Source organism: Mytilus edulis, chromosome 9 (assembly GCF_963676685.1).
Source record: "Mytilus edulis chromosome 9, xbMytEdul2.2, whole genome shotgun sequence".
Classification (NCBI taxonomy): Eukaryota; Metazoa; Mollusca; class Bivalvia; order Mytilida; family Mytilidae; genus Mytilus; species Mytilus edulis.
In genome coordinates, this window is record NC_092352.1 from 16,492,344 (window position 1) to 16,631,212 (window position 138,869).

General features: G+C 32.5%; 5 protein-coding genes across 6 annotated transcripts; 1 reads left to right on the plus strand and 4 right to left on the minus strand.

Moving 5' to 3' along the window:
- Positions 1-1,597: 1,597 nt before the first annotated feature.
- Positions 1,598-7,234, minus strand: LOC139489585 (rRNA methyltransferase 2, mitochondrial-like). The gene is made up of 2 exons (XM_071276162.1): positions 6,922-7,234; positions 1,598-2,389 (listed from the first exon to the last, which is right to left on the minus strand). Exons 1-2 carry the CDS (start codon positions 7,184-7,186, stop codon positions 1,962-1,964), a joined length of 693 nt encoding a protein of 230 aa, XP_071132263.1. The 5' UTR covers positions 7,187-7,234; the 3' UTR covers positions 1,598-1,961.
- Positions 7,235-14,182: 6,948 nt separating this feature from the next.
- LOC139489587 (uncharacterized) lies at positions 14,183-53,306 on the plus strand. 2 transcript variants are annotated; one of them, XM_071276164.1, is made up of 11 exons: positions 14,183-14,271; positions 15,977-16,085; positions 16,544-16,636; positions 22,267-22,396; positions 37,121-37,184; positions 37,687-37,770; positions 45,071-45,219; positions 45,579-45,728; positions 48,560-48,599; positions 49,061-49,245; positions 52,033-53,306. In XM_071276164.1, exons 2-11 carry the CDS (start codon positions 15,992-15,994, stop codon positions 52,067-52,069), a joined length of 1,026 nt encoding a protein of 341 aa, XP_071132265.1. In that variant the 5' UTR covers positions 14,183-14,271; positions 15,977-15,991; the 3' UTR covers positions 52,070-53,306. The 2 variants fall into 2 exon arrangements, with proteins under 2 accessions (XP_071132265.1, XP_071132264.1); XM_071276163.1 differs by having other exon boundaries at positions 14,192-14,231.
- Positions 53,307-53,985: 679 nt separating this feature from the next.
- LOC139489588 (ependymin-related protein 1-like) lies at positions 53,986-59,151 on the minus strand. The gene is made up of 5 exons (XM_071276165.1): positions 58,369-59,151; positions 57,807-57,888; positions 56,452-56,562; positions 55,434-55,603; positions 53,986-54,533 (listed from the first exon to the last, which is right to left on the minus strand). Exons 1-5 carry the CDS (start codon positions 58,666-58,668, stop codon positions 54,471-54,473), a joined length of 726 nt encoding a protein of 241 aa, XP_071132266.1. The 5' UTR covers positions 58,669-59,151; the 3' UTR covers positions 53,986-54,470.
- Positions 59,152-63,171: 4,020 nt separating this feature from the next.
- Positions 63,172-68,393, minus strand: LOC139489589 (small ribosomal subunit protein uS4). The gene is made up of 5 exons (XM_071276167.1): positions 68,269-68,393; positions 65,999-66,224; positions 64,653-64,839; positions 63,670-63,773; positions 63,172-63,282 (listed from the first exon to the last, which is right to left on the minus strand). Exons 2-5 carry the CDS (start codon positions 66,213-66,215, stop codon positions 63,218-63,220), a joined length of 573 nt encoding a protein of 190 aa, XP_071132268.1. The 5' UTR covers positions 66,216-66,224; positions 68,269-68,393; the 3' UTR covers positions 63,172-63,217.
- A 38,096-nt stretch (positions 68,394-106,489) lies between these two features.
- LOC139487709 (voltage-dependent calcium channel gamma-7 subunit-like) lies at positions 106,490-123,480 on the minus strand. Its single transcript, XM_071272724.1, has 4 exons — positions 123,054-123,480; positions 111,687-111,779; positions 108,589-108,723; positions 106,490-107,809 (listed from the first exon to the last, which is right to left on the minus strand). The coding sequence occupies exons 1-4, from the start codon at positions 123,247-123,249 to the stop codon at positions 107,508-107,510; spliced, it is 726 nt and encodes a 241-aa protein (XP_071128825.1). The 5' UTR covers positions 123,250-123,480; the 3' UTR covers positions 106,490-107,507.
- Positions 123,481-138,869: the final 15,389 nt, after the last annotated feature.

A 138,869-nucleotide genomic window follows, 5' to 3' on the forward strand; every position in this document is an offset into this window, starting at 1 on the left:
GAATGATGGCATTTAGGTATAAATGATCAGTATACTTGTATTGATTCTGTATCACATAACTGAGTTCAATCCTGTGGTCAACAAAGCTAAGTAAAATTTTAACTTTCAAATCTTGAAATATTGATTTCAACTCAGAATTTCGACAGGGGAAATCGTGTGGCAATACAATATTGCTATTATGATTTTTTTTAACAAATGGGAAATTATAGGAATTAACTATTTCAAGAGCGATAAATCTAACATTTGTTTTTAAATTCTTGTTTACTCTGTTCTAAATGTAAATGTTCTTTATTTGACAATCACAAATAGTTCAAAATGGCTAGCGGCAACACACTATCTATACATACTAGTATATTGGGAATATATTGCTTTGGCCATTAGACAACAATTTTTGCAAGTGCAAAAATAAGTGTTTTTGCAATAACCAACGACTATATATGTAAAGGTAAAAGAATAATGGATCTAAAGATCAGAAAAATAAAAGAAAAACAGAGTTCCAATTGTGTTCACTCGCGTTGCTTAATAACTTTAAAACTTTATTTGTTTTGTACTTTATTTGTTTTTGTATGTAAAATCTAGAGAAATAGAGGTTTTAGAGCAAATGCAATGCAATTTCCAATATAATTTAAAAAATATTTCCAAGTGGCATATCGCTTTAAACATATTTGTTCACAATTGTCCAAAACATTTCTGATATAATCCTTTGATAGAAATTGAAAAAAATTGGTGAAAGTTGTACACTTGAAAGCTCGAACAATGCAAATTTCTATATAATTAATTTTTCTCTTAAAAAATATTTGATCAGCACTCACGGATATTTTAACTTATCCGACGGGCATTGCTAATAAGTTTTATGAAAACTAGCAAGAGTTGTAAGCTGACAATGCAATTACCATATATCTGATATTTCCATGGGGTGTAATTAATTTTAAGTGATGTAGACATCGGCGGCGGAGAAATTTATGACCCGAAGAGTCGAAACAAGCATAGCCATCCACCGTACAGTAATTTTTTTGTGTTGTCAGAAATATGAGGTCTATATACGGGGACCAACGGTATTGCTCTTCTCGTCATATTCCTATATATGCACGAGAAAAAACGAGGGTCTGTATATTCTTTAATTGGTTTTTTTATCATTTTTCTGTATTCTTTATGTTGTTTATAGATATAAAAGATGTGGTATGAGAGCCAATGAGACAACTCTCCATCCAAGTCGCAATATGTAAAAGTAAATCATTATTATAGGTCTACGTGTGGTCTTTAACACGGAGCCTGGTCTCACACCGAACAGCAAGCTATATATATAAAGGACCAAAAAGAAAAAAAAATGGAATTCCATCTCTCAACACAGCTCAGCTAGAGCAGCTTTGGAAGAAGAAGAAAAGGTACAAAGAGCCATATAGACCAACAAGGAATGATTATTGAAATTACGTCAAGAGTTGGAGCCAATAGGTTTTATCTATTAGTGTTACAGCAAAGTTTTAAATAGTTTTATTAGTAGGTAGTAAACGGATAGATGTCTATGTCTAAATCTGCATAATATTATGAATTTGTAGTTACCATGAATTCTGGTATGTAAATAACAATGACAACGGAATTACAATAAGAACGGAAACAAGCTTTTTAATGATCGTTAAATAACCTTCGTATATGATAATATAGAACTGAAAAGACCCAAGGTGACGGATGAACATACTAGACATAGAAAATAAAGCAATTTGAAAGCTCTTCCAAGCTTTATTGTGAAGTTATCAAATTCCTGTCCAACAATGTTATATCGAGATCATGCATTGCTGGGCTCAATATACGATAATGTATATCTAATTTGTTGTGTAACTTGTCCTGCATTGCTGTTGGTTATTCCATTGAGAATGTATGTTCGTTCACATGTCACATACCAGGTACATCCAAGTACTCATGATTGTTATAATGGCAAGAAAGCTATATGTTTATATCTTCCTTCAAATCATTCCTTTAAAATGTCGACCTAACAAATAAATTTCTGCAGAATCATCACGACTAGCATTAGGTTTTACATATTTCACATTTAAAAACAGTTTTCTAATTGCATCTTCCAGTATTTTTTGCTGTCCGCCCATCCATAATTTACACAACACTGCTCCATCCTTTTTTAACACCACAGTTGAAAACCTAATAACTGAAGAACAAAGTTCAATTATTTTATGATGGTCCATCGATCTGTCGCCTGTACATACGGGTGCCATGTCACTAAGAACCAAGTCAGCCTTTTTGTTGCCCAGTTTTTGAAGAATTTCAGCCTGTGTTTTAGCTGAAGTAAAGTCACACTTGCTTAATAAAATAGCACCTCTGATGGGATTCACGTATTGCAGGTCAATGCCTATAGCAGTTCCCTTTGGCAAGTTTATATCTGTAAAATATGATAACATTTACTGATTTTCCACAAAAGAACAATTACCTATACACATTTTTTATATACTAGATTATATTTATACATACTGGAATTATATTGCCATTAATTTTAATGCCGTTAAAACCTAGTCTGTGGTTGTCTTTTGTCATATCTTCATGTCTTGTATCTTATTTTGTGTTACTGAAAGATCTTTGGTTGTTTCGATTTAATTTATTTACGACTTATAGTCAGGACGATTCATAGCTTGACACAGTAGCCATGTCACTGCCCATGTGTCTGTAGTTGAAGACTCTATATTGCCCTTATATGTGTCTTTTGTTTAATTCTGACGCTGGGCAGTTTTCTGATGGCATACAATCCACGTTTCTGGGAACCTAATGTGGCCATTTCGCATTTTCGCATTTGCGAAATCGAGAAAAAGGTTTCTACTTCGCGTTTTTCCTTGATGTTGAAAATAAAATTAAACATGTCCCAACGTTTAATGCATACATGAAAACATCAATGTTGGAGCAAATATTATATAATACTGGTAATTGGATTACATGTCTGTAAACAATCATACAGTACTAGACTTTGATATACCAAGAGTTTCATTGTTTCTAAATCGAATACCATGATTACATTTCAAAAAATCAATTTGTATTTTGGTAGTTCAAAAGTGTCGCATTGTATACCAGTCAAATGTACTAATGCGATAAAAATTATTTTAATTCATATTATCAACCAGATGCTCCGCAGGGCGCAGCTTTATACGACCGCAGAGTCCGAACCGTGAACATTGGGGCAAGTATGGACACAACATTCAAGCTTGATACAGCTCTGAATTTGGATTGTGAGTAAATAGTTGACACAACACAGGTTTCTGACACATAATGAATGTGGTATAAGAACTTAAACTTAAAAACTTTAAATTTTAAATTGGACATTACCTATCATGGTCCGATAATCATATCCCAAATCTAAATACATGGCAAGATTCAGCATATCAAAGAACCCCAAGAATTCAATTTTTGATGAAATCAAATAAAGTTCAATTTTGGACCCTTTAGACCTCCATGTGGACCAATCTGATAACCGAGCCCAAACATCAAAAATCTAAATACATGGTTAGGTTAAACATATATCAAAGAACCCCATATATACAATTTTTGTTGAAATCAAACAAAGTTTAATTTTGGACCGCAATTTGGACCAATTTGAAAACTGGGCCTATAATCGAAAATCTAAATACATGTTTAGATTCAGCATGTCAAAGAACCCCAAGGATTCAATTTTTGTTGAAATCAAACGAAGTTTAATTTTGGGACCACGATTTTGACCAACTTGAAAACTGGGCCCATAATTGAAAAATCTAAGTTCATGTTTAGATTCAGCATATCAAAAAACCCCAAGAATTCAATTTTTGTTGAAATCAAACAAAGTTTAATTTTGGACCCCAATTTGGACCAACTTGAAAACTGGGCCAATTATCAAAAATCTAAGTACATGTTTAGATTCAGCATATCAAAGAACCCCCAAGTATTCAATTTTTGTTAAAATCAATCTTAGTTTAATTTTGGACCCTTTGGACCTTAATGTAGACCAATTTTCAAATTAATGTAGACTAATTTGAAAATGGGACCAAAAATTTAAAAGAATCTACATACACAGTTAGATTCGGCATATCAAAGAACCCCAATTATTCAATCTTTGATGAATTCAAACATAGTTTAATTTTGGACCCTTTGGGCCCCTTATTCCTAAACTGTTGGGACCAAAACTCCAAAAATCAATCCCAAACTTCCTTTTATGGTCATAATCCTTGTGTTTAAACATTGATTTCTATTTACTTATACTTAAGTTATGGTGCGAAAACCACGAAAATACTTATTTGGGCCCCTTTTTGGCCCCCAATTCCTAAACTGTTGGAACCAAAAACTCCCCAAATCAATCCCAACCTTCCTTTAGTGGTCATAAACCTTGTGTCAAAATTTCATAGATTTCTATTGACTTTAACTAAAGTTATAGTGCGAAAACCAAGAAAATGCTTATTTGGGCCCTTTTTGGTCCTTAATTCCCAAAATGTTGGGACCAAAACTTCCAAAATCAATCCCAACCTTCCTTTTATGGTCATAAACCTTGTGTTTAAATTTCATAGATTTCTATACACTAATACTTAAGTTATTGTACGAAAACCAAAAGTCTTCGGACGCCGACGACGACTACGGACGACGACGACGCCAACGTGATACCAATATACGACCAAAATGTTTTCAATTTTCAATTTTTGCGGTCGTATAAAAAGGTTTATATAAACTATTTATTGAGAAACAAATTTTCCCGACGCCGTAGTGACTGCATGCATGCGATTCTCGAAAAACTGCTTCCTAAAAGTCTTTTTTTTAAATGGAATTGAAAGAGAAATTGTATCGAATGAGTTCGTCAAATTACCGCACTTGATCCCCAAATATACACATTGAAAACCCACTAACTGCAAATTGAAGCACTTAATGCACAAGTAAGGATACAGACCCTAGTTTTAAAATATCCGACTGACGGTATAAGATAACCGCCACAGACCCGGTCACTTCATTTTTGTTGAGGAGGACTGCATTAGGGAGACCATAAAAGGGATTATTGTGATGATAAACAAATTCTTACAATGAAAAATTCTTCAATATTCAGCATTGGTAATGTAGTGCGTAACTATGCTATTAGTTATTGGTTTGTTGTAGAAAATAATTATTAAAAAAAAAATATATATATATATACAGGTGTCCGATAGGTACGTATCTTTCAATAGAATAACAATTCATGCACAACTCTAAATGCACGTATGCTACCATAACCCACTAGTAAACTAAATTAAAGAATTTTTGTGCACATAATGTTAATAATAATAGAGAATGAATTCCTCAGTAAGAAAATCAACATATTAATGATTTAAAAATCGGGAACCTTTTTTCAACAATTGAACAGTGTTGAAACTTGCGCATTTACGTACGGAAAGCTGTCATGTCGTAAATCAAACGATTTCAAGCCAACAAATTTGTATAATTCTGATTAACAAAAAGTATCTCGCGAAAATAGTACGGACATGTTCACAGGTAACCGTAACCGGCACTTATCTAAAATGTCGTCGGGCTCTGGCTCAAATCCTTGTCATTAAGTAGCAACTGCTTCATATGACAGCATAAATGGTAAAACCGTTTTTCTTTTCTTTTCAAGTCTTTTTGTGTAAACATAATCAGTGGCGGATCCAGAATTTTTCATCAGTGGGAGCCCACTGACTGCCTAAGAGGGGCCCGCTTCCGTTATGCTTCAGTGATTCCCTATATAACCAACCAAATTTTTCCCAGAAAAGGGGTCCCCCGGGCCCCCAGGGCCCCCCTAAATCCGACTCTGCTAATAGAGCATACGAAACTGACGATTCCCCTCTGACTTGGCCTACTCGGTTCTTGTATAATAGTAGTTGAGTTCTGTGTAGCCAGTTTTTAGTTGGCCGAATATGCTGAAATGTCTTTTAGTTGGGCGAATATGCTGAAATGTCTTATAGTTGGAAAATCATACACAATTGAGTGCAATTGAGTGCTTCGTAGTTGGTATTTTTCGTACAGGTCCCTATCTTTCTCAGATAATTCCCATCTTCTCTGCCATTTTTCTCCTGTACTTTTATAGGCTGCCTGTTTGACGTTGTGAAGTGTTATGACGTTATTTTCCAGTGGTAGTTCTTTTGCTTCATGTGCTGCTGTTTTTGCAAGGACGTCAGCTATTGGAATCATCAATGTCCTGGTGTCCATGATATAATTACATGAAGTCCTTTTAGCCTAAGATGATCTATGTTTTCTTTTATATCTCTTATTACGGAAATATAGCTATTTGGGGCCCAGTTCAGTCTTAGTAGTCCTACAGCGCTTTTACTGTCAGAGATTTTTTTTTGTATTGCCTTCAGGCTTGTACATATTTTCTGTAATGCAGCATTCAAGCACCATGAGAATCGTTATGAGTTATGCCAGGAGGATGGATCCTCATTGTGCCACAGGTCTATACAGTCTTGCAGCAGGTTTAATTTTCTCAGCATAGATACTTGCTCCTGCTCCACAGGGTCCTGGGTTCCCTAAGCATGATCCATATGTGAACGATATTGCTTGTTCTTGTGTACAATCTCCCATGAGTTCTCATATAAGGGAGCTACAATTTGACTTTTAGAGTTGGGCTAGGATGATAAATTGTGTCCTATGACCCCCTAAAAATTAAATGGTAGCTCCCTTACGAAGGTTCTTTTTCTTCCTTTGTAGTACACGGCCTCCCATTGAAGTGATTATCGTACTGTTTTATGTACATGACGATGTTCGATGTGAGAATAACATAATAATGAAATATGTGCGGGTATGTTCGAATTATCTACAGTGGTGATTGTATTCATGGTATTAGAGAATATAACATTACTACTATACTAAATAGTATAAGGTAACTTGCTATTTAATTTCCACAATCCAGTCTACTCATTAAAAATTATTATCAAGTATTCGATGATTATTTAAACTTACCACAGCTATTTGAATTTATCTTCTGAACAATAACTTGAGTCCAAGACCCCGGAGCACTCCCACAATCAATAACAAGCTGTCCTGGTTTCAGTAATTTGTGTTTTGCATCAATTTCTAATAACTTATATGCACTTCGGCATCGCCAGTCCTCTTCACGTGCCCTTTTAACGTATGGATCCCTAGATTGCCTTTCTAACCACATGTTTGAGCTATGTTTTTTGCCATAATAACGTTTAATTGTCACTAAAACTCTAAAATGATGCATTACGCGTGCATTTGTTTATATTTACATTGGAAATCCCCTTCATTCGGAATAAAATGTTACTAAGTTAAAACTGTTGGTCCCGATACAATTATAAATTACCACTAGATACAGTACAAAACGTCATCAAGTTTGTTTTATAAGATCTGATATCATTGTCATTTCACAAAATCAAATCGAGATTGAATTATCAGAGCCAAATTATAAATGAATAAATTGTAATGTCTATGAGACCATAACCGAAAGACACTTTTAACAACTGCCCTATCAAATCAACAACAAAACAGCAACACATTTTATTTGCCTGTGAATGGACATACAAATGTCAATACACATTATCTTATATAACAAAATAAATTGTAGAACGTGATTTTTTTATTCAATTTTTCAACATTTTCGAAGACTATAAAGCAATAAAACTAGCATATAATAATATGATAATAACTACAATAAGCCTATGTGTTAGTGTTAATGTCACTGAATTTTCAATTCTCTTGACCGTTATCTGAATCAGACTACTGGGTGTTTTTGTTTACTATTGATATATGATGTTTTAACATTTTATAATGTTTGCAAAGGGTACATAACACAACATATGATGAAAATTATAACAGGAAAGAAACACTTAACTTATTTGTTGATAAACATATGCCATGTTACAAAAACACAAGAACAATCATGCACCAGGGAAACAATAATAAAAAAAAATTCCTAATAAAAAAAGCTTGCAATTTCTTACTTACTTGCCATCTAACATTGTAATATCGGTGGCTGTGTATCATATGATTTTACATACAACAACCAAATAAAGTTTCACATAGACCTGCGTGGCTTATTAAACAGACTTCAATGGCGGATCTAGAAATTTTCATAAGAGGGGGCCCACTTACTGCCTAAAGGGGGGTGGGGGGGGGGGGGGGCGATTCCGTCTCGCTTCAGTGATTCCTTATATAAGCAACCAAAATTTTTCTGAAAAAGGGGGGCCCGGGCCCCCTGCCCCCCCCTAAATCCGCCTCTGGACTTGCAGTAACCTGCTCGTAGATATGGTATCATGTAGTCCTACACTGTAATATTGGTGGCAGTACATCAAATTATATTACATACACTAACTTCATAAAGTGTCACAGATACCTGGCTTCTTCAAGATGCTTGAAGTAACCTATTTTTATTGGGATCGTATAATGGTATGCATGATGTCGTCGTCTGCGTCGTCGTCGTCCGAAGACACATTGGATTCCGGACAATAACGTTAACTTTAGTTTAAATGAATAGATCTCGATGAATTTTTAAAGAAGGTTCAATACCACAAAAGGAAGGTTGGGATTGATTTTGGGGATGATGTTCCCAAACGTTTAGGAATTAGGGGCCGAAAAGGGGCCTAAAACAAGCATTTTTTTCTAGTTTCAGGATAATTACTTGTGTATTAGTATTTCGATTGCTCTGAAATTGCACCACAATGTTTAATACCACAAGTAGAAGGTTGGGATTCATTTTAGGGGTTGTGAGGCCAAAAGTTAATTAAGAAATTAAGTGCCATAAAGGGGTCAAAACAATCATTTTTGTAGTTTCCAGACAATAACTTGTGTTAAGTGTATGGATCTTTCTGAAATTGTACCACAAGGTTCCATACTTCAAAGGAAAGTCTGGGATTGAGTTTGGGGGTAGTTGCCCCAAATATGTAGGAATTAGGGGCCACAAACAAGCATTTTTCTAGTTTCCAGACAATACTGACTTGTGTTTTAGTGTATGGATCTCACTAATTTTGTACTACCAGGTTCCATACTTCAAAGGAAAGGCTGGGATTGAGTTTAGGGTGATTGCTACAAAGGGGAAGGGGGCTTCGAAAAGTTGGGGGGGTTCCAATTTTTTTTTAAGGGATTCATATTTTTTTTCAAAATTTTTTAAATTTCGAATTTTTGTAAAGTTTCAAGAAGAAATCCAAATCACAATCCAAATTCAGACAGTATCAAGATTGAATATTTTGTTCATATTTTCCCCAACTGTTCGGGTTCTACCTATGCGGTCGTATCAGGCTGCGCTTAGCGAAGCACATTATAAGATATGGTATCATATCGTCCTTAAGGTAGATAGGGTGTCTTCCCCCATCTTGGATTTTGAAATACTAGAAAACAAGGTCTAGATCTTTGATGAAATGTGCAAATTTTTATAGTAGTAGGTAATTCATGTGTAAGAATTTTCGTTATAATATAGAAAATGCCATGTTTGATCATATTTATGATTGTATTTTACAAAAATAAGAATTCTTTTGTTTGATTCATTTTTTTCCAACTTTGTCAAATAAGGGGAGGCAACTCAAATGCAAGGGCAGATAATTCAGATAGTGTTACTTTTACAATAGAATGTGTTAGGAATTTACCCATTTTTACATGTAGCAAGAAAACGAGTCCGGTGACCCCATGTTTTCTTTGTCTTATCTGAAAGCATAATATTGAAGCTATCTTCTCATATTTTATCTCAAAATTCTATGGTGTGGTTTGCGTTTTATGGCGGAAAAATGGGTTTTACATGCATAATCTATACAAAATCGTGACAATTTTGAACAACCTGTAGAGTGAAAATAAGTCCGGTGACCCATTCTTTTTATTAATGTTTTAAAAAAAGCAGGATATGAACTACATTTTGGCAAATTATTAAAAGATTATATGGATTATAATGTAATATAGGTGGTATTTTGTACAACAACTTCATGAAGTGTCACAGATACCTGGCTTCTTCAAGATGCTTGAAGTAACTGTTAATAGATATGGTATCATATCGTCCTACACTGTAATATCGGTGGCTGTACTTTATTAGTTACATAGTGTGCTAGTGACCTAATACGGTATATATGGGGTCAGTAAATTCCATATGGGGTGAGAGCGAAGCTCGAATCCCCATATGGAATTTACTGACCCCATATATACCGTATTACGTCACTAGCACACTATGTAACGAATTTATCTTACCGACTATCTTAACGTGTGAAATTAAGACTAGTGATTCTCAAAATGAGCAAGTCTTCAATATTGTTAGCGCTAAGAAAATACTTCCATTGATCCTACAAAAACAGATGCCAATAATAACGACTTGTAAGGTTTAAATGTGTTTTATGAATTTGTTTTAATCTTAATCATCAATTTCTTCGTCTGTTGGAACTTTTAAGAATTTTTCTCAGTACCGTTTTGTTTTTACAAAGGGACATAACACCATTAATAACCGTGTATGAAATAAGCCCCGCCCCCTTCTTACCTAATAAGGAATATAAAGGGACGTAACTCCACTACTAACCGTGTATGAGATAAGCCCCGCCTCCCTACTAACCTAATATCAAATATACACGGTTTGCACGCGGACGCTTTTAACCAATCATATTCCTGGAAATGTATAGGAGGTAAGATAATATATTATATTCATAAAGTGTCACAGATACCTGGCTCTTTCAAGATGCTTGTATAGTAAATGGCTCATACATATGGTATCATGCTATCTTGCAGTGTTATATCGGTGACCGTACATCATATTATAATACATACAACACAGAAACCTGTATACATGTATGTATGTATGTATGTATGTATGTATGTATGTATGTATGTATGTATGTATGTATGTATGTATGTATGTATGTATGTATGTATGTATGTATGTATGTATGTATGTATGTATGTATGTATGTATGTATGTATGTATGTATGTATGTATGTATGTATGTATGTATGTATGTATGTATGTATGTATGTATGTATGTATGTATGTATGTATGTATGTATGTATGTATGTATGTATGTATGTATGTATGTATGTATGTATGTATGTATGTATGTACTGGTAAATGCCTCCGATATCCGAAGAACCCCTCGAAAGCTGCGAGGGTACAGTGGCATCCATGTACACTCCCCAACGGGATTAATGGAGATGTGTCACTAACGTATGTTTATACGACAATTATTTTTACAAGGACAATCAATCCCCAACCAACACAAAGGGAGTGCTAGGACACCGGGCAGTCTGTTATTATGGTGGAGGAAGCCGAAGTACACCGGGCCACTCGGTGGAAACAGACAAACCAGAGAGATATCAGAAGATTGATCTCCAGGTCAAAGTAAGGAACAACTTTGACCAACCGAGGCCCCAAAGTACCCATTCTAGTTTAAACTCCGGTCTTTGATGTGTGTGAGAGGGTGAACATTACCCTTCTGATGTGCTGATATTTTTAGCACCCCGAGCGAGAATCGAACTCGGGACCTTCAGCACTGTAGCCATCGGTCTTTTTTTTGTTATATTTATTATACTGTAGCCATCGGTCTTAACCACTAGACCACGAACTCACACTAAAGTGTCACAGATACCTGGCTTTTTCAAGATGCTTGTATAGTAAACGGCTCATACATATGGTATCATGCTATCTTACATTGTTATATCGGTTACCGTACATCATATTATAATACATACAACAACCAATTAAGTTCCACAGAGACCTGTATGGCTTTGTTACCAATTATGTAAATCAATTGTATCTGATTTTATGCCCTTTATGGGCCCTGTAATTTGGGAAATAAAAATATTCTATATATTCTATTCTAGTAAAGGAGATTCTAGTAACCTGTTTTTAGATATGGTATCATGCTATCTTACATATTAATATCGGTGGCTGTACATCATATTATAATACATACAACAACCAAATAAGTTTCACAGAGACCTGCATGGCTTATTTAAGAAGCTTGCAGTAACCTCCTCATATATATGGTATCATGTCGTCCTACACTGCAATATCGGTGGTTGTACGTCATATTATAGTACATAAAACATATTCGTGTGTAGTGTCACAGAGACCTGCATGGCTTATTAAAGAAGCTTGCAGTAACCTCCTCACATATATATGGTATCATGTCGTCCTACACTGTAAAATATAGGTGGTTGTACGTCATATTATATTATATACAACAACTCCATAAAGTGTCAAAGACACAAACACATTTTATTGATGATTGGTGGTTAGTTATGATAAAAACTGTTAAAGAATCCAATTGCCGGAAAAATTTACCTACACTAACGTAACAAACTTACGGATGTACTTAGGTGATCTTAAGTGAAATCAAATAAATCAAGAATTTAAAATTGATACTAGAAGCTGGAAGAGTATGATTAGTTAAAGATCAGAATAAGCTAAAAATATTGAAGATATTTGATTTATAAAATATGAATGGAAAAGACTGACTGTGACTTTTGCCTTATATTTGCATTAATTTTGGTATGATTTGGGTCTCAAATAAAAAAGAAAGAAAACCAAGAATTTGCTTAAATTTTGTCAAATGACCTTTTATGAGCTATTTAGTCTTATGTTAAAAGATAAATAGGTGTTATGGGGCAAAAAATATTACCTTGTATCGTTTATTCGTATGAAAAAACACCAAGGAGTCCAAACATCTGACACAAATTCCCAAACTGCCTTAAAAAAATGAATTATTTTGAATTAATGGTGATATTGCAACTATCTCTATGTGAAACTTTAAGCACTTGAGTCTGATTTAAATAAAAACTAATCTTGGGGCTAATTTTAACCCTTCGCAAACTTTTAACAAGAGTTTTATTAAGTCTTTTTTTTTTTACAACCGATGATACGTAAAAAAAATCTGAAATATTCTTCTTATGCAAAGGCCTACTATATACATGTAGCATTAGACGATTGATTTCAGAAATGATTAATTTGTTTTGATATGATTTTATTGATATAAATGCAAGAATGCTCATCCAACTATCTTTATTTCGATTTCTTAAAAAAAAAATGGACTCAAAATCAGTCACTGTCAAAATCACAAACTCACTTTCTTGGCAACGCCGGCAAAATAGCCATTGTTATAGAAATATGTTTTTTTACCGGCTTTCATTAAGATATAAGTTTAATCATGCAGAGCCTGCAAAAAGGCATATTTTCAATTTTGACGGCGCCGACAAAATAGCCGCCTTTTAAATAAGCATAAAAAAGTTATGATCGGTACGGTCCTACTAAAAAGCGCCCGAAGCGCCCGAGAGCGCCCGGGAAAAGAAAAAGCGCCCGGGGAAAGGAAAAAGCGCCCGGGGAAGGAAAATTTGCGCCCGGGAGAATAAAATAATAATATTTTATAACAATATTTTTTTTCCTTAAAAAGAATAAATAATCATTGCTTGTTTTGTCCTTAATATAAATGTGGATATGATGCCTGAAGTCTAATATTTTCGCAGGCGCGGATCCAAAGGGGGGGTTCCGGGGGTTGGAACCCCCCTTTTTTTTGGACGATCAATGCATTTGAATGGGGACATGTAATTGGAACCCCCCCTTTTTCCTTGGTTAGGAACCCCCCTTTTTAAAGTGGCTGGATCCGCCCCTGTTTCGCAACTGCATGATGAACACTTTTTTATGCAGATGCTGATATACATTTATTATATCTTTTTTATGAAACTAAAACTGTTTCAATGGCTATGCTTATCAGGGTTTAAATGCTTATTTTTAAATTTAAACCAAACTCCTGCTTTTTACCCCCTTGTTTTAACTACGGTTCATGTATAGTACTGCTTTATTTGCTGATGTATTATGTGTAACTCTTTTAATTTTGATTAAATTAATATTTATCTGTGAAATTTAAGTCGTTTTTTTTACATTTTTCATTTTGATATCGTTTTTGAAAAACATGCCTTTGATGTCTTACATTTTATAAATCTTCCGTATAAACTGTGATCCATTATAATCAGTCTTTCGAAATAGTATTCATAAATTATATTATTGTTAAAATTGAAACATTCATAGGCTACTTGTTTTATTACAAATATGTGCATAACTTATTTCATCAACACAAAGTTGTCTCATGCCAATAAAATATCTATATATTTTCCCCAGGCACCTTTTCTTCCCCCCCCCCCCCCCGGCCGCTATTTTTTCTTTCCCGGGCGCTTTTTCGTCCCCCGGGCGCTCCCGGGCGCATTTTAGTAGTACCCGATCGGTATTACAAGAATTAATTTAGCCCTTCCGGAAAATAAATTGTTCCGAAAGGCTATAAAAAATTACCTGGTAAAAACAAAATTCAGTGTTTAGTCTGCAGGTTTCAAAAGTAAAAAGCATATAATTAGAAACTGACTATCTCCCCCATCATTTGTTGTATGTTATGGAAATTATCAACGAGCAACGTAACAAAGTCGGTTTTGACAATTACCACCCCCCCTTTTTCCCCCATGAACTATCAAGGTTCTGATACTATTTATTTCAATTTCCCCCATCATATAATACTGTCTTGTTCTTGCTGTTGAATAATTTTTAATAAGTCATTCTTTAACTACAATTTTGCCTGTTGTTTCACTCTTTCTTTGAATATGGACCCCCCTTTTTTATAAATGTTAATTTTTTGTAGTAAATATTTTAAAATATTTAAAGATATTTATGTGATGTGATTACTTGCTCTTATTGGTACAATATTGCTGTAACAGTAGTTTATATATGATGCCCATCTATTCTTAGCTGAATGATTGCAAATTTAATCTGCTCACTACATGTACATGAACATGAGGGTAGGAATCAATGCCCTTTAATTTACTGTAAGCTATGTTGGTTAAAATTTTACTGTGATTCATCAAAACATCCTTATCATGATTCTTTAGAGGTCTCAAATATATATTGTCAAAGTTAATTTAGGAAAATAATTAACGTGATGCTTCAAAATCAGTCATTTTTTTTTTATCTTCTTCAAGAAAGTGAATATTTTATGTCATACACCAATCATTGCTGTAAACGTCAGAATTTTTACCGTTTAATATTCGTCATGAACAATGATGAAGGTACACCCATTACCAACCTCATACATGAGGGTAGGAATGACCTGTACCATAGATAGTTTTTGGCTTGGATCCGTTAATGTCAAATTGGTTAAAATTCTACTGTGATTCGTCAGATTTCTCAAATAGTTATCTTTATTGTTGTTTTTGTATGAAATATTACTTGATTTGTTAAAATCAGTAGATTTGTTTTATCGTCTACAAGAAAGTGAATATTTTATTGTGATGCTCCTAAAATTACTGTTAACGTAATTTGGCAATTTTTTTTACTTTTATTCGTCATAAAAATACCACCAATACCACCCTTCTACATTTTATGCCACATATTTCCATTAAATCATACAAATAAGAAGATGCATCTTTTCATAAAGACTTACCTTTTTGATTCTGTTAGTGGCTTGTAAATTTATGTACAACCAATCAGCTATTAAAATAATTTCAAATTTTCACCTTTTGGTAATAGAAAAACACAGGATGCCAGATGATAGCTTTTATTTTGTCAAGTCCATTACTGTTCCTCGAAGGGCCAGGTTAGCAGGCATAACAACTTCATCCCATTAGATGTAGTTTTGACTTCCAATCATTGTATTTTAACTTGTAGTCACCATTGAAAAAATCAGCATCAACATCACAGTTAGACCAACACATTTCACCGTAACTACCAACGCACTTCAGCCTAGTTATCAACAAGTTAATGTCACAATGTCACTATTGCAATTCAGCATGTTAATGAACACACGTCAGCATGACCATCATGGTTCAGTGTACCATCACATACAGATTAGAGTCTTACATATATGAATTTTGTATTTGGAGTTAAAAAAGGTTTCCAGAGTTCTACATTAATTATTTTATTCTATAAAAAAATTGGTTCATTTACTGTGTTTACTCACTATATTTGTACCATACTATATAGACATGATACATGTAGATTATTATATATATAAACACAATAAAAAATAAATATCTTTGACATTAATATTTCAGGTTGTAGCTTGTAAAATGGATTTTATCAGAACATTTTCCTTGATCTGTATGAGGAGAAAACCTATCTTTGTGAATCAGACATCAGTTGTAAGATGTTTTTGTCAAAAAGGTAAAAATATATCACAACAGGAGTAATATTATTATAGTCGGTTAAAACCAAATGACCAGTTCAGGAACTGCTGTCCTAATAAATTACTGTGCACATACTCATGGTCCTCATAAATGATGTATGGACTTATTAAAACATCCTAATCCTCTATATACTGACAATGCCAGGGTTTAACTTGTTAAAAGAGTACTAAAACACAATTAGACAATGATATAACTTTTGGAGAAAGCTTCATATATTTGCAAAACTAGCTATTAGTACATTACTCATTGATTAAAACATGATATCTCCTACACACACTCTTAAAATATGTATTTACAGGGTAAGTTTTACATTGCATATTCACATATAGATATAGTAGATACATGTACAATATACAGATGAATAACATATTTAGTTAAAGAGATGTATGATTATATATCATAACATGTTTATAGCTTAATAGCAATTTTTTTTAGCTTCAGAGAATAACTCAAAAAAGATTGACAAACCTTACGAATCAGCTGTTGATAGGTTATACAAAAAACTGATGGGAAAAGTTCCACAATCAGGTAAACTATAGTATACTCAGTTGTATTCAAAAAATAGATTTAGGGAATATGCCAATGACACAGTTATAGACCTTTAACACAAATTTACAAAAGACATCAGGAGGTCAAAACGCAATCTTCAATCATAGGCCAGACACAACATGTACATATCCTGCCCTTATTTCTATCCAGTCTAAAAAGTGCAAAATAAATTAAATAAACAGACTATCAAATATATGCCATTGAAACCTTGGTCTCACAATAAATAAAACATTGACATGAGACAACCAATGATGATGTGTCATACTTTGGACAGACAGGTGACTATTTGCCCGAGTTAAACTAGTTTTTTTTTTTTTTTTTTTATCTCAATCCTCCCCTTGTTTCTACATCTTGATTAGTAGAATTACTGAAGGTACACAAAAGAACATAAAAAACTTTTAACTTTATATTGACTCTATTTAGAAATAATTCATGAAAGCCCTAGATTTGTTAGAAATTTACACATGGCCTGGGCCCGTGATATTCGTATTTTAGGGTGCTATAAACAGTTTCGTACTAAAAACTAGGGGTATTTCCCCAGTGAGATTTACATACTGATGGAATTCCCTGCTATTTATATACCACTAAATGAAAAAGTTGATTGTTTTTTATGTTCAATGTGAAAAAACATATATTGAAGTTCAATTAAAATGCCACTTTTGTCAAGATTTAAAAAAAAAAAAAATGTTTTTGTGACTTCCTACTATATGGGAGGCAACTCCATAAACAGCTGATTTTCACCTGTTGCAAAAAGCACTTTGATTTGTCAGGTAAGATAGCTCCTTTCGGAGCAGGCGAACGTAGGCTGAAACTACATTTTCTTAAATCAGCCGGATAAGCTCTTCGAAATGCATATTATAAGAAATCTCAAATATATGCACAGGTTACTGATCCGTGCGTCCAAAGGTGGTCTGTTTTTAAGGTTTTTTAGGGGGAAAATGCCTAATTTCCAGCTGATAACTTGTACCAATTTGCATGTTTAAACAAGAGATGTTGGATTTTTTTTTATTTATTCAGAAAGTTCATAGAATTATCTTTCCATTGATGTATAGATATCTATATAACTATGAATATCTGACTTCTGCATGATGGGTCCACTATTACATGCCCTGTTACAGAATGACGTCACGTAAAAAACTGTTGATTGCACCCTTAAGGGACAAATACAAAATATTAGTGATGTTTTAGCATAGAAATGTGTTTGCGAATGGAGTAAAATAATTCTGAAAAATATTGTACGGCATGTATACATTAATTTAAAAGCATCAGTTTGGTATATTTAATGCAAATATTACAGATTTGTACATAGCAACCAGATATAAGAAAACCAGACTCTGTGCGAATATTGAAGTTTTTTGATTTTTTGCGACGTCATGATATTTTTATTCAATCTCTCATATATTTGGAACCAAAAGTTGCATATGAAAAGTGTAGATTTTTTCTACTTTGACCTTTAATCCTGATCAGTGTTACATAAAGTTTTATTCATTATAATATATATTTGGTACTTTTTATAGTCAAAAAGGTACACATGCCATTCCTAAGAAAAACACTATTTCAATATTTTCTCAATTCAGCTATAACTTAGTTCATATAGTACTAGGAACAAAATCTATTTAAAGTAACTTTATTCATGCCTATTTTATAGTTTTTATTCTATTTATTTAAAAGAAACCCTATTTTATGATTTATTTTCTTTGTAAAACTGATGAAAATGTGATACAGGAAATGTTTGGGATTTGCCAGTTAAACTGTTTGCAACTGGCCAATATGCCACTACCCGCGCGACATAAAAAAAGAGCTGTAGTTTCACTATTTGTGGTCACAATCCTTAAAGTAAGACATCATTTTAATCGGTATAGTGTACAGATTCAGAAAGCTGAGAATTTTTTATATATCGCATACAAGGTTTTGCTTAAGGGTGCTATAAACAGTTTCGTACTAAAAACTAGGGGTATTTCCCCAGTGAGATTTACATACTGATGGAATTCCCTGCTATTTATATACCACTAAATGAAAAAGTTGATTGTTTTTTATGTTCAATGTGAAAAACATATATTGAAGTTCAATTAAAATGCCACTTTTGTCAAGATTTAAAAAAAAAAAAAATGTTTTTGTGACTTCCTACTATATGGGAGGCAACTCCATAAACAGCTGATTTTCACCTGTTGCAAAAAGCACTTTGATTTGTCAGGTAAGATAGCTCCTTTCGGAGCAGGCGAACGTAGGCTGAAACTACATTTTCTTAAATCAGCCGGATAAGCTCTTCGAAATGCATATTATAAGAAATCTCAAATATATGCACAGGTTACTGATCCGTGTGTCCAAAGGTGGTCTGTTTTTAAGGTTTTTTTAGGGGGAAAATGCCTAATTTCCAGCTGATAACTTGTACCAATTTGCATGTTTAAACAAGAGATGTTGGATTTTTTTTTATTTATTCAGAAAGTTCATAGAATTATCTTTCCATTGATGTATAGATATCTATATAACTATGAATATCTGACTTCTGCATGATGGGTCCACTATTACATGCCCTGTTACAGAATGACGTCACGTAAAAAACTGTTGATTGCACCCTTATCCTGAGCGTTAGCTGTGTTACTATATTTAGGAAATAATTCATTGGGGGATCCAGGGGGGGGGGGGTTGCAGGGGATTGGAACCCCCCCTTTTTTTTTGCCGATCAATGCATTTGAATGGGAGCATATAGTTGGAACCCCCCCTTTACTCTGGGTTGGGAACCCCCCCTTTTTCTATTGGCTGGATCCGACCCTGTAAACAAAACTAGTTGCAATAAATTCTTTTTATTATGCATCCGAATAAGGATGAAAGTTCTTTTGTCTTTTGTTTAATTATATTTTTTAATACAATAAAATTGGCAAAGCGTTAACAAAGTAGGTTCAAATACGTGGCTTTATGTGGGAGGTATATTGTAACATCCAATATTATGTATATCTCTGAGTCTGCACTAAGTATAGATATATCGAGATTTTTCACACAGTGTTGTTTACAAAGCGAAAGCAGCATGTCATATTAGAATATTAGATATTTATAGATAAATGACAGATTAACAAATATGAAACTGTCTTTTTTTGTAAAAGAAGCATACTGCTGTTTGTGTTGAAGTTTTTAGATTATGTCAATTCCTACTTTCATGGAATCAATTTTTACACGACCGCAACAAAACATTTCTGTCATATAAAGCTATCATGTCGTCATTGTTGTCGTTGTCGTCGTCCGAAGAAGCATTCAGTTTCCGACAATAACTTTAGTTTTAGTGAATGGATCTTTATAAACCAGAAGGTTCAATATTACTAAAGGAAGATTGGGATTGACTTTGGGGGTTCTGGTCCCAATAGTTTTGGAATGAGGGCCAAAAAGGGGCCCAAAAAGAGCATTTTTGTAGATTTCAAACAATTTCTTGTGTTTAAGTGTATGAATCTCTCTGAAATGATACCATGAGCTTCCAAACAATGAAGGGATAGTTAGTATTGATTTTGGGGTTTATGTTCCCAATAGTTTAGGAATTAGGGACAAAAAAGTGGGCCCAAAATAAGCATTTTTGTAGTTTTCAAACAATTACTTGAGTTTAAGTGTATGAATCTCTCTGAAATGATACCACAAGTATCCAAACAATGAAGGGATAGTAAGTATTGACTGTGGGGGGGTTATGGCTCAAAATGTTTATGAATTAGGGGCAAAAAAAGGGAAAAAACTAGTTTTTTCTGGTAAATGGACAACCCATTAACCCTTTCCTCCATAATGACGCCTTTGACGCCACCCCCTTTACTCCATAATGTATCAGTCTTAATAAAAATTTGTGACTTATTTAGAAAGAATATTCATGAGAATATACGACTGGAATTTCATTGATGAAATATTTGTTTTCCCAATGCATTAAGATTTTAAACCTGATGATTTTTTTTATATTAAAATAATCCTATGCGAATCAAGTATGTTAAAAATAAAAAATCCATGGAGAAAAGGGTTAAGACAATTTAAAAGCAGTGTAAGGGAGGTAATTCAAGAACATTTAACATACAATGTTGGGTATGTTCAGATTTACCTCCCTTACTCTACTTGTAAATTATGTATAGAGAAATGTCTGGTTTTTGACTTGGTAGTAGTTTTCATCTTATTTTTCCAAATTTCTCAATTATTAAATTTTTGAAAAGTTTGAAGGATAAATCTTTAATTGCACAATATTGTGCAATAGATTTGTAAGATCTTGACATTTGTTTTGTGTAAGAAACCCATAGTATGTCAAAAATTTGATCACAATCCAAATTCAGAGCTGTATCAAGCTTGAATGTTGTGTCCATATACTTGCCCCAACTGTTCAGGGTTTGACCTCTGCTGTTGTATAAAGCTGTGCCCTGCGGAGCACCTGGTTTTATAAAATTTGTATAAAATATTGGGAACTATATCTATTATAAGATTTTGTATCAATAAATTCTCAGAAAATGATTAATGAACAAGGTGCTGCGCAGGGCGCAGCTTTATATGACCCCAGTGGTAAAACCCTGAACAGTTGCGGCAAATTTGGTCACAATATTCAAGCTTGATTCTGTCTGAATTTGGATTGTGATCACATTTTTGACATAATATAGGTTTTTGTCACAAAACTAATGTGGTCAAAGATCTAACAAATCTATTGCACAATACTGTGCTATTGAAGATTTCTTCTTGAAACTTTTAATAATTCGATATTCGAAATTTGAAAACTTTAAAAAAAAAAAAGGAAGCCCTTAAAAAAATGGTAGACAAAAATCCCTCCCCCAACTTTTTTGAAACCCCCTCGGAGCAATAACCTTAAAACTAAATCCCATACTTTCCTTTGTAGTATTGAACCTGGTAGTACAATTTCAGAGAGATCCATACACTTAAACACAAGTTATTGTCATGATTGTTTGGAAATTAGAAACATGCTTCTTTTGGGCCCTTTTTTATCCCCTAATTCCTACTTATTTTGGGCAATTAACCCAAAACTTAATCCCAGCCTCCCCATTGTTATATGGTACATTGTGGTACAATTTCAGAGAAATCCATACAATTACACCTAAGTTATTGTCTTGAAACTAGCAAAATGCTTGTTTTGACCCCTTTTTGGCCCTTAATTCCTAAACTTTGGCCCCATAACCTCTAAAATGAATCCAAACCTCCAGCTTGTGGTTTTAAACATTGCAGTATAATTTCAGAGCAATTGAAATACTTGTACACAAGTTATTATCCTGAAACTTGAAAAATGCTTGTTTTTGGCCCCTTATTCCTTATTGGTTGGGACTATCATCCCCAAAATCAATCCCAAGTTCCCAACCTTCTTTTTGTGGTATTGAACTTTCTGAAAAAATTTCATAAAGATCTATTCACTTAAACTAAAGTTATTATCTGGAAACCAATGTGTCTTCGGTTGATGCAGATGACGCAGACAACGATGACCCAGACAAAGACAACATCATACCATTGTACGATCCCAAAATTTTTTTGGGGTAGTATAAAAATTAGCTTCAGTTGATTTTTTACGAAAAAAACTTTTAGAGGGAAAGCATATTATGTGTTTCTGTGACAGATGACTTATTACATATTCCACTTTCTATATTTCTTTACAGTTGTAGTGGTAACAACAGCAGAATATGATATCCTGAAGAACAGATGGATGAACAAAGGATTGACTTGTACCTCCTTCACAAATGTATCTTATCACCCTCCTATTGTATCATTCTGTGTCAACCATCCAAGGTAAAATTAACCTGATCACCCTCCTATTGTATCATTCTGTGTCAACCATCCAAGGTAAAATTAACCTGATCATACACCTATTGTAGCATTCTGTGTCAACCATCCAAGGTAAAGTTAACCTAATCATACACCTATTGTATCATTCTCTGTCAACCATCCAAGGTAAAATTAACCTGATCACCCTCCTATTGTATCATTCTGTGTCAACCTTCCAAGGTAAAATTAACCTAATCATACACCTATTGTATCATTCTGTGTCAACCATCCAAGGTAAAATTAACCTAATCATACACCTATTGTATCATTCTGTGTCAACCATCCAAGGTAAAATTAACCTGATCACCCTCCTATTGTATCATTCTGTGTCAACCATCCACGGTAAAATTAACCTGATCATACACCTATTGTATCATTCTGTGTCAACCATCCAAGGTAAAAGTAACCTGATCATACACCTATTGTATCATTCTGTGTCAACCATCCAAGGTAAAATTAACCTAATCATACACCTATTGTATCATTCTCTGTCAACCATCCAAGGTAAAATTAACCTAATCATACACCTATTGTATCATTCTGTGTCAACCATCAAAGGTAAAATTAACCTAATCATACACCTATTGTATCATTCTGTGTCAACCATCCAAGGTAAAATTAACCTAATCATACACCGATTGTATCATTCTCTGTCAACCATCCAATGTAAAATTAACCTAATCATACACCTATTGTATCATTCTGTGTCAACCATCCAAGGTAAAATTAACCTGATCACCCTCCTATTGTATCATTCTGTGTCAACCATCCAAGGTAAAATTAACCTAATCATACACCTATTGTATCATTCTGTGTCAACCATCCAAGGTAAAATTAACCTAATCATACACCTATTGTATCATTCTGTGTCAACCATCCAAGGTAAAATTAACCTAATCATACACCTATTGTATCATTCTGTGTCAACCATCCAAGGTAAAATTAACCTAATCATACACCTATTGTATCATTCTGTGTCAACCATCCAAGGTAAAATTAACCTGATCATACACCTATTGTATCATTCTCTGTCAACCATCAAAGGTAAAATTAACCTGATCATACACCTATTGTATCATTCTGTGTCAACCATCCAAGGTAAAATTAACCTAATCATACACCTATTGTATCATTCTCTGTCAACCATCAAAGGTAAACTTAACCTAATCATACACCTATTGTATCATTCTGTGTCAACCATCAAAGGTAAAATTAACCTGATCATACACCTATTGTATCATTCTGTGTCAACCATCCAAGGTAAAATTAATCTAATCATACACCTATTGTATCATTCTGTGTAAACCATCCAAGGTAAAATTAACCTAATCATACACATATTGTATCATTCTGTGTCAACCATCCAAGGTAAATTTAACCTGATCATACACCTATTGTATCATTCTGTGTCAACCATCCAAGGTAAAATTAACCTGATCATACACCTATTGTATCATTCTGTGTCAACCATCCAAGTTAAAATTAACCTGATCATACACCTATTGTATCATTCTGTGTCAACCATCCAAGGTAAAGTTAACCTAATCATACACCTATTGTATCATTCTGTGTCAACCATCCAAGGCAAAATTAACCTGATCATACACATATTGTATCATTCTGTGTCAACCATCCAAGGTAAAATTAACCTAATCATACACCTATTGTATCATTCTGTGTCAACCATCCAAGGTAAAATTAACCTGATCATACACCTATTGTATCATTCTGTGTCAACCATCCAAGGTAAAATTAACCTGATCATACACCTATTGTATCATTTTGTGTCAACCATCCAAGGTAAAATTAACCTGATCATACACCTATTGTATCATTCTGTGTCAACCATCCAAGGTAAAATTAACCTAATCATACACCTATTGTATCATTCTGTGTCAACCATCCAAGGTAAAATTAACCTAATCATACACCTATTGTATCATTCTGTGTCAACCATCCAAGGTAAAATTAACCTAATCATACACCTATTGTATCATTCTCTGTCAACCATCAAAGGTAAAATTAACCTAATCACCCTCCTATTGTATCATTCTGTGTTAACCATCCAAGGTAAAATTAACCTAATCATACACCTATTGTATCATTCTGTGTTAACCATCCAAGGTAAAATTAATCTAACCATACACCTATTGTATCATTCTGTGTCAACCATCCAAGGTAAAATTAACCTGATCATACACCTATTGTATCATTCTGTGTCAACCATCCAAGGTAAAAGTAACCTGATCATACACCTATTGTATCATTCTGTGCCAACCATCCAAGGTAAAATTAATCTAACCATACATCTATTGTATCATTCTGTGTCAACCATCCAAGGTAAAATTAACCTAATCATACACCTATTGTATCATTCTCTGTCAACCATCCAAGGTAAAGTTAACCTGATCATACACCTATTGTATCATTCTGTGTCAACCATCCAAGGTAAAATTAACCTAATTATACACCTATTGTATCATTCTGTGTCAACCATCCAAGGTAAAATTAACCTGATCATACACCTATTGTATCATTCTGTGTCAACCATCCAAAGTAAAATTAACCTGATCACCCTCCTATTGTATCATTCTGTGTCAACCATCCAAGGTAAAATTAACCTGATCACCCTCCTATTGTATCATTCTGTGTCAACCATCCAAAGTAAAATTAACCTAATCATACACCTATTGTATCATTCTGTGTCAACCATCCAAGGTAAAATTTACCTAATCATACACCTATTGTATCATTCTGTGTCAACCATCCAAGGTAAAATTAACCTAATCATACACCTATTGTATCATTCTCTGTCAACCATCCAAGGTGAAATTAACCTAATCATACACCTATTGTATCATTCTGTGTCAACCATCCAAGGTAAAATTAACCTAATCATACACCTATTGTATCATTCTGTGTCAACCATCCAAAGTAAAATTAACCTAATCATACACCTATTGTATCATTCTGTGTCAACCATCCAAGGTAAAATTAACCTAATTATACACCTATTGTATCATTCTGGGTAAACCATCCAAGGTAAAATTAACCTGATCATCCACCTATTGTATCATTCTGTGTCAACCATCCAAGGTAAAATTAACCTAATCATACACCTATTGTATCATTCTGTGTCAACCATCCAAGGTAAAATTAACCTAATCATACACCTATTGTATCATTCTGTGTCAACCATCCAAGGTAAAATTAACCTAATCATACACCTATTGTATCATTCTCTGTCAACCATCCAAGGTAAAATTAACCTAATCATACACCTATTGTATCATTCTGTGTCAACCATCCAAAGTAAAATTAACCTAATCATACACCTATTGTATCATTCTGTGTCAACCATCCAAGGTAAAATTAACCTAATTATACACCTATTGTATCATTCTGGGTAAACCATCCAAGGTAAAATTAACCTGATCATACACCTATTGTATCATTCTGTGTCAACCATCCAAGGTAAAATTAACCTAATCATACACCTATTGTATCATTCTGTGTCAACCATCCAAGGTAAAATTAACCTAATCATACACCTATTGTATCATTCTGTGTCAACCATCCAAGGTAAAATTAATCTAACCATACATCTATTGTATCATTCTGTGTCAACCATCCAAGGTAAAATTAACCTAATCATACACCTATTGTATCATTCTGTGTCAACCATCCAAGGTAAAATTAACCTAATCATACACCTATTGTATCATTCTGTGTCAACCTTCCAAGGTAAAATTAACCTGATCATACACCTATTGTATCATTCTGTGTCAACCATCCAAGGTAAAATTAACCTAATCATACACCTATTGTATCATTCTGTGTCAACCATCCAAGGTAAAATTAACCTGATCATACACCTATTGTATCATTCTGTGTCAACCATCCAAGGTGAAATTAACCTGATCACCCTCCTATTGTATCATTCTGTGTTAACCATCCAAGGTAAAGTTAACCTAATCATACACCTATTGTATCATTCTGTGTCAACCATCCAAGGTAAAATTAACCTGATCATACACATATTGTATCATTCTGTGTCAACCATCCAAGGTAAAATTAACCTAATCATACACCTATTGTATCATTCTGTGTCAACCATCCAAGGTAAAATTAACCTAATCATACACCTATTGTATCATTCTGTGTCAACCATCCAAGGTAAAATTAACCTAATCATACACCTATTGTATCATTCTGTGTCAACCATCCAAGGTAAAATTAACCTGATCATACACCTATTGTATCATTCTGTGTCAACCATCCAAGGTAAAAGTAACCTGATCATACACCTATTGTATCATTCTGTGTCAACCATCCAAGGTAAAATTAACCTGATCATACACCTATTGTATCATTCTGTGTCAACCATCCAAGGTAAAATTAACCTAATCATACACCTATTGTATCATTCTGTGTCAACCATCCAAGGTAAAATTAACCTAATCATACACCTATTGTATCATTCTGTGTCAACCATCCAAGGTAAAATTAATCTAACCATACATCTATTGTATCATTCTGTGTCAACCATCCAAGGTAAAATTAACCTAATCATACACCTATTGTATCATTCTGTGTCAACCGTCCAAGGTAAAATTAACCTAATCATACACCTATTGTATCATTCTGTGTCAACCTTCCAAGGTAAAATTAACCTGATCATACACCTATTGTATCATTCTGTGTCAACCATCCAAGGTAAAATTAACCTAATCATACACCTATTGTATCATTCTGTGTCAACCATCCAAGGTAAAATTAACCTGATCATACACCTATTGTATCATTCTGTGTCAACCATCCAAGGTGAAATTAACCTGATCACCCTCCTATTGTATCATTCTGTGTCAACCATCCAAGGTAAAATTAACCTGATCATACACCTATTGCATCATTCTGTGACAACCATCCAAGGTAAAATTAACCTAATTATACACCTATTGTATCATTCTGTGTCAACCATCCAAGGTAAAATTAACCTAATCATACACCTATTGTATCATTCTGTGTCAACCATCCAAGGTAAAAGTAACCTGATCATACACCTATTGTATCATTCTGTGTCAACCATCCAAGGTAAAAGTAACCTGATCATACACCTATTGTATCATTCTGTGTCAACCATCCAAGGTAAAATTAACCTAAGCATACACCTATTGTATCATTCTGTGTCAACCATCCAAGGTAAAAGTAACCTGATCATACACCTATTGTATCATTCTGTGTCAACCATCCAAGGTAAAATTAACCTAATCATACACCTATTGTATCATTCTGTGTCAACCATCCAAGTTAAAATTAACCTGATCATACACCTATTGTATCATTCTCTGTCAACCATCCAAGGTAAAATTAACCTGATCATACACCTGTTTTATCATTCTGTGTCAACCATCCAAGGTAAAATTAACCTAATCATACACCTATTGTATCATTCTGTGTCAACCATCCAAGGTAAAGTTAACCTGATCATACACCTGTTGTATCATTCTGTGTCAACCATCCAAGGTAAAATTAACCTAATCATACACCTATTGTATCATTCTCTGTCAACCATCAAAGGTAAACTTAACCTAATCATACACCTATTGTATCATTCTGTGTCAACCATCAAAGGTAAAATTAACCTGATCATACACCTATTGTATCATTCTGTGTCAACCATCCGAGGTAAAGTTAACCTGATCATACACCTATTGTATCATTCTGTGTCAACCATCCAAGGTAAAATTAACCTAATTATACACCTATTGTATCATTCTGTGTCAACCATCCAAGGTAAAATTAACCTGATCATACACCTATTGTATCATTCTGTGTCAACCATCCAAGGTAAAATTAACCTGATCACCCTCCTATTGTATCATTCTTTGTCAACCATCCAAGGTAAAATTAACCTGATCACCCTCCTATTGTTTTATTCTGTGTCAACCATCCAAGGTAAAATTAACCTAATCATACACCTATTGTATCATTCTGTGTCAACCATCCAAGGTAAATTTAACCTGATCATACACCTATTGTATCATTTTGTGTAAACCATCCAAGGTAAAATTAACCTAATCATACACCTATTGTATCATTCTGTGTCAACCGTCCAAGGTAAAATTAACCTAATCATACACCTATTGTATCATTCTGTGTCAACCTTCCAAGGTAAAATTAACCTGATCATACACCTATTGTATCATTCTGTGTCAACCATCCAAGGTAAAATTAACCTAATCATACACCTATTGTATCATTCTGTGTCAACCATCCAAGGTAAAATTAACCTGATCATACACCTATTGTATCATTCTGTGTCAACCATCCAAGGTGAAATTAACCTGATCACCCTCCTATTGTATCATTCTGTGTCAACCATCCAAGGTAAAATTAACCTGATCATACACCTATTGTATCATTCTGTGACAACCATCCAAGGTAAAATTAACCTAATTATACACCTATTGTATCATTCTGTGTCAACCATCCAAGGTAAAATTAACCTAATCATACACCTATTGTATCATTCTGTGTCAACCATCCAAGGTAAAAGTAACCTGATCATACACCTATTGTATCATTCTGTGTCAACCATCCAAGGTAAAATTAACCTAAGCATACACCTATTGTATCATTCTGTGTCAACCATCCAAGGTAAAAGTAACCTGATCATACACCTATTGTATCATTCTGTGTCAACCATCCAAGGTAAAATTAACCTAATCATACACCTATTGTATCATTCTGTGTCAACCATCCAAGTTAAAATTAACCTGATCATACACCTATTGTATCATTCTCTGTCAACCATCCAAGGTAAAATTAACCTGATCATACACCTGTTGTATCATTCTGTGTCAACCATCCAAGGTAAAATTAACCTAATCATACACCTATTGTATCATTCTGTGTCAACCATCCAAGGTAAAGTTAACCTGATCATACACCTATTGTATCATTCTGTGTCAACCTTCCAAGGTAAAATTAACCTAATCATACACCTATTGTATCATTCTGTGTCAACCATCAAAGGTAAAATTAACCTAATCATACACCTATTGTATCATTCTGTGTCAACCTTCCAAGGTAAAATTAACCTGATCACCCTCCTATTGTATCATTCTGTGTCAACCATCCAAGGTAAAATTAACCTAATCATACACCTATTGTATCATTCTGTGTCAACCATCCAAGGTAAAATTAACCTAATCATACACCTATTGTATCATTCTGTGTCAACCATCCAAGGTAAAATTAACCTGATCATACACCTATTGTATCATTCTGTGTTAACCATCCAAGGTAAAATTAACCTAATCATACACCTATTGTATCATTCTGTGTCAACCATCCAAGGTAAAATTAACCTAATCATACACCTATTGTATCATTCTGTGTCAACCATCCAAGGTAAAATTAACCTAATCATACACCTATTGTATCATTCTGTGTCAACCATCCAAGGTAAAGTTAACCTGATCATACACCTATTGTATCATTCTCTGTCAACCATCAAAGGTAAACTTAACCTAATCATACACCTATTGTATCATTCTGTGTCAACCATCAAAGGTAAAATTAACCTGATCATACACCTATTGTATCATTCTGTGTCAACCATCCGAGGTAAAGTTAACCTGATCATACACCTATTGTATCATTCTGTGTCAACCATCCAAGGTAAAATTAACCTAATTATACACCTATTGTATCATTCTGTGTCAACCATCCAAGGTAAAATTAACCTGATCATACACCTATTGTATCATTCTGTGTCAACCATCCAAGGTAAAATTAACCTGATCACCCTCCTATTGTATCATTCTTTGTCAACCCTCCAAGGTAAAATTAACCTGATCACCCTCCTATTGTTTTATTCTGTGTCAACCATCCAAGGTAAAATTAACCTAATCATACACCTATTGTATCATTCTGTGTCAACCATCCAAGGTAAATTTAACCTGATCATACACCTATTGTATCATTTTGTGTAAACCATCCAAGGTAAAATTAACCTGATCACCCTCCTATTGTATCATTCTTTGTCAACCATCCAAGGTAAAATTAACCTAATTATACACCTATTGTTTCATTCTGTGTCAACCATCCAAGGTAAAATTAACCTAATTATACACCTATTGTATCATTCTGTGTCAACCATCCAAGGTAAAATTAACCTGATCATACACCTATTGTATCATTCTGTGTCAACCATCCAAGGTAAAATTAACCTGATCACCCTCCTATTGTATCATTCTTTGTCAACCATCCAAGGTAAAATTAACCTGATCACCCTCCTATTGTTTTATTCTGTGTCAACCATCCAAGGTAAAATTAACCTAATCATACACCTATTGTATCATTCTGTGTCAACCATCCAAGGTAAATTTAACCTGATCATACACCTATTGTATCATTTTGTGTAAACCATCCAAGGTAAAATTAACCTAATCATACACCTATTGTATCATTCTGTGTCAACCGTCCAAGGTAAAATTAACCTAATTATACACCTATTGTATCATTCTGTGTCAACCATCCAAGGTAAAATTAACCTGATCATACACCTATTGTATCATTCTGTGTCAACCATCCAAGGTAAAATTAACCTGATCACCCTCCTATTGTATCATTCTTTGTCAACCATCCAAGGTAAAATTAACCTGATCACCCTCCTATTGTTTTATTCTGTGTCAACCATCCAAGGTAAAATTAACCTAATCATACACCTATTGTATCATTCTGTGTCAACCATCCAAGGTAAATTTAACCTGATCATACACCTATTGTATCATTTTGTGTAAACCATCCAAGGTAAAATTAACCTAATCATACACCTATTGTATCATTCTGTGTCAACCGTCCAAGGTAAAATTAACCTAATCATACACCTATTGTATCATTCTGTGTCAACCTTCCAAGGTAAAATTAACCTGATCATACACCTATTGTATCATTCTGTGTCAACCATCCAAGGTAAAATTAACCTAATCATACACCTATTGTATCATTCTGTGTCAACCATCCAAGGTAAAATTAACCTGATCATACACCTATTGTATCATTCTGTGTCAACCATCCAAGGTGAAATTAACCTGATCACCCTCCTATTGTATCATTCTGTGTCAACCATCCAAGGTAAAATTAACCTGATCATACACCTATTGTATCATTCTGTGACAACCATCCAAGGTAAAATTAACCTAATTATACACCTATTGTATCATTCTGTGTCAACCATCCAAGGTAAAATTAACCTAATCATACACCTATTGTATCATTCTGTGTCAACCATCCAAGGTAAAAGTAACCTGATCATACACCTATTGTATCATTCTGTGTCAACCATCCAAGGTAAAATTAACCTAAGCATACACCTATTGTATCATTCTGTGTCAACCATCCAAGGTAAAAGTAACCTGATCATACACCTATTGTATCATTCTGTGTCAACCATCCAAGGTAAAATTAACCTAATCATACACCTATTGTATCATTCTGTGTCAACCATCCAAGTTAAAATTAACCTGATCATACACCTATTGTATCATTCTCTGTCAACCATCCAAGGTAAAATTAACCTGATCATACACCTGTTGTATCATTCTGTGTCAACCATCCAAGGTAAAATTAACCTAATCATACACCTATTGTATCATTCTGTGTCAACCATCCAAGGTAAAGTTAACCTGATCATACACCTATTGTATCATTCTGTGTCAACCTTCCAAGGTAAAATTAACCTAATCATACACCTATTGTATCATTCTGTGTCAACCATCAAAGGTAAAATTAACCTAATCATACACCTATTGTATCATTCTGTGTTAACCATCCAAGGTAAAATTAACCTAATCATACACCTATTGTATCATTCTGTGTCAACCATCCAAGGTAAAATTAACCTAATCATACACCTATTGTATCATTCTGTGTCAACCATCCAAGGTAAAATTAACCTAATCATACACCTATTGTATCATTCTGTGTCAACCATCCAAGGTAAAGTTAACCTGATCATACACCTATTGTATCATTCTCTGTCAACCATCAAAGGTAAACTTAACCTAATCATACACCTATTGTATCATTCTGTGTCAACCATCAAAGGTAAAATTAACCTGATCATACACCTATTGTATCATTCTGTGTCAACCATCCGAGGTAAAGTTAACCTGATCATACACCTATTGTATCATTCTGTGTCAACCATCCAAGGTAAAATTAACCTAATTATACACCTATTGTATCATTCTGTGTCAACCATCCAAGGTAAAATTAACCTGATCATACACCTATTGTATCATTCTGTGTCAACCATCCAAGGTAAAATTAACCTGATCACCCTCCTATTGTATCATTCTTTGTCAACCCTCCAAGGTAAAATTAACCTGATCACCCTCCTATTGTTTTATTCTGTGTCAACCATCCAAGGTAAAATTAACCTAATCATACACCTATTGTATCATTCTGTGTCAACCATCCAAGGTAAATTTAACCTGATCATACACCTATTGTATCATTTTGTGTAAACCATCCAAGGTAAAATTAACCTAATCATACATCTATTGTATCATACTGTGTCAACCATCCAAGGTAAAATTAACCTAATCATACACCTATTGTTTCATTCTGTGTCAACCATCCAAGGTAAAATTAATCTAACCATACACCTATTGTATCATTCTGTGTCAACCATCCAAGGTAAAATTAACCTGATCATACACCTATTGTATCATTCTGTGTCAACCATCCAAGGTAAAATTAACCTGATTATACACCTATTGTATCATTCTGTGTAAACCATCCAAGGTAAAGTTAACCTGATCATACACCTATTGTATCATTCTGTGTCAACCATCCAAGGTAAAATTAACCTAATCATACACCTATTGTATCATTCTGTGTCAACCATCCAAGGTAAAATTAACCTAATCATACACCTATTGTATCATTCTGTGTCAACCTTCCAAGGTAAAATTAACCTGATCACCCTCCTATTGTATCATTCTGTGTCAACCATCCAAGGTAAAATTAACCTAATCATACACCTATTGTATCATTCTGTGTCAACCTTCCAAGGTAAAATTAACCTGATCACCCTCCTATTGTATCATTCTGTGTCAACCATCCAAGGTAAAATTAACCTAATCATACACCTATTGTATCATTCTGTGTCAACCATCCAAGGTAAAATTAACCTGATCATACACCTATTGTATCATTCTGTGTCAACCATCCAATGTAAAATTAACCTAATCATACACCTATTGTATCATTCTGTGTCAACCTTCCAAGGTAAAACTAACCTGATCATACACCTATTGTATCATTCTGTGTCAACCATCCAATGTAAAATTAACCTAATTATACACCTATTGTATCATTCTGTGTCAACCATCCAAGGTAAAATTAACCTAATCATACACCTATTGTATCATTCTGTGTCAACCATCCAAGGTTAAATTAACCTGATCATACACCTATTGTATCATTCTGTGTCAACCATCCAATGTAAAATTAACCTAATCATACACCTATTCAGGCTATTGTATCATTCTGTGTCAACCATCCAAGGTAAAATTAACCTGATCACCGTCCTATTGTATCATTCTCTGTCAACCATCTAAGGTAAAGTTAACCTTATCCTCCTCCTATTGTATCATTCTGTGTCAACCATCCAAGGTAAAATTAACCTGATCATACATGTACACCTATTGTATCATTCTGTGTCAACCATCCAAGGTAAAATTAACCTAATCATACACCTATTGTATCATTCTGTGTCAACCATCCAAGGTAAAGTTAACCTGATCACCCTCCTATTGTATCATTCTGTGTCAACCATCCAAGGTAAAATTAACCTGATCATACACCTATTGTATCATTCTGTGTCAACCTTCCAAGGTAAACTTAACCTGATCATACACCTATTGTATCATTCTGTGTCAACCATCCAAGGTAAAATTAACCTAATCATACACCTATTGTATCATTCTGTGTCAACCTTCCAAGGTAAAATTAACCTAATCATACACCTATTGTATCATTCTGTGTCAACCATCCAAGGTAAAATTAACCTAATCATACACCTATTGTATCATTCTGTGTCAACCATCCAAGGTAAAGTTAACCTGATCACCCTCCTATTGTATCATTCTGTGTCAACCATCCAAGGTAAAATTAACCTGATCATACACCTATTGTATCATTCTGTGTCAACCTTCCAAGGTAAAATTAACCTGATCATACACCTATTGTATCATTCTGTGTCAACCATCCAAGGTAAAATTAACCTAATCATACACCTATTGTATCATTCTGTGTCAACCATCCAAGGTAAAATTAACCTAATCATACACCTATTGTATCATTCTGTGTCAACCATCCAAGGTAAAATTAACCTGATCATACACCTATTGTATCATTCTGTGTCAACCATCCAAGGTAAAATTAACCTGATCATACACATATTGTATCATTCTGTGTCAACCTTCCAAGGTAAAATTAACCTAATCATACACCTATTGTATCATTCTGTGTCAACCATCCAAGGTAAAATTAACCTAATCATACACCTATTGTATCATTCTGTGTCAACCTTCCAAGGTAAAATTAACCTAATCATACACCTATTGTATCATTCTGTGTCAACCATCCAAGGTAAAGTTAACCTAATCATACACCTATTGTATCATTCTGTGTCAACCATCAAAGGTAAAATTAACCTGATCACCCTCCTATTGTATCATTCTGTGTCAACCATCAAAGGTAAAATTAACCTAATCATACACCTATTGTATCATTCTGTGTCAACCTTCCAAGGTAAAATTAACCTGATCATACACCTATTGTATCATTCTGTGTCAACCATCCAAGGTAAAATTAACCTAATCATACACCTATTGTATCATTCTGTGTCAACCTTCCAAGGTAAAATTAACCTGATCACCCTCCTATTGTATCATTCTGTGTCAACCATCCAAGGTAAAATTAACCTAATCATACACCTATTGTATCATTCTGTGTCAACCATCCAAGGTAAAATTAACCTGATCACCCTCCTATTGTATCATTCTGTGTCAACCTTCCAAGGTAAAATTAACCTGATCACCCTCCTATTGTGTATCATTCTGTGTCAACCATCCAAGGTAAAATTAACCTAATCATACACCTATTGTATCATTCTGTGTCAACCATCCAAGGTAAAATTACACCTATTGTATCATTCTGTGTCAACCTTCCAAGGTAAAATTAACCTAATCATACACCTATTGTATCATTCTGTGTCAACCATCCAAGGTAAAATTAACCTAATCATACACCTATTGTATCATTCTGTGTCAACCTTCCAAGGTAAAATTAACCTAATCATACACCTATTGTATCATTCTGTGTCAACCATCAAAGGTAAACTTAACCTAATCATACACCAATTGTATCATTCTGTGTAAACCATCCAAGGTAAAATTAACCTGATCACCCTCCTATTGTTTATCATTCTGTGTCAACCATCCAAGGTAAAATTAACCTAATCATACACCTATTGTATCATTCTGTGTCAACCATCCAAGGTAAAATTAACCTAATCATACACCTATTGTATCATTCTGTGTCAACCGTCCAAGGTAAAATTAACCTAATCATACACATATTGTATCATTCTGTGTCAACCATCCAAGGTAAAATTAACCTAATCATACACCTATTGTATCATTCTGTGTCAACCATCCAAGGTAAAATTAACCTGATCATACACATATTGTATCATTCTGTGTCAACCATCAAAGGTAAACTTAACCTAATCATACACCTATTGTATCATTCTGTGTAAACCATCCAAGGTAAAATTAACCTGATCATACACCTATTGTATCATTCTGTGTCAACCATCCAAGGTAAAATTAACCTGATCATACACCTATTGTATCATTCTGTGTCAACCATCCAAGGTAAAGTTAACCTAATCATACACCTATTGTATCATTCTCTGTCAACCATCCAAGGTAAAATTAACCTAATCATACACCTATTGTATCATTCTGTGTCAACCTTCCAAGGTAAAATTAACCTAATCATACACCTATTGTATCATTCTGTGTCAACCATCCAAGGTAAAATTAACCTAATCATACACCTATTGTATCATTCTGTGTCAACCTTCCAAGGTAAAATTAACCTAATCATACACCTATTGTATCATTCTGTGTCAACCATCCAAGGTAAAATTAACCTAATCATACACCGATTGTATCATTCTCTGTCAACCATCTAAGGTAAAGTTAACCTTATCCTCCTCCTATTGTATCATTCTATGTCAACCATCCAAGGTTATTCAATTATGATTTTTTTCATTCCTGAAATTAGTATAAACTTTACTTAAACTAAAGCTTCTTATACATCAATAGCTATATAAGTAATAGGTAATGTTTTGCTAAAGAACTTCAACAATGTTTCTTTATGCATTAGACAATATTTTGTTATGAAGCTTAGAATTTGTCATTTTACAGTAAGGTTTTTTTTCTAGTTTGGGATCCTAAAATTTATATATATTGCTCTCCAACTTTTTAGTCCTAATTGCTTATGTTGAAGGTAATTTTAGAGCTGTTTTCTGTTTACACTTTTCGCATACATGTGTATTTTACTTTACTGCATTGTTTTTGACATTTTCCATTTTTTCAGTAAAATGCATGATCTACTTTTGAGAACACAGCACTTTGCCATCCATGTATTGGGAAAAGATCAGGTAATATTTCAGATTTTGAAAAAAATAAGGAGATGATGTTAGATAGTTAATGAGATAACTATCCACAGAGTTTAATGACGTGGATATACGAAATTAGAGGTCACTATATGGCCTTCAACAATGGGAAAACCTCATACTGTATAGTAGGCTATAAAAGACCCTAACATGAAAGATGTTAAACTTTTGAAACCAGAAAAACTAACAGCATGATTTATTACTATACAATTATGGAAAACAAATATGAAAAGACTTAAACCACTAAAACACATGTGAAACACTAAGAATATTTAGTCATGGGAGTTGATTTTTAACCTGTTTTATCTGTAAGATTTTAAAACAAATACAAAAAGTAATGAAGTCTTTGAAATTATTCTGTTCATATATGTAACATGAAAAAGATGATAGATTATTTTTTAATGTTCTAACACACCTTTGTTTTAGATCCATAAATCATTTTTACTGTTTTTTTTATAAAAGATTAAAATGAAGCTTTTACTTACAGGTTGCATATAGTTTAGAATTTGCCAAGCATGTAAATGATGATATAGATCAATTTGTCAGAGTACCACACACACAGGGACATGAGGTATTATATTGTTATTTGTAAGCATATAATTAGGATTAAAAATGTATTATAAACATGCAAGGATAAGATTATGTCCAGACTCAAATCTTTGTCCTATGATGTCACAAAAATCAATTCTGTGGCCCTTGGCTTATTAAAATCTGTGATCTCTTTAGAAGGTAGACAAAGTTCAATCAGACATCACTGAATTCAAATCTGTGACCTTTAAACCTATTTGACCATTTGGTCATCAAGGCTTCAGTACTTTTGTAACAAACATGAAAATATATCATAATGAGAATGCTGAAACGTTGCAAAACTGGTTATTGAGATCATTGTTTATAATTATGGTGTCCTCACCTCTAATAAATTACACAAAATTAGTTACTATATACTTATCATTAGATGCCATTCAATGCCCTAAACAAAAATGTATAAAGTGAGCACTCATATTCACTGCATAAACCGTCCAAAGGTTTCATGCAAACATTGTTTTATTATTGAAAAATCTGTTTTTTGCAAGTTGAAAGCCTCTAAAAACTTCTTTCACTTTTAATCAGCTTACCGTTTTCAGAATTTTAGAAAAACAATTTTGGATTTAAGAAAAAAATAAAATCAAACTGGATGTTTAGGCTTATACACCCTTCTTTTATAGATGTTTACTTCTTTTTTTAATATTCTGTATATGTAAAAGCATCAACTCTATGTCCAGACTCAATTTGGCCCTTTTTAACACAGATTTGAGAAAACAAAGGACATTGGATTTGACACGTCTATGAATCAACATGGATTTGATAAAAGAAAGATTTGAAGGTGAACATAGATTTTACTGTTACATACAAGATTGTCATCTTGTGTTACAGGGTATTCATGGTATTTCAGACTTACTTTAAAATATGTTTCTACTATATATTTTAACAGTTGTTGATATTCCTATTGAGACCATGTGCACAATCAAACAACAAGATATGCCTACTTTTCAACTGTTTTAAGGGTTTCCCAAAACTGACCATACTCAATATACTCCAAACATAAAATGCAATGTTAATTTCAAAAGACTATTGCTGATGAGGAAAGTACCCCTACTCATTCATTTCAATTGTGTCAATATAGAAAAATTAAACCAGATGAAAAATTTGGGGTAACCAAGGCCTCCCCCCTCCCCATACCTGTCAACCTGTGACGATGAAAATGCAGGTCATGACCTGCATTGAAGAATCAAATCTCAGGTCATAACGCGTACGAACTTTTTCGAGCTGAATTTCAGTATTTATGGTACATTTTCTTATAATGTATATCAAAGATACCAAAACATCAATGCATGTTCACTTGGTTAAGTCATTTTAAATCTTATTTATTATTATTTCATTACACTTTTAAAGATTTTATAAACTTGTGTATCACAGTCTTATGTCCTTTACTTTTTGTCATCATCTAAAATTTATTTTTCAAATGTAACTTTAAAATGAGACTACTAGCCTTTGAACATACCATGTAGAGGTATTACATGTTTGAACATTCATCTCTCAATTCATAAGGAAATTAGACTATGATAAAATGTAGTAATACAGTTAAAGGAAGTATAAATGTAAAAAATAATTTTCAACTTTTTTTTAAAAATTGTATAAAGGTATAAAAATAATGAAAAGTTATTTTTCAATATGTATTTGAATTGTATATTATTATGATTTAATCTTTTTCACCCATAAAACGTAAATATAAGGAATAATTTTGAATGGTGACAAATAAGGGGAAGTAACTCTTAGTTGAAATATCTTTGTATTAAAACAACAGGGCAATTTATTTACGACCTAAAGCTAAGATAATTGTATTTTCCCGCGGTTCGTATAGTAAAGCGGGAAAATATTGTATTGTCGTTACGTTTTCATTAATATTCATAAGGCATGACAAAATTGACCAATCAGAAGTTGAATTTTGTCTTACGATATATTGGTGTTTTTCAAGCGCTTCACTTTCTAGCCGTCGTTCAACATAGTAAGCTGCATGGACGCCGATATTCAACAAACTATACGTGCCGAAGTGCATAATGCTGTACAAAACACCCAAGAAAAGTTATTGGACAATATGACAACTTTACTAGAGTCTCGTTTAGACGGTTTCCAAAGAAGAATTCAGGAAAACCAGAAATCCTTGTCAGACACACAGATAGCCAAGATAGATGAAAATATGTCCGACACATATAAGTTCCGCAAAAGAGGTAATGAAGAGCAGTACAAACACAACCACAAAGTATTCGTGAAGATGAGGGAGGCCACAACCGAGATGGAAGCAGACAACATCAGTCAGACAAATGTTAACAACGCGAAACGGAAGATAACTGAAGGTATGGACATAATCAAGAACAGACAAAAGCTAATAAAATTAGCTGATTCGTCAGACGCAGGGTGGCGGGTAGTAGCTAAGTATATTGCTAATCCTTTGGCTGAGAATTCCAATGACGAAAGAAAAATGTACAAAGCACAGTCACGGGCAGATACCAAGATGAAAAAAGAAAAACTGAAAAAACGTACAGACCAAAGGACAACTCCATACAACAAAACAACGACATCAAATTCTACGGGAAGTCAGTCGATACCTGTTAATGTCATCAGTGGATTTGGAAGACCTGGGAGATGCTTTTATTGTCACGAGAGTGGGCATTGGATAAGGCAGTGTCCAAAAGCCACAACAGAACAAAAGAATAAGATAAGTATAAATAGTACTTACAATTTTAGTCGCATAGAATCTAGCGCACCTCTGTTATGTAAACAAATATCAGCTGATTTTAAATCAATGAAAAGTACACACACTAATGTATGTCAAGGTAACGGTACAGGTGTAGGGTATTTAAAAGAAAAGGTAGACTCGTGGAAAGAGATAGGTGCTACAATTTTCGTTGTTGATATAATAGAAAACGGGTATAAAATACCATTTAGCACAGTACCTCGAGAAACAGAATTAGAAAACAATAAAACTGCACGCGACAACTCTTATTTTGTCGCCGATGAGATAGAGAAACTTTTAGAAAAAGGTTGCATACGTCGAGTAAAAAGTAAACCCCACGTTGTCAATCCATTAACTGTAGCAAATAATAAAGGCTCAAAATTAAGATTAGTTTTAGATGCGAGGCATTTAAACCCACATATTGTAAAATTCAAACACAAGTATGAAGACGCAACAACTGCCAGACAGTTGTTTGAGAAGGGAAACTATGTATTTTCCTACGATTTAAAAAGTGCATATCACCACATAAAAATATGTCAAGCAGATACAACTTTTTTAGGTTTCAAATGGGCAAATGAATACTATGAGTATAATGTTTTGCCATTCGGGTTATCCTCTAGTGGGTATATATTTAGCAAAGTAATGAGAGAGATCGTTAAACATTGGAGAGGTAGAGGCATAAAAATCGTTATGTATTTGGACGATGGCCTAGGTGGAGGTAACAGTTTTGATAGTGCTTTAGAATCAAGTAAAACAATCAAATCCGATTTAGAGAGGTTTGGATTTGTTTTGGCACACGAGAAATTCAACTGGTTGCCAGTTCAAACGTTAGAATGGTTAGGTTTTTTATGGGACATGTCGGAAGGGGTTTTAAGACTCACAGAGAAACGCATAACTAAATTGAAAGGCACTTTGGTTATTTTCATTTACCAGTTTAGAAGTGGTATTAGGCTATTCAGAGTAAAATTTGGGGTACCACGATTTCCCGAGAACTACGAGAACAACATAATATCCCGAAAACATATCCCGAGAACAAGATTTTTATGGTGTTATATGTGTTTTTTGCTTAAATAAGTGTAACAGCATACAATGTTTAAGGTTTATGGCGTTCATAATTAATAAAAGTACACGCAATCTTCAGAAAATAGATTTGTATGAGGCAAATTCCTTATTCCTTAAAACAATATGGCGGACGTTATATTTTGTCAGTTTTTATATGAATTTTTAACATTTTTTTTAATAAAATCTATTCTTTCAGTACATTTGATACTTTTCTTTTCTGTCAGTTCTTCTAAGATCTTCTAATACTTTGATTTTCTTAAGTTGTCTACCTTAAGAATGTCCGCCATATTGTGTTCAACAAGGATTTTGCATACAAGACATAGAAATCGAATTTTTGACCTAAAATTGCATTTTTATTGAATAAAAACGAGTATTATCTCTTATTAGTATTCTTTATTATTGTAAAAAGTAGTAAAAACACAATAAAAACGTGAATGGGCGCGAACGGACCCGGATTCTAAAATTTGTGGCCAGTATTGTAGGCCAAATCATATCTATGCAGGCAGTATTAGGTGATCAGGCACGATTAAGAACTAGATATTTATATGAATCTATATTGTATAGAGCCAACGGTTCGTCCTATGTAGTTTAAACGAGACAGGATCTCAACTGTGTCAGTTGACATTTAATGAAGATGAAGATTATCACTTGTTCTGTGATGCATCTGGCAAGGGTTTTGGCGGTCATTTGACCGCAGGTTCAAAGGACGAACCGTTGGAAATGTTTGGAAGTTGGTCAGTAAATGAACAAAACAAAAGCTCAACTTGGCGAGAGCTAGTAGCAGTAAAGAGAGTATTACACAATATTATTTTACAAATTTAATAAAGGATAAAATCATTAGGGTATACACAGATAACAAAAACGTAACGCACATACTCAGAGTCGGAAGTTGAAAAGCATCACTACATGAAAATGTGGTGCAAATACATGAAATTTGTAAGAATCAATCAATTAAATTAAGTTCTGTTTGGATTCCACGTGAACAAAACACACACGCTGACATGTTAAGTAGACGGTCAGATTGTGATGATTGGGAGGTACAGGACTAAATATTTACATATCTAGATCACTTGTGGGGTCCGCATAACGCCGATAGGTTTGCACATGACTACAACACCAAGTGTAAGCATTTCAATTCAAAATATTGGTGTCCAGGAACATCAGGTATTGACGCTTTCACAGTTGATTGGAAAGGTAAAAATAATTGGCTTGTACCACCACCAAATTTGATTCCTAAAGTGTTAAACAAATTAAAACAAGAAAAATGCAATGCTACTTTAGTTATACCAGAGTGAACCTCTGCACCGTACTGGCCTATGTTTAATAGATGAGAAAGGGAACATGAAAGTTTTCATAGTTGCACACATTTTCTTTCAGGGAGAAAACTTGACCAAGGAAGGCCGCGGTCAAAGCGGAATATTTGGACAACAATTTCTGAAATTTAGATTGATTGGTTTAAGACTACAATTTTAGATCAAAATATTTATGATTATTCTTTTTTTAACAGGGACAAAATTAGATCGTACAGTAAAGGAGGCCATTAGAAATAGCGGCATCGATGGTGACAGTTATCTTTATGGGCTTTATCCAAAAATGTGCGAACTTTTAATAAACAGCAGAAGTGACAACACAGTCAAATCTTATTTTAATGCTTTTAAAAGATGGGAACGTTTCATATCTCTCCATGGACATGTTGCTTTACCAGCTCAACCAGTGCACGTCGCACTTTACCTTACAGACTTAGTTAACAACGGTTCCACTTATCATCCGGTGTATAATGCAATATATGGTATAAAATGGGCACACGAAATCAACAGTTTAAAAGATCCTACCACAAACACTTTTGTTACTTCAATACTAGAAGCGTCTAAAAGAGTTGCGCCAAAGAAGACTAACAAGAAAGATCCAGTAACTACAGACGTTTTGATAGAACTTTGTGATAATTTTAAAGATTGTTCTGATCTACTTGTGTTAAGAGATTTGACTATGATGCTACTTTGTTTTGCAGGTTTCCTTAGATACGATGAACTTAGTTCTTTGCGTTTCCTTGACATTGATATACAAGATTCTTTTCTGATTTTACATATAACTAAGAGCAAAACTGACCAATACAGGCAAAGCAATGAGGTTATAATAGCAAAAGGTTCTACAATCGCATGTCCCTATAATATGTTAGTTAAATACACACATTTGGCTGGTTTTAGTAGTCATGAGAATAAATTTTTATTTCGTCCTATCTACAGGTCAGGAGAGTTGTGTAAATTGATAAATAAGGATAAGAAACTCAGTTACATGGCGGCTAGGGAGTGTCTTCTTAAGAGAATTAGAATTATTCGTCCTGGTTGTAACATAGGTCTGCACTTGTTCAGATCAGGTGGTGCCACAGTGGCTGCTAACGCAGACGTTAGCGACAGGTGTTTGAAAAAACACGGCAGATGGAAATCTGACTGGAGTAAAGATGGTTATATCGTAGACTCCATAGAAAAACGTTTGAAAATTTCTCAAGCTTTAGGTTTATAGTTTCATATTTGGGATCGTGTACCCTTTCTTTGTATATTTCTATCACGTTCGACGGGCTGTCGGCAAATTTATATTTGTGTTTTAGTTATATTTAGTCATGGAGTAGAGGTAATACTTGTATTTTCCCGCGGTTCGTATAGTAAAGCGGGAAAATATTGTATTGTCGTTACGTTTTCATTAATATTCATAAGGCATGACAAAATTGACCAATCAGAAGTTGAATTTTGTCTTACGATATATTGGTGTTTTTCAAGCGCTTCACTTTCTAGCCGTCGTTCAACATAGTAAGCTCCTTTATTTTTAATTGCTGATTGCAATTAAAGTTGGTTTTTCTGATTTTCTATTTTGTATATGTATTTGCTAATTAAAGGTGTGGTCCGCCACTTTTATCCGGAGATAGGCTCGAGCATTGGCACGGATACAGGTTTCCATTCATATTCATATATCATGTGAACGATTGTTGGTTTTTCCTGGACGGCCTTGACTATCTATGAAGGGTAACATTCAGAAATTTAAGCGAATACACTGTGGATACATTGATATTTGAAATATTGTATATATGTTTTAATATTTGTTAAAATGTGTACTGCTGGAAATTATTTGAGATACAAATTAAATACGTCGTCTATCACGTTCGACGGGCTGTCGGCAAATTTATATTTGTGTTTTAGTTATATTTAGTCATGGAGTAGAGGTAATACTTGGTGTTAATCACGAGTTAATCAACAGTGTGTTTGACACCAAAGCCGTCAATTGAAGCCATGCACTTAGTAATTTGACAGTTTACATAGCTAGATGAACTGCATGTTCATGGAAGAATTACGAATTTGCCGGTATTTCAAAGGAATATTACTTATGAAAATCAATCTCAAGGATAAAAAATACGGGTGAAATCGGGTCATTTTCGGAATTTCCGAGTTATTTCCCTTAAAGCAAAAAGAAAATCCTAAAAAAAACCAAAAAAATATGTACAGTGCAAATGCAAAATTCATCAAAATGTTTTGTATATTAACAGGGAATCCCCATTATAGCAGGCTGTTCTGCTGTAATGCAGTGTAGAGTACATTCAGTGCACACTGTTGGAGACCACCATGTATGGTATGGCAGTGTATTTGATGCGGTTGTTTCGGATAATGCTCCAGATACACTTCTATACTACTTTAAGTGAGTATGTCTTTATTCAGTTATAACTTATTTATTTTTTACACACATGTAATGTTTGAGGGCAGTTACCTTTACTGCTAGCATGAGATGACATATTTGTTACCTGGTTCAAGAGGTCATCATGGTAGATTTTCCTTTTGCTATGGTAAGTATCTGATGTCTTCTAGTTCAATAAAGTTTAAAAAAAAACTCATTTTGTAAGGATATAGTTTGCACTCTTATACATAATTCTATAAAATTATCCTATTTAGGTAAAAATCACAGTAAAAATTTGATTCAATATTTTGTCAAATCCTTATTTTACTGGGAGGATTTAAAGTAGACACAACTAAAAAGATTGTTTTTACACTATATTTCAGGTCTTTCAGATCAGTTGGTGATGAAATATTTATAAAAGCTTTTGAGGATGCAACGTTACCGTATGAAGACTGGACACATGAAGCTCACTTGAGAATGGCTTGGACTTATATTACAGAATATGGGAAAGAGAAGGCTACCCCTTTTATAAGGTGGGTTAAAAAAAAATTGCAAATTTTTATTTTTTGATAGCGCATATTTTTAAACAACTGTTTGAGTATTGTATTTTAAAATTGGAAAGCATTTTAATTTGGACGATTTCTTTATACATGGATAGACAGAGAAGTATAAAAAATTACTATGGTCATTAGGACATTATATATTCCCTCTTTTTAGCACAATTTTATAGGCATATTTTATATGTTATCAAGGAGTTTTCTTACTATACAAATCCTTTATGTTATTATGCTCGAGAAAAGCAAACAACAGAATATCAATATCTATGATGCCATCATAAATATTACTAGAAATGTTTTTAAAAAAATTCATGATTTTCAGTTAGAAGTAATTTGTGTTGTATACGTTATAAGGGCACCGCCAATTGGAGGGTCACCCTGTAGTCCATAGCAAATTGTGTCTGCATTACATCTAGATAACCGTAACGATTTCAAAGTTTGTACTTGACATGTATATTGACCATCAACAGAGGGTGTGTCATAATGTATGTACAACGTCAAAGGTCAAAGTCAAAAACTTTGGTTTCAGTAGAAAACCCATATCCTATGGTAAAGATTGTGTCCGTTCTATCTTGAGAACCATTATGATTTCAAAGTTTATACTTGACATGTACATTAACCAGCTCCAGAGGGTGTCTCATAATGTATGTACAACTTCCTAGGTCAAAGGTCAAGGTCAAAAACTTTGGTTGACAACCCGATGTCCTGTGTTTATACAGATACAACTTTCTTACTACACGTTATTCACAGAGATGGTATCCAGGGCCGTAACTACATTGAGGCAAATGAGGCAAATGCCTCATGTTAGAAATTTAAAAAAAAAACTTAAACAAAAGATTGTCTTAATATCAAATAGTTTTCACGGAAAGTGTCTAGCAAGAAGCAAGTTCTCTTCACTCTCTGGTGTCGCCCTTGCATGTTTTTCGTGATGTATGTTTCTATTTTACTTTTAGTTTTCCGAGTTGATGGTCGATTGTTTTTACTTCTATGTGACTGTCCCGGGTTTGTCTTTTGTTCATTTATTGTCCTACTTTATGACTATAAAATTGAGAATGGAAATGGGGAATGTGCCAAAGAGACAACAACCCGACCATAGAAAAAAAACAACAGCAGAAGGTCACCAACAGGTCTTCAATGTAGCGAGAAATTCCCGCACCCGGAGGCGTCCTTCAGCTGGCCCCTAAACAAATATATACTAGTTCAGTGATAATGAACGCCATACTAATTTCCAAATTGTACACAAGAAACTAAAATTAAAATAATACAAGACTAACAAAGGCCAGAGGCTCCTGACTTGGGACAGGCGCAAAAATGCGGCGGGTTAAACATGTTTGTGAGATCTCAACTCTCCCCCTATATACCTCTAGCCTATGTAGAAAAGTAAACGCATAACAATACGCACATTAAAATTAAGTCCAAGAGAAGTCCGAGTCTGATGTCAGAAGATGTAACCAAAGAAAATAAACAAAATGACAATAATACATAAATAACAACAGAATACTAGCAGTTAACTGACATGCCAGCTCCAGACTTCAATTAAACTGACTGAAAGATTATGATTTCATCATATGAACATCAGGCACAATCCTTCCCGTTAGGGGTTTAATATCATGCCATCATAACATATATGAAAAGAACATAACCCGTGTCATGCCAACAACTGGTTTTTGAATAAATGTGTTTAGTTCCGATTCAAAGACCCTATAAGTGAATCAATATTAACGCCAAAATATGCAATCTTTAATGACCTGACAACAGTATCGTAACTATATCCCTTCTTAATACATTGTAAGTCTATTCAAAGGTTTTGAGTTAGTCTGAGTGATGATTTTCATTTGTAAACGGGCGGTTTTGCAATGTTGCATGCCCACCGATGTTCAGATATTGTGCGAGAAAATATTTTAAGAATTTATGATGATACAAGACACAGAAAAAATGGTCGTTTCTGCATGGAGAATTGAACTTGATATCAAAGAATACAAAACTGGCTTTTTTGGGGGGTAGATAAAACTAGAAAGCTGACTTGGTTTAAGGTCACCAATTTCCCCGATTTCAAATAATTTTGGGAAAAAAACAATAATGTATTGCCATATGACCTTTTCCATTGAAGGGTTTAACTTGCATTAAGTCATGTTCAGAACCTCTAACAGAAAATAAAGGAATATGGAGTAAATGTGCACGAAACCTAATCGCACAGAGTCAATGCATAGACAAAAATCTAAAAGACAATGGTCAAAGTAAGTTGCTGGAGGGTCTTCAACAATAAAATAATCAATAATACCGTAAAACAGGGTCAAGATGGTCCCTAGTGTCGACTGACGCAGTACTGTACTTACAGTACAATCTGTCACTATATTTAAATCTAGTCATAAAAAAATAACCATAGTCTAAGCACAATACAATTAAGACAAAAAACAGACAGGCAGATTTTGTATTAATGATTATGAGAATTACGATTTTTGCTTTACCCTACATATCGGTCTTTAATGTTTTCCATAGAACCTAATAGTCTTAAATCACAATGAATCTATGTTCTTGCTTTGAGACCAGATTATTGTGGGAAAATAGCAAACAATTAGTTGCGTTTTAATGTCAAAAAGAGTCCGGGAAACTTTCAGAATGCACGATTGTTCGTAATTTTTCTCAGAGCTTCTGGCCATGGGGGCCTTGAACGGCCCTCAAACCCCTCGTCAAAATTTTTTTCGACTCGCTCTGCTCGGCGAATATATTTTGCCTCACAATTAGAAGAGGCTAGTTACGGCCCTGGTATCTAGTGAAACATATTCTTACATTTTATTGTATTACAGGGAAGGTATTCAGCATTTCAATGAACAAAACAAAGACAAAGTAAGTTTAGTAGATACTTCACTGGTTATTTTTTACACAAATTACAATTATCTAACTTAAAACCACTCAATTCTTACTGAAACAATGGATGGCAATTGTGTGCTCTCCCCTTGTTATGGGGATTATTTTTTTTTCTGAAATCAAATTCTTTCGTTAAAAATTTGTAATGTATGTAAAGAAAAGAATACAAGGTCATAATTACTGCTTTAAAAACTGTAAGAAAAGTGCAACCAAAAGGCCTGTAACACAGAGGAAGCAAAGAAAAGATAAAATAATCCAGAGAATTAAAATTATTAATGTATACCTTTACAAAATAACAAAAAAGATGCTCTCATCAGTAGGTCAGTAGAAACTGTTAACTCAATGGAAATGAGTGATCTTCATTCTCTGCTATAGCATTAAATGTTAAACCTATTAGAGATTATACTAGACTATAATGAAGCAATTCCTTTATTTTTCAGGTAAAATTTGGATACCATGAGACTATAACAGGATTCTATATTTCTATAGTAGCTGATAGTGTTAATAGAACATCAGCATTAACTTTTGACGAATTTATAACAAAGAATTCGTTTTTATTTGACAAAAATGTGATATCTAAATATTATACAAAAGACAGGCTTTATAGTGATGATGCCAGGCACAGGTAAGAGTATCATATAATTGAAAACTAATCAGATATAGATAGGCTAAATAAAATTGAGAATGGAAATGGAGAATGTGCCAAAGACACAACAACCCGACCATAGGAAAAAACAACAGCAGAAGGTCACCAACAGGTCTTCAATGTAGCGAGAATTTCCCGCACCCGGAGGCGTCCTTTAACTGGCCCCTAAACAAATATATACTAGTTCAGTGATAATGAACGCCATACTAATTTCCAAATTGTACACAAGAAACTAAAATTAAAATAATACAAGACTAACAAAGGCCAGAGGCTCCTGACTTGGGACAGGCGCAAAAATGCGGCGGGGTTAAACATGTTTGTGAGATAGCTGTACACATAAAGATAAACAAAGTTGTTATTTTAAAACTAGATTCAGTTTGCTCTTAATATTAATGTGTTTACACTGACAGATGGATAAACAATTTTTATACGACCGCAAAAATTTTAATTTTTCGTCCTATATTGCTTTCACGTTGGCGTCGTCTTCCTGCGTCGTCTTGCGTCGTCCGAATACTTTTAGTTTTCGCACTCTAACTTTTGTAAAAGTGAATAGAAATCTATGAAATTTTAACACAAGGTTTATTACCACAAAAGGAAGGTTAGGATTGATTTTGGGAGTTGTGGTCCCAACATTTTAGGAATTAGGGGCCAAAAAGGGCCCAAATAAGCATTTTCTTGGTTTTCGCACTATAACTTTAGTTTAAGTAAATTGAAATCTATGAAATTTTGACACAAGGTTTATGACCACAAAATGAAGGTTGGGATTGATTTTGGGAGATTTGGTTCCAATATTTTAGGAATTAGGGGCCAAAAAAAGGGCCCAAATAAGCATTATTCTTGGTTTTCGTACAATTACTTTAGTATAAGTAAATAGAAATCAATGAAATTTAAACACAAGTTTTATAAACACAAAAGGAAGGTTGGGATTGATTTTGGGAGTTTTGGTCCCAACAGTTTAGGAATTAGGGGCCAAAAAGGGGCCCAAATAAGCATTATTCTTGGTTTTCGCACCATAACTTTAGTATAAGTAAATAGAAATCTATGAAATTTAAACACAACGTTTATGACCATAAAAGGAAGGTTGGGTTTCATTTTTGGAGGTTTGGTCCCAACAGTTTAGGAATAAGGGGCCAAAAGGGGCCAAAATTGAACTTTGTTTGATTTCATCAAAAATTGAATAATTGGGGTTCTTTGATATGCCGAATCTAACTGTGTATGTAGATTCTTAATTTTTGGTCCCGTTTTCAAATTGGTCTACATTAAGGTCCAAAGGGTCCAAAATTAAACTTAGTTTGATTTTAACAAAAATTGAATCCTTGGGCTTCTTTGATATGCTGAATCTAAAAATGTACTTAGATTTTTGATTATTGGCCAAGTTTTCAAGTTGGTCCAAATCGGGGTCCAAAATTAAACTTTGTTTGATTTCATCAAAAATTGAATAATTGGGGTTCTTTGATATGCCAAATCTAACTGTGTATGTAGATTCTTAATTCTTGGTTCCGTTTTCAAATTGGTCTACATTAAAGTCCAAAGGGTCCAAAATTAAACTAAGTTTGATTTTAACAAAAATTTGATATGCTGAATCTAAACATGTACTTAGATATTTGATTATGGGCCCAGTTTTCAAGTTGGTTCAAATCAGGATCCAAAATAATTAAATTAAGTATTGTTCAATAGCAAGAAATTTTCAATTGCACAGTATTCAGCAATAGCAAGAAATCTTCAATTGCACAGTATTGTGCAATAGCAAGCAATTTTTAATTACACAGTATTGCGCAATAGCAAGAAATCTTCAATTGCACAGTATTGTGCAATAGCAAATATTTTCAATTGCACAGTATTGGGCAATAGCAAGAAATATCTAATTGCACAATATTGTGCAATAGCAAGAAATTTTCAATTGATTGGAGTTATCTTTCTTTGTCCAGAATAGTAGTTGAATCAACTTAAATCATTGTTTTATACAATATACAATGTATATTCACTTTTACTACCAACTGATAAATTAAAACAATCTTTACCATTCAGTGATAACAAGCACTTTATTTTACATTTTAATATTTTATGATGTATTTAAATGAGTAGTTATTGTTGCAAACTCCATAAGGAATTTGAATTGAGATCAGTATTGAAAAAGGGAAAGGGGGATGTGAAAAAAAATGGGGGGGGGGGTTAAATTTTTCTCATTTCAGATTTAAAAAGAAAATTTCTTCAAACATTTTTTTGAGAGGATTAATATTCAACAGCATAGTGAATTGCTCAAAGGCAAAAAAAATATTTTAAGTTCATTAGACCACATTCATTCTGTGTCAGAAACCTATGCTGTGTCAACTATTTAATCACAATCCAAATTTAGAGCTGAATCCACCTTAAATGGTGTGTCCATACTTGCCCCAACTGTTCAGGGTTCAACCTCTGCGGTCGTATATAGCTGCACCCTGCGGAGCATCTGGTTGTTTATGTTAACTTTATCATGCAGTCATGTGTTGAATTTAGGACAACAACTGACTCATATACAGCTCAAATCGTACCACACTAGCATGTTGTCCTGCATACACAATATATAACATCACTACATTCATAGCTCTAAAAATGGGAAATATATATGAACGACACTGAGGTGCGATGGGGAGAACCATGGTCTACAACAAACTGTGATTATCTATTTGACGTAGATTGCTTGTTTTAAAGTCTAATTATCTTTCCTATTTTATGATTGAACTTCATATATGATGTTATTAGATGTAACAAATATTTATTTTTCAGTTTTGTGACTCCTGATATATGTCCGCTTCCATGTTAGACACCAGATGAAGAATTCCACCATCAAGTATCATGTGATATTATTTAAGATATGCTTAATAACTAATTGTATATGTCAAGCAGGATTGATTAAGATTTAGACAGATTTTTGTTTACCATTGTAGATTTGTATGCTGAATCATGCCCTAATAAATTGTGTTCAGTTTGTTGATAGTTGTAAAATGTTTTCCTTTGTAAATTATCATGCTTAAAATTAGACTTTGGCATTTAGAAGACATTTAAAAATAACTGTTGTTCCAATGAATATGCAAGTAAAATTTGTCAAACATAAAATTGTTGTAACGTAGCTCTCTGTCTTCCATTATTTCTAAGGTATCTTCGTTATGCTTTGTTAATTTGTTTTGTTATGGTAATTTTTAAAACAATAATGGAAATTAAAAAGAATCATTGAAGTGCAAGTATATTGTTACTGTAACTATAATGGAACTGTTATTATTTTCTCATTACATTATGAAACATCGTAAAAATTAATATAGTGCTACATTTGTTATTTTCGCTACCTGGTATGTGTTGTTTTTTATATTTTGTATTGTTACTGATGAATGTCTCTACTGTAGAAGACAGTAAATTGTCTGAATACATATTTAATTAGCAAACTAAATGTATCTGTGTTATGCTTTGTTAATAATAAGCAAACTTTAATTTTGTAAAATAATCCAAAATGTGGTGAAATTATGTTATCTTAAAAGTCATATTTATACATACATGTATATACTGTAAATTCAGAAATTGATGTGTGCATTTATTATTGTGATTTTGGAAGAGTGGACTACAATGCAAAATAAGTTATTGCCATTTCAGAAAAGTCTGCATACAGGAATATGTATCAAATATCATAATGTGCAAAATAAAAACCTCTCAATAATTTCTGAATTTACACTATACATAGGTGTGTGTAATATTTGAAAGAAATGAATTTTTTGTTGTTACAAAAAACGTAGGAAATTATAAAAACATTGATGCTGACAAATTAAACTAATATGTAAACACTCGTTAAAAACGTATACCGGTAACCTTTGTCATCCAAATTCAGGTGAAATATTGCTACATTTTCACTGTGGTTTATAGCTTTAATTTTAGCTTTGCCAAATACAAATGTGTAGAACTGTCAACATGAGATTTTATTTATTGTGTGCATTTTAAACTTTTTTATGATTTGTTTAGCAAATTTTTAAAGCTTTTTTAATAATAAAAGAGATGAGAAAACATTAGAAAAATGTGTTCATTATTAGCTTCATAAAATATTTATTTGTATTTCTCAGTACTCTACTTCTTCTTATTAAGCTTGGTTTTATCTTGAGAGTCCATATGTGTTGTAATCAAAACTGACCAGAAAATAGTGCTCAATGTATGATACAGAGTAGACAATTTTTTAAAAGATTAATCTAAAAAAAAATTATTACCAGTAGTTTATAAAATTGTAAAAAAACTATTAGCTAAGTTGTGAAAAATTCAATCCATTCAGATGTCACAATTTCTATAAGTTTTGGACATTCTTGTTTAACCATAAATCAAGTTTGAACCCAAAACAAAATTCTTTTGATTTTGTGGTCTATATTTAGGTCAAAGATAAAGTGTACTCAATTCAATATTTACATTTTTATTACTTTTACTGGTAAATTACTATAAGTGAGAATTTCACACCAGCAGGTCAAAGGTCAATACCACAGCAGCTATAATGCAACAAAATATTTTGAGAGAAAATAAATTTCAAAGCAATATCTTTGAAATCAATCATTCCTCAGAACTTGTGTTGCTACTGTCCAGTTTCTTGTTCAATCATGGGTTTTCATTTTCCTTTTACATTTCAAAAAGACTCTTTTGTTGGTGTAGTCACAAGGTACAAGATCAAGGTCAGGTTAGATCTAATAGTAAGTATATTCACCAGTATCTTTTTTATGTAATTATAATTTTTTGCCTGCTCCAGTCATGCTTCAATGATTCCCTATATAATCAACCAAATTTTCCCCCTGAAATGGGGGCATGCCCCCCCCCCCCCCTGGATCTGACTATGGATATTGGGCTGATTTTTTAGGATGTGAGTTAACCATGATGAGATAGAGATCAAGTTTAGGTTTTGTTCCGCTACTCTAGTTTTTGCCAAAATTACAGGCTTTGGACTTTAATAAATTGTTGAAATTCACAGTTATAGAGACTTTTTTTCTAAACATCTTTTGATATTGGGCTTATTTTCAATATGTGAGACTAATATCATGTGTGTCAACATGTGTTGTTGAAATTGCTGATTTTTAAAACTTTTTGAATACATCTAGTTTCATAATAAATATTTAACAGTTTACAATAAACAAACTTATATTAAAACAAATGATAGTCATTACACACTTAATATGTAAAATGTTGACAGTAAAAATGACTTCATGTTATCCATACAACATTCTTTTCTGGAATACTTCTGTAAGCACTGTCTCCAATTGTTGTGAAGTCTGAAAACAAATATGGATTCCTTGAATAATTTGTTAATTTACAGTAAAGAGTATTGTTACAAGAAGGTTCAAAATCTATTTTTACTTAAATATACTAGGATATCTCATCATACACATTCTTAAACGTTGTTTTTTTTTTGCATTTTTATATACCTGGTTTATTCTGAACAGTGCTTTGCCATATATATTCCATCTAGTTTTAATTTTACAATACCCAGTCTTTTAAACAAACTGTACTTATCCAAATATTAACTTTGAGTGTCTATTGTTTTGTATTCACCATAACTATGATCAAAACTTATAGCAGTTTGTTTGTGGCTTTATTTTGTGTCCAGTCCTGTTAAACACAAGTTAAGTTAACATATATTGTGAAGTATTCAGATTATTACCAGAGGGTTGACTTATATTTTTACTTGCTCTGAGTACAACTCTGCAGCATGAAACAGACATTACTAATAGCTTGAGGTTGTCATACAGATTATGGTTAAAGTCCACTGGCATCAATTATACTAAATATTCGGATTTAAAGTCCCACAATTGCTCAAAAGCACCAAATGAAAAAATGAAAAAAATGGAATTAATCCAATATATAAGTGTAAATATAATTCAAAGAATGAGAAATATTGTCATGCATTATTGATTTTGATGAACAACTGGTTGTTTTCCCCACCTTACTTGAGATTGTCTTCTATGGTTTAAACATATTTTATTGTTCAAAATGACAAATGGATCAGACACAAATTTTACAACTTAATAATGTCCTCTCCAAAATTTCTTCTATGATTGGTTACACCAACTATTACTTGGTTTTATCAGAGACTTATATGTCTCTGGTTTTATTTTAGATGAGATATCCTCCAAAAGACCGCCTTTCAGCAATTGGATTAAGAAATATCTCACCTTGCTGTTAGATTGTTTTCTTGACGTTTTAAGACAAGAAGATGGAGGAGTAAATATTGCAGGGTTTTTGATTCGTGGTACTGTACTCAACACATCTAAACTAAAAACGCTGCCACTATCTGGATTGTTAGATCCCACTATATATACCATGTGTATAGGTAAACAGCTTTCTACAACAACAACAACAACAAAAAGAATTTGGATTATTTGCATTCCTATCATACACTACCTTAATATACGTAATACTATAAAAAAACGAATACTATAAAAACAAATCCGCATACTCAGACTTTTTTTTTGCAAATGTTTTATTCTCTAAGCAGTATATTCATTGGACCGCTGGTCGAAAGTCATAAATCAATTGAGACAAAAAAAATCTTGGATACAAACTAAAATTGAGGGAAACACATCAACTATAAGAGGAAAACAACGAAACACCAGAAATACTTCAGTGAACAAAAAACAAACAACAATGCAACACACACATTATGAACTATAAGATAACAACTGCTGTTTTCCTGACTTGGTACAGGACATTTTAAGGAAAAAAATGGTGGGTTGAACCTGGTTTTGTGGCTTTTTAAACCTCACATTTTTATTGCAACGATAAATATAACACTAAAATGATAGCATTACATGATGGGAATACAGTACAAATAAATACAAGAACTTTCGGGACAAATACAAAAAATAAACAATACAATAGTACATTTCGACATGTTAACCACAGAATAAAAACGAACACATAAAACTATAGTGTTTTGACATTTTATCTGTGTTTATATTATCTCCTATCAATTAATGGATAATTTTGATACTGTTCAAGATGATCAGGTTTGTAAAACTAACCAATATAGGATGAAACAAAATTGGTGTGAATGTGACTATTTTTTTTTTGTACTCCTAGATCCAGGAGAGCGATACATAGCATCAAGTATTATCATATAATTCAAAAGATGACATTTTAAAGCCCGGTGGATTTTTGTTAATAGTTTACATAGAAAATTATACAACTAACCTCGTTGGATGGTTCCTCGTACGTTGTTGAAGCTCTCAGATAACGTCAGTATATAAGTGTCCGTGATAATATTATCTCCAACTTTTCCACTGCTCTTTAATATTCCACTGTCTTAAAAACATTAAAATAGCTAAATATTTGCTTTCGATTTAAAAAAATCAAGTTTATTAACTTTTTGAATTATTTTGTTGTTTTGTGTTTTACTTTTTTCTACGCATTAATTTCATGTATGAAGAAATTGAAGACATATATAACTGGACTCTCTACATAACATAAAATTTATTTTACAGACCCTCCGAACATTATGAAATGGCAGGGTGAGAATGACTTATGGGGACTTGCTCTATATACTAGTATAACGGTTTGGGGATAACTTGAAATACAATATTTAAGGTCAAAGGTGAAGGTCATATATATATATAGGTCAATACTGATATTTTGACCCTTACGTAATTGGTTTGCATTAAAGATCACGATCATTGCTGAAGACACTGTTCATCCGTCTTTACTGTTTAAGTTTTGACAATTTAAACATGACTTTCATGGTTGAAAATTTAAAAAAAAATCTATGAATTGTTATAGTAGTCTCAGGTAGACTCAATCCTTCTAAAAAGTACCCCACTGTTTTGACAACTATACATGTAAGTATATAATAACGTAGAAACTTTTAGTTCATCTAAACTTTGACTATAGTCATTAGCTAAGGAGTGGTGCACGTTACAAGTTCAGGAGCGAGAAACTTGAAGGAGTAGAAAAGAAGTTTTTAAGCTTCGTTTCGATACTTAATAGAGGGGGCAATAGGGGTACGTTAACATGTTAACAACACCTCGATTTTGGCAAAAACAGTTAACAACAAATTAAAAAATGCTGATAACAGTTAAAACAGTTACACAAAGGAAAAATCAAAATTGAAAGTCCCTGATCAAATTGCAAAATCAAAAGCTCAAACACATCAAACGAATGGATAACAACTGTCATATTCCTGACTTTGTACAGTAATTTTCTGGTGTAGAAAATGCCTCCAAAACACAAAAAACGGTATTTTTTTTTATGTCATAATTAAATTAAGGATGTAACGCGACTCAAATCACAGTTAACAACACATTGAAAAAGGCCAAAAAAGGTTAACATATAAAGGTATTGCCCCCTCTTAATAAATATCAACAACAGTTTATAATCCTAATAGTAAAACGTTTGTAGGTTTCTGTTGTAGTTAGTTAATTATAATAATGAATGATTGAATATGTTATGCCAACTCCAAGCATATGGTGGCTTTAATATCTGTCCTGGATGTTTGATAAATTATCAATATGTCAGTTTATCATGCTAATAAAAGTTATTTTTGAATTCTTTACCTTGTACGCATTGTCTGGTCATATTCTGATCTATCTTGGATTTTTCACAAGAGCCATCACTATCGATTGCATACTGCATGTTCTAGAAAAGGGTATAATAAAAACAGTTACAATATGCCAGACACGATTATTTTTTTATTTGTATGATATTTCATGATGCTTTTACTAGCTATGCAATAGCCTTTAATTTCCAACTAAAACTGTAGGAATCGCGATAAGTCTAAATTTTAGAGTAAAAGCACACTTAGATTAAACACGAATGTGTCCATATGTACACGGATGCCCCAAACGTACTATCATTTGCTATGTTCAGTGGACCGTGGAATTGAGGTCAAAACACTAATTTGGCATTAAAATTAGAAAGATCATATCAGATAAAATGCGTACTAAGTTTTAAGTTGATTGGACTTCAACTTCATTAGAAACTACCTTGACCAAAAACTTGCCTGAAGCGGGACTGACGGACGAACGGACGCACCAACCAGAACACATATAAATGAGGCATAAAAATACTATCCGCAGAGTAAAAGATTAGAATAAGCCAAACTAAAATAAAACTGACCTTTTTGTAGTCAAATATGTAGGTTTTGTTGAGCGGTTCCGGTTTAGGGATCAATGGACTAATTTCAGTCCCTATAATAGTGTAAAACGCTCTAGAGTTGGTATAGTCGTACGATACGTTTACACTTCCATTGAAATACAGATACAGCGTATTGGAGTCAATGAAAATTTGCATATAATCCAAATACATATGTCCTTCCCATTGGTCTGGAGCACAGCATATTGTTCCATCTACACCGTTATGAACCACCACAGTTCCTAAAGAAATGACCAGTAATAGAAAATGTGAACAAAACGACATTATACGTATGTATTACCCTATCGTAACATTGATAAAGTGTCCGTAGTCCACTCGAGGTTATCGTGTATCTTCTTAAACAATTAGGGAAAAGAGAAAAATGGGTTAAATTTGATAGATTAACCCTAATTCTAGACAAAGTGATAGACCGTAAGTATTTAGATTAATATCTAGATCTGATTAATATACCGGTCGGTTGATGTATACTATTAAATCTTCGATCCTTTAATGGATAAATATGATGATATAGTTTTATAACTATTGCTTAATTTTTGGTCTTTGTAACAATCCGATAACATGCAAATATCCTTTCTGAAAAATCAGCCTTCTTGCGAACTGTTGCGGCAGATTTCAGCCTTCATAGACCGATCCGAGCCCCCTCTTTTTTGGGGAAAAAAATGGTTGATTATTGTAGCCTGTAGCTTGAGAAAATGCTCGATGACCTCTCAATGTTATATTTTATCGGTCGTCCCACTGTCTATATCACTCTATTCAGCTCTTTAAAATATTATTCCGTATCATGTCTTTGTGACGTCAAATACGTTGACCCGGCCTTAATAACTTTGACCCGGACATATCAGCGACGTCATAATGTTTGAACCGACGTTAATAACTTTGACCCGAACTTATCAAGTCATCTTTTGTGTGCTGGTGATCATGAAACAAAGAAAACACTTCTGAAACACGCAAATATAGACCGATAAATCGATTATCAGATTATCTGCATATTGATATTGTAAAATATCAGCTGCTTGACATTATATGAAGGCTTTTTGATCTCGTTCGCTACGCTCACTCGACAAAAAGCTTCATATTATGTCTCGCAGCTGATATTTTACGATATCAACATGCAGATAACCTGATAATCGGTACGTATGCAGATATCTGATATTACGAAGTGTCAGTCTGTCATATGTCCAAGACCTAATTTTTATGGTTCAGTGACTGCTTGAAATAAAAGGAGTGTTTTGTCTTGTGAATTTCTCACTCGATTTATAGGATAACCATATTTGGTATATGGATTCCTTGCAACGTCTACATGTCCATCAAGCAGGGTGACATTACCCTCATTTCCTGGATCAGTGACCAAGGTTAAAGTTACGCGATTGGTCAGTTTCTCAAATACTATAAGCAGTTGGTCAATTATATGTGGTGTATTGGAACAACTGCAATAGGCTTGTCAGTCTGGCAGATGTATCCGAACTTGACCTTGGCTTGGTCTGTTTTTCCGAGTACTATAAGCAAAAGTTAACTATATTTGGAACGACTATGTGAACATGTCAGTATGGCAGGTTTCATCCGACCTAGAACTCATTTTCGTGTTTAATGTAACGGTTATTTTATTCAGCTTGGTCTGTTTTTCCGAGTACTACACGCAATAGTTTCAACTATAATTGGTGTATGGAATGACTATAATGTGTACATGTCAGTCTGGCAGGTTTCATTTGACCTCGACTTTATTTTTATGGTTTGGTCTGGTCTATTTTTAAATTACTACAAGCAAAAAGTTAAACATATATATAGTGTATAGAATGGTTGAAAGATGTGTCTAGTAGGTATGACCTTGGGCTCATTTGTCAATGTTCAATTTTTTTTTAATTACCATGACCAATAGGTCAATTACAGTTTGAGTATAAAAAAAAACTAAGGTATATATGCATCTCACCTCAGTTTCTGCGATGCTATTAAACCATTTGAAGATTTTCAACACGGAGGATCCGTAATATAACTAGGTTAGGTTAACTCTTATGACATGTAAAACACTAGGTTGGGTTAACTCTGATGACATGTAAAACCAAATCTTTGAAAAGAGACAACACAAAGGCCACTTTTATGCCCCCGAATGATTTTGACAGAGAAATTTCACATTTTATAACTTTGGAGATGAGATAACTCTAAAATAGTGTAAGGATAAGGATGGACTGAGTTATCTCTTAGATAAGGTGAGCTAAATGGACAATTGGCTTCAGATTCATAAACTTTACCTACCAACATCAGCGCCAATGAATTTTCTCTTTGGCATCCAACTTTCTGTTTTCTGGTCTGTGGCTCCGTTCGTTCGTGCTTTTGGTCAAGGTAGTTTTTGATGAAGCTTGAAGTTCAATCAACTTGAAACTTAGTACACTTGTTGCTTATGATATGATCTTTCCAATTTTAAAGCCAAATTAGACTTTTGGCCCCAATTTCACGGTCCACTGAACATAGAAAATGAAAGTGGGAGTTTCATGTTAAAAGATTTTGGTCAAGGTAGTTTTTAATGAAGCTGAAGTTCAATCAACTTGAAACTTAGTACACTTGTTGCTATGATATGATCTAATTTTAAAGCCAAATTCGACTTTTGGACCGAATTTCACGGTCCACAGATCATAGAAAATGAAAGTGGGAGTTTCAGGTTAAAGTTTTTGATGAAGCTGAAGTCCAATCAACTTGAAACTTAGTACTGTTGCTTATGAAATGATTTTTCTAATTAGCCAAATTAGACTTTTGACCCCATTTTCGCGGTCCACTGAACATAGGAAATGAAAGTGGGAGTTTCAGGTTAAAGTTTTTGGTCAAGGTGGTTTTTGATAAAATTGAAACTTAGTACACATGTTCTTTATAGTATTATCTTTCTAATTTTAATGCCAAATTAGATTATTACATGTACCCAATTTCCGTGTCCATGGAGCATGGAAAGGGAATGTGCGAGTGGGGCATCCCTGTACTTTGGACACATTCTTGTTATATATGCATTGATTTGGTAATTGTTGAAGGCTTCAAAGTAACTTGTTATATGTCCACACAATTCTCCTTGTATAGGTCTTACAGGCAATAATTCATGTTAAGTTTCCATAAAACGACACTGGAAAATTCTATTTTTATGGCAAAATTAAAGGAGAAAAGTGTGTTCATGACCAGTTCTGCGAAATTTATGTCATAATTAAGGGAAGATGTATAAAACAGTATGAGGAAATTAGTGAATAAAATAAGAGTGAAGATACCAAAAAGTGCATCCAAACTGCAGGGAGAAATTGGCAATATTACAAAAAGAGAGATAATGGAGAGAAAAGGACGGACCCACAATCCTTTGACCATTGTCAGTCGATATTTTCAAAGACCATAACCCCTGTACAAATTTTGTAACCATGTTTCCTTTACTTATTCATTGGATGTATATTTTTGTACTAGCCTTGCTAGGACTTTTTTAACATGGTAAGGTAAAACACTCAACTGTTTGCTGTACATGCGTGTTATCCTATATTTTCAAGTCATAGTTGGCATTACCAAATACTCCATGAACTTTTGTAAGAAAGAAGGAAACAATGAATGGACACTGGACATAGGCCCAATCTACAAAAGACCTTATATTAACTCAAGTTAAAAAGGCACTTGCTTGATAAAAACGGGCCCAAGATTTTTTCTTTCATTTCCCTAATACAGGATACAATTCAATAAAAAATTGTGGAATGGACAAATCAACATAAATGAGCAAAATAACAAAACTCCATAGCAATATCAGAAGCTCAAACACATCAAATGAATGGAAACCTGTCATATTCCAGACTAGGTACAGAAGCTCAAACACATCAAATGAATGGAAAACCCGTCATATTCCAGACTAGGTACATTAGCTCAAACACATCAACTGAATGGAAACCTGTCATATTCCAGACTAGGTACATTAGCTCAAACACATCAACTGAATGGAAACCTGTCATATTCCAGACTATGTACAGAAGCTCAAACACATCAAATGAATGGAAACCCGTCATATTCCAGACTATGTACAGAAGCTCAAACACATCAAATGAATGGAAACCTGTCATATTCCAGACTATGTACAGAAGCTCAAACACATCAAATGAATGGAAACCCGTCATATTCCAGACTAGGTACATTAGCTCAAACACATCAACTGAATGGAAACCTGTCATATTCCAGACTATGTACAGAAGCTTAAACACATCAAATGAATGGAAACCCGTCATATTCCAGACTATGTACAGAAGCTTAAACACATCAAATGAATGGAAACCCGTCATATTCCAGACTATGTACAGAAGCTCAAACACATCAAATGAATGGAAACCTGTCATATTCCAGACTATGTACAGAAGCTCAAACACATCAAATGAATGGAAACCTGTCATATTCCAGACTAGGTACATTAGCTCAAACACATCAACTGAATGGAAACCTGTCATATTCCAGACTATGTACAGAAGCTTAAACACATCAAATGAATGGAAACCCGTCATATTCCAGACTATGTACAGAAGCTCAAACACATCAAATGAATGGAAACCCGTCATATTCCAGACTAGGAACATTAGCTCAAACACATCAAATGAATGGAAACCTGTCATATTCCAGACTATGTACAGAAGCTTAAACACATCAAATGAATGGAAACCTGTCATATTCCAGACTAGGTATAGGTGGATTATAAACCTGTTTCACAACTACATGTAACTAAACCTTACACTTCTACAATAATTGCATAGAATTCTATTATATTGACAACAATTTGGTCTTTATCACTTTATTAATTGAGACGTGGGAAAATGTTCATTTAATCCTCATCTTCAACAGCAGCTCCACCTTGTCCTTTCTTCATGTTCTTCCTCTTTGCACGGCCTGGAAAAAAAATTAGATTTTTATTTGATTTATAACAATAATAATGTTTCAAGGATCAAGTTTTATACATTGACAGTACCATGTTTGATGCTAGAGGAGCAGTTTCCCTTAGAAATATTTTAACTCAACAAAATCATTCATGAATGTGGTCTCTTCTTTCATTATCTAGCTGCAGAATCCCACCTCTTCAGGTGTGATTTTTCATGTAATTTTTTCTTTCTTTCAATTTTACAGCAAAACCAATATGCATGATGTACATATTCTTTACAATATTTTTAATTTAACAAACTGTATAAATTCAAGTAGTTTGAGAGGTACAAAATGACAAAATAAATAAATAAAACAGTGGACACCATCCTTGAAAGGAAGAATCTGCATTTTTTTTACCTGGACGTCCACCACCGTATGGTGATCTGAGTGAAAAGTCAATGTGTTTCTGAGAGTCCAATCTGACAATGTAAGATGGTATGTTGACTACTTGTTTTCTTACTCTGTAATGTAAAATACATGATTTAAATGATAAGTTTAAACTTAACACACAGAGCAAGCAAGATATTATCTGATACTGCTTTTCTAGCATGAATATTTTTTTTGTAATTAAGGATTCAAATTAGAATTAAGTTTAATTTTTTTACTAATGAAATTTAAATTTTTTGATAGATTACCAAGTCCTGTTTTAATGATGTTTTGTATTGACACACAGACTGGATTCAAATTGCATTGTCTGTAACTTTCACATTAATCAACATATTGAAGGAAGAAAATATAAAATGAAATTGATGAAGAATGATATGTGCTGTCAAAAATATGTTTTCTACATACATTCTTCAAAGATCCACATCAGACATAGAGATTTAATTTCTCCAGTGGCCTGATGCGTCATATCAATGAGTCACCAATGTAGATTTACGATAGACTTGGAGCATTTAGCTCCAGTGGCCTATTGTGTTTGGAATGAACTAAGAATCTGGTTTTGCCATCCAATGACTCAAACAGTTTTATGCAACAGCTTCTGTAACAATATAGACATGGAGGAAAGTATCACTCCAGTGGCCTATTGTGTAATGCATAATACATCTATGGCTTTCTACAAACACAAATTAACATGAATAATGTAAGTAAAAAATACCAACTTGACAAATAAATACTGTATGGTGTTAAGGCTATGTAATGTATGTATTTTTAGTTTATATTACAGTGTACTCTTTCAGTTTAGTTCCAAGTTCTTCATTTATTGGTATTTCACATATTGCATATTCTTTAGCTCTAAATTCTTTTAAAAAATACTGAATCATGAATAGAAAAGTTTCATCTTCGAAAATGAATACACTTATCTCTTGATTTTTTTCTTCTTCATCATTTGAAATTACCTGATGTGTCTCTGTCTGATAAGAACACGGGCATGATGAATACTCTTGGCCAATCCAAGTTTAAATACTTGTGTCTGGAGACGTCTTTCCAAGAAATCTTCAAGTCTCAAACCCAACACGTAATCGAGCTTCATTTTGGATTCCTCAAGTACTCCAATACGTACAAGACGTCGTAGTAATGCATTACCTGTAGAATAAGACATTTATTTGCAATGATGAATCCTGAACATTTATATACAATTTAATATATTGTAAAGAGGCATGAATTATTGAACAATGCAAGACAATATTTCTGGTGAGATGCTGCACACAAGGTTACTTATAAATCCATTCTTTAGTCAACACATTAGGTTTTTTTTGACAACACATTAAGTGATTAGCTGTTTGCCTATTAAGGTTCCACTAAAGTCAAAATATAGGACACTTCATAAACATGTAAACTTTGTCTGTATTTTTTAACCTATAATGAAGAAAATAAAAAACTATTGGAACATATGTTCATTCAAACATACTACACATATACACTGTGAAAATTGTAAATAAACTTCAAATTGTTATGTTGTGGCCAAACCGGTTTTAGGGGTGAACACTTAATTTTCCAAAAAATCTGGAGGCTTGCGAGATGACTTAATTTGTTTTAAATTGGTATGAATGCATATTGTAACATATAATGCAGTACAAGCTAGTGTTGATTTTTAAAAAAGGTATTGATTTACGAGTTTCAGTTAGTTGCACGTGTCTAAGTGAACGAATACCAAAGGTACATTACAGAAATTGGACAAAAATGTCATTGAAACATATTTTTTTGACAAATAAACACTAGCTTGTACTGCATTACATGTGACAGTATTCGTCTATACCAATTTTAAACAAAATAAGTCATCTCACAGGCCTCCAGATTTTTTGAAAAATTTAGTGTTCATCCCCAAAACCGGTTTGGCCACAACGTAAAAATTTCAAGTTTATTTACAATTTTCACAGTGTGAATATGTTAAGTATGTTTAAATGAACATATGTTCCCATAGTGTAGGACTTTATTCATTATAGGTTGAAAAATACAGGCAAAATTTATATATTTCTGTAGTGTCCTATATTTTGACTTTAGTGGAACCTTAAACTTATTTCAGATAACCATTAGTTGTATTTCATAACATTTCATAGTGACAGCCAGAACAACTTAACTGAATCAGTGTTCACTCCAGAGTCTTTGAGCTAAGCATCACAACTCTTTAAAAGGTCAAGAGATAAGAAAAAAGTCAATTTATAATCATATAGAAATATTAAACACTAGCTAATACAGTTTAGTTCAACTATGTCATAAAAAAAAAATATTATACATTTTTTACCTTCAAATAAACGCTTAGGTTCCTTCTCATCAAGTGTGAGCAATTCTCTGGCTGCAGTTCTGATTTTGGCCAAAGTGAACTTCACCCGCCATACCTCTCTTTTGTTTCTCAATCCATATTCTCCGATAAGTTTTAACTCCTGGTCTAAACGCTCCTTTTCAAAGGGACGTCTAGGAGTTGTGAAAGTCTTCGACTGTACCAACGGCACTCGCGGCATGATTTATACCTGAAAAAGAAATATAATTTGTTTCATTTAAAACTTTAATTAGATTAATAGCAAAGCTTTGCAACTTTAATTTATGCTTCAATGATACCTCTGGTTTGATCTATAATTTTATAAATTACATCTACTAGCAAATTAATTTTGCTGTTTTAATAGGACATGTAAAGCATTATTTGTGAGTATATAAAATAAAACATTTATTTCTAGCAATAATTCCCATAAAATTTGACCAATCAGAAACAGATGTAGAATATAAAGAGAGAGGGAAAGTTAACTTTTACTGTGAACTGACTGTGCAATGTCGACGTCGTTAAAGACTTCCATTTGTTATTTTACTGTGTTATAAATTTTACAATCTGCTGTCAATAATTATACTGTATCCATAAGGTTTCATCCATAATTACGGATGACAAACTAACTTGGCGAGGCCCGCTACAAATGGTCGGACAACCAATGTAGGCACGCCATACACCATTGTCATTGATAAGATACATCAATAAGATTTATGGCATAATGATGTAGTAGGGTTGACAAGCGAGAAATATAATTTAACACAATCAAATAATTACTAAATATGATTTGGAGTACCCATCCGATCTTGCAGTATCAGGTTCGTTCGCGCCCAATTCTAAATAAAATTCCAGTTGAATAATTAAAATTAATTGTTGTTTTAAATTGATTTGATGTAAATACTGCATGTTTTTAGCTTGGTATGAGTAAAAACATTGAAGATATTAAATGAAAAACACAAAAGATTTTATTAAACAGGCCCTTTGATCTGAAACAATGAAACAAAAAATCATAGCAATGCACTAACCAAAACAGGTTATCATGGTCCCTCTTCAATTTGAAACAATGAAATAAAAGTTAGCAATACACTTAAGGTAGATACATGGTATACCGCCATCTTGGATTGAACAATCACAGTAAAAAATCGGTCTAGTTATTTGCCTAAATCTGCAAATTTGGAGACAGATTTGCAATTTGATGGTTAGACTGTTTAATAATATAAAGAAAACTTGGCAATTTATTGTATAATCCAAAATAATTAAACAAATATCATTTTATTTTGCTTTTTGAATAATTTTTTTCAAATGAGCCATTTAAGGGAAGATAACTCTTTTAGTAAAAAATTTATACTGGACAGATAGGGAATTTTTTTCTTTTTACTTGTAGCAAGAAAACAAGTTCGGTGACACCATTTTTTCTTTTTATTTTCTTAAAACATATTACAAAACCTATCTTTTCACAATTTATTTCAAAATTCTATCTCATAGATTATTTTTTATGCACACAATTGTGTTTTTCCATTAACAATCTAACCAAATTTAGGCAATTTTCAACGACTCATAGCTTGAAAAATAACACGGTGACCCCTACTTTTTATTATATTTTTGAAAAGAGCATATTAAAATCTTCATTCTGGCTAAGTATAAGAAAATTCTGTCTCAAAAAAGATTTACTTATGATCTACCTTAACCAAAACAAGATTAAGATTTATTAAACACAAACCAACACGTGGTCTCACTTTAATTTAGGGCAATCACAACAAATATACTTATAGGAATACACTTGCCAAAACTTGATTATAAATTTATTAAACACAACACCAATAAAAATTTGGCGCGAACGTGTAGGGTGCGAAAGTGAAAGGGGGCGAACGTGATAGAGTGCGATCATGAATGGGCGCGAACGGACCCGGATTCCGATCTTGCGATCAACATTTTCCAACTGCACGTGGTAAAATTAGTACGATATTGTAAATACAACCTTTTTTGACACATATTAATGATGAACCGTATGGAAGAATTTGTTGATGTAAGCACGACTTCACGTAAACAGGTTATGAAACGTAAAAAAGGGGGAGGGTCAAGATCCCAAAAAAGATAGGTTTGACCCATGACATGTATATGTCATATTTATATTAGTCAATTTATCTTACAAAACTAATCGTATGTAGTCTCTCCTTGTATATTTACTACTTTGGCAATAAGAAATAGTGTAAAAACGAAATAAAATTGCGAGGAACTCTTCGCCACGTGCTTACCCTGTGCTGGTGCGATGTGAAAAGGACCGGAAGAGAAAGCGTATTAATTAATTCCTAAAATATTTGTGAGAAAAAATGTAGTTGTAGCAGAATAATATTTTCTTAATCATTTAGTAAAAGAACAAATATTTCATAAAATCCAACATTCCAAAAAGAACCACAATGGTTACATATAGCATTTAAATTGTGCACTATTTTTTATTACGTGAAACGGTTAAGCCGGTGAATATACAAAAACAATCCATCATTCCAAATCCATCACTCAAATACAAGTTCTCACTATTAAAACAATTCGCAAGGCGCTGTTCGTAAAATATATAAATTCACAATGATTATAGCATCAATTCAAAGATACATTGGCAGTGCAAAAGGCAAAAAATATATCGTAGGCCTAGATTTATGTTGTTGTTAGATTTGTCATTTAATACTTCAGTCCAAGGATTTGTATCCTTGATTAAAAAAAAATCATGCTTTATGACTTTTCTGTGATTAGTTGATTTGGATAAGAGATTTCATTTATATGTTTATGTGTTATGAATGATAATGTATTGTGTATTATTGTCATTATGTCCCGTCAGGGACACTTAATTTGAAAATAAAGAACTTTGAACTTTGAACTTTTACTATGTAAATCATCGATTTCTGTTATCAATTATTAGCTTATTCTCAAATGATTTATGCAACACAATTAATGCATTCTTAATCCTTTTGCACCGGATTAAAATTATCTATTCTTTCATTTTTTTTCCATTCATTTTTATTTATATTTATGAATTTTGAAGATGCACGAACAGCATTTTTTTCAATTTACAATTTTTGGTAAAATTCATAAGTTCCTTACCTTAAATATATGTAGGCTAACTGCATATAAATATTAACTTTACACTGTTTCATTTCTTTTTTACTAGCATATCTTTACACTTTCCATTTCTATGTAGCAACATTACAGCAGCGCCTTCATACAGTTTATATATCTCCCATTAACGCACCGCGGGTAAATTAGCACGTTGTGATTGGTTTAACGCCGTCACGTGGTGACCCCCTACGGATTCGTAAAAAAGGGGGGGGGGGTGTTCGTAAATTTCATAGGGGGTTCATGACGTCACGTCTACTGTTAATGGTGACGTAATCTATTAATATTGATGTGTTTTATTGTTTATTTTTCTACAAAACGCAGCAGAAAAAGGCCAGCGTGCGATAATTTCGTTATACAGTTAATTGCTGCCCCCTACGGACCAAAGTGAAACGATAGCAGTGATGACACAGATGTGTCAAGCATAGTGGAGCCGTTGAAGAAAAAGGACGAGAGGTCCAAATTACATACATGTACAGACAAATAAAACCTAGAGAGATTTTATATATATTTCATGTGAAATGACAATGAGCATGATGAACGTAGTTAGGTCGTTGTATATACTAGGACAACTTTCGTCAAAGTTTTCAGGCTTCTATGAAAGGGAATGATTTAATATTTTTTCTGCAGCTTGATAATGCTCGGTGTACCGAGTAAGCAACTTTCTGATCTTCCATGTCGCCACTTCCTGTTTTCCGATAGATTGAAATTTTACAACACTCATTGCACAGGCAAAATTTTCGATAAAGTATTCTTGGCTCCCATTGATGGCAATGATTTGTTTTTTGGTCTACAGCTTGAAAAGATTGAGGCTACCTGTTTGCCAATTTTTGAAATACAAAATTCTTTTTAAAAGGAATACCTTAATTTTATGTAGTTTCCTTGACTTGAGTAAAAAAGAATGATCAGTTATACTCTAGTATACATGATACATTAATCATTTGCATACATCGACACTAGACCAGCTAGACCCGGTATTAGTTTAGGAACAATTTGCGTCTAATAACTTACTTGCTCATATTGACTCAAATTAGACCTTATAGGGGGTAAAATGATATCTAAAAATGAAAAAATGTAAACCAAAATTGGTAGATAATTGAATTTCTTTTTGGAGTTATTGCCCTTTATACATTGGTGTTTATGAGCTAAACTTCGGAGTTTTGGTATCATCTTGAAAGAACAAAGAATACAGAAAATATATAACAGCAAAACGTATAAGCAAGCACATTCAGATCTTTGTCATTGGTCGTAAATTTTGCGGTGTCTGCTTCAGCTATTTCATTTTGATAATTGGGTAAGGGGCTTCGGGATTTGTCAAATGATACCGTACCTTGGGACTGAAGAACAAACATCTTTTATTTAAATCGAATCAATAGTTAGAGAAATAGTTTGACCAAAATGTTTTTTAAAATGTAAACGTACAAACAGGAATCTTAAAATTAAAAATCCGTTTATTAATTGTAGGTTTTACTGACGTGTACACGGCATTCGGATATTTTAGAAAAAAATTACCAAGTTCTTGTTATGTCCGATAAGCATTGACAAGAAACCTCGAGTATTGACAGAGAAGGAGGTGATCCTAAGTCGACGAATTTCTCAATGTCCTTTTTTAGTACTGCATAGCCAAACAGTTCTTTTTCTTTGTCAGATTTTTTTTTTTTAATATAGAAATCGACAAGGATAGAAGATCATGATATTAAGTTCCAGCCCCTAACGTCTTGCCTTCTTTGTAACATATTTGTTTGTTTTAAAGTGATTAAGATTATAACACAATGTTGACTGCTGTACCCCTATTTTGACATTTTTACCTATTATGCCTGTTTCTTTTCTACACGCATCGTTGTCAATCTAAGGGAATTTGATGCGACTGTCATACAAGTCAGAGGTTTTGCTAGCTATCAAACCTGGATCAATAGACACCATTTTCTAGATAAGAAAATGTCTGTACCAAGTCAGGAATATGACAGTTGTTATTCATTCGTCACTGTGTGTGAGCATTGATTGGGGACTTTCAGTTTTGAATTTTCCTTGGAGTTCAGTATTCTTGTGATTTTACTTTTTACATGCATATGTAGTTGAAATGATGAGCTAGGACCAGTTCTCTAATTTAATCATAAACTAAAAATATAAAAAGAAAGGTAGGTCTAGTATCATACACAATGAAAACGGTTTCAATTAACTCCATCTCAATTTCCGTTTGCATGCATCTTTTGTTTGACATAAGTTTGAACTATTGAATTTATAGTTTCATTGGTATGGGTAGCCAGTTCACTGTGGATATTTGAAGACTCATTTGGACTGAGTTGTTGATTATAAATTAACGCGGATTCAAGTGAGGTTGTAACCTTAATTTTATCGTCAGTTTTACTGTCAAATGTCGTTGTTTCTCTCCGGGTTTACGGCTTTTTCCGCAGGTAAAAACTGGTCACTTTGATATAATCATGATCGAGAGCTAAATTAAAATGCCGTAAAACAAAAAAAAAAAAAAAAAAAAAAAACCCACACAATTAATACAAAGAGATCATGTATATTGGTGTTCCTTATATTCAACTAGTTTTTCTTTCCTTTACACATACTATAAAATTGAGAATGGAAATGGGGAATGTGCCAAAGAGACAACAACCCGACCATAGAAAAAAACAACAGCAGAAGGTCACCAACAGGTCTTCAATGTAGCGAGAAATTCCCGCACCCGGAGGCGTCCTTCAACTGGCCCCTAAACAAATATATACTAGTAATTCAGTGATAATGAACGCCATACTAATTTCCCAATTGTACACAAGAAACTAAAATTAAAATAATACAAGACTAACAAAGGCCAGAGGTTCCTGACTTGGGACAGGCGCAAAAATGCGGCGGGGTTAAACATGTTTGTGAGATCTCAACCCTCCCCCTATACCTCTAGCCAATGTAGAAAAGTAAACGCATAACAATACGCACATTTAAATTCAGTTCAAGAGAAGTCCTAGTCTGATGTCAGAAGATGTAACCAAAGAAAATAAACAAAATGACAATAATACATAAATAACAACAGACTACTAGCAGTTAACTGACATGCCAGCTCCAGACTTCTTTCAATACATATAACATAACGCATCGAGTCACGACAAGTTGTGAATAAACCAAGATATAAATTAAGAGATGTGGTAAAATGGACGAACTATCCTCAAAAGTTTAAATGAGGTAGACGTAATCAGTTGGGCAACGTCGTTCAACGATCTGACGTAATCAGTTAAGCAACCGTACGTCCTTCAACGATCTGACGTAATCAGTTAGGCAACCACACGTCCTTCAACGATCTGAAGTAGACGTAATCAGTTAGGCAACCGTACGTCTTTCAACGATCTGAAGTAGACGTAATCAGTTAGGCAACCTCAGTTAGGCAACCGTACGTCCTTCAACGATCTGAAGTAGACGTAATCAGTTAGGCAACCGTACGTCCTTCAACAATCTGGGAGCTTATTCACAAAGCATCCGTTAGCTAACGGACCCGTTAACATTTCCGTTAAGGTGGTACCTAACACTACAGGGAGATAACTCTGTAAAATCAGCTAAACGTTTTAATTACGTTGTGTTGTAAAGGGAATATTAAGCTTCTCAATGATCAAAATTGTTGTTTCTCAAATTGCTATATAACCAGTGTAATTTTTCTGACAAAACGGTTGGTTCAAAATTTTTGAAATTTTTATATACTTGTTTAAGGGTCAAAGTATATACTTTGACAAAATTTTATGAAAATTAAACGAGCCAAATTAATTTTAGTGAAAGTGTTGGGTACCACCTTAAATTTCCGCTAATTTTATTTCGTAATCATAAAGCCTCCGTTAATTAACGCACCCGTTAACGTCTCTGTTAAATGTTCCGTTAAACCTAATAACTAACTACCATAAAATATGCTACTTGTAGAAAATTCAATACTGATTAGGGGAAAAACCCAAGCGTTAGCAATTTCGTTTGTTATGAATAAAGCAAAACTGTTAGCTGAATGGCAATTCGTCAAGACCCTAACAATTATTTTTCACCCGTTAGGCAAAACTGTTTACTTTTTTTTTCTCAAACCCCTTGTTCTAATCATTGATCAAATGAATTACAATTCTATTTCTGTTTACAGTAATAGAATATATGATTGGTAATAATTTTTAATATTTTATACACGAATTGTCACTTAGCAGCATTTTTAAAAGGTTAATTAATATGTTTTAGATATTAATGCATTATATTTGTGGAAATAGAAAATGTTTTTCATAAATTTATATTTTCGGTGTACCTGAGACATACATTGTGTGTGTGTGTCCCCCCCCCCCCCCCCCAACCCCCGTATGACAACGACATTGTCTATGTGACGAAATTCGTATCGAGTGAAATTTATCTTTCGCTCAGGGAAACGTTTTCTTTAAGGACCAAACTTTGTCTTGAAAGTAAAATAGTTATAAGGCTTTCTATCAGTACAGTCGTCCATTTGGCGACCCCACTGATCCTCGTAGTACTGATACAGAATTTGTTTTGTATATTTTTTTTTAGTTATAATCTATCGTAGAAGCTAAACAGGGAAGTTGTAACTCGTGTTTGACTTCAGATATAGTTAATTTGCAAAGGAATAATAGACTTTGTAAATTTGTACATTTACTCTTTCTGAAAGAAGCATATACCAAATTTTATCATAGGTATAAGGACATCATTCGTAAGTATAGTTCAAAATGCAGACTCCTTTTCGTTCAGGTATTGCACATCCAATATTTTATGGAAATATTCTTTATAAAGCACAAAAATGTCAGTATTCACATCAGAAGCTAACAAAATCTTTAAATAGACTTATTAAGAAGGGATATAGTTACGATACTGTTTTAGTTTCTTGTGTACTATTTGGAGTTTAGTATGGCGTTCATTATCCCTGAACTAGTATATATATTTGTTTAAGGGGCCAGCTGAAGAAAAGAAACCCAAATACCGTATCCAAACTGTCCGTGACTATAAAAGACCACGACAAGGTATGCCATCAAATAAACACTAGTTTCCGAAAATGCACATATAAACAAAGACAACTGCTGGCGAAATTCCTTACCTAGGAAACGCACATATAAACAATATGTAACATAAATATATATATAACAATAATATGCCAAATCATGGGAAGTTGCGACAACTACTTTTAAAGAACTTGGAAAATTAAAGAATTTGCAAAAATATCTAGGTTTTGCGAAGAATGAAAAATATGTTAAATTCAACGATATACTGCATTTACATTTTTTGACAAACTGCCTGCCTGAGCAATACAAATATTACACCTTCGTGACAATGGTCTTGCATTTGAAAAGTATACATTGTACCCAATATTTTTTCTACTGAGTATTCATGTTTGCTGTCCCAATTGTGTTTATCCCACATCTCCTTTCCTTCACAATACATCATGTTTTTTTTTATGAAATAAAGCTCGTTTAATATCCCACCAATGATTAAAACTGATCTGATGTCTGAAAAAGTATTGAATGTATATAGAACAGTTCAATTAATTATCACGGGACCTTGTGTTTGAAGCTTTACACTGAATCTTATTTATATTTGATTATTCTGCTGTGCTGTTGTAACAGAAAAAAGTCGAAAATAAGCAAAGAAAATGTAGGAAGATCCAGCGAAACAGATGGAAAGTAGAATCAATATATCATATTTATATTTGATGCCTACCATTTTACTTTCATAATACGAATATGAAAGCAACACGATTTTGTGATAGGAAAAACATTATCTATGATTACTTTTATTTATGACCTCAAGTAGACGTTTTATTGTATAACGTGGTATCTATCTTCCAGCAAGTTAAGATTACATTTCCTATTTTAGTAATAATATGAAATTTATCATAGGCTATCTGGACATTTAATGTCATAAAATACGAAGATTCCATAACATATTTCACGTGTGCGAAGATTTACCCTGGCAGTATTATACCGTAAATAATAAGTTCAATCACAAAGATGACATATTAACACGGCCGACACTCGGCTAACCGAGAGATTGGTCGGTTAATCTATATTGAGTATGCGGCTATATGGGAGATTGGTCTGTTAATCGGGTTGGTTATACGTCTGTTAAGAGTAAAACGCACAATTTAATGTTAAACTGTATCAAATATACGGTTTTTTTGGCATATTATAAGAACCAAATCAAAAAAAGAAAAGTGTCTGACAAAATGATATCTATCATAGAACATTTTCCACTTGTAAAAACATTTCATAGTCTACGCAGTTTTCAGTAAAATTAAAAGGCGTCGCGCAAGTATGTAGTATTTATGCTTATACGCATAGGAATTTTTTAATAAAAGTCGAAACAAACAATTTTAGATATCATTTAAAGGACACAAAATAGTACTTTGGGTCTAAAAAATAAATTTGCATTGGTGAATATTTCATAATTGTAATATAACGTGAATATTACCACGTTTTAGTGAAAATTATGGGAATAAAGTCTGTTAATGGGTTGGACAATTGAAATTGTGTCAGTTAAGAGTTATTTAGCCACAGTTATTTTTGCTACCTTTATATTTTCCCATAGAAAAAGTTAAGAATGAGATGTTCCTAAGTAATAAAAAAAAATGATAATACGGTGCAACAGTATCCTACGGAAGCGAATTAGCGCCACACATTTTTTTTTAAATTTTTCTTCCTATATTTGCGTTATAACGCAAACCTCAAATATCTTGATTGCAATTGTTCATTAAGTTTTGTAAAAAATGTCCGTCTGTCATTCATTTCGGTTGTGATTTACTAGTAAGAGCATTTTTATTTTGACTTTCTTTGCATTTTATTGAAGGGTGTCACTTCAATATAGCGTGATATAAATTGGCCGCTGGAATATGCATGAATTTATTATTAATGTTTTCAATCAGCCTCAATTTTTGTGTCTGTTCAAAGTAGCACGTTCTCAAATCCGACTGAAAGTGTCTTTCTAATACAACACAGGGTACCGGTAAAATAAATATAAACTGTACATCTGTCCAGTGCATATAACGTGTTGTCATTCTCATATGCACATGATATTTGTCACTGGACGAAAAACCCTAATTCGTAAGCATCCTCCAATTGGTTCTTTATTTCTATTACTTAATCATATGTTGTTTACAAAAAAAAGTAAAAATCACAAAAATACTGAACTTAGAGGAAAATCAATTCGGAAAGTCCATAATCACATGGCAAAATCAAATAATAAAACGTATCAAAAACGAATGGACAAGAACTGTCATATTCCTGACTTGATACAGGCATTTTCAAATGTAGAAAATGGTGGATAAACCTGGTTCTATAGCGCTAACCCTCTCACTTTAATGACAGTCTCATAAAATTCCGTTATATTTACATTGATGGCGTTAAATAAACAGACACAATAAATAAAATAGTCAAAATATGGGTACATCAGTCATCATCGTATAACAATTTTAAAAGGAACAATTTTAAAACAGAACACAAAAACATCTACTATCTACGAACACATTCATTGATTTGAGTGTCTGACATCAGAAAATTTTATACGTCACATAAATTTGTCGTTCAATGTGCATACAAACGATTTTAAAATTTTACATAGGCACTGTTAGTCATTCTCAAGAAGTAAATGGAAAGGAGCGAATGCAGCTACATTTGGTCATCTTAAGTTTTAATACATTTTATTCCGTTTAGTTCCTTTCTTCATAAGTGTAGAGGAGAACGGCAGTTGTCCGCATGTAAACTTCTAGCATTTGTCACCAATATGAGTACATCGCAATCCGTTACTGTTTCAACACCCAGGGGTGTTTCATGTGTGTATTCTTTAACAATTATTATTTTTTCTCTCTTTTTTAGCAATGCATCACTCTCTACTGTCCTTATCTATTATTCTATATTCTGCTACTCCATCCAGATTATCGTGTATACCATGAGGGTTCGGATTAGGGGTGTTGTTTATTTCTGTATTCTTTAAATTGTTATGTCACGTTTCTTCCATGACGGTTTTTCCTTTTACCTTTTATTTATCTTACTCATTTATCTTACTCATTATTCTTTCTCTATTAATTCTTTATATTTTAGCATCCCAATATATTTTACTTACTGATGTTTAGTTACATTACGACGTTTATCTCTGATTTATATACTGGTTACCAATGTAGATGACAAGTTGGTGTCATGCATGACAATTAAACAGAATCCACATGACATATGCGACCATTCTTGGATGAAATTAACATTACTTTAATATTACACTTTTTGAAACCGTTTTTATCAATTTTCTATTTCCATTGTTTAAATTGTTCATTTGTTCACAGTTGCGAATCCAGCCATTTTAAAAATGGGGGGTTCCCAACCCAGAGTAAAAAGGGGGGGGGGTTCCAACTATATGCTCCCATTCAAATGCATTGATCAGCAAAAAAAGGGGGGTTCCAACCCCCGGAACCCCCCTGGATCCGCCACTGGTTCATGTGTTGTTTCCGTATATTTTATGTTTCATTGCTCATGTGTTGTTTCCGTATATTTTAGCCGCTCGTCTTGAGCCTACCCATTTGATCCGATAACACCCCATATAGCAATAAAATTATACTTTTATTGCCATTCATAACTCTTAACAGACCAATTAACAGACCGGGTTTTATACATCCGACCCATTAACAGACCAGGTTTTAATTAAAGATTGATGTATGTCACCAAAATACAGATTTTCGTGAAGATTTTTCACACAATGATTTCAGTATGGTTAACAAACATAATGCCTGTCTTTTTTCGATGTTTAAAATATTGCATGCACGTAAATTCAACCAACGTGTCATTTTGTGTACAGTTTGTGTGTGTAAAATGTGTATAAATTTATTGATGAGTAACCCGTCTTTTCATTTTATAGATCGTACATTGAAGCTAGAAAAATAATAATTACACCACTGGATTCAGTACATTGAATTGTTTTGTTAGACATGAATATTTTTTATGAGAAACATATATTTAAAAAGTTATACAGTGAAACATGCTGAACTTTCAAATATTTTCTCGATAACACCTGATTAACAGACTTTAGCCAACCCGATTAACAGACCAACCGCCGATATAGCCGCATACTCAGTATAGATTAACCGACCAAACTCTCGGTTAGCCGAGTGTCGGCCGTGATTAAGCACGTGTGTTTGATTGGGAACTTGTTTATAAAAAAAATGTAATGTAAAACAACTTCGACAAAGGATTAAAGAAAAGTATACAAAAATACGCCAATGATCATGCATATCTTACCTATTGCCTCGGTGGATATATACGCAGAGCTACGAAATATAAAATTTCAAGTAATTTATACTTTACCTTAATATACAAAAATCAGTGTACAACTCCTGCTGGAACTTAACAAATGAAAAGACGAACAATTTGTACTTGCAAATCAATAGACATTCTTAAATCTTTAGATATACAGTTATAATCCTCTCGGAGAGTGGAGGACTTCAAGTTTAGTTTTATTCAATTTAGGGACCAAGAAAGGACACATCAACATTTGTTTTACCCTTGTAATGTTTAGGGTATATTATATAACTATATATGAATCCCGTCTGACAGTAAAACAATGCTTCGATTAGTAGGAGAGGGATTTTTTTCATGAATGCCATGCAGTCAAGTAGGGTCACACTAGATATTTTCAGTGCAAACAGAGGGTTGTTTTGGGAAATGTAATAATACGCTCTTTCTCAAAATTAAACATAAATAGATACAAACTGCCATCCTTTAAATGTTTAGTTTAATCTAGAAACCAACCGATAATGTAATACGGACGGACAAACAATTCGAAATAATTAAGTTAAAAGATTTGTTATTTCAAGCTAATGTTAATATCTAAATTGAATCTTTGTTGGCACTGTATTTAATTTACAAGTTTTTAAATACAATTTACACGTTTTTATATTTAATTTTCCTGGAAAATTATCAATAGTTTGATAACTTGTAGCAACAAAAACATCCGAGCTGACGTATTGCATTGAATTGTATTAACGTTATTAAATTCACCGAAAGCCTCGATATCAACGTGCACTCGCTGAAAATTGACAAATATATTAAACTCAATTTGTTTCTTATCTGTTATAGATATTGATCTCAAAGTCAACGCAAAGAACAAATCAAAACTAAGATCAACATTACAAATAAACTTGGTCTGACACCGCATGAAGTTAGTTCTATTCAATTTTATTATTGCAGTCCAACATATATGGCACGCCGTTTTTATATTTATTCAAATTTGAAGATATCTTATTTATTTAACAAGATATCTTATTAAGTATTAAGATATCTTTAATTTTTATAAGATATCTTATTTAATTTGAAAGTAAATAAGATATCTCTATTAGTTTATAAGATATCTCTATAAGTTAATAAGATATCTCTATTAATTAACAAGATATCTCTATTAATTAATAAGATATCTTATAAAGTATATAAGATATCTTATAAAGTATATAAGATATCTTACTTCTTTATAAAGATATCTTTTAAATACATACTTTATAAGATATCTTATTAATTAATAGAGATATCTTATAAACTAATAGAGATATCTTATTAACTTATGGAGATATCTTATATATTAAATAAGATATCTTTATAACCAATTAAATAAGATATCTCTATAAGTTAATAAGCTATCTCTAAAAGTTTATAAGATATCTCTATTAGTTTATAAGATATCTCTATAAGTTAATAAGATATCTCTATTAATTAATAATATATCTTATAAAGTATTTAAGATATCTTACTTAATTATAAAGATATCTTTTAAATACATACTTTATAAGATATCTTATTAATTCATAGAGATATCTTATAAACTAATAAAGATATCTTATTAATTAATAGAGATAACTTATAAGCTAATAGAGATATCTTATTAACTTATTGAGATATCTTATTAAGTAAATAAGATATCTATATTATAAACTATATAAAAGATATCTTATATAGTTAATAAGATATCTTATAAATCAATAGAGATATCTTATATTTTAAATAAGATATCTTATATATTTAATAAGATATCTTTATAAACATTTTAATAAGATATCTTATTTAATATATAAGATATCTTTTTTAATAAATCAGATATCTCAATTAATATATAAGATATCTCATTTTGTTATTAAGATATCTCAATTAGTTTATAAGATATCTTATTTAACTAAATAAGATATCTCGGAATTGAATAAATATAATAACGGCGTGCCATAAACATAGCCAATTATGGCTTCCGTTTGAGATCAGACAGCTCTTCGACACGAAAAGTGAAATAGTCGAGATAACTATCCTCAGCGATCTGGAATGTCCTATCGTTGTCTGAATGCAGTCATACACTTCTAAAGAAGCAAACCTCTGGATCCGGTTTTGTTCTGAGAGGTCGGACAAGCAATAATTAACATAACAGTTTGTTTCAATTTGTCAGTGTAATCATTCACTTTTTATAAATAATCTGATTACAGCACAGTCGCTTGAATTCTAGTGATAAATATGTATGAAAAAAAAATCAAAAATGAAGTGGTATATATATATATATATCCACTAATATAAATATCCACTATTTATTTATTTTTTTACTTTCATACATTTTGTCACTAAAATTCTAGAGACTGTGATTACAGTAATAACGATGTCGATCTGATAAATCACTAAACTGATAATGCCCCCAGTTCATCAAATCTCGTATCTAATCAGTCGATAACGCAAAATCACGATCGATCTTGCATATGCGCATTGTTTCCCTGAACTAGAGTATTAGCTGCGTCCCGTAAACCCCCACTCACAAACTAGGATTTTTACTACTGTCTTTGAAAAGGGCTTTCGCGATTAAAATTTGTCAAAAGTCGGATCATGGTTCTGTAATTTGTTGCTTGAAATTCGTAAAACATGTATTAAAATCACGACAACAATCAGGAAGCGTTCCGATGTCCCCATTCTCAATCCGATTCTGATCTAATTGGTATCTTTCGTTTGAAAAAAAAACCATTCTGACCTGACCCGATTTGTATTCTAAGCATGGTAAAACCGACCGAACCAATCCCGACAGCATCCAAATTATCGCTGCATAACATTCGGGAACCAAGCCGATTTTTATAGTCGAACTACAATCGTGCCAGATTCTGCTGTATCGGATAAGGATCGCGTTCGGGAGAATATGGACGATATCAGGAAAAGATTTTTTTTTACATTGCCGAGAATACTAATCGTGCACGTGCACCTAAATGCAATCACAAAGACAATCAATCAGCAGGTGTAGGTAGCATGACAGAAAAAAGCTGAGAAATCCGAAATGAATATACTGTTCTCAAGGGCGAAATGAGGAAAACACACACAAGAGCGAAATGAGGAGGATACTGTTCTTAATGACAAAAGCGGTTAAGTAATTACTTTTTGAGGAGGTTCACTTAAATGAAAAAGCGAAAAGTATTATGTTTAGATTTATTATAGTAAAATAATAAATGATTTGAGTCTGAACAAATTTCTGAACCTTTTTCCGCATTGAAAATATTTCGAATATATTTCATTTTTGTATCCTCAATTCTCTACGGGTTTCGTAGTACTAGTCTGTATGAATCTTAGTGCAAAAGAAAAAGTAAACGTTAAATGTAAAATTACCAGGACACAAGCTAATAGAAGTTGTGTAGGAAACTCTGATTTTATTAACCTTTAATGTGGCGTAATGATATATGCATGAAAAGATCAGCATTTAATATGGGAAAGTAGGTATAGGAAGATGTGGTATGAGTGCCAATGAGACAACTCTCCATCCAAATAACAATTTATAAAAGTAAACCATTATAGGTCAAGGTTTACATTATATGGTATTTTTCGATTGATCAAAACTTATATTTATTGACAATTGTCTCGTTTGTCACCACTGGGTCGATGCCACTGCTGGTGGACGTTTCGTCCCCGAGGGTATCACCAGCCCAGTAGTCATCACTTCGGTGTTGACATGAATATCAATTATGTGGTCATTTTTTTTTAAATTTCCTGTTTACGAAACTTTGAATTTTTCGAAAAAACTAAGGATTTTCTTATCCCAGGAATAGATTACCTTAGCTGTATTTGGCACAACTTTTTGGAATTTTGGATCCTCAATGCGCTTCAACTTCGTACTTGTTTGGCTTTATAAATATTTTGATATTAGCGTCACTGATGAGTCTTATGTAGACGAAACGCGCGTCTGGCGTACTTAATTATAATCTTGGTACCTTTAATAACTATTGTCAATTTTTGGTAGTATTTTGTGGGCGGAAATGGATGTAAAGGTGATGTCTGGACACCTTATATCACGAGTAAAACAACGGTTTATTACTTCATCTCATAAATATGATTGTGTTCTGTTTCGTAAAGATATTATAACATTGGATACACTTTAATCTTATCCAATTGTCAGTTGTTATTTAAGAATAACCAAGTTGACATTTTAACAAAATACAATGTCAAGTTTGCGACATACTTATCTAACGTGACGGTACCCAAATTGCACCTATTTTGACAGTTTTTTCACCTACGTTTTTTTATGATCAAGAAAAAAATGTCCATACTGTGTTTATTTTGTAGCCCTATCCTTCTTTATTGTATAGGTACACCAATTTTATTTTGAATCCATATTGAGTCATAAAAAAATGGGTTTGAATCAACCTCCAAACTATCCATGATTCTGTAATGAGGAGTACCCAAATTGCATCCATGCTTAAATTCACATCGTCAAAAGTCTAATAACCGAGCTTTTGTTTAATTTCTTCAAATATTTTGAACAAATGGATAGTAGTCCATGCTTACTCTTCATATTTTACGAAATGGATACTTATGATATATTGTATTTGCTAATTTTAAGAAGATGACGCTTTGATGACGTCGCATGATGACGTTTTCGTACATTTTGCTTTTTCAGTAAACAGTCCATCTGTTGATAAACACTGTGAACGTTTTGTGTATATCTAAATATGTTTACCTATGTTAAAAGACGTGCATAGTATCAAATCATAAAAATACAAAGTGATTAGTCTCTAGGAAATCTTGTAGGATTTCTGTTGCTATTTTTTCTAAATAGGTGCAATTTGGGTACCCTTACGTTATGCACAAAATGATATTATATAAGTTATTCAAACTTTTAAAACTATAGCATCCAAATGGTTGATTTACAGGGGCAATTAATCATGGCCCACTTGACATAACTCGCCAATCCAACATTAGAGGCTGACTAAATAATGTTGTCCGTTTGACATGAAGGATGTACAAAAGAAGAGCTAAATCCGGTTAAACTGATCGGGATTTATTTCAAATTTGGCCCAGAAAGGAAAATGTCACACTCTCTGTGTTTTAAAGAAACAATGGAAAAGCTCTATGAGGGTTCCGCCTTATATCCAATTCGAACTTTTTGCTGATTTTACCAATTGCATTTATTGTTAATATGTTCTCCAAATGACTTTGTATGAAATATGAACGACTGGACGTTAAGCAAACATCAATGAATGTATCAATTAAAAAAACCATGTTTACTGTGAGAGACATATTGTACGTACCATACATAACCTTTGGGATTTTCGAGGTTAAATCAATATTTGTATAATGCAATTGGTAATTTAATATGCATGTATTAAATGATTTTGACTACCTAGACATGAACATTATTTTCTTGAGTGATCTTGTCTGGTCAGATCTTGCACCATTATATTCCGTCAGCAATAACGTGACAATTATCACTGTGGTAAACCATTAGGTTCTTACAGCTGGTCAATCATATCTTCTTCTCTCCGACAAATCTACTAAATAAGCAAATTAGTGGAATTGGTACAGGAACAAACGTTGGAAAACAACACGTAATGAACAATAAACGATCTCACTTATTACCGACATCACAGTTCGAAAAAATGTAAACCTTTGAAAGGCAATATACATCCACACATGAAATACTGTTACCCAAATGTGTTATGTCAGTTTAAATTACATCACCATATTGCAAAGAAAATTTTTACAAGGGTACAATAATTGTAATACCAACAAATGATGCAGAAGACAATTAGCAAATAGGTGCCGTTAGCTTGTGTTTTATATGACATATCTGGTGCAACCTTGATGGCTTTACTGGTTTCTAAATCGTTGCTGCTTTCAATTTATTTCGAATTTTATATATTTTTTTATTTTTCAACTCTTACTGTCATTCGTAGTATTAGTAATTCTGATTATAAGCGGAAACGAAAAGGTTAACAGTAAATTATGATTACCGGAACACATGCTTTTTTATCGATATTAAATAGTTCAATCAGTACACTAGAACTTGCGTAGGAAACTGTGATTTATATTAACCTTCAATGTGGCGTATCATACATGCACGAAAAGGTCAGCAATTAATATGACACAGGTTTGTATTTCAACGTATTATTAATTGAATAAATATAATTTATTGAAAATTATCTCGCTTCTCAGATTTTAATTGGGTTTCGTGGGCGGAAATTATTGTCGTATAGGTGATGTATAGGAACCTAATATAACGAGTTAAACAAAGTTTATTACTCAATGTCATAAATATGACTGTGTTGTGTCTCGTAAAGCCATTAATTATAACCATGGATACATTTTGATATTATCTATTGTAATTGTTATGAAATACTTTTAAAAGTTTAAGACATACTTATGCCATGAAAGGTTCAGAATCACCAGATGGCATTAGTTATATAAACACAGCTTTTGAAAGACATATATAATATCCCTATGGGTGATAGGGGAATTGATATATGGTCCCCTAGACTTAATTCGCCTGTCCAACATTAGACCCTTGATAAACAACTCTTTCATCGGTTGTCTTATAATCAATTCGATCCCCTATGCTTACTTTTTTCTCTCCTCCCTATTATCCATGAAATAACAACCACTGGACGACTAGAAAACAAAACAAAATGTATGAGTTTAAACTATTTTTCTTTCAAATTGCACCTACCATATCCTTTGTGATTTTTGAGCTCAAATCATTATTGGTATAATGCAATTGATAATTTAATATGCATGTATTAAATGATTTTGACTACATATAGACATGGACATTATTTTCTTGAGTGATCTTGTCTGGTCAGATCTTGCACCATGATATATTCCGTCAGCAATAAAGTGACAATTATCACTGTTTTCAACCATTAGGTTTTTACAGCTGGTCAATCATATTCTTCTTCTCTACGGCAAATCTACTAAATAAGCAAATTAGCGGAATTGGTACAGGGACAAACGTGGGAAAATAACATTTAATGAACGATAAACGATCTCACTTCTTACCGACTTCACAGTTTAAACCATAAAGGAAACATACATACATATATAAAACACTGTTACTATACCAAAGAATTGGAAATAAACTCGACATAGATACCAGGATTCATATTTTGTATTTGCGCCATACTTGGGTTTCATCAGTGACGTTGGAGACAAATAAAGTAAAAAAAATCCAAATAAAGTACACATTTGAAGAAAATTGAGGACCAAAATTCCTAAAAGTTTTGCTAAATACAACTAAGGTAAACTATTCCTGAGGTTGAAAAGCCCAAGTATTTTAACAAATCAAAGTTTTGTAAACAGTTGAGTTATAAATTTGACTTTTAATAATGATTCATATCAACACAGAAGTGCTGACTACTGGGCCGTTGATATCATCGGGGAATCAAAAAATCTACCAGGAGTGGCTTCCACCAAGTGGATTAAAATTAACTCATCATAGAAACCGGGACGGAAATTTAGTATTTGCGCCAGGTGCACGTTTCTTATACAAAAGATGTTTCAGTGACGCTCGAAAAAAAAGTGAAAAAGTGCAAATAAAGTACAAAGTTGAGCAGCATTGAGGTTATAGAATTTCTATAAAATTTCTCAAATAAATTTAACTTAATCTTTTTCATAGGTAGAAAAACCTTAGCATTTCAAAAATTCAAAGCGTTGTAAACAGTTAATTTATAATTATGTCCATATCAATGATAATTCGTGTCAGCACAGAAGTGCTGACTACTGGGCTGGTGATACCCTCGGGGGAATACAAACTCCACCAGTAGTGTCATCGACCCTGGGGTTGAAGATAAACTCATCATTGATACCAGGATAGAAATTTTGTATTTGTGCCAGACCTGCATTCATCTACAAAAGACTCATCAGTGACGCTCGAATAAAAAATAACTTTTCGTACAAAATGCACATGATGATAAGTTGTGTTATTTCAGTTAATATTAAACTAAAGTATTGTTAGAAAGACCGTTAAGAAAATGTTTACAAGGGTAGATTAATTGTAAAACCGACAAAAGCAGAAGACAATTAAGAAATCCGTGCAGTTTGCGTGTGATTGTGTTTTATATGATTATCGGATGTTTTTTTCTGGAAATGTATGCATTTTGTAAACACACAAATACTCAAAGTAATCAGATATCCTGGTCTGATGTCAAAGTAACAGTCCTGGAAAGAGTCCAGGAAGCATTTAACCAAATACGCAAATGTAAGATGATGTTTACTTTATTTCATGATTTCTTAATCGAAACAAAATTGTTACGTTTGGAGGAGGTGTTTTACAACAAACGATCATCATTCCCAAGGGAACCAACTGTGCTCCTGTTCTTGTAGACATTTCTTTCTTTATCCAGATTAGTCAGACTTCATAGAGAAGCTTCTTAGGAAGAATGAAACAAATCTATTATTATCCTGTAACTTCACTTTCCGCATTAAAGATGATGTCTATGTATCCCACTCATCGAACTCGAAATACATAAACAAACAGATACATTTAAGACTGCCTCATATCTCGAAATTATTACTAGAAATTGACAATTAAAGTTAGTTTAGGATGAAACTTTACTTAAAAAAAGATGATTTAGGCTTCCTCTTTGTGAACTTTCCATATCTACGCGTGCATATAGAGTATGGTACTTGTGACTTTCAACCATGAAAACATATGTGTTTTTTTGTCAGCTGACGAAAAACAAAATGCATATTTGTTGAAAAAAAAAATATTTTGTATTCGACTTTCAACAACACGGAAACGCATACATATAACGCGATTACAATTTTGAGAGATTTCAATCATCGGTACTACCAATATTTCACCAGTCTAAATTTTTAAGTGTCTGTTTTGTCAATCTTGTCAGTGATTGTCGCAGTCTCTTCAAATACTTTGCTGGCGGTTTTAATCAATTGGTGGTGTCAAATATTTATACAATTTTATTGAATTTATTTAAAATGTGTCTAGACGCAGAGCAAATTGACGTGTAGAAAAATTTAAAAATAAAACGATGATCCCTCTTATCATGATTTATTTGAATTAAATGAGTTTGTTGATGTCTTCTTGACTTAATTCGTCTTTTCTCTTATATATCTGTAATCATTCATATACTGTATAGCATAAAAATAAGATATAGGATTTTCTCGTCATTTTAAAATTTTTACAACTTTAAATATGCAAAGAGGTATGGAGTTCCCCGCAGTATCACAAATAACGTCCACACACAGTGATTCTTATTGATCGGGCTCGAATACCCATACTTTAGTTTTATTCCATATCTTTCGTATTCAAAGAGTAAAAATAATAACAATACCGAACAACTCTGAAAATTCTAAACAGAAAGTCCCTAGGCAAATAGCAAAATCAAAAGCTCAAACATATCCAACTAATGGATAACAACTAAATTAAAAATGTTACAACTTAACAAATTAAAAAAAGTAATGGAGTTCCCCGCAATACCACAAATAACGTCCACCCACGGCAATACTTATTGATCGGGCTTGAATACCCATACTTTAATTTGATTCCATATCTTTCGTATTTAAACAATAAAAATAATCACAAAACCAAACAACTAGGAAAATTCTAAACAGAAAGTCCCTAAGCAAATAGCAAAATCAAAAGCTAAAACATATTAAACTAATTCATAACAACTGTCACATTCCTGACTTTGTACAGACGTTTTCTTTATTTGACGGGCGTATACAATTCCTCCTTCAATTTATATCTCGTCTAGTTTTATATCTCATTCTTGTCATAGAATCTTAGCCACATATTTGTTAAATGAGAATTTGATTTAAGATTACGGACTTGCCGTTTTGAATTTTCATCGGCGTTCGGTATTTTGGTTATTTTTGTTTTAAAAATAGCGTGATTATTGACTGAAATTTATAGCTCCACACCGTGGTGAAAAGCAAAAAAATGGTCATTTAAAAGATCTGCTGTTTGGCATATTTTGCTGTGAAAATGGGTGCCATTATACTTTATTTACTTTGGGACCCTTGATTAATTTCAGATTTAGTGAGTAAGTCTTTGTTAAGATTGTTTTCAGATAAGCGATAGGTTTTTAATCATGTTTTGATTTGAGATCAGAGCTAGGTTTTTCGTCATGCTTTGATTTGAGTTTTGTATTTAGTTTTCTTGTAAAGTAGTCAACAGTTTGATAAATTGTAGCAACAAAACCAATCAAGCTGACGTATGGTATTGAACTGTATCACAGGTTATTAAATTGTACCGAAGTCTCGGATCCAATGTGCAATTATCTTGAAAATTGACAAAATAAACATGGAAACAAATGTTATTGCAAACCAAAATATTTTAATAAACATTATTATGATTTCAAAGTTGATAAATTATGCAATTATATAATTGAAATACCCACATGCATAAATGAAATAAAGTTTTGGAAGAAAAATCAACGGAAGTTAATCAAGTGCAATCTTTATCAAACAAGATAAAGTCTTAGGTACTAAAGAGAAAGTTGCTTCGTCGAATGAACTTAATTAATTTTGAAAAAAAATGTTTTTTTGTGTTTTAAACAAACGTTATTTTTAGCTCACTAACGTGTAAAATGAAAAAGGAAACCCCAACACCAACACCAAAAATCAGGTAAAGTTAAAATATAGCATTTTGCTCGACAGATCTAATGTTTAGTAGTAAAATTCTGGATGCTTTGATTGCTGAACAGATTTGTAAACAATTTGCTGCTTTCAATTTATTTCGAATTATATATATTTCTTATTTCCCAACTCTTACTGTCAGTTATAGCATTAGTATTTCTGATTCTTCTTTCTTATTTTTCTGGTCATTGTTATATTATAGTTCGTTTCTGTGTGTGTTACATTTTATTATTGTGTTTCTGTTGTGTCGTAGTTCTCTTATATTTGATACATTTCCCTCAGTTTTAGTTGGTAACCCAGATTTCTTTTTTTCTCTATCGATTTATGAATTTCGAACAACGGTATACTACTGTTGCCTTTATTTAGCGAAAAAGAAAAGGTTAACAGTAAATTATGATAACGGTACACATGCTTTGTTTATCGATATTATAAGCTCAATCAGTACACTAGAAGTTGCGTAGGAAACTGTGATTTATATACACCTTCAATGTGGAGTAATCATATAATTATGCATGATAAGATCAGCATTTAATATTGCACAGGTTTGCATTATAACGTATTTTCTGATTGAAAATGATCTCGCTTCTCAGACTTTGAGGGGGTTTTGTGGGTTGAAATTGTCGTATTAGTGATGTAATCAATGGGTATCAAATATAATGAGTAAAATAAAGTTTTATTACTCGATCTCATAAATATGATTGTGTTGTGTTTTTTAAAGCCATTAATCATAACTATGGATACATTTTGATATTATCTATTAAAATTGTTATTGATAAATAATCATGTGGACATTTTAACAAAATACCTTTTAAAGTTTAAGACATATTCAACCATGTTAGGGTCAGATTCACCAGATTGCATTAGTTATTAAAACTCAGCTTTTGAAACTATAATATCCCAATGGTTGACAGGGACATTGCCATATGGTCCCCTTGACTAAATTCGCCTGTCAAACATAAGACCCTTGCTAATTAACTCTTTGATGGGTCGTCTTATAATAAATGTGATCCACTTTACTTACATATTTTTTCTCCTCCAAATTATCCATGAAATAGTAACCACTAAACGACTAGAAAACAAAATTAAAGGTATCAATTTAAACTATTTTTTTTTTTACTTTAAAAGTCATATTGCACCTACCATATCATTTCAAGCTCAAATCAATATTGGTAAAATGCAATTGATAATTTAATATGCATGTATTAAATGATTCTGACTACAAAGACATGAACCTTACTTTCTTGAGTAATCTTGTCTGGTCAGATCTTGTACCATCATATATTCCGTCAGCAATAAAGTAACAATTACAGCCCGTTTCTTTACCGTCAGAATAAGTTACGTTATCAACAAACTTATTTCAGAAGTGACATAATTTAATTTTCTTCATCGACAAAATATTTCATGTCCAACGTGTAAGTTTTCATTGTTTAAGTCGGAGTTTTTTAACACAGTAAAACATTTTTTGTAATCAACCTCTGTCATTGGCATTTTCATTTTAACGGCAAAGGATCAAATACGGGATCTCCGAAATTTCTATCATTTGTTACGAGGAAATCATTATTCAATCGAACATATATCTTTGTTCATGACACATATTATGAAATAAAAAGGAGTTGAAATGATCAAATACTTTCGAACTGACGGAAACAAAAATACATAATCTAGAATGTGTGTTCTGTCATAAACAATGGCTTCGTCGTGCGAATCGACGAGATCATGTTACATGCTCAGATTACATGTAACTGATCTTAGCTGTAGAAACAGTTGGTGCGACCTCGATAAAATCTTTATCAATTTAATATAAGCGATAAATAGTCATGACTACAATGATAATGAATTTCTTGGAGTCACATCCACTGCTTCTACTGTAAACATGAACTCGTCGGTTAGTGCATTGAAGACGCTTTTAAAGATTGAGATTGTTGGTTTATTCTTTACACCTTCGAGGTATTAAAATTATTTCAGTGTTTATCTAAAGTTAAATTTATTTTCAAATCTCTTCTGTTTAAAATTGTCGAAACTTCCGTTTAAGATTTCTGTGGTAAACTATCTATTCTATAGTTAGGACCATTTTATAATAAATACCCTTTTGTACAAGAATCCTTTCTTTATAGAAGTATAGAGCTACTGGTTATAATTTTTTTTTATAACTTTCATTATTGTGACGACGCGCTATGAAATTCAGATTAATTTATAATGAAGTTGTATATAAATTTTAGGTCATAAACACAAATCTTTTAAACAGTTCGACGAGTGCGTCAATGTTACAGTAGTCTGTTTACTGTAAGTTACTAAGCTGGCCCGATTCATCTGTCATTTATGGAAACTAATTCACCACTTTCTGAGACATTCATTTTTATTTCACCATCAGACATGGAGCTACATTTGTAACTGAAGGAAAACTCTCAAATTAAAGAAATTTGACATGATATACTGAAACTTTCTTATAATCAATTAAACGACTGCTTTTCTTAGATATGTGATTTTTCATTGTTAACGGACATTTTGAGATTTTTTATTGTAAAAAAATGGTGTTTTTTTTTTAAAGAAATCAACATTCAAAATTTAGAACTTCATGAACATGTACAGGAAGCTGAATTATTGCACATCTATGTACTACTTAAAATTGTACTTTGATCTGTTGCGTCCTTAAAATGTTCTGACCGTCCTACGATTTAATGTACGGAAATATTGTTTATGGGTAATAGGTGAAATGTTGCATGATCCCTCAAAATGACAGCAAGCGCAGTTTTCCGGACGATTTTCATTTGTACACTGCTAAAAACTGTCAGGTCCTGGCCATAGAATATTTTGGAGAATTTTTTTTTTACTAAAAAAAAAATATTCTCTGTGTGTTCAATTGCTCGTTATTTTGTCATATTAAAAAAAATTCTCAACAAAATTTACCCGTTTAAACTGTACTAGAAAAAAGTTTGGCATGTGAAACGGACGAAGACATATTCTAACAGAAGTACAAATATCAGTCCTCCCTTTTGTGTATACATATGAGAACACATTTCAAAGTTATTGATTGAATTCAAATCCATCACACATACGGCACACATTGTAGTCCGAAAAAATAAAGGACTTCATTCCTATCAAACACCTTTTTAATTGTTTACCAGTATATTTCTTTTAGTTTTGGGTAAAATTGTAAAGGAAATAATACTATCAAGACGTCCTTCCATAAATCTTTTTTTTCTGTTCTGACTTTGAAGAAATGAATACTTTTCGCCCAATCGAAATGGTGCATGGACATATTTTGTTTTATATTATTAGAATTATTTTCAATATTATCGGTATTAAACTTGATTATCGACACATGAAAGTTTGTCAGCATTGTCAATCTTTTTAACGTTAAAGTACCAATAGGTTCGGTCACTACTCAATTAAGTTTGTCGATAACGTAGCTAATTTTGATGGTAAAGAAACATCAATTCGATCACTTCTCTGTTACGGGCTGTATCACTGTGGTAAACCATTAGGTTCTTACAGCTGGTCAATCATAATCTTCTCTGCGGCAAATCTACTAAATAAGCAAATTAGCGGAATTAGTACAGGGACAAACGTGGGAAAAAACATTTAATGAACGATAAACGATCTCACTTCTCACCGACTTCACAGTTTAAACCATAAAAGAAACATACATACATATATAAAATACTGTTACTATACCAAAGAATTGGAAATAAACTCATCACAGATACCAGGATTGATATTTTGTGTTTGCGCCATACTTGGGTTTCATCAGTGACGTTGGAGACAAATAAAGTAAAAAAATCCAATTAAAGTACATATTTGAAGAAATATTGAGGACCAAAATTCCTAAATGTTTTGCTAAATAAAACTAAGGTAAACTATTCCTGAGATTGAAAAGCCCGAGTATTTCAAAAATGCAAAGATTTGTAAACTGTTAATTTATAAATAAGACTTTCAATAATAATTGATATTAAACCAGGAGGGCTGTCTACTGGGCCGGTGATATCATCGGGAAAATAAAAAATCCAGCAGGAGTGGCATCAACTAAGTGGAATAAAATTAACTCGACATAGAACCGGGATCGAAATTTAGTAGATGCGCCAAGTGCACGTTTCTTCTACAAAAGATGCATCAGTGACGCTCGTAAAAAAAAGGTGAAAAAGTCCAAATAAAGTGTAAAGCTGAGCAGCATTGTGGATATAAACTTCCTAAACATTTTCCCAAATAAAGTTATTGTAATCTATTCCAAAGGTATAAAAGCCTTAGTATTTCAAATATTCAAAGTGTTGTAAACAGTTTATTTATAATTATGACTATATCAAAGATAATTCGTGTCAGCAGAGAAGTGCTGACTACTGGGCTGATAGTACTCTCGGGGAATAAAAAATCTATCAGAAGTGTCATCGACCCAGTGGTTGTAAAAAATACCTCATTATAGATATCAGGATTGAAATTTTGTATTTGCGGCAGACTAGCGTTCGTCTACAAAAGACTCACCAGTGACGCTCGAATAAAAAAAAAAAACAGAAAATGATGATAAGTTGTGTTCATATTAAATGAAAGTATTGTGAGGAAGATCGTTTAGAAAACTTTTACAAGGGCAAATTAATTGTAATACCGACAATAGCTGAAGCCAATTAAGAAATCAGTGCAGTTTGCTTGTGATTGTGTTTATGTTCCACCAAAGAATTGTCCATTAGGTTGACTAAAATTATGTCCGCAGTGAAAGAGGGTCTTTAGAAATACTGTGAAACTGTTTACTCGCGTAATGGTATTAACCATATGTGGATTCTTAAAAATTCTAAAGAACTTCTAGACAATTTTAAATCTCGGTATTTTTCTGAAATTAATTCTATCAAAACTTTTGATTTTTCAACCCTGTATACCACCATTTCCCATGTGAAATTAAAAAATCGCCTAAAAGATATTATCCACAATGCCTTTCAACATAAAAATGGTAGCATATGCTATAAATTTATTACTTGGAATATCATAAGGCATACAAAAAGGTAAAACATGCTACAAAGAAGAACAAGTGGTCAGTATGCTGGAGTTTCTTATCGACAACATATTTGTTGAGATTGGAGGTAGACTTTTCCAACAAATTTTCGGCATTCCTATGGGAACAAACTGTGCGCCTCTTCTTATTGTCATATAAATCAGAGTTCCTTCAGACACTTGTCAAAAACAAGAGGATCAAAGAAGCCAGATTATTTAATTTCACTTTCAGATATATTGATGATGTTCTTTACCTAAACAATCCGAACTTTTCTGATTGGGTTCCATTTATATATCCCCCAGAACTAGAAATCAAAGAAACAACAGAGACGGCTTCCTCCGCCTCATTTATAGACTTATATTTCGAATTTGACTTACACAGTCATCTCAGTACCATAATCTATGACAAACGAGACGATTTTAATTTTGTAATTATAAATTCCCCCTCCTTAGTAGCAATATACCAACTTCACCTGCATATGGCATATATATTTCCCACGTTATTCGATATTCAAGAGCTTGCAGCTCCTACTAAGACTTTGTAAAACGTCATCAGTGTCTGAGTAAAAAGTTGATGAACCAGGAGTATGTCAAAGAACGTCTCGTCCTTTTTCTAAAAAAAGTTCATCGGAAGGTACCACGACCTTGTTGAAAAATATTGCGTATCAACTTCACAAATAATACATAATAGTCTTGATGTATGGATTCTGCGTACTAATGTTGTTTATCATCTTAACAACGTGTTATATTGTTCTTTCATTTGTCTTTGTTCTATTACTAATATTACTTTTACTGTTGTATTGTTTTATGTGATATCCATTTAACGTGGGTCGGTACATAAACATCCCGTCAATGTGTTTGTATTATCTTTCATTTTTTGCTGGTGTGTTTTATATATGCGACTTTTTGTGTTTCTTTGGTTCTTATAACGTGACTCTGTACTTTAAAAGATCCCGTCAATATGATATTGTTCTATTATATGTCATTATGATATATTTTTATTATGAATTAGAAAATACGTTGAACCACAAACGTCGAAATTATTCAATCGCGTAGTGGAATGAACTACTGGTGGATTCTTATAAATTCTATATAACTTTTGGACTATTTTAATTCTCGGTCTATATCTGAAATTAATTCTTACATACTTTGATTTTTTAACCCTGTATGCTAACATTGCCCATGTGAAATTTTTAAATTGTTTGTATATACATTGAACGTAAAATTTATGTGACGTATAAAATTTTCTGACGTCAGACACGGGAATCAATGAATGTGTTTGTAGATAGATGTTTTTTGTGTTCTGTTAAATTGTTCTTTTTAAAATTGTTACACGATGATGACTGCTGTACCCATGTTTTGACTATTTTGTGTATTATGTCTGTTTAGTTCACGCATCATTGTAAATATAACGGAATTTGATGAGACTGTCATCAAAGTGAGAGATTTAGCGCTTTAAAACCAGGTTTAATCCACCATTTTTTACATTTGAAAATGCCTATACCAAGTCAGGAATATGACAGTTCTTGTCCATTCGTTCTTGATGTGTTTTGTCATTTGATTTTGCCATGTGATTATGGACTTTCCGATTGGATTTTTCTCTGAGTTCAGTATTTTTATGATTTTACTTTTTTTATATGACGTATCTGATTTTTCCCCTGGAAATGTATGCATCTTGTAAACACACAAGTAACAAAGTAATCAGATATCCTGGTCTGAGGCCAAAGTAACGGTCCTGGAAAGAGTTCAGGAAACAACACAACATTTAACAAAATACGCAAATGTAAGATGATGTTTACTTTATTACTTGATTTCTTGATTGAAACCATATTTTTACGTGTTTCGGAGGTGTTTTTCAACAAACGATCAACATTCCCACCGGCACCAACTTTGCTCCTGTTTTTTTTTATCCAATGAGTCAGACCTCATAGAGAAGCTTCTTAGGTAGAATGAAAAAAGCTTTAATTATCTTGAAAATTTACTTTTCACTTTAAAGATAATGTCCTCTCACAATAATTCAAAGTTTGATGTCTCTGTTGAATGTATCTTTCTCATCGACCTCTAAATACATGAACAAACAGATACATTTAAGACTGCCTCATATCTCGAAAATTACATCTAGAAATTGACATTGAAGGTTAATTTAGAATGAACTTTACAAAAAAGAGATTATTTCAGCTTCCCTATCGTAAATATTCCATATATATGTAGTAACATTTTACTAGCGCATGCATATGGAGTATGGTACGTGTCACTTAAAATCATGACAACATATGTTTTTCTTTGACATCTGACAAAAAACAAAATACATATTTGTGAGAAAAAAAAATGCTGTAGTCGGCTTTCACAACACGGAAATGCATACATATTATGCAATTAAAATTTGAGAGATTTCCATCATCGATATGACTAAAATTCAATTTTAAGTAGCGGTTTTTAATTGTCAATCTTGTCAGTAATTGTCGCTGTCTCTTCAAATAATTTGCTGACCTTTTTTAATCAATTGGTGGTGTCAAATATTCATACAATTTTACTGCATTTATTTAAAATGTGTCTAGACACAGAGCATACATATCTAATCATGATTTATTTGAATTATATTGGAGGATTGATGTCTTCTTGACTTCATCCGTCTTTCGATTACATATCTATTTTCATTCATAAACTGTATAGCATGATAATGGGTTACATGATTTTCTCGTTATTTTGAAATTGTTACAACTTAAAATTTTCAAAAGGTGTGGAGCTCCACGCAGTATCACAAATAACGTCCTTACACAGCAATACTTATTGATCGGGTTTGAATACCCATACTTTATGTTTCGTATTTAAACAGTTAAATAACAGCAATACCGAACGCCTAAGAATTCTATACAGAAAGTCCCTAAGCAAATAGCAAAATCAAGAGCTCAAACACACCAAACTAATGGATAACAAGTTAACTGTCATATTTCTGACTTTGTACAGACGTTTTCTTTTGTAGAAAATAGTAGATTTAACCTGATTTTATAGCTAGATAAACCTCTTACTTATATAACGGTCGTATAAAATTTATCCTTCAATTTGTATCTCCTCCAATATTATGTCTCATTCTAGTTCATAGAACCTTAGCCACATTTTTGTTAAATGATCATTTTATTTAAGATTACGTACTTGCCGTTGTGAATTTTCATCGGTGTTCGGTATTTTTGTTATTTATATTCTTAATGCGGCGTGATTATTGAATGATTATTGAATGAAAATAATAGTCCCACACCGTTATGCGGAGGTTAAAAAATAATCATTTAAAAATATCTCCTTTTTGGCATATCTTGCTGTGAAAATTGGTGCCATTTTACTTTATTTACTTTTAAACCCTTCATCATACATTATTTGTTTCATTTCAGATTTAATGATGAAGTTTTTGTTAGGATTTATTTAAGATAAGCGATAGGTTTTTAATCATGTTTTGATTTGAGATCAGTGCTAGGTTTTTCTTCATGTTTGGGTTTGAGTTTTGTATTTGATTTTCTTGTACAATAGTCAACAGTTTGAAAAATTGAAGCAACAAAACCAATCAAAGAGGGACGAAAGATACCAAAGGGACAGTCAAACTCATAAATCTAAAACAAACTGACAACGCCATGGCTAAAAATGAAAAAGACAAACAGAAAAACAATAGTACACATGACACAACATAGAAAACTAAAGAATAAACAACACGAACCCCACCAAAAACTAGGGGTGATCTCAGGTGCTCCGGAAGGGTAAGCAGATCCTGCTCCACATGCGGCACCCGTCGTGTTGCTTATGTGATTACAAATCCGGTAAATAGTCTAATTCGGTAGGTCAAATTCATGAAAGGGAAGGAGATTGTAGTTACGACGTGAGGAACATATCCGATATCATTTGTGAAATGGTTATTCCATAACGGTCAACCAACTCGTGATGGCGTCCGTAAAATTTACGAAGGGATGATTTCAACTTCACCATTTGGAACTCTTGATTTAATAGCTTCCTTGTGAGCAGTAACCCTCTATCAAGAAAATCATGATAGGAAATGCAAGCACGGGAATATCGTATCAATTGAGAGATATATACCCCGTATGCAGGTGCTGCTGGAATGTTGCTACTTAGAAATGGAAAGTTCACAATTGGAAAGCTGAAATCATCTCTTTTGTCGTAAAGTTTTGTCTTCAACCGACCCTCATTGTCAATTTCTAGATGTAAGTCAAGATATGAAGCTGACTTAACTGTATCTGTAGTATCCTTTATCTCCAATTCGATGGGATAGATGCGTTCCACATAGTCACCAAATTTTGAATTGTTTAGTGAAAGAACGTCATCTATATAGCGGAAAGTAGAGTTAAAGGATATTGCTAACTTCTTATCTTTCTTCCTAAGAAGTTCCTGCATGAAGTCAGCCTCATAATAAACAATCAAGCTGACGTATGGTATTGAACTGTATCACAGGTTATTAAATTGTACCGAAGGCTCGAATCCGACATGGAATTATCTTGAAAATTTACAAAATACACATTGCAAACCAAGTATTTCAATAAATTATTATGACTTCAAAGTTTATAAATTATGTAATTGAAAAGACTACATGCATAAATGAAATCAAATAGTTGAAGAAAATAACAAATTAAATCAAGTGCAATTTTTATCAAACAAGAGAAGATATTAAGTACTAAAAAGAAATTTGCTTTGTCGAAAGAACTACATTAATTGTGAAAAATGTTTGTGGGAATAATAAACGTTTATTTTTAACTCACTCATGTGAAGAGTGAGAATGGAAACTCAAACACCAACAACAAATATCAGGTGTAGTTAGAATATAGCATTTTTCTTGACAGATCTAATGTTCACTAACAAATTCTGAATGCTTTGATGGCTACCCAGATTTCTAAACCGTTTTCTGCTTTCAAGTTGTTTCGAATTCTATGTATATTTTATTTCCCAACTCTTACTGCCACTCTATGTATTAGTATCTCTGATTCTTAGCGAAAAAGAAAAGATTAACAGTAAATTATGATTTCTGGAACACATGCTTTTTTATCGATATTTGAAAGTTCAATCAGTTCACTAGAAGTTGCGTAGGAAACTGTGATTTATATTAACCTTCAATGTGGCGTAACATACATGCATGAAAAGGTGAGCAATTAATATGACACAAGTTTGCATTTTAACGTATTAGCAGATTGAACAAATATAATTTATTGAAAATGATCTCGCTCCTCAGATTTTAATTGGGTTTTGTTGGCGGAAATTGTCGTATAGGTGATGTCTAGGAACCTAATATAACGAGTAAAACAAAGTTTATTACTCAATGTCATAAATATGATTGTGTTGTGTCTCGTAAAGCCATTAATAATAACCATGGATACTTTTTGATACCATCTATTGTAAATTGTTATGAAATACTTTTTAAAATTTAAGACATACTTAACCATGTAAGTTACAGTTATTTAAACACAGCTTTTATAACTACATGTATAATATCCCAATGGGTGAAAAGGACATTAATATATCGTCTCCTAGACTTAACTTGCCTGTCCAACATTAGACCCTTGCTAAACAACTCTTTCATCGGTCGTCTTATAAACAATTTGATCCCCTTTGCTTACATATTTTCCATGAAATAATGACCACTGGACGACTAGCAAACAAAACTAAATGTATGAATTTAAACTATTTTTTCTTTCAAATTGCACCTACCATATTCTTTGTTATTTTCGAGCTCAAATCATTATTGGTATAATGCAATTGATAATTTAATATGCATGTATTAAATGATTTTGACTACCTAGACATGAACATTATTTTCTTGAGTGATCTTGTCTGGTCAGATCTTGCACCACCATATATTCTGTCAGCAATAAAGTGACAATTACCAGTGTGGTAAACCATTAGGTTCTTACAGCTGGTCAATCATAATCTTCTTCTCTACGGCAAATCTACTAAATAAGCAAATTAGTGGAATTGGTACAGGGACAAACGTAGGAAAACAATATTTAATGGACGATAAACGATCTCACTTATTACCGACTACGCAGTTTGAAAACAATGTAAACCTTTGCAAGGCAATATACATACACATATTAAATACTGTTACCCAGTTCAGTCAGTTTAAATTGAATTGACATATTTTAAAGAAAACTTTAACAAGGGTACAATAACTGCAAAACAGACAAATGCAGAAGACAATTAGCAAATCAGTGCAGTTAGCTTGTGATTGTGTTTTATATGACGTTTCTGATGCATTTCATGGAAATTTCAGCATTTAGCAAAAGCATAAGAATTAGTACTAAATTGATCAGAAATGAATAATAAAGTTCAGGGTAATGTCAAGGAAACAGTTCAGGAAACAACACAGGAAATAGCAATCAAAGAATAAAAACACATTAATAGTGAGGCCAACATACATCAATAGAAGTGTTACTACAATGTGACAAATGCTAAATTGCTCCAAACATACCAGTAGAGAATAAAGGAATATAAACCATATCAAAGTCCATACTTAATCCTAAAATTGTTGTCAATGTCGGCACTTCGGGTGTTGACATGAATATCAATAATATGGTAAATTCTATAAATGTCGTGTTAACAAAACTTTGAATTTTCGAAAAACTAAGGATTTTCTTATCCCAGGCATAGATTGATTTAGCCGTATTTGGCATTTTCGGTCCTTAATGCTCTTCAACTTTGTACTTGTTTGGCCTTATAACTGTTTTGATCTGACGTCACTGATGAGTCTTATGTAGACGAAACGCGCGTCTGGCGTATTAAGGATGTTCGCTACTCAGTTTTGAAATAACAATCTGTTCATAACACTAGTATATATTGATATATAGAAAACAAATGCTTTATTCGCAATATACTAAAAACCGGAGTGACAAAAATTGGGAGAAATTTAGAAAACAAAGAAATTTGGTAACAAAGATAAAGAGAAAATCAATAAATGTATATTTTTTAGAACGTTGCTCTGGTGGGTCAAAATCTTGCGATTTTTGGAAAACAGTCAAGCCATTTTTCTCAAAAAATGGGAACTTTGGAGAGCAACAAATTTTATTATGTGAAAATGACAAAATTATATATTGTTCAAATTAATTTTCAAATGTTTTAAATAATTTTTTCTCCACAGTAGCAGACAAAATTGGAGCAAATGTTGTATATGACCCCTAAAATCACGCGAGTATAAAAGAAATTTTGGATAACAGAAAGCATAATTTTGATTTTGAATTTCAAAAAGTAACAAATGATAATGTCGAAAATTTTTTGAATAAAATAAACATAAAGAAGGCTACAGGAGCTGATGGTTTTCCAGCAAAAATAGTAAAAAATTGTAAATCTTATATTGCACCACAGATGACAACTCTTGTAAATTTGTCAATTGATAATAATTGTTTCCCCGATAAACTTAAAGAAGCCCAAGTAACCCCCCTTCATAAAAAGAGGGACCCATTATTAAAAACAAATTATAGACCAGTTAGTGTCTTACCCATATTTTCTAAAATCTTTGAAAAAATATATGAAATTCAATTAACTGATTATTTTGATAATATATTTAATCCACTTTTGTGTGCATTTAGACGTGGACATGGATGTCAGACCACACTTCTCAGAGTGTTAGAAGACTGGCGTGAAGCTCTTGATAAAAACCAGTACATTGCAGCAGTATTAATGGATCTTTCTAAGGCTTTTGACTGCCTGCCTCACAATATTATGCTAGATAAATTATCAGCATATGGTTTAACCCCCAATGCTATTGCTCTTTTGAAGTCCTATTTATCTAATCGAAAACAGCAAATTAAAGTCAACAATGTTCTGAGTGGTTGGGCTGACATCCATAAAGGCGTACCACAGGGTTCGATACTAGGGCCATTGTTGTTTAACATATTTATAAATGATATTTTTCTTTTGGTTAAAAATGGTAGTTTATATAACTATGCAGATGACAATACTTTGTCTTTTTGTACTCCAGATTTCGATTTATTAATTTCAACTTTGGAATCTGATTCAAAAATACTTATTGAGTGGTTCAGGGTGAATAAAATGCAAGCAAATCCTGACAAATTTCAAGTTTTGGCTGTTGGCAAAAATACCTTTGAAAAGAACCCATCTATACATATTCAAAATTCGAACCTCACTTGTGAAAAAAACAGTAAAATTATTAGGCATTGAAATAGACTACCAGCTAAATTTTGATAATCATATCAGCTCATATCGGCATCACAGCAATTACATGTTTTAAAACGTAGGCTCAGTTTTGGATAGACTTAGTAAACTTACTATATTTCATACTTTTATTCTTAGTAATTTAAATTTTTGCCCTTTGGCATGGCATTTTGGCACTGAGAAAAGTTCCAAAAAATTAGAAAAGGTGCAGGAAAGAGCACTCCGTTTTGTGTATGAGGTTTTTACCAGTTCCTACGAGGACCTCTTACTTCAAGCTAAGGTGCCCTCCCTGCATATCAGACGGATAAGAACAATGGCTCTAGAAACTTTTGAAATTATAAACAACATAGCTCCTGTGTGCTTACAAAATTTGGTAAAAGTCAAAAAATCTAAATATTTTTTCAGGTATGTAAATATTCTTGAAATTCAACCCGTTACGGTAAACAAAATCGTTCAAATTTTCTGCTGCTACTTTATGGAACAGCCTTCCAAACCATTTCAGGACTGAAATCAGTTTTTCACATTTTAAAAGTCTCGTTCAGTCCTGGAACAGTTTGGAATGTCGCTGTTCTGCTTGCAGATAATTCTTGAGCTGTTTATTATGTATGCTGCTTTTGGTTGCTCTGGTCAAGCAGGTTTTTACTTCATTCGAAAATTTGTTGCTTATTTGTATTGCATGCTATGTATGTGAGATTTCAACTTTGTATTACAGGTTGTTTTTATATGTCAAAATGCACTGTTTTTATGTTATTTATATGTTTTTGTATTCGGTCAAAAGCTCCCTAGAGCTTGTGTTCTTATTTGTACTTATGCCGAATCAAAATAAAGTTTTCTTATCTTATCTTATAGGGGTTTAATAAAGGAACAAAAAAAGCAAAACATTAATAGGTGAATGTTTTTGTTTTCGAGATATAAGCCATTAAAATTTTGGCGGAAAAATATTCCCTCTTGATTTTTCATTGCTTAATCATTGACAAGTAAAAGTTCTCAAAAACTAATAAAAAATAACAAACATTTTATAAGACTTTTAAAGATGGCTTATAATTATACAAAAACTGGCGTTATGGAATTTAAAAGCAAAGTGCATATTTGATGAGTCAAGAATCCATGTTAAAATTAATATAATTTGTCAATATTATTTTTTTTATTTTCCTTGCTATTTATTCTCTTTTGGAGTAGATTTTTGATGAAAAGAGTGCATCAAAATTTCAACCCTTAATTTGGTTAAATTGCGCGCATATATAGGAAAGATTCTATTCATTTTTCTTGTGATGTTAATGCGCATTAATTTTCTAGTAAAAAAAAACAGCCTTTACGATTAACTGTTGATTCCACAAGCCTAAAATTATTTTTTTTTGAAAATTTTATTTGGATTCTGTTAACAAGTCTAAAAGCAATTTTACAAAACAATACTGTAAGATTATGCCATAGGAAATATTCTATTTATTTTTCTTGTGATGTTATTTTGGTGCACAATATTTTTCTAGTAGAAAGACAGCCTTTACGATTAATTGTTGAGTCGACAAGCCTAAAGTTATTTTTTTTAAAATTTTAGTTGGATTCTGTTTACAAGTCTAAAAGCAATTTAACAAGCCAATGCTGTAGGACTTGTGGTGAAGCGTGAAGACTGTTTAAAGATAATAAAAATTGCTTACACTCGTCATATCTATGTGACGTTGTATTTTTGTTAACTTTGATTTGATGCACTTCCGAATATCAACCTTATATATCCTTATATGAACGCAGTTAAAAACATTTTATATCTTACACGTCTTTAGATTGGCTGACCAATTAAAAGACATTATTTTGTCATGTGACCGTGACCTCACCAACGTTTTTCATGATTTTCTCTTAAAAATGGAATTTATACTGAAATTATAAGGATTGAATGTCACATTTTTTTTTCTATCTTTTCGAAATATCACGAAAATATGCGGTGCACACTTTTAAATAACACGCTACGACGATAATTTAGTGTACACCACCATTTTTGTTTTATATAATTTCTTCATCGACAGAAACAATATTAAATCCATTCCTTAAATAAACTCTTCATCTCGGGCTAAACATTTGCTTTATTTTTCAAATATCTTTAGAATATAAACAAGTACAAAAATACAACTAATAGATTTTTAACGAAATACGCAAATGTAAAATGGTGTTTACTGCTTTACTTGATTGACAACATATTATTTAAGTGTTTTTTTTTCAACAACAAAAAAATCCAACATTTCCATGGGAACAAACTGTCTTCGGACTTGGTTCTTTATTCATTTGAAACATTTCACAGAGGAGTTTCTTATAAGGAATTAAAAAAAGCTAGCATTGTTCTTTAACTTCACTTTTCGCTATAACGATAATGTCCTTTCAACATATAAATCAACGTTTGGTGACTATATGGATTGCATATATCCCATAGAACTTGAAATCAATGATACAATAGATACTTTTAAGTTTTAATCACTTCTCGACTTACAACTTAAAATAGACAATTAGCGTCGGTTGATAACAAAATTTAACGAAAAAAATGAGATGAATGCAGCTTCCTGATTGTAAACTTTCTATTACTATGTGGCAAAATATAAGGCACCCATGAATATGGAGTATATATCGCACAGTAGATACGACAGTCCAGGGTTTTCGTGTCTTTTCATGATTTCCTTTATAGTGGGTTGCTTCGTGCATTGAAGCTATATTGCAACAGGGGTAAGGTTGAATTAATACTTTGGAAAGTTTTGCTGACGCCATCGTAAGCGTCACAAATTACTTTGAAAATACGTTTCACTTGTCGTATGCAATGGGATAAGTAGCAGCTTTCAGTTCAGTCTTCATAAAAATTTAATCTTCAGAACATTATAACATTTTCGAAGTCCCGGTATGACACTTGCAACAATGAATGACAATATTTTCATTTCCTTGTCATCTGACAAAAACAAATTTCAAATTCCGGAAAACATTAACTTGATTCTGTAGTCTCCTTATACAAAACGGAGACATCTTAGACGCATGAATATTAAAAGATTAAAATTTTCAGATAAATTCCATTAATATCGAAATGACTAAAATCAACCACTTTTTATATCGTGTCGGTACTGATTAAAGAATGATATAAATTTTAATTCTCACTGCACTAGATCATTGAATGTGCCAGAAAAAAAAGTTATTTGGATCATGACAACATATAAGATCTCAGATCAGAACAGCCAGAATCTGCAATGTTCAATTTTGCCTTAGTATAGGGAGTTGCAACCTCATAATATTTTGTACATCCAACATTCATGTATTTATTTTCGATGTTTTTGTTATGGTTTCGGTTGATTAATGTGTTACGTCGTGTCGTTTGTTGTCCAAATAAATATGAAATGGTCTTTCTGTACCATCATTGTCATATTCGTTAAGAAATATTACAAATGTTAATTCTTTTAAATACAAAATAACAGATCATTTATTGAAATCAACCTAGCTGTATAAATAATATTGAAAACTGATTATGTCATCATGTTTATTTTTTCATAACATTTTATCAAGTTGTATTGAACGTTATTATCATACTTGACTTTTTATACTAATGTATGCATTGTATATGTTTGCATTTTGTTTGATTTTCATGATGAGGGCTTCAGGAAAGATTAGTTTTATAGCTAACTGTTTAACCCTCTTAAAATAAAGTATTGTTGTTGTTGTTGTTGTTGTTGTTATTCCCGAATATGACTGATTTTGCATGACTGTCCGGCGTGTTTTGTAAATCCAACCTTCGTGTATTTTTTTATGCTTCTGTTATGGTTTCGGTTGGAAAATAAGTAATGTCTTATCGTTTGTAGTCTAAATAGTTATAAAACTGCTTTTCCATACCATCACTGTCATGAAAATTGTTCGGATGAATATTGTAAAAATAATTGTATACAATGCCTTTCTCAATTATGAATGTGTTTGCGCGTGTTTGTGCTCTATTTCTGTCACGTGTTTATCGATATTTTTTCATATTGTCACAAAGCAGGAGGCTTTGCATGCCATGAAACCAGGTTTAACCCGACATTGTTTTCTTAAAATGTCCTGTACCGAGTCAGGAATATGGCAGTTGCTATCAAAGAGTTCGTTTCCATGTGCGTTGGCGTTTGGTTTTGTTGCAATTCGGTGTTCTTGTGATTACTTTGTTTTCATCTTATAGTTGATGTGTTTCCTTCGGTTTTGGTTTGTCTCAATCGGTTTATGACTTTTGAACACCGGTATACTACTGTTGCCTTTATTTAGGGTAAACTTAAAGATTTTACATACATATTCATCAGGGTTATCTAGTGTAAATGAAGACATTTTATAGTATCACCGATCTGCAACCAGTGCATCAAAATAAAACGTCTGATACTCTGTAATATTTTTACTTAAAGTGACACATGAAATTACATTTTACTATTGATTTTAGGCGTACACGGATATAGAAATTATAAGACGTCAAGAAAAAGTTGCAAGTTGCGTACATAAGAATAAATCAACCTTTGGAACTGTCTCAACCTTTAGATTGTGCATTGAACACAAAATGTAATTATAAACTAAGCATGCGTTTCAAGCTATCACAAATGACAATATCTTGAGCAAAGGCGTAAAATGTTTTAGATTTTCATGTTAACTCAAGCAAACATAGACATAATTATAGTATAGTTTTTAGATAGCTTTTAATGTAGCGTTAAAACAGTAATAGTAATGTTCCATTAGTCGTATTGATTTCCCAGTTAAGTAAAACAACTCCAGCAGCGTAGTAGTCATCATGATGATTAATTTATACGTAAATCTACAATTAACTGACCAAACATCTCCCAAAATGGAAAATCGAGTGATGACAATTAAGAAATGTTCTACAAATACAATATATAATGTATATATTTAGATACAACTTTAGTATGGCAAAGCTTTTTTGTTGTGATCTTAACTAAATTATATCTTTGTTCTGTCCGCCCAAAAGCTAAGCACTGTTTTTAGTTTGTGGTGCAATAATTGCAAACTACCTCACGATCAATTATTCAAAAAAATGATTAAAAAAAAAAAAGCTAAAAAAAAAAAAAAAAAAAGTTTTGTGTAAGTTAATACTTCAAGATTAAATCATAAGTGCCCCACATCTTTATACTATTTTACAATGATCGACAAGGGAATGATATAAAAGTTAAAGACTACGAAATTGCATCCTCGAATGAAGTAAAATGCATAGCAACACTATTTATAAAGTATCCATCGATTTGTCATTAAAACAAAAAGTCATAACGACATAACTGTTTTTTTTCAAGGATTGAAACTTGAGTAAAAAAATCACTTGTTTATGTACACATTTTCCTGACATTATAACATTTCAAATTTATTTCTAGACTTTCACGTAAACAGTTTCGAATTTACAATATAATTGTAGGGTTTGATGCTCCGCCTGGAATTTCATCTTCCGGATCTGAAAGAACGCCATCCAATCCTGGAATTATTTTTATCATATCGTCTTTCTTAGAATTTCTTTTCAAAAACAAGGAAATTTGCACTACCGCTGACAACATGGTGAATAAAAAGGCTAAACCGGCAAAATAGAAAGACCATCCATAACTATACTGGAAAACTAAATCACCACTTTCATTATATTGTCGATGTCCAACTTCGTCGTTTATTGATGATATGTACAGAATTATTCCTACTGCAAAAGTTAAACCTGGAATAAAAATTATTGTTAGGTTATACATGAACATGTACATGTACAGCACGGTAAAACGTTAAAATTGATTGCATTCAATTATAGAAAGAGATGTATAGTCGTAAACACAAACGCAAAGACGACACGAAGCTGCGTCATCTAAGGCTCGGTCAAATATAGAAATTACGAAAAGCAAAGATAGTTCAGGTACAAAAGTATCAGTAGTACAGGTACAAATGTATCGTTAGTCCAGGATATAAAGTTTCAGTAGTACATGTATAAACGTATAGATGGTTCAAGTACAAAAGTATAATTTTTTAAGCAGTTCAGCCACAAAAGTATAAGTAGTACAGGTACAAAATTATGGTAGTGATTAGAAAAAAAAACCAATGCCAGCTTGACTTAAATATTTTCGAGTTTTTCGAATAGAGAACGACCGTGCATAGTAAGAGATAAAGGTATACCCTAATAGTTCTAGCTGTGAAGTCAAAATCATCATAGTTATTCGAAAATACAACAATCACATCGAATATAGCTTCAAAAATAATTTTCTACGTTACATAATAAAAACGGTCTATATCCTTCTATATAGACAAATAAAGGCATCAGTAGTATACCGCTGAACAAAAGTCTTAAAGAGATAACAAATCCGGTTTAAAAACTAAAACCGAGTGAAACCGTCAATTATAAGAGAAGAACAACGATACAACAGTAACCCTGAACTATTATATTCTTTGAAAACATTTATCATAGCGGTTGAAAAGTAAATATTCTATGATCAATAATAAAGGCGTTACCTCCAGATATATAGACAACAGATCCGATCAAGGTTTTTATGTCTCCTTGAATGTTTCCAATAGCACTCACAGTAAAACCAGTGACAAGTAAAACCAAGGTTATGACTGGAAAAACTGTAGATACTCTGTTGGCTCCTAAAAAAACAACTTTTATTAATGAAATTGGAAAAAAGAATATTGCATGATTTATATTTAGAATACATTTTATTATAGTATATTTTCCTTCCTGTTATTATAAGCTTGTGTGACTTATCACCTTATATTTATTTGCAATAAGTATTACAATGGGTGCCACTAGCGGTTCAGTGACTTTTGACCCGTTTGGAGTACATGAGTGTACACAGGCTTTTGTATTTATATGAAGAAAAATAAAACTCTAACTAAACAAGTCTGTTGTTATCATAGTTATACTTCTTTATTTCTCTTCGCTGTCTTAAAGAAAAACTATCATACGCCAAAAATCATCCACTTTCTTTTTTTGTAATTTAAAAAAGATGATAAAATCTTTAACGGAAAGTAAGGAAAATGATGAGGAGAGTTGGGTTCATGCGAAACAGTTATGCGAATTACATTCTTAAAGACTAGGACAAAAAATGCACTGTTAATGGTCAACCTTTTTAAACATTAGAATCCTAATAACTGGTGTCGGGTTTGCCAGAATAATGGGAAGGAAGAGAGAGTAGACCTTATTAACAACTGACAAATTAATAACAGTTCTTGATCTGTCAAAGTTTGTATTAAAGTATTTTGTATCAGAAATTTGAAATTGATTTGTTCTAATTTCATGTGACCCGCATGGAATATAGTACTTTAAAACACATACTACAAAAAACAATTACGCAAGACAGTCGATTCCAGGGGCGGATTTAGGCGGGGGCGTGGCGGGCGTGCGCCCCCCCCCCCCCCTAAAATTTGCAAAGCATGGGTTGTCCGGACGTAATAAAGTATCCGACGAAAGCAAATGTCGTCGCATTCAATCTGTTTTAACATTCAAACAAGTATTACTATATAAAACAGTAATTTAACAGAATCATTTAACGTGATTACTAATCAACTGACCTTTTGTTTATTTAAGTTCTATAAACATGTTACACTTCAAAGGAATGTGTCAAACGCGGTACTGCGTTTGATGACAAATATCATAGACTTTTAGCAGTTAGAATAAAACAATTGTGACATTGTAGTTGCAGTTTTAATAAATAATTTCTTTGATAATCGAAGTTCAAAAACATTCCTACATCACTTTCCCACGAAGAAGGTGAAAGTGCCCTACCCGCTATTTGGGTAACCAGTTGGTTATTTCATCATGGCACGACCAAGAAAGCAGTCTCCGTTAGACTCTTTCTTAAGGAAAGATAAAGATTATGGTTCAAGCGAGAGGTTAGTTTGTTAATTTGACTCATTATTTAATATCTCTGTGACAATATATGATTCTCACTTGCAACATGTAAATTTTGCCGAAGCATGCATTAACGGTCAAGGCCCAAACCCGTAGGTGCTACCGTATTACATGGGATCCCAAGAAAATAAGCACAATGAATATTTTAAGGATCTCATTTTGATTTTAGTGGTTAGCGGTCAATTTTTTTTGTTTTACAGTATGTAAAAAGTCCAGCACGACCTCCGAAAATAGAACAAAAATAAAAACACGTATTATGAATTGACAATTAAATTGTACCAGTACTAATTTTCGTTTTCAATATCTTATATAGGTCAGATGAGCTATCGTCATTTGCTTCGTCTCACTTTTTTTATATGGAGAATCAGTTTGTGTACTCAGAATTGTTTCTATTCTACTTTTGTTCAGTCCCGTTTTCTGGTAAATATATAGAGGTAGTCAATAAACAGAAACTGATAGATTTTTTGTTAATATGGTTAATGTAGTCATTTAAATTATGCGGTTTTAGATTGAATCTTTAATTTTTCGCTCATTTTACCACAAATGTTTCTCACCACACTTCGCTTGGCAAGATATCTATCTACATTGCACCCACTCTAGAAGAATATTTTAATAACTTTAATCATTTTAACCTCAAAAATTTTTTCGCATCGCTCCGCTCGGCGATTTTTTTTTATGCTCCCACCCCTAACGTCAAATCCTGTATCCGCCCCTGGATTCGTATATTTAGGTGGCAATAAGTGCTCTGTGTCATAAGTATAGATTCATGTTCTCAATAACTCCAGCCAGATAGATATCAATTCCGTAAGGTGTTTTATTTTAATCAAATGAGACGATTTAAAAGTCGTCCAGTTGTATATTCTTCGAGGTTTTTGTATCCCGCAGATAATTTGTCTTATGCATAATATATATAAATATAAATATAATTTATAAATATAATTATTTTCTGTGACTGTATATTACATTACTTTGTAGGATCCTTTACTATAGATAATTTAGCTCATCTGTAACAATATCATCTTCATGCCTTATATATCATGTACTGTAGTACGCCGCTAGACGAGGAAAGGTAACACACGGCCAGCAAAAGCTCTTTTTTTGAGAGCCCAGGTGGTCGTGTGGTCTAGCGGGACGGCTGCAGTGCAGGCGATTTGGTGTCACGATATCAGAGTAGCATGCGTTCTAATCCCGTCGAGGGAAGAACCAAAAATTTGCGAAAGCAAATTTACAGATCTAACATTGTTGGGTTGATGTTTAGACGAGTTACATATATATATATATATATATAAAGGTACATAGTAAATTTAGTTGGTCTTTTTTATAGACTTTTATATATATAAAGAGATATAGTATGATTGCCAATGAGACAACCATCCAGTAAAATTCAAGAGACGGGAATGTAAAATATTAAATGTTCAAGTAAGGCATTCAATACAGTAAAACTCATACCGTAAGTTATAAAAGCCTTGGTATATATGTTTTGGCTAAGTAACATATTGGTGAATTTTTCTTCACAAAATGATAGCATACATTTCAGGGTCTCAAGGGGAAACATTTGTTGTTTTTAAAATTTAGAATGAAAAAGAAGAATGATTTACGTGCTTAGTTTTTTACAATAAATTCCTACACCACTGTATTGCATGACATATGATGTACTATTGCACAACACATCACACATTAAAATGAAGATGTGTCTTACTCATTATAGCCATGGACGTTTCTTGACCCTCTTCTCTTCCTTCATCTGCATTTTCATATCCCACATTAACACATATGTCTGGGTAATCGTATCCTACAAAAATGAACATTGCAATATATAAATAATAGCATACATAAAAAATAAAATGATAGCCTTCGGCTGTTGTTTGCTCTATGGTCGGGTGGTTGTCGCTTTGACATATTCACCATTTCCTTTCTCAATTTTATAAAAAAAATCAAATGATAGCACACATATATAAATCCAATTAAAATGATACTACCAGGAACATGGGAGAGTATATCTAACTGTCAATATACATGTTCCTGCAGGGACTGGTCTAAACATGCCGTAAAGTATGTGGACGGACGAACGTAAATGCTGTAAATTTCATTGAAGTTTTATCCATACATTGTTCACAAAACGCAGAACAATCTACTAGTACAAGTATATGTTTAACATTTATTGCACTGCTTATGTCACTAATATCTTCACTCTCTATCATCGTGTAATAGTATTAAAACTTTTATCTTTTCTACACTTTACACAAGTATTCCACATTCCAAACTAAAAAAACAAATTGAAAGAGTTGGAATAGCTTTGATTGATAAAAAAGAATGGCCAACGTAGATACAAGTATCTTGTCTTAGGGAGGGATACATCCTACTTTGAAAAGGATCACTCTGATTCAAACAAAAAATTCTCTGAAACTGACATTATCAAGATGCTTGATTTCTTGATTGACAATATATTTGTTACATTCGGAGGACGTGTTTTTCAACAGACTGTCGGCAATCAATGGGAATGGGAACTAATTGTGCCCCTCTTCTTGCTGACTTGTTTCTTTATTATTATGACGCTGAATTCATACAGGAACTTCTAAGGATAAGAAAGATAAGAAGTTAGTGAAATCCTTTAACCTTTAAATTAGGTGACTATGTGGAACGCATCTATCCCATCGAACTAGAGATAGATGATACTACAGATACAGTTAAGTCGGTCTCATATCTTGACTTACATCTAGAAATAGACAAAGAGGATCGGTTGAAAACAAAACTTTACGACAAAAGAGATAATTTCAGCTTTCCAATTGTGAACTTTTAAAAAAAAAATCACAAAAATACTAAACTCCGAGTAAAAAATTTAAAACGAAAAGTCCCTAATCAAATGGCAAAATCAAATGACAAAACACATCAAACGAATGAACAACAACTGTCATATTCCTGACTTGGTACGGGCATTTAAAAATGTAGAAAATGGTGGAGTAAACCTGATTTTATAGCGCTAAAACACAAAAACACCTATCTTCAAACAAATTCATTGATTTGTGTGTCTGACGTCAGAAAATGTTATGCGTCACATAAATTTGTCGTTCAATGTGCATACAAACAATTTTAAAATTTACATAGGCAAATTCCAATGTTAGCATACAGGGTTAAAAAATCAAAAGTATGTAAGAATAAATTTCAGAAATAGACCCGAGATTTAAAACAGTCCAAAATTTATATATAGAATTTATAAGAATCCACAAATAGTTAATTCCACTACGCATTGAATGATTTTGACGTTTGTGGTTCAGCGTATTTTGTAATTCATAATAGAAATATATCATAATGACATAAAATAGAACAATATCATACTGACGGGATCTTTTAAGTACAGAGTCATGACTGCTGTACCTATGTTGTCACTATTTACCTTATCATATGTCTGTTTTGTTCACGCATCGTTGTAAATATAACGGAATTTGAAGCAACTGTCATCAAAGTGAGAGGGTTAGCGCTATAAAACCAGGTTTAATCCACCATTTTCTACATTTTAAAATGCCTGTACCAAGTCAGGAATATGACAGTTCTTGTCCATTCGTTTTTGATGCCTTTTGTTATTTGATTTTGCCATGTGATTAAGGACTTTCCGAATTGATTTTCCTCTAAGTTAAGTATTTTTGTGATTTTACTTTTTACAATCTCAAAACAAACAAACATTTACAAAAAAGCACAAAAAGTATCTATCAAATTGAAAAACACATTCATTGCTTCGCATGTCTGACGTCAGCAAATCTAAACGTCACATAGGAAGAAATTTTGTCGTTCAATGTATATTACGTCAGTGATGTCTTATACTTTCCTAAACTTTGATTGAATTGATTACGTCACGGATATCTTATACTTTCCTTAACTTTGATTAGATAACTTATGTAACTGAAACCTTAAACTTGTTAACCTCCTATATGTTTAATTCTTTCCTTAGCTTTCAAATTGATTAGAATGCTAACCACACTGATATCTTATAATTTCCTATTAGCTTTGATTAGATTGCTTACGTTTTTGGTCGTTTATACTTTCAATTTCATTACTGTTTATAGACTTCTCTTCTGTAAAGTAGTCAATGCTTCCGTATTGACATCATTTAGATTAACGAATGATTGATTATGCATATTTTCAAAACCACTTTCTACAAATTCCTCCGGAAACCTTTACATTGGTTTGTTTAGAGTGATATGTTTAAAAGCTTATTTTTCCAATGTCATGAACCTGTTGTTTAGCGGTACTCGTTTGTTTATGTGGTTAAGAAGTATTTCTCGTTTCTCATTTTTTATATGGATTAGGCCGTTGGTTTTCTTGTTTGAATTGTTTTATACTAGTCTTTTTATGGTCCTTTATAGCTTGCTGTTCGGTGCGAGCCAACTTGAAGGCTCCGTATTGATGGTCTTTTTATACATTTGGATATGGATGGAGAGTTTTCTCATTGGTACTCATACCACATATTATCCCAGGCATTATTCGCCGTATTTGGCCCAACCTTTTGGAAATTTGGGTTATCAATTCTCTTCATCTTTGTTTGGCTTTCTTTGCTCTTTTGAACTATGTGTCTCTGATGAGTCTTATGTAGACGAATCACGCGTCTGGTGTATTAAATTATAAGCCAGGTACCTTTAATAACTATAAGCTTGTCGTAATGTTCTATTGTATTGTTTATTTGTCTGTTTCTCTGTCCTGTATTTTCTTCCATTTATATGTATTGTAGTCCTGGCATGAAATGTTGTCATTTTAGTATTATATTTAACATTGCAATTAAAGTGGAAGGTTTGGCTAGCCATAAAAGCAGGTTCAACCCACCATGTTTCTTAAAATGCCCCGAATCAAGTCAGGAAAATGGCTATTGTTATCTTATAGTTCGTTTCTGCGTGCGTTGCATTTTAGTATTTCTGTAGTGTCGTTGTTCTCCTCTTATATTTGATGTGTTTCTATCAATTTTAGTTTGTAACCCGGATTTGTTTTTTCTCAACCTATTTATGAATTTCGAACGTCGGTATGCTACTGCCTTTATTTTCATTTATATTATGTTAACACCATTTAAGCGCGTGAGGTTGGAGTGTTTTGTTTAATCAGATGAAAGAGGTTGATTTTTTTTGCGCTAATTATATTCACCAAAAAAACAACCTCAAATGTAAAATATTTATTTATATAGACGTAAAGTTTTTAACTTCTATTTCATTTGGCTCGGCTGGAAAGTTGTCTCATTTGCAATCATACCACACCTTCTTATGAGTCTCTTAATTTTTATAAAATAAATGAAATAAGGAGATTCGACTACATTCACCAACGAACGATGGATGTTTTGCGATGAATACAATATTTTAAAGGCACATTGGTTTCGTAAAACACGTTCAGCTAGACACAATAGCTATGGATAAGAACCTTTTTTGTAGGGTAAACGAGTAAATCAAGGACTTTATTCTTAATCTCCTTTTGTGATTAAAAGATTTATTTTCGGCTTTTGACCCACAGTTACAGATGTATCAATGCTTCATATATTTTTTTTACTGATATACAGCGGGGAAAATCCCGCACCCGGAGGCGTGCTTCAGCTAGCCCCTAAACATCATTGACATGTCATTATCACTATCAGATAGCGGATATGATATACTGAACCTTGGTTATGAACAACACTCTAAACATTACAGTTATGACGATTTGATCTTTTATTTACCCGAGAAGAATCCTATTTATTTGGCAAGAATTCATATATGTATTTTACATTTTATGAAGATTTGCACAGATAATAATATACTATTTATCATATTTTGCTATTAGTTTGAAATAAAACCCATTTTACGAAGAACACTGACAGCTAGATAGTAAACATTCTTCGAGAAGGTGACTAATTAGGCTTTGATCTGAAAATTATTTAGTGTTTTCGTGAAAATAAACTGTTTTATAATATTAAGATGTCAATATTCCCATTACGAAAGGGCTATGCTAACGGCAAATTGAAGGATACGAAGATCTGTAGGGAATTTGTTTGACAGTTCAACAGATATATACTATACGATTTTGAAACATTTTCAAGGGATGCTATCGATTATGTGTTAATATTTTGTTAACTTTGTTAATTGCTAATAAGCACCATATTTACAGAAGAAATGACATTTATAGAATACCAAGGTGGTCCAAGGTTATCTCAATGTGTGGCTCGACGTTGAGAGTTCATATATAGGATATCATTGGATTAATTTTGACGACGTCTTGTCCATGTCAAAGAGGATAATGCTTCTTAAATTTCACAAATATTCGTGTAGAACTTGGAATGTACACTTAAGATAATTTAGATCAAATAATTTCACGAAAACACTAAGTAATCACTTTCATGAAAAATTAGAAAAATGCTCAAACAGTAAGTGTATTTAAATTAAAAAAAAACCTGTTTGATTTTGGTTTAAGTGATTATGGCATAGCTTAAACCTTATTTCAGACTTGCCTGCATGATGTATATTTTGCTGTCGTAAAGCAGCGTTAATGGGATTGTCTACATCAAGACTACATAAAATGATTTAAATATAGATTTATAATATTAAGTTTTTGTCTGCACTTTTATTTAGGTAATTCAATTCATAATTTTTACAAATAAAAATAAAATTGAGAATGGAAATTTGGAATGTATCAAAAAGACAACAACCCGATCAAAGAGCAGAAAACAGCCGAAGACCACTAATGGGTCTCTAATACAGCGAGAAAATTCCGAAGCCGGAGGCGTGCTTCAGCTGGGCCCTAAACAAAACTGTGTACTAGTTCAGCGATAATCGACGTTATACTAAACTCCGAAATATTCAAATGAACTAAAAGCATACAAGACTTACAAAAGTCGGAGTCTACCGACTTGGGACAGGCGCAAAAACTTGTATTACAAAAAAAAAGATTAATTAGCCACAACTAAAGCTATAGAAAATGGAAGAGTTTTTATGGTATAACAAGAACTAATAGAATATGATATGGCAAACTTATCAAACTAATGATCAATGTAAAAGAGCTGTGTGATTTTGAAATTTTTTTTTTCCAGATTTACGTATGCAAACTCGAAAGTAAAAATGGCTTAATTTGTTGAAATATTTTGATTACAATAGTAATCGACACATTTGAAACAATTTCAGAGAGGAAAGTGAATAAGAAGAGACATCAAGCAATGACGAAATAAAACAGTTTATGATATACATGCATAACCAGGCAGTTTAAACAACATCATAGTTTGAGCCATGAAAAAAACCCCAAACATTTTATAACGATATCTGAAGGATTATTTGCCAAGTCTGTTTCGCATATGGAATCCAGCCAGAATAAAGCTAGCAAACAATTCCAGCGACCAATCAATATAGTGACCATTTTTTTGGAGTTTGAGTCTGTCTAGCACCTGTATTATATACAGGAATCAGAAGTAGGGTGCATCTTTGGGAAGAAAAGCAGAATTATCTAGGATACATGCAATATATTTGGAATTTTTCGAGAAAAACGAACTTCAATCTAGAGGATGTTCTATGTTTGATTTATAGATCCGGCTCTTACTGATATTGGGGTTTATAATGATCGTCGTGGCCGTCCGTCTGTTCTCTTTTTGATAATTGATTTGTGCATCATTTAACAGAACCCACCAATATTTACAATATGTCTTATTCTTACTAAATACAGCAAATTGGTTATCGAAGCTTTATTTCGTAGAATACTACATATTACTCATTTCTCTATTAGAAATTATACATGCAATTTAACCAATTTAAAGTTTCATGCAAACTATTCAGAAGAAAAAATATCTAGAAGCCGTATATATATAGCCTTATTAAGTTTATCTCTACGGAGTTCGAATATCAATTTATAATGGTAAATTAACTGAATATGTCTCCGTGTTAACTTCAAATTCAATTAATAAGTACATGGAAATCAATTACTGGAGTCCTTGAATGTAATGAAATTGTTATCAATGAACTAAAAGAAAATAAGTAAAATATATTTGACATGGCGATATTATTTCTGATACAATATAATTTAAGTGGAGAAAAAGTGTAAACATCTCACGAAAAGAGCTAAAACAAGAGACTTTTGAAATAAAACAGTCACATTTAATATAAGTGTATTTAACAACAACACGACCATGCAACAAATCACAATGCACTACACAAATTAAAAAAACAAACAAAGATTCTTTTGAAACAAAACAGAAAAGTAAGCATTAGTGTATTTAACAACAACACGACCATACAACGAATCACAATGCACTCCACAAATTAAAAAAACAAAAAAATATACTTTTGAAACAAAACAGAAAAAGTAAATGTAAGTGTATTTAACAACAACACGACCATACAAAAAATTGCATTGCACTACATAGAAAATTGACGATAGATCAAAACGAACCTCATTAAAAATAAACCATTCTGAGTGGTCCCCAAGATAATGACATCAAGTATAATATTTTCATATTGCTTGTAAGCAACAAAATTCTCGTTTTGATTTTCTATTATAGAATTTATATTTCATACGGTAATAATACATTATAGTTTGAGCATTTGATAGTTATAGTTAAAACCTACACAAATCAACCTTAATACCTTTTGACTTGTTGGTTGATTTAAATTTGTTAAATATCAAATGGGATATAATATCATGCATTTAAAAGATAAAACATCAGTAACATTAATTCTATTTTTGTATTTATTAAGAAAATGGTATAGGGAATAGAGAAACGCACATAATCGTAACTGAATTATAAGACTGTCAAGCATGGACAAGAAAATTGACGAGTTTGGCTAACCATCGTGTAAGAGTTCGAGTTAAATTTAGAGTTAGAGTCCCAGTGCGAGATATCTTTCGAATTAAACTGAGTTCAAGTCACGTTTCGAGTTAATATTCGAGACACACTATGAAAAAGAGTCATGCTTCGAGTAAGAAAGTGTTCGAGTGAAATTTTTAATAAGAATTCGAGTATAGATTTTTGTTCTTACTACAATATTTATTTTTATTTTTACAAAACATTTAAAAACACTGTAAAAAATTCATAAAATAAGCAGCAGTCATATAAAAGAGTATAATTTTCTTGAAGTTTTTCAACTGTAAAATAATCACTTAGAGAATTACTTATTCTTGCTTCGGTCAAAAGACAATTTATTCTGACAATTAATTAATCATCATTATTAATTGTCAGACTGATTTTTTTTTGTTATCCGATTATTATAGTATGGGTATTATCTTTTTTTCTCTGTTTGACCGTCCTTCCATTAGTCTGTATCACAGGTTAAAAGTTTGGTTTATGGTAGTCTATGTTGAATTTGTGTTAACATAAACTTAACATTTTCTATACATAATTGTTCATGATGGTGTTGATCAAGATTTCGAGGTTATCAAAAGATTCTATTAAGTTATTCGACATGAAAATTCTTGTCATATATACTGTATATAGATATGTGATTCGGTTGTCATTTTGAAGTTTGTATACTTCCTGATCACAGCAGTATAACTGGTTACGAATTCTGTTTCTATTTGCAACTGTATTTATAAAAGTCTCTTAATTGATTCTTAACAAAAGAGAAAGTAAAATCTAAAAAATACAGAACTCCTAGGAAAATTCAAAACGGAAAATCCTTAATCAAATGGCAAAATCAAAGTTCAAACACATCAAACGAATGGATAACAACTGTCATACTCCTGACTTGGTACGTGCATTTTCTTATGTAGAAAAACACAGCTGATTTTATAGCTAGCTTAACCTCTCACTTGTATGACAGTCGCATTAAACTCCACTCCCAAGAACCAATATTAATTTTCCTTAGCGTGACTGCAATAGATGTAGTGTCGGTTTTGTTGAGTTTCTGGCAAACTTCATGACTAACTAGTAAAAATTTAGTAATCCTATCTTATGATAGTATTTGTAAAGCAATTTGCACATGTAAACACTTCTTACAGTGATAAACTTCAACGAAACGTGACACCCTTTCCAAACGTATATCTGTTTATAAAGATCTAAAGTATATAAATAGTGGAATGCTTAAGGGTTAAAATTGAGAAAGGAAATGGGGAATGTGTCAAAGCGACAACAACCCGGCCATAGAGCAGACAACAGAGTTTGCTTCTCAGTTTCAAAATGATAAGCTTTTCAAAACACATATTTATATTGATAGGGGATTAATAAAGGAATCAAAATAGCAAAAAACAAATATGTAGGTCAATGTGCTTGTTTCCGAGATATTAGCCATTGAAATTTTGGAGGGGAAATGTTCTCTTTTGACTTTTCATAGCTTTATCGTTGACATGTTTAAGTTCTCAAAGACTTTTAAAAATATGATTAAATATTATAAGACTTGTAACAGATGGCTTATCATTATACATGATAAGATTAATAAAAAGAAAACTTGGGATCAATGAGTATTCTTTTTTTAAAGTATTTAAATGGATAAAACTAGAGGATTCTGAAAATCTGACAAAAATTCCAAATCATGACAAGGGAACATTCTTAAATTACATAAAATGCAAAAGAACTTGCATTGCATACCATGGGCTGTGAAACAAAATCAAAAGAAATTGCGGTATTCTGAGGAATATCAATGGACATGTTGTCAATTTTTGCAAGAGTAGATAAACTGAAACCTCAGTGCAATTTCGGTCTACATGAGACGATAACAACTGAAGAATACAAACAACTCCAAATCAGCAAGACATAACTTACACTTGTTAAGCATCAATAGACAGGGGTATATACAACTATTAATCGCCATAACCCTAATGTTGTACATTCATATGACATAGAATATAAAGTTCTGTAAATAATAACGACAAAAAAAATCAGATATGATAAAAAGAGAGTCACTAACGATTTTCTGTGCACGTGAACATGAGGCTACGTAATTATTTTTTTAAAAATAGACAAATAGATAAAATAATAAAAATGAAAAGATAGATAAACAAAAGATAAACAAATAAAAAATCAAATAAGAAAATAAATGAACAAGAATATCAATCCAATAAATAACGAATTCAACAAATTAAATCAATTATCTATTTAAATAAATTGAACATATCAAATCAAAAGTAAAAACACAAAAATACTGAACTCCGAGTATTTATTATCAAGCAAATGTAAAATTATATCAAATAAATAGAAACCTTTACCAACTGTATGTCATTGGTCAATGATTATTTCACGAAAAGGCAAATAGAAAAGTTTTATTGAAAACAAGTTGTAGAAAGGAAAGTTCAATGCTAATATAGATTTTTTTTTTAATTTCTTTTCTTAGGAACGAATAATCTGTCAATATCTTTAGTTTTATTTAATTTTTGATACCATTTAGTCTACAACAAGACTTAAGTGAACTGCATCATTTTATTTCTGTCGACATTAAAGGATTCTAATTATGAACCATGGTATGTAATAAAAATCTTAATCTTAATCAGAAGTATATTTTTAGTTTTGACCTTTTCAGTAAAAATGTAGTTTCTTCCGCATTAGTCTTTATACATTGAAACCTTGATTTGATCTGTACTGAAGGCTTAAATTTGTATTGTATATTTTCAGGAGATTAAAAGAATTTTTTATTGATTTAATTGATTGACGTTCGATTATCATCCAGTGGCAATTATTTCGTGTATATTCAGCACGAAAGCAAATTAGCAATAAATAGAATAGTAGACACATTGAACGGTTTTATTCATTCAAATATTTCTAGTCAGACTAAATAAATGAATGAATGTGAGGCGGAATAATGAACTAAATTTGTCTCAGCTGCTCTGCAAATATACAAATGTTAACGGAATTGAATCAGCAACAAAAATGTGTCAATGCCTATGAAAAATAATTTCTCTAAAATAATATCCCGAGGAAATAACGAAGAGTGTTTATAAATGTGTTTCTTCTTTTTTTTTATATTTCTAAATGTAAAGGAAAAACGATGTGAGAACAAGAATATATTAACTAAAAAAGAAAAACCTAATTTGTGTTTTTCGGTTGTAATTCTTAAATAAAAACAAACAAATTAATCAACATGACTCTTGTGTTCTGTAGCTAGCAACTCTATATAGTTGGTTATACACTATTTTCATTAACTAGTTGGCATTATGAAGAGAAACGTTCAAGAAAAATTATTCTATGGCCCGATTCAGATATATGGCCAGTTCCTTATTCCAACAAAAGAATCAGTAAAGAATGACTCAAATTCAAACAAAATGTCAATACACCAACAACATTACTAAAACAATAAACAATATACCTACATGAAGAACGAACCATTACCAACAGTTTTGTTTTGTCAGGATGTAGACCTTGTCATATTTTATAGACACTTGTCTGTCATTGAAAGAAACGTACGTAAACATTTAGAAAATGTTCATGCTGATTGCTGCATCATCGACGTATTGCGTTTTGATCATATATATTCAGAAAAAAAAACCAGTTTTACGACTGAAAAGATTAATATATGGACAATGTATCACTATCTGCTGGTGTCGATTCAGGTGGGAATCATTCAATTACTCGTTCAGATTGGAAAATACAATTACTGTATCAGAGAGATGAATTTCCCTACTTTTCAAATGTCCAACATTGTTAGAACTTGAGGTCAAGTGTGAAGATATATCATGGCATCATTAATGATTGAAGTGCCAACTATGTTCTTGTTATTTCTAATTTGTAAGTTGAAGGATACGTTCTCCGTATTAAGAAGTTTTTATTTGGGGGAATTTGGAAGTTAACAGTATAATGTTACAAATTAGTTTTATATAGTTATGTTTGCTTGATCTTTTGCCACTAAAAAAGAAACAAATGTGAACCGTGAAAAAGTACGAAAAAATCTTAACTTCTATCTAAACAGCAATCAACAAAAGTAAATAAAAACCAAAAAAGAAAAAACTCATAAAAAAATCAAATATTTAGCATGTAAGTTTTCTATCTATCATTTCAGCTTAAAAAAGGAAAAGTTTTACACACAAAAATATCGACTCAAAATCGGAAAGACTATAAAGCATAAATGTTAAAACAAAAGCTTAAAGTACGTTTAGAGGTTTTTTTTCGGTCTACAGATATGATACATAATGTAACAGGCGTACGACTTACCTACAATAATGCAAAGTCGCCATAATCCTGTTCTTATATGGGCTGTAAATTTCAGAGTCCCATTTTCTATGTTCTTAATTGTCTCCTCCTCGGTAAACAACCACGAATCAGTGCCTACAGCAAGGGCCATAGTGCCTACTGCAACAGCACCAAGACACATGGAGAGAAAAGACAGAAACCGGACATTACAATGCATATCTATGACAATTAATATCCAAACATTGTGTCATTGGTAGTTACACTTTAAAATCATTTCGATCACTTACATTGTAAAGTGTGAAAATAATTTCCAGAACATTAAGTTTGTCTCTCGAGTATTTATAAGGAGAACTTGATGCGTTATTCCTGATTTTCAATTAAATAATGTTATACGATTCCAAGATAGTACCAACATTGATGGTCGCTAACGAGTTGTTCACAGAAAATCGAAATATATGGTTGATAATCAAATTTGTTAATCTAATTACTTCTTTTATAAAGCAAACTTCTAAATGTGTGCATGCATGATTAAAAATCCGATAATATTGCTGAAAAGTTTCAATAAAATGTTCTCATTGTCTGGACACAGATACCTTGGTGTATTGACTATTCGATACAACATCAAAGATCACATTTATAAAAATATTCTCTCTATATGTAGTTAACCAAATTGATTGTTCTTCAGAGAGAAATGTTTTCAGTCCAAAATAAGTATTTAGTTTTTTCTTATGGTGTTGTGCTGAATAATCATTGATTTGTATAAAGTTATCACATCAACATATATTCCCTAGACGTTTCAACATTTTACTTATCTCTACCATATAAATATTTTCAGAAGATAACTGCACCAAACGGTTTCAGAGGAGTTGGGAATTACGTCAAGCTGTATCCATCTTGGGAACTCAATTGAATTTTCTTGTCGGGGTCTATAGTTTCTTTTTCTTTTTAAATTGTATACATTGATTAAGTCATGTAAATGTAATGCTTTTCAGATCTAATGAGAGAAATGCGTAGGCTCCCCAACTCCCTTGGTACAACAAAAAAAGAGGAAAATATTGAATTGGCACTGCACGTGTTTTTTGTGTTTAAAAAAACAGAATATTTCTTTTAAAATTGTATACGTTGATTAAGTCTTGTAAATTTAATGCTTTTCACATCAAATGAGAGATCTGCGTAGACTCACATACTCCCTTGGTATACGACTAAAAAAAAGAAGACGAATATTGAATTTGGCACTGCAAGTTTTTGTTACTTAAGGTAGCACAATACAAAGATTTTTCATCCCCAATCAGACATCTTTAAACTGGTGTAATTCCGCTCATCTTTCTTTAAATTTTATAAATGAGGTACCAAAAGAAAGAAGAAGGACCAATCTTTCAAATTGTGATAATTTCATTATGACATAATTATTACATCATTAATTGTTATGTAATTAGTTGCCATATTGTGATGTCTATACTTGAATGAATTTAGCTTCTTTGTTATTCATAGCATCCCAAAATATTTTATAGATTCGTGCACAACACAGTTTGACCTCCAAAACTGTGTCTCAGATTTTTCCTATTTTATTTCATTCTCTCATAAATCTTCAATGAAGTTTGCAACATCAATTCATAAGAGACCACTAAGTTCAATTGGGTAAAAAAATTGTTCTATTGATGTTTTTTGAAATCTGAGACACAGTTTTGGAGGTCAAGCTGTGTTGTACAAGAATATATAAAATATTTTGGGATGCTATGAAGAACAAAGAAGCTAAATTCATTCAAGTGTGGACATCACAATATAGCAACTCATTACATAATAATTAATTATGTAATAATTATGTCATAATGAAATTATCACAATTTGAAAGATTAATCTTTCTTCTTTCTTTTGGTACCTCATTTATAAAATATAAAGAAGGATGAAATGAATTACATCAGTTTTAAGTTGTCTGATTGGGAGTATCAAAATCTTTGTATTGTGCTACCTTAAAAGGCATCATACGGATTTTTGTTATCCGTTTATAAGAACATGTATTATTAACGAGATAAAAAAAAAGTCAAAATAAACGAAAAACATATGAAGTATTATTAAAAATTCCCAGCTGCTTTCCAGGTTAATCCATGGTTTAGAGTGTAAATGTGATGAAGTGTGTTAGTTTACAAATTGATCGTATTATTGACTAGTACTATGTCACTGTCAATTCAAGGACCCTGTGACAGCAAAATGGTTTCTAGCTTCTAATTTTCTATACAGAAAAATAGCAATCAATAAAACGTTACATGGAAGTCACACAATTATTTTCCATTGTTAGTATGACAACATGTACCAAAAGAGTAACATAGGCCTATTGTCATTTTCAACATTTCAAGGAAGACTCTTTTTTATACATCTAAAATGAATGGTTTTTGTCGATTGCAAGAAAACATATTTTCCATCCATAGATTAAAAATACGCCATGCTGACATTCGATTGTATATCATGAATGAAAGATTTATGCATTAAAGATCTTTATTAAACTGCGACGATTATTACATTTATATAAAATGTTTCTGTCAGTTAGAAGATTTTAGCTAACTCGCAGCAATATACATGTATTGACATAAAAGGCATCACTTATTGGGCTAGTTCTTATCAGCTGACGACAGCTTTGTATCCTGTAAATTATATGGCAAAGTATTCAATAAATTCAATTAAGCTCCTATGCGTCTTTATTAACTCTTATTTGTGTAAATAAATGTGTTCTTTAATACAACCCCAAATGTTTGTTTGAAAACAAGCCTTCAAACAGAATAACCTTTAATATGAAGCAGAACACACATTCCAGTAAAATTACCAAAAATCATGCCAACGGAAGCTTATCTGATAAATAAGTTATTTACTAACAATTGACCAAAAAAACATTGCTGGTATCATCTACCTATTTATGTTTAAAACATTTTATGAGCATTATGTTTGATTGGATCTATTATTATGCCAATTTGTAAATATTTCATTTAATCTACATATTTGTTGTAATCCTTATGAAGGACGACTTTTTAACGTCCAGTGGCACTTATTGTATACTTATTAAGGACGAGATGTTATTTAAAAACCATGTGTGTGAAACTTGACCAACACTGTTACATCCTTATTCGTGTTTTACGTTTTACTTTTTGTTAACTGTGATACAGTTTCCGGCCCTTCGCAGTTGAAGACAAAAAAGCGCGGCAGGCGTACACAATAATAAGCCCGGATGAGTGTTTTCTTTTCGAAATATGCATCATATCGATCAACTTGACTCATAATTTCAACGTTATAATTTATTTACAATTGTTGCCTTACATTAGTCCTTCTTACACACTGTTTTAAACAGAACTCTGTTATTTTGTTTATGAAAACATTTAGCATGTCATTTTATCAGTGAAACTGATTAAAAGAAAAAGAAATCATATATGATGATGTATTAGTGTTTTTAAAGACATTTTTATGTACGTTATTAACTTTTTTCGTATATCACATCAATGTAGTTGAAAATTATAAATGATTTGTAATAAAACATACACGATTAAAAAAAAAATAATTGAACTGCTACGGTAATCTGGAGATAAAATTAAAGAACATCTATCCTTATTTGTTATCAAATAGTTCGTTTCTATATATGTTGGCATTTGTTTTTGTTTTATTTTAATGTTTCTGTTGTTCCTTTGTTATAACGACAGAAAAAACAGTTGAGTACCTGTCTTTTATTCTTAAGTTCGTATTGACTTCTTTTATAGAAGCAACACTGAAATTAATGTGTCTCAAAACCAACACGTAGGATTCACTGACAATCAAATGTTCTATCGAAGGTCAATTGCAATTACAACTAAAGATTCCCTCTACTGGATATCAAAATTACAAGTATTTTACAAACTTATGTGTATGACTATTGATTAGTTGGCAGTAGTTTACAGATGTTAATATCTCGAAAATCGACGAAAAAGAGAATCAAGGTATCAAACACTAACTGAGGTGTCGCATAAACTCGAAAATAAGCGACACCGTATTAGTCGAAAGGGTAAGCGTCTTCTGCTATGGTCGCATCGCCCGCATTTCGTGTTTAAACTCAGTACAAATACCACGATCGGGAACAAGACAAACTCGGATAACTAGATATCAGACGGATACATGGGTATCTATAATAAAAATCTAAGACATCGAAAACATGCCTCTAGTGGGACACTGATACATCGTACCAATTTTTGATGGTAACCAAAATAATGTATGATGTGCTTCCTCATTACGAGTGTTGATCTTTTTTGTGTAAGGAGCTCATCCCTTTATATCAAATCGGTATATTATGAACACACATGAGCGTAACGCTATAACTAAGATCTGTAAAGGCAATACGATTGAACATACCATATGTTATTGTTAAGAAATGATAAATTATAGCAATAAGCTGGAAAGTTGTTTTCATCGTGCTTGTCATGTATTATGTTTTATGAGTAGCTGTGTTTTTGTTACGTACGGTATGTACATCATGCTTATTAAGTTAAGAAGTAACTACCTGATCATTTCTGTACATTTATATATCAATGTTCCCTTGGGTACTCCCCGAAATGGGAATTAATAAGGCTTGAGGTTCTCAAAACTAACTGGATTTCAACACGAATGTACCTGTCAAGAATAGTCGTTGAAGTTGTGGTTATTTCAACTTGTTTAAGGAGCGTTCGAAAGTTCACAATGCTTGTTTTTTTATGGTTTTCGTATAGCTCAACCTTTAAATATATTTGAGTTGATTGTTAATTGTCTTTTCGCATTAATTCTGTTATTAAAGGTATGTCTCTATTTGACCTTTGGAATTACTTGTTATTTGTCTTGACACTTGTAAGAATGTGTGTTCGTTAAGGATTATATACCTAAGTCCGTTTTATACCTTCGCGATGATATTTATCGATCTTTTTTTTTATATGAGGACACATTTATAGACCTTAAACATTTCAAAAAGCTTTAGATAATTTGTGACTTTTGCCTTTATGTAAAATGTTTTTTTGTCCTCCTTAAAATCCGATGAGTCAACCCATTTTGTTTTAAAGTTTGTTCTTATGCTGTGCTTTGACACCATTATTTCACGTTAAGGTGAGATTTGAACGCTCACAAACATGTTTATTGGATAGTTGTCTCATTGGCAATCATAACATATATGCTAATTTAATGTAACAAACTATTTAGTGATCTAGAAAAGTGAAGCAAATTGTTGCTGAAGTGGACAAATAGTCTACTCGATAAGCTAGCTGTTAAAGTTGCAAATTTTTATACCAACATGTAATCAATATTGTAACAGGCTTGAGTGCTAGATGTTAAAAATGAATGGTAAAAGCAATATCTAACTTGCCAAGAAAATAGATCACAAAAGAGGAAAAGGAAAAATGTAATAATTCATAAGTAAGACAACTTGGATGTTTTGAGTGGTAAATATTTAGGAAAACTGTTAAGGCCATAAACAAGTGTTTGTTATTTTTAGCACCAGTTACACAATATAATGCATAAAGCAAGATAACAAAAGTATCGAACTACAGGGAAAACTCAAAACGGAAAGTCCCTCGTCAAATGGAGAAATCAAAAGCTAAAACACACCAAAAGAATAATATACAACTACTAGTATCATATTCCTAACTTGGTACATGTATTTCCTTATGTAGATACAATCAGGGTTTATAACTAGCCAAACTGGTCACTTGTATGCCAGTCGAATAAAATTCCATGATATGGATAACTTTATCCTTAAAATTAAGGAGATAAATTTATACTTTTACCCTTGTTTGTACTTTATTAGAATCTAGGAAAAAATCTGATATTTGCTTGAATCTTAAATCTTATTAATCAAAGAGAACAAAATGAAAAATGTTGCTTGCCTGAATGATACTAGTAGTTGTAAATCTTTTGATAGTTTATGAAAGTTAAATGTTGAATATTATAAGTATTATTATTAGGCATTTGCCTATCGACGAGGAAAGTGGATTTCAAGGAGGTCAAAATTGTAGGCAACATTGAATAAAAAATTACATGACAATTCATTGTAATAGGAACAACATAAGTATGAATTGCATTTATTCTAATAGACCAATATAGCATTCACTTTGAAAGTAATTGTTTTGTAGGGAATAACCAGAAATGAACGTGAAAATAGTGTTTAATATATTATTTCTAGCTATTGCCATAGAAGTTTTTCATCAGAAATAACATGTAATAATGTACTAATAAAATATGAAGACATTTAGCAGATGCATACATGAGAAAATATTTTATACAATAGGAAGACTGGATCTTCACACCATATTCTGTAGAGAACTGAATCATCTGATGTTTTCGTATAACCAATACTTTCTAGAAACATATAATCTCAATTATACAAACGTTTCTTATAAGTTTTCTCATAGAGATGCAAATATTGACAACTTTGAATCACTAGATACTTTTCCCTGGATGTTAGCAATAATCTTCGTTTAGTCGTTCTATTTTTCATATTTTTATTTTGGATTTATATCTCTATGCTTTTGAAATAATTGATATTTATTGAAGAGATGTTTTGTTTGCTTGAGATTGAAGTATTTAAACGGCCATCAATCTGATATCAAAACTGAAATAGAGAAGTAATTACTAGAAATAAAGAGTTTCATTATTTTATTTGAGATATTAAGAAATTAACATGACATGATAGGATCTTTTTATTGATAGAATTGGTCAGAAATCGGCTATAACAACGAATTATTGAGCTGTTTATTTTTGAAGATATGTTTTTATCATGCAACGTAATTTTATTTTATGAACTTTTATCTCTATTTTACGAAATTTTCCTTTGTACTTACTGACTGATAATTTCCTTTCTCAACACAGTAAAGTGATATAAAAAACAATCGCTAGGAACAAAGGGCGCACGTGTTTGATGTCAATGAAATCAACAACGTCGCCATAGATAAACAGATTATCATTGATTATCTCAACTCGATTGGTTTTCTCACTTTCGTCGTTCAAAAATCTATCTCGTTGAAATGTACCGGCTCAAGTGAGAAAATCAATCTCGTTGAGATGTACCGGCTCAAGTGAGAAAATCTATCTCGTTGAGATGTACCGGCTCAAGTGAGAAAATCATTCTCGTTTCGTTGAGATGACCAACAATAATCTAAATATGAACTACGTAAATAAGAATATTTTCTTAAAATAGTATCCACAAAAAACAATAAATCATGAAAATATCGACACAAACTGCAACTCTGTATAACAAATCTAGGATAGAGTAAAAAAATAACAAACACATACAGAATTGTAATATATTACTTAAATGCAACTTACTTTGAAAACAAAAGGAGAAAAAATAAATAACGTGTACAAAAAAAAAGGAATAGGGGAGGGGTTTGAATTGAATATTTAAAGTAGGCAAGCAATACTACAACCAAAAGAAAGAAAATAGTTGCAATAGTTTGGACTGGCTTTCATTGACTTTCAGTGTCCTAGGATCAGCAATCTGAGTCTGTTTTATAGTCTGTTCTTATGTTGTGCTGTAACGCAATATCGCATTTGGACATGTTTTCAAAGATTATTTTCTAATGAATAACTTCATTGAAAGTAGATGTTCGACTAATTATATATAACATGGTACATTTGACTTTTACCACATTTTGATTGGTGAATGGTTACCGCTAAATTTTAAAGTGTTTGACTTTTCCTTATGCTGGATAGGAGTGCACTAGGTTTACAACCGGTCATGCTGATACTTCGATTGGTCGATGCTAAACACATAACAAAAACTCAATTAAAAACGTTAATAATCAAAACATAAAGGTTATTCATTTACTAAATTTTTTTTTTATTTAGGCATTGAGAACCTTTGGTGAACCCACAGTTTAAATGTCTTAAATAAGAACGACATGATAAGTGGGCGTAACAGACTAACGTTCACCTAATCCTACCAAGCAAATGAGAGACTTAAGCGCGTCAAAAACTGGTCTCGTCCACACTATTAAATCGATACTTTGTTTATTTTCATGCTTTTCAGTTTTAAAATTTGCACTCAGATACTGCTCATTGGTCAAGCTGTTTTCTACTCTTTGGTCGGGTTGATGTTTCTTTGACACATTCCACGTGTCTATTCTCAATTGTAGTCTAATAATTACAATAACGTGGATTTAAGCATTTTCGAATATCTTTTGCTAAATAAAGGCAACAGTAGTATACCGCTGTTCAAAAGTAACAAAGTCATTGAAAGAAAACAAATCCGGGTTACAAACTAAAACCGAGGGAAATACATCACCTATTAGAAAACATAAAAAAAACCTTCTAAGATAACCATTACGGTTGCATTGCCATATATTTTTTAGAAACCTTGTTTTTGTATTGAAATGTATACATTGAATGTCTTTGTTTTTGTGACGAACGATTATCCCTCCTATCTTTTTACTGCTTCCAAGTTACTATTTTGAATCCTTTTTTTTGTTTTGGTTAACCATTTATTTTTAATGGGAATACAAGCATTAAAAAGCAAAAACAAATCTTATTCTAAACACCAAGCAAATAAAATATAAGATATATGCATTTGTATTAACGTAAGAGTTACTTTATTCAGCTTCCTCACACACAATCAAAGTCAAAAGTTTTATAAACAGAATATTTTTATTGATGTAGATTTCCCATTGTTTTATACTCTCAAAACACGATATACAATAAACAAAACCAAGAGAAGTATTGGAAGTTCGGTAATAGTACTTATGTCGTAGACAACCTATTAAAGAGATTTATATACGTGCACAAATTTCCAACTTTGTTTTAGTTACAATTATAGTGACAAGAAGGCATCATCTAAATTGCAGGCATGTGAATTTGAGTAAAACGTCTATTTGCAATATCGAATTAATGTAGATAGAGAGGGCGTCTAGATTAAAAACGATACAATTTTAAGGTATTTTTCCAAAATGAAGTCCATATCATGCTTTATAAAAAATATAATACAAAGTCAAAGTCATAGAGTTCAAATTGTTGTAATTTTTTTAAGATTATACCTAAAAAACAACCATTGTGCAAGAGGAACAATACTAAAAATTAAAATTAAAAAAAATGTATAATCAACAGATTCTGTGCTCTCCTAATGTTTTCAGAAAAATGTGGGCACAGAACTCACTTTCTTAGCTACCAAATAAAACAGTGAAATTTAGCAATCATTCCTTTTTTAATTAGATTTCATTTGATTTCTATCCTTATATGGATTAGTTGGGACAAGGTCTTTAGTTTTGTGTGTTGAGTTTTGTTTATTTAGGTTTTTTTCATTTTTGCCATTGCGTTGTCTGTTTATTTTAAATATTAAGAGCAACTACTTTTCTTCTATTGTCGAAGAGTCATCTAAGAGTTAATTTAGAGACGTGCTACCATATCTTTATCCTAAGCAGCCAAACCCATTTGATAATGAAGCAATATTTATTTACATTTCTAGAAGACTATTTATTTTAAGGTAATGGTTGTGTATTTAGATTTTGATGATTTTTTAATTTGGTGCTATCAACCTTGAATTAAAAAAAGCACATAAGTTTGTATGGGGTTGAAAGTCAAATGAGAAAGAGGGAAAAAGGGCAACAATTTTGAGATTTTAAAAAATATTCGTAACATTGTTTTGTTCAAAATATAGCGTATTATAGTGCCCATGATATATTTCGTAAGATATACAAGGAGCGTTCCGTTCTCCAACCATGAACGAAAGCTATTCAAATTACAAATTCTTGGCTTTATAAAGTGGATTTGGCTGTTTTAAAAGCTTATCCGTTCTGTTTGAATAACACTGTAGTTTAATTCAAAGGCTTGTTGGACAATTACAAATGACTAACATATGAGTAAGTAAGAATTTATTAATATAAATCATTTTATTTAAACACTTCTTTTACATTATTTGATAATTATATATGAAATATCCATTAGATCATAATTCAGAATACATACAGCTATTCAATATTTGATAACTAAATAACAATGGGAGTTGTGTAATGCATAATATTTTTATATTCGATTGGATTTTCTGAAGTATTTGTGTAGCAGATACAATTTGAATGAAAAATGTCTAATCAAACTGTTGTTAGCTATTTGGAAAACGTTGAATAGAAAAGCTCAAAAAGGTTTGGGATAAACTTATTTAATTAAATATCAAGTTCTTTGCAGAATATTTTATCGTTATCGATGTATTTGTTTATAACTTCTTCTACACATTTATTTTTCTTCCAATATGAATGTCTACAAATAACCTCATCATAGAGATCAGGATTAAATTTTTATAATCACACCAGACGCGCGTTTCGTCTACGAAAGACTCATCAGTGACGCTCGAATCAAAAATGTTAAATAGGCCAAATAGAGTACGAAGTTGACAAGCATTGGTTTATGATCTTTATCTATGATTGTACTGTTATATTTAGTAATATCAATTGACATAACCGTGTGATTTCAAAAAGGCATTATTGTAATCAGAGAACGTGATCAATATTACAAGGTTATTTAAAATTGAAGTAAAATTGAGAATGGAAATAGGGAATGTGCCAAAGAAAACAACAACCCGACCATAGAAAAAACAACAGCAGAAGGTCACCAACAGGTCTTCAATGTAGCGAGAAATTCCCGCACCCGGAGGCGTCCTTCAACTGGCCCCTAAACAAATATATACTAGTTCAGTGATAATGAACGCCATACTAATTTCCCAATTGTACACAAGAAACTAAAATTAAATTAATGCAAGACTAACAAAGGCCAGAGGCTCCTGACTTGGGACAGGCACAAAAATGCGGCGGGGTTAAACATGTTTATGAGATCTCAACCCTCCCCCTATACCTCTAGCCAATGTAGAAAAGTAAACGCATAACAATACGCACATTATAAGTGTATGTAAATGAATCAGTATATATAAATTAAAGTTTGTACCAAAACAGAAGTCGAAAAAATCCTCATAAATAGACAACGCATTAATGTAATCATTTCAATTGCTTATTGTATGTAGATTTAAATGTAGTCTGTTTAAAACTTTCGTTCATTATGAGTGTATCACAGAACTAACTAAGTATTATCTAGGTATAATATGCTGTATGATATTATTGAATACAATATATTTGCACTCAAGATATATGCAATTTTAACAGCAAAATAGTCTTTTACAACTTTATGCAACTTGCCATGGCGTTGTCAGTTTATTTTTGACTTTGAATGTTAATTTGGTATGTTTCGTCTATTTTTATATTTACCATAATTCCAAGTATATACTAAGTACATATTGTCTGTACTGTTGGAGCATCAACTGAAAATACAGTATTTAAAATTGAGAATGGAAATGGTGAATATGTCAAAGAGACCCCAGACAAACAGACAAAGGTCACAAATGGGTCTTCCACGCAGTATTTGTAAACACGTGGAGAATACATTTAAATATATGTAGTGTTTTGTGCTGCTGATTGCAGATATTTGATAGTCTTTAAATACACTATCAAAATTGTTTGGAATCCGAATGTAATTTGTGATGAAAGGTGCAAATGTGAATAATTTCTATCATGTAAATTGGAAGACCATAGCTTCTTTTTAAAAATAAATGATGTGTGCTATGCTTTTCTGTAATACTCTTCATTGTGTTCGTGTACATAAAACAGGTATACACATAAAACTTACAAACAAAATTTCTGGGCGACAAAGCGGACTTCACCATATGGTACTATGACTTAGGAATTGTTTTTATTCATTTTTAAATGCCATAGCACATTTGTCTCTCAAAGTTCATCTACATTGAAATATCCAATAAAACGTGTATCGATCATAGCTAGGATCGAACTATTAATCTTTTTCTCAGTAGTTATTTCTACATTATTATCAAGTCCTTTGGGGTATAATTTTTTTGTATATTTACTTTTGTTGTAAAAACATAATGGTCATATGGGATTCTTGGTCTGATTGAATGTATTGGTAATTGTTTGGAATACATTGAGTGAACAGTTTAAATGTAATTGTTTGCTTTCCATTTAAGTGTAATTCTCAGTAGGGAAAATAGACTGATTAAGGATTCGTTAACAAAGTAGTATTTCATCTACTTTTGTGTAGATATTTGTCAGGTTTTATTTGTTTGCATCTATTTTGAACATTAGGAACGCGTTTCTCTAACAGACATTAAAATTTCAGAACAAAATTCTTGGTTAATTACGAAATGAAGCAATGAACACTGGAAGAGCATAACATTGAAAAAAAAGGGCCGAAACTAACCACACAAATTGAATATAAAACCCCCAAAAACGAATCTTCAATTTGCAAATCATTTTGTTGAATTTGTCGATGGTTTTTCATCAATAGATGTAAGGAGATTTTATATGAGTGCCAACGAGGCAACACTCATTCCAAGTCACAATTCATAAAAGTAAACCATTATAGGTCAAAGTTCGGTCTTCAACACGGAACCCTGGCTCACATAGAACAGCAAGATGTACCGAACCCTAAAACTAACTAGTGTAAAACCATTCAAACGGGAAAAGAACCTGTTTCCTCTATATAAACGACAAACACTTAAGAGCCACATCAGCAAACGACAACAACTGAACATCAGGTTCTTGACTTCAGACAATGAGAAAAAAAATCCATACCATATGGTTGGCTATAAAAGGACCACTCATAAAAATATAAAACAATTCAATTCAGAAAACCAACAGCCTAATTTATAACAAAACAGTTAAAGAAAAAATATGGCAACCATATCAGCTGCTGTGAAAGCAAAACAGTTATGTTTTAACAACACTGTAAGTCAATTCAAATACAAGTCACACAACTTACAATTATAAACATTGTAGAATGGATTTTTGTTTAATTCTTTGATAATTGTCTATGAAATATGCATGAAATAATAATGCAAGATGCATCCTGAAATTGGATAATTGATGACTAGATACAGATTGAGATGTGAAATGCATAATATCGGTATTTTAGATGGAATTCGAACGGAATTGGACATCAAATATTTGTATAGCAGACATCAGTTGAAACATAAATGTCTGATCAAACTGATGTTCGCTTTTTTTGCAAACATTGTCTAGAAAGATAACATAGTAAATGTTAGGGAGTAACTAGATTAAATATCAAGTTAAATGCAGAATATTTGATATTGATAGTTATATTTGTTTATTATATCTATAAAACCTGTTTAGAATGTACTGTAATATCTATTAATATTATTTCACATAGCCGTATGATTATAAAAAGGCATTATTTTAATCGGGGCAATATATCAATAGTGTAAAGTTATTTACACCAAAAGGGGATAAGAGACATTATGTGTCGAAATTCGCATCTGGTGCAGAAACTTTTGTAGCGTTTATATTATTACCATCATAGGGTCGATGCCTCTGTTGGTTGACGGATAGTTCCCCAGGATATCCCCAGCCCAGTAGCCAGTACTTAGATACTGGCATGAATAAATAAAGGCAACAGTAGTATACAAATGTTCGAAAGTCATAAATCTATCGAGCCAAAACAAAAGTGGGTTACCAACTAAAACTGATGGAAAAACATCAAATATAAGAGGTAAACAACGAAACAGAAACACTATAGTGCAACAAAAACCAAACGACAATGTAACACACACAGAAACGAACTCTATCATAACAAGTGTAATTTTCCATACTTTGCTAGGGACATTTAAAAGAATGGTGGGTTGAACCTGGTTTTGTGGCTAGCCAAACATCCAGCTTTTATGGCAATGTTAAATATAACACTTAAATGACAACATCACATGTCAGGACTACAATACAATAAATTGAAGAACATACAGGACAGAGAAAAACACAAACAAACTACACTAGAACATTACGACATGATTATAGTTATTAAGGGTACCAGGCTTATAATTCAATACGGCAGACGCGCGTTACATTTACATAAGGCTCATCAGTGACGTTCAGGTAAAAAAGTAAAGAAAGCCACACAAAGATAAAGAGCATCGATGACCCAAAATTCCAAAAGAATGTGCCAAATACGGCTACGGTTATCTGCATGTGATAAGAGAATCAGTATTTAGAATAATTCATACTTTTGAAAACAGTAAATTGATATAAAAAAATGACTATATAATCGAAAATGTGGATTACATGTTATCAACATTTTGGAAATTGTGCATCTGGTGCAGAAAATGTGTCGATTATGTAATAAATTACAAATACAAGATGTATTTGTGTTGATAGGAGATCTTTGATATCTCTGTTACATGTAAAATTATAATACTAATTCTAGCTAAAGAAATAGTGAGCTCTGTGTGGATTTACTGCATTTGTACAGTCTTTCAACAGAACATTATATGTTTAGGCAAAAAGGCATTTATCGAGTTTCCCATCCGGCAAAGTAGACCATTATGCATTACAATGTCTGTGATATTTATTTATGTTTGATTATCACGCTTCAGCAAATCAGTTTTTCAATTATCACCAATTTGACAATTTACATTCAATAACTCAATAACACTTGTATCGATCATATTTTTTGTCTTTTCCATCTGCTGCTTGCGTAACGGTTTATTTCTTCCTCCGTGATATTTTATCCTGAGGATAATTTGACCCGGTCAATTTTTTCCAGACACAGGTTTGATTTTTCCTTAGGAGTGAAAGTACATTGTACATTATCGTCAAGTCCTATGGGGTTCTAATTTTGAATACTTTCTTTTGTTGTAAAACATTATGGTCTAACAGGATTAATGGTTTGGTGAATGTGTTGGTTTTTGTTTGGAATACGAAATAAGAGGAGATGAACAGTTTAAATGTTATTTGTTTTCCATTTAAGTGTTAATTCCAGAAGGGACACTTTCTTGAACAGATATTCGTTAACCATACAGTACTTAATGTACTTTTGTTTGGTTTTATTTGCTTACTTCTATTGTATGCATCAAAACACATCTATGTTGTCACATTTTTCAGTTTCTTAAAAAACAAATTCGGTGGAAAACTACGACGTAAAACAATCAACAAAAACAATAAACCAACGAGTGTCATGAACAAGCTACTAAAACTTAGATTATTTAAAAAAATGTGACTTCAATTTACCAAAAAAAACCAAAATAAATTAAAAGTCGATAATGAATTTCATCAAGGACTATAAGAAGCTATTGTAAACTGCAAGCATCATCATTTTGTTATCTGTTTATTAAACTTTCAGCAACACCCAACCGTATGTCTGAAAACTATTGTTAAACAATAGACCTTGAAATTAATAACTTTTTTAATCGGAAGCTATTCTATTAGTTAGTATAGGAAACTTATTAAATATATGGAAACACCAACATCTGTTTTTGGATTACACATTGAAAAATAATAAATGAATTACACGTAACACAAGTTGTTTAAGTTGTAACTATTACCCCCATCCCTTTTCATGAATGTGACCTACCGAATAAGACTATTTACCGGGTTTGTAATTACACAACGGGTGCCAAATGTAGAGAAGGATCTGCTTACACTTCTGGAGAACCTTAGATCATCCCCAGGTTTTCGTGGGGTTCGTGTTGCTTAGTCTTTAGTGTTATATGTTGAGTCTTATGTACTATTATTTGTCTTTTTTGTCTTTTTCCTTTTCAACCATGGCGTTGTCAGTTTATTTCTAATTTATGAGTTTGACTGTCCCTCTTGTATCTTACGTTCCTCTTTAAAAATTACTTCGGGGCGGACGACCAGTTGGCATTCGGTATTTGGGGAGGGGAGAAAAGGTCGGGGTGTTTGTTGCATTTTAGAATGTAGAATATTCATTTTCATATTGTCTTATGCCAAGTGAATTATTTTTTGCTCTTACCATACAAAGCTATTCGTTTTCAGAATCCGCTAGACACCTCTACCCAAACCCATGAAAATC

Coding starts and splice junctions, on each gene's coding strand:
- LOC139487709 (XM_071272724.1), bottom strand. CDS start 123,249: ATGCATTGTAATGTCCGGTTTCTGTCTTTTCTCTCCATGTGTCTTGGT. Junction 111,780..123,053: donor GCGACTTTGCATTATTGTAG/GTAAGTCGTACG, acceptor TCATTTTTGTAG/GATACGATTACCCAGACATA. Junction 107,810..108,588: donor TGTTGTCTATATATCTGGAG/GTAACGCCTTTA, acceptor TTTTTATTCCAG/GTTTAACTTTTGCAGTAGGA.
- LOC139489585 (XM_071276162.1), bottom strand. CDS start 7,186: ATGCATCATTTTAGAGTTTTAGTGACAATTAAACGTTATTATGGCAAA. Junction 2,390..6,921: donor GATAAATTCAAATAGCTGTG/GTAAGTTTAAAT, acceptor CATATTTTACAG/ATATAAACTTGCCAAAGGGA.
- LOC139489588 (XM_071276165.1), bottom strand. CDS start 58,668: ATGTCGTTTTGTTCACATTTTCTATTACTGGTCATTTCTTTAGGAACT. Junction 57,889..58,368: donor ACATATTTGACTACAAAAAG/GTCAGTTTTATT, acceptor ACCCTTTTCTAG/AACATGCAGTATGCAATCGA. Junction 54,534..55,433: donor GAAAACAATCTAACAGCAAG/GTGAGATATTTC, acceptor ATTTGTTTTCAG/ACTTCACAACAATTGGAGAC.
- LOC139489589 (XM_071276167.1), bottom strand. CDS start 66,215: ATGCCGCGAGTGCCGTTGGTACAGTCGAAGACTTTCACAACTCCTAGA. Junction 64,840..65,998: donor ACCTAAGCGTTTATTTGAAG/GTAAAAAATGTA, acceptor CTTATTCTACAG/GTAATGCATTACTACGACGT. Junction 63,283..63,669: donor ATACGGTGGTGGACGTCCAG/GTAAAAAAAATG, acceptor TTTTTTTTCCAG/GCCGTGCAAAGAGGAAGAAC.
- LOC139489587 (XM_071276164.1), top strand. CDS start 15,992: ATGGATTTTATCAGAACATTTTCCTTGATCTGTATGAGGAGAAAACCT. Junction 16,086..16,543: donor AAGATGTTTTTGTCAAAAAG/GTAAAAATATAT, acceptor AATTTTTTTTAG/CTTCAGAGAATAACTCAAAA. Junction 45,220..45,578: donor ACACTTCTATACTACTTTAA/GTGAGTATGTCT, acceptor ACTATATTTCAG/GTCTTTCAGATCAGTTGGTG.